We start from the raw sequence: 141,029 nt of genomic DNA on the forward strand, positions 1-141,029 counted from the left end.
AGCTGCACTCTTTCTCCTAGGGCCTTAGTTACTCCGGGGCCACGTCCCATTCTGCAGGATGGGGGCCTGGTCATTGCAACCTCGGCACCGGGGAGACTCAGAGGGGTTGGGGTCCCCCCGGGATCCCTGGGGTGATGGGCGGGGATGGCAGCTCCCCCCCTTTGCACAAAGCCCCCAGTGCCTCCCGGGTAACGTTTCAGGGTTGATTTTGCCCCTTTCCACACCCACGTCCACCGTTCTCGAACAAACACCCCGATGCCCGGACTTCCGAGAGGGCCCTCTTACAGTCGTCACGTTTCCTCTGAACTCTTCCACTTTCCTACCCGACACCCTCCAGCTCATAAGCATCCGTATCTCCTAGAATTCAGACTTCGGGAAAGTCTGTGTGCTTTTCAAAGGACACTGACGCTGCTTCATTCACGCAGGCAATGCTGCAGAAAAAGACAGAGATTCTCCCTGAAGCCACGGTGCACGCCCAGGGGTCGGTCCGCCTGTTAGCTTCCCCTGCAAAGAGAACCAGCCAGCAGAGGCGGGCGGGCGCCTGACCCCTCCGGCCCGGTGCCCACTTCTCGGGCAAAGTGACTCACAACTGTGTGTCCTAAAAGCGGCATAGACCTCGCCAGCCAGGGCCCTGCCCATGTTTCTGAAAACGGAGATCAGACCAGGAAACGTTTGGCCCTCACACGCTGGGGTCTGCGCGGCGTCACAAAGCCCCGGCGTAGTGTGAAGGCGCCGTCTCCCCCGTAACCCACAGCGTCGAGAGGCCAGGCCCGGGCTGCCACTGCTTACAGCGGCCCAGGCCTGGCTCCGACCCTGGCTGACCCTCCTATTTATAACCCCGCATCTCCCAGCAACCACACAAACACAGCTCGCGTGACAGCTGAGGGGCAAAGGCGCAGCCCGGAGGTCTTAGAGGCACAGATCCTGTTTCTTTACACGGGCCCAAAAAAGCCCTGAGCCCCAAGGCATCCGGGGTCCCCACTCCTGAGCCCATCCCCCAGCTCGGGGGCGGCTGGATTCTCTGCGCGAGCCCAGCCGCCAGCCAGGACCCGGAGGGTGAGAGGCTGTGACGTCTCCCCCGTATGCGGGTTCAGGTCTTCTCTCACTCAGAGGGGGGGTGCCACGGTCCCCGAGGCTGAGGGCAATGCTGGCCGGGCTCGGGCCAGAGGGTGTGGCATGGATGGGGCCACAGCCGGGGAAGGCATTTCATGGAGATTTGCGAGCCCAGGTGCCTCTAGGTCTGAGCCGCTCTGGGTGCCGTTTAAAAGGAGAGTGACCACATAGATGGACCTAGAGGGCATAACGCCACGTGAAAGGAGTCAGAGAAAGACAAATACTGTATGATATCACTTCCACGCGGAACAGAAAAGGCAACCGCACAAATACAACAAAACAGAGGCGGACTCACAGATTCGGAGGACAAACTCTCGTGGTGACCAGTGGGAAGAGGGAAGGGGGAGGGGGAAGATGGGGGAGGGGATTAACAGATACAAACTACTAGGCATAAACTAAATAAGCTACTAAATTCCCTGTGTACAGCACAGGGAATACAGCGAAAATTTTATAATCTCTGTAAATGGAGTACAGTCTTTTAAAATGGTAAAGACTTTTCATGTTTTTAAAGACTATTTATCTATGTTGTACACCTGAAACTAATATGATATTGTAAATCAACTATACTTTAATTAAAAAAGAAGAATCAAAGTGAATAAACTGTAAATTAAGTAATGAATTTTTTTAAAAAGGCACGTGCCCCGCCGTGCACATTGCCATCTAAACCGAAGACCCACACTCCTGCTGGCTTTCCTGACCCAGCCGACCCCTCCCTGCGGGCTACTGTCTTGGCTCTTGGGAACGTGTGAGCAGGGTGCTTTCACCAGGTGGGCATCTCAGCTCACTGGTCAGCCCCCATTAATAGCCACCAGCTTTCAGCACGTGCCCCAGCGGCAGCCTCGTGAAAGCAAGTGCTGTGGAACTTCAAGCGGGGCTGCGGCGCTGGCCTCAGATGGAAGCGGGACGCCACAGCTGTCCCTGGCCACTGCGTTTTCCATTTTTATTTCAATCCCACTGGCCAGACTCCTGGAGACCCCGAACCCATGGGGTCCCTTATAACCCTCCTACACTTCCTTCCACGGAAGCTAAGCTAGTTCCCGTCTCAGGAGAATGGCTCCACACGAATGATGAGCTCCTGGCTCCCTCTCAGATGGTAAAAGGCAACCCCCTGTGCCGTGTCGGCCCTGGGCCCCTCCTCCTCCTCACCCAGCAGGCAGCCAGCAAGTTCCCGGGGCTCCGTCTCCAAAACACACTCAAGTCCAGCTGGGTCTTGCTTCCTCTGCCATCACCCGGGGTGTGAACTGGACTTAGGTCTAGGCCCTGGCCCTGGGTTCTCTGGTCCCACACTCTCCCCGATGGTCAGTTCTCACCTGGAGCCAGAGGCAGATCCAGACAAGCCAGCCTCAAAATTCTCCTTGTGGATAAGAGCCAAACGGTGGAAGCCACCCAAGTGTGCATGGATGGATGGAGGGAGGGATGCATGGATACACAGAACGGGGTCCATCCACACAGCGGAATATGACTCAGCCACGAAAAGGAGTGAAGCTCTGACCCAGGCTACAGCGTGGATGGACCTTGAACCCACGATGCTCAGTGAGAGAAGCAGGCACAGGAGGACACCCAGTGTGTGATTCCATTGATAGGAAACGTCCGGAACAGGCCAATCCACAGACAGAAAGGGGGTTCGTGGTGCCAGGGGCTGGGGAGGGGCTGGGGAGTGACTGCTCACGGGGTCGGGGTCTCCTTTAGGGGACAAGCATGTTCTGGCGCCAGACAGAGGTGGTGGTTACACAAGACTGTGAACGTGCTAAATGTCCCTGAGTCGTTCACTTTAAGAGGATTAACTTTATGTTACTGATTTCACCTCAATAAAAATAAATACATTTAAAATACCAAAAAAGTCCCCCATGGTCCCCCACGTCACGCAGGGAGAAAGCCTAGGACCGCAGTAGCCTCGCAAGGCCGGCACCATCTGCCCCCCAAGCCCCCAGATCTGTCCGCCTCGGCTGCGTCACCGCACAGACCCTGGGTGTGTGTGTTCATGCTGGTCCCTCTGCCTGCAATGCTTTCCCCTGGTGGCCCACACGGCGCCCGCCCTCATGTCCTTCGGAGCTCTGCTCAAATACCCGATCGTGTGCCCGACACACACTCACAAGCGCACACACACACACACACGCACACGTCCACACTGCCATCCTGATGTGCCCCTGTCTGCTTTCCTTTTCTTCACAGCATGAATCTCCAATGGATGGACGGAGGGTTGATAGATACAAAGATTAGATAGATAGAGATAGATAGATAGATACATATAAATAGATAGATAGATATAGATAGATAGATGGATGAATGGATGGATGGATAGATAGATAAAGGAGATATAGGCAGATTATTGATAGATGGGTAGATAAATGGGTGGATAGATGACAGATAACAGATAAATCGACAATGGATGGATGGATAGATAAAAGATAGAGCTATTGAGAGATTATTGACAGATGGGTAGGTGTCTGGACCCGACAGCCCACAGCCTGGGAGAATGAGCTCGGTATCTCCGTACCACAGCCCCCGGCTTCCAAACCTTTCACCCCCTAGCTCCCTGACTAAGCCCCTCAACCTCCCTCCCATCCCCTGGAATCCCTTTCCTCCAGCAGGTCCAGAGTGGGGAGGTCTCCTGGGAGAGGGAGGGCGTCCGGTCATCCCTGCAGGATAGAAAGCCCACTCCCCTGGGGGACAAGGCAGGAAATCACACTGGGTGGCCATAGCGACGCACACGGAGACGGGTAAACAGACCCGCCAGCCCTGCCAACCGGAAGGAGGCCACCTCGCCAGCCAGGAGGTCATGCCCAGCTGTCCCCCTCCCCCCGCGGCAGCTGCTCAGCCCCGCCCCCGAGGCCACGACCGGGCGAAGGATGGCCGTGTGACGTGCAACAGACACACCTGAGAGGGGGCCACGGCCCAGCTTACGGTCCCGGATAAACTGACGTGCGGGGCAGGGTTTGCAGAGACCAGCATTTCCGTGCTGTCAGGCAAGGTTTGGGCTCCTGTGTGCGGCGAGGCTTCCGTGCTCAAGCCGAGAACCCTTGAAGACCTTGTTGCGAGAAGAGGTTGGAAGGGCTCCGCCGCGATGGTCATTTCCCTCTGGCCCACCAGGTGGCGCGAATCGCCACCAGCGGCCGCTTTAGAACGCATTGATTCGCAGCACAGGTATAGGTTGGGGCCCTATTTTCACCCCTAGCAGATCCCACGTCCCCAGAGCTGCCAGGAAATCAAGTGAGATAATGTATAAGTCACACACCGCATGAAATACCCACAAACACACTTGACACAAAAAAAGAAGTCTGCAGGCCCGCAATTGTTAACAGAACTTTTCACAGGGAAGGTTTATCCGTGTTGGTGGGAATGTAAATTGGTGCAGCTGCTGCGGAAAAAATTAACATAGATCTACCATGTGACCCAGCAATCCCACTTCTGGGGGTTTGCCCCAAAGAATTGAAAGCAGGGTCTCAAAGACATATTTGCACAGCCATGCTCACAGAGGCATTGGGTGTAAACCCAAGTGTCCACGGATGGATGGATGGATAAGCCAATTTTAGTTCATCCACACAGTAGAATATTACTCAGCCTTAAAAAGGAAAGGAATTCTGACACATGGTACAACCTAGACAGACCTTGAGGACATGATGCTGAGTGAAAAAAGCCAGACACAAAAGGACAAATAGTGCGTGATTCCCCTCATGTGAGGTCCCTGGAGGAGTCCGATTCCTAGAGACAGAAGGTAGGAGGGTGGTTTCCAGGGGCTGGGGAGGGGGAGGGGGAGTGAGTGTGTAACCGCAGCAGAGTGTCAGTGTGGGAAGGTGAAGTGGTTCTGGGGCTGATGCTGCAGACGCTTGCATGGCCCTGTGAATGTGCTTCATGCCCCTAAAGCGTGTACTTAAAAATGGTTAAGATGGTCGTTTTTACGTGATGTGTATTTTACCACAATTTTTAAAAGTCTTACTACATGTTTCCTTTCTACAATAAAGTTCATCGACTATACGAAACTGTAAAGACTTCAGAAACCATAACAAAAGCAAAGTCGAGCGCCGGTCTCTACCCAGGAGCCCTGCATTAGCTCCACCGGGCACATGCTTCCCGGAGAGGCGGGAGTTGGTTGCCAGATGGCCCCTTCTCCTGACCTTCGGCAGAAGCTGAGCTTCAGGGCCCAAATCCCAAAGACAACCCCATCTCCCTCTGCAGAATGCCCCAGTGTCACCCACCCAACCCACAAACCGGCGGGTGTGTGAGGGAGGGTCTCAAAGATGGTCTGCCCTGCAATTTCCCACCCTCTCTGTAAGCCTCCCCGAAGTGAGCCTTTGGAAAAGATTCTCTAAAATCCAAAAGGCGATTCACCTCCGAGGGTCATCTCTGTAGGACATTTACACTCAATAGAGCCGCACAACTGCCCACCGGTGTGAGGCGGGTCCAGGACAGTCTTAGGAGGAATGGCCACGGACCACGGTTTGGGTATCTTTGTCTTTTTGGCCGCACCGCGAGGCATGCGGGATCTTAGCTCCCCAACCAGGGATGGGACCCATGCTCGCTGCAGTGGAAGTCTTAAGCACTGGACCAGCAGGGAGTTCCCTGGGGTAGCTTTTAAGAATCCCAAGAGGTACATCTGAGTTCCATGGTTTTGCCAAGTAGGTGGACCCCAGCAGCGGCTCTGATCCCATTTATTCAGGGATTTACTAACCAGCACACGGTCCCCTGGTTACGCAGATGGCAGCTATGCCAACCTCAGCCCCAGATTCCAACTCAGGGCCGGTTCTGGCCTGAACAAGTACAGGACAAGCATCGGTTAATAAGGTGGGACCAGGAAATACAGGACAGGGGAAGAGGGACACCTCCGTCCTGGCCGGGGTGGCTCACGTATGCCTAGGATGAGGGGTCTGCTGTCTGCGAGAGGGAGCTTTCCAGGCAGATACTCCTCCAGCCGTGCAGCCCGCGGGCTGGACTAAGAACCACCGCCCACCCAGACCCGACAGTCGTGGCCTGTCTGAGGGGTGCCTCATTCGTTAGAATCCAAACGAGACGAGACGGCTTTTTCTGAAGACGCCCTTTTCCATAATTTTCACAAGCATTTGGTACCAAGGCAGTGTCCCCCCAAAGGACTAAATCACAGCACCGCCATTTCCTTTATCTCCTTTCTGTTTCATTTCTGCCCGCCCTCGCTGAGAAAAGGTCCTTCTGGAATCTTCTGGAATCAGCGGGAAGACAGCTGTGTGTTCTTCAGCCAGCTCACCGGTGGCCTCTTTGTTCCGTGTGGAGCTTTCCTCTTCCTCGGCATGTCGTGATCATTTCTACGAGCTGCTCCCGGGACTCGGCCACACCAGGACCCTCATCAGCTGGAGGTGGAGCTGACGGAGTCCTTGCGTTTGTGTTGAGAAGACGGTGGTGCTGGTACGGGGACCCCAGAGGAGCAAAGAGGTGGGTTTGCTGTATCCAAGGGTCATAATTACACTCTTCACACCAAGACTGCCTACTTTTCACACCTCGCCAAACGCAGCTCCATGACAAGCCTTAGTACAACTGCCTTACGTGTCCTTACGTTACATTTATGCGTCTGGATGGAAGGCACCTTGGCCGACTGAGTCAGCAGATTTCCAGATATAAAATTCGGGCCTGGGGCTCTTTTCCAGAGATCAACATGGAGCCAGTCCTGATGCCTGCAACCCTCCGCCTGCCAGATACTCACACCCACAACCAAGATGGCGCCCTGGGTCCGAGGGCTGTGGATTCTCCAGGTGTGCCAATCTTGTCTGCCCCATGGTGGTTCTTCCCAGCAAACCCTCGGGGACCCTCGCCCATCAGTCCAGCTGCCGTGGTGCAGAGGGCAGGATGTGTCCCTGAGGCCACTGCAGCGACAGCAAAGCCAACTCTTGGATAAAGGACACCTAGGTGCCTTGTCCTCAACAGTCTGGAGACCCCTACTCAGAGCCCTGCATACAAGTTAGCTGGTACCCAAAAGAATCGAAACCAGGTTTACAAAAATTTGTACGCGCATGTACATAGCAGCACAAGCCACAATCAGCAAAAGGTGGAAACAACCCAAGTGTCCACAGATGGATGGGTGGATGGATGGATGGATGGAAGGATGGATGGATAAACAGCATGGGGTCCAGCCACACAGTGGAATATCACACAGCCATGAAAAGGAGTGAAGCTGTGACACAGGCAACAACGTGGATGGACCTGGAACACACGATGCTCAGTGAGGGAAGCCTGACACAGAAGGACACACAGTGTGTGATTCTATCGATAGGAAACGTCCAGAACGTGCAAATCCACAGACACAGGAAGTGGGTTCGTGGCGCTGTTACGGAGTCCAGGCTCACTCTGCCCGCCGCACGAGAGGCCGATAGATCAGAGACGAGGTGTGGAGGCAGGGATACGTCTTTATTTGGAAAGCCCGCAGACCGAGAAGATGGCAGACTAATGCCTCAAAATAACCATCTTATCGGGGTTTGGATGCCAGTTTCTTTTATAGCACAGAGAGGGGCAGGAGATGAGAAAGTAAAGTAAAAAGGCCATAAGTTTTGCAAATATTCCCTGGAATGGCCAGCCTCGGGGAGGGGATGTGTTAATTTCTTCTTTCTTGCAGCCCTCCGCAGGTGGGCGGGGTCCGGATGCTTTCCTGAACAAAGACACTTTGGTTTAACCTTCAGGCAGAGGGGCAGGGTCCCCGGAGGCAGGCCATTGTGTATAGACAGTATCTTTTTCGTGAACAAAAGCAGCAGGAAGCAAAGGTTAAAGTGAAAGAAACAGATCCAACGTGGAGTCAGGATTGGCTCTTCCCTCTTACAGTGCCAGGGGCTGGGGTGTTGGGGGAGGGTTAGGAGTTCATGGCAAAGGGATGTGGAGTTTCTTTCTAAGGTGATGAAAATGGTCTAAAATTGACTGGGGTGATGACTGTCCGCTCTGAACACATTAAAACAGCCCTGAATAGAACAGTTTAAATGGGTCAATTGTGTTATGTGAACTATATCTCAATAAAGCCCCTTTTTTACAAAATCAATCCATGTCATCCACTCTAAGAATAAGATAAAGGACAAAAAAAAAACACAGGATCATCGCAATGGATGCAGAAAAAGCATTTGAAAAAAAAAAATCCAACACCTTTCATGATAAAAACTCAATACAGGAGGAACAGAAAGATCTCCCTTAACCTGATTAAGGGCGGAAAACCCACAGTTAATGTCATAATGAACGTTTCTGTGAATTTTACCTCAATTTGAAAACAAAAGCTTGATTAGGAAAAAAAAACTCTCAAGGCCAAAGGAAGCACAGACATTCAATGTCTGAGTTTACCAAACACCAGGGAAAGAGCAGGGAGGGGATGGGAGGGGTCGCAGTGGACCCCCAATCTGGCACTCTACCCAGCCTGGTGTGGCCCAGAAAGACAAGGAGACTTTGGGGTCCCTGGGGGTCCCCAGGGTCCCCAGCCTCAGGAGCATCCTTCACTCCCCCGCCCAGGAAGAGCGGAGACAGCCCACAAAGGAGGTGGCACAGGCAGTGACACAAAACTACGACTTATTTAAAATAGGAAACAAAGCAAATGTTCCAACAGACTATTTACAACCAATCAGTCTTTTGTTCCTTTGAAAAAAGAGATTACACAGCGGAATCGTTTGAGATCAAAGGTGCACATACATGAATAAATGTCGGTGAACGGTTTGGGGTTTTCTTCTTATTTTTTGGTAGAACTTTTTTGCATTAAAACGGTGACGTTTTGTCCAGAATTATTACCTGCTTGAACAAAAAGCCCATTTTTTTTGTCTTGGGAAGAAAAAACAATTATGCTATCCAATTTGTGGCTCCAACAATGTACTGTCATATGAAGTAATAAAAGAAAAAAAATACAAAGTAAGAGTTTAGATTAAATTACCCACAGAAACCTGAGGGAAGGAAGGAAGTCTAATCCTACGAGCATGTAATCAATAATGGAGTTTATACATCCCGTCTTATGACTTGATTAAAAAATTCTTCCATTTATAAAATAAGTCCACATCCTTTTGAGAAGTCATGAAACAGCTGCCGCGGATCTAGGGCCGTTTTTCTTCAGAGAACGGTCAGCGTTGTGCACGACCCTCCTGCTTTTCTCTTTAAACTCTGATGACTCAGGTTTGTCTCAGAGATGACTTAAGTCCGTCAGCATTTACTGCGTATGAAGGATGGGGGTCATGGAGGAGGGGTTTCTGACACGGGCAAGTGTAGGTGCCAGAAGTCGGAATCCTGCGTCCTCCAAAACGTGTGGTTTCTGGAATGAAATCGCGTGGCTATGATTCAGGGCAGTTTCTGCTTCCAACCTGGAGGAAAATAACAAAGAGCTTTAATAACAGGGGTTCGATACCCGAGCTGGGAGCCTCTGGGACAGGAGGTCCGGACTGAGCCCTGATCCCCCAACTGGAATATAAGCTCATCTTGCTTTTTTTTTGAAGTGGCCAAAGGCCCGTTCGTGTGACAGTATCAGGATGCCCTCAGGTGCTCCTCTCCCTCCACCAGCTGGCTCCTGCCCTGCCGTGCACACGGGGCTTTCGGAGTGCGCGGCGGGCGCAAGTTGGGAGATACAAGAGTGGGGCTGTCCATCTGCCCTCGAGTCGTCTCAGCTCCGCTGCGCGTACCCCAACTCCGCGGTGCCCCAGGTCCCTCTGCTTTAAACGGAGAAGGATGACACCCCCCCCCCCAAAGAAGTGCATCATCCATTCAAGTGTCAGGTGTCCACCAGGTGGAGAAAACCCTGCTGCCACCTTCTGCCTGACCCCCTCGCGTCCTGCCCTTCACGCCCCCTCCTAAGCATAGAGGGAGAGAAGAAGGGGCAGGAAAGACGGTCACTCCCCCCCACCCCCATGTCATGACCCATTCCTGCCAGCCTCAGCAACCCACACACACACACTCACACACTCGCACACACACCCATCTCTCCACAGATATTTTATTCCTAAATCGCGGTTGCAGACAAGCCGCAGTGCTGAGCAATGAGATTCTGGGGTGATGTTTCCCCAACGAGGAAAATACTGACCCCCAGGACATCAGGCCCACAACTCACCCGCCCTCCCTTTCCTGCCCAAGGGGGCAGGGCTCTGTTCTGGCAGCTTCACCTAGCATCGGAATGTTCCAGAATGCTCAGAACTACGTCCTGTAATAGAAGCCTTCCTTAATATCCACGGGCGAGGACATGGCGAAAAAAAATACTGCGTTAACTTATGAACAAACCTCCCTTTTCTTCCAACTCACCTCTACTCCAAACTGATGTAGCGTAAAGGAAGAATAAGGGGTGGGATCGACAGTGTTGGTTTTCACACTGAAAAGCACGCCTATTCCCTGCGCAAACAGCTTCGATGGGGCCTGGTGTCCGTGCTCTTCTGAGACAGGGAGGGCGTCTGCTAGAGAAACCCCATCTAAGCTCATCTTTTCTCATTCTCAACACAACATGCTGTCTCACCACCTCATCCACTCGTGCACTGATCTCACAAACCTTATGTAGACACTGACCCAGTGCCAGGGAAGATCTAGGAGCTAGGGGGTCCCAGCAGTGGGTGAAACAGACTTGTTCCCTGTCCTCAGGGGTATATATTCTAACGGGGGCTGGGGGCTGCTCCAATGGGGACATGACATCCAGACAGTCCAAAAACACCTTATTTTATGTCACAGCATCAACATCCTTCCCTATAAAATCTTCCCCCAGGACTTGTAACATGAAAGCAAAAACCAAAGATGTTTCAGGGACAGGACCACTGAAAGAATTTATCTCTAGCTCATCCACATTCCAGAAACATTAAAGGACTTCCTTCAGGCAGAAGGAAAACGGCATCAGGGGGAAGTAAGGTTCTAGTTGAAGGAATTCAGAGTTTCAGAACTGTCAGTGATGTGGGTGATTACATATCCTACTTTCTTATTATTTAAATCTCTTTAAAATTTTCACCAGCATAGCTGTAATGGACTGAGTGTGTCTCCCCAAAATTCATATGTCAAAGCCTCGACCCCCAATGGGATGGTGTTAGGAAGCAGGGCCTTTGGGGGGTGATTAGGGTTAGATGAGGTCATGGAGGGTGGGACCCCCAAGATGGGATTAGTGTCCTTTTAAGAAGAGGAAGAGACCACAGCTCCGTCTCTATCATGTGAGGACACAGCAAGAAGGTGGTTGTCTGCAAACCAGGAAGAGAGCCTCACCGGGAACTAAATCTGCCCACACCGTGATCTCGGACTCGCAGCCTCCAGCACTGCACGAAATAAATGTCTGGCCCCCAGCCTGGGGTATTTTGTTACAGCAGTCCCAGCAGACTAAGACAATGGCTTTAAAACAAATCTCGGAAAAAATAAATGATCAAAAGAAGAACTTTTCTCAGCATCTCTCTTTCCTCTGAAGTTGTTAGGGAGCAGTAAGACGGCCCCAAAATCTGTCCGAGACATGAGAATCAAATGTCAGTTGTAAATAAAAGAGCCAGGGCCGACTCATTCCTGGTCACCAGGATGACATACGCGGTGGATTTGCCAGGAGCGGGACGAGTTCCCTGGAGCGCTCCCAGCAAGGGGCTGTCACTGGCCATTTCTGGGTTTGCCTGGTCCTTTCATGGTGTCCCCACAGACGCTTTGTCCAGCGTCCCTGCCCCGTGCGGCTCTGTATGAGTGTCCTGGGGCTGGTCTAACAAAGGGCTGCCAGCTGCGGGGCTTAAAGAACAGGAGTCTCCCCTCTCTCGGTTCTGGAGACAGAAGTCTGAGGTCAGGGCTGGTCCCTCTAGGGGCTCTGCGTGAGAAGCTGCTCAGCCCCCAGGGTCTTTTTATACAGGCCCCAGGCATAGCGGATCCAGCCCCGCCTGACCAACTTCATCTTAACTTGACTATCTCTATAAAGACCCCCGTCTCCAAACACAGTCAGACTTTGAGGTCCTGGGGGTCACGGATGGGTCTGGGGGACACAATTCAGCCCATCACAGGTGCCAACTACACCGGTCTTCCGCTTCCTGCTTGCTTCCCTTTGCATGGCCGTCTCTTCTGTCTGGGAGGCCCTCATCCTTCTCCCCACTCCCCCAGCCTCCCCGCCCACCTTCTCCAGCCTCCCACCTTGAAGGCACATCTCACCAGCTTCCGCAACCTCAGGAATCAGCACATAGCACCCCAGCCACGGGAGTGTCCAAATGCCTTGAGACCGCGGCCAGCTACGGGGTCACCTTATTCCTTTATGACAAGGAAGAAGGTTCACGCACGCTTCCCTTAAACAAGCCAGCCTCTGAGAACCCAGGAGGCTAGCTCCTAGGGGTGTCGGGGGGATTGATTCAATACACAAGGAAGAAGGGTAGGGAGGAGTGGGATCCTTGAGGTTTCATATTTAAAAATCATACACTTGGGACTTCCCTGGCGGTCCAGTGGTTAAGACTCCGCGCTTCCAGTGCAGGGGGCGCATGCTCGATCCCCGGTCGGAGAACTAAGATTCCGCATGCCGCGTGGCACGGCCAAAAAAAATAATACAAGAAAATTTTTTTAATTAAAAAAATAAAAATCATACACTGCCGCAGGAAAAGAAAAATATGTACAACAATCCCTCCACTGCCCTGCTTGTCTTGGGGAAGCTGTTAGCTGCTCTTGCTTGAATTTGCTTTCCTGGGGGTTCAGCCAGAATGTAAGTGCATCTCTGAAATCCCGTTGGGGCCACCACAGAGCTGCAGGGAGACCAGGATGAGAATCTAGACCCAAAGAGGGAAGCTCGTGTGGGGAACTGTTGGCCATCAGAAGCAGCAGCTCTGTGCTATCAACCTGGAGAGAACCTGGACCAGGAGTTCCTGCAGAGCCAAAGGCTTGCAGACGGGAGCAGGGGAATTAACTATGAACACAGGGTCGGGCTCCACGAGATGCACTGAATGACAAAAAGGGTCCCCCCCAAAAGCGAGCTGGCATGGCAGGAAAAGTGTGAGAACCCGCCGCCGCAAGGCACAGCCTTTGCAACCAAGAGAGAAAACCTCTAACCTCTGCCACGAGAAAGAGCATCCCATCGCAGACACCCTGTTGAGGCTGTCATTCCCTCCTGGCACCCAAGCCCTTCATTCGGACGTTTCAACCCCTCTTTCATCAGCTGAGTGGAGGAAGCCTGAAGAATAAAAATGTTAGCCAGGCTAGGAATCCCTCGGTCGTCCCCCACTCAACACAGCAAAACCACACGGTTTCATCCTTCCTGCAGCTGCCCTCCAAAAATAGAGCTGCCCAGGACGCCCGGTATCAGGTGTCGGGTGCAGAGGAATGCGGACAGATGGCCCCTGCACGCTCGCGGGGATGTTTTTCGAGGGTCGGAATGTATCCACTTGTGCTGTGGCCAGAAATAAACTCTCCCGCTCCGGCGGCCCAGGCGTCCGGGAGACGCGGGCCTGGCGACATCTGGTCTACCTCCCTGCTCTGCAGAGATGGCCCAGGCGGAGCCCAGAGAGGCCACCCTGGTCCCGCGGGCTCCCGCCCACGCCTTGACGTTCGCTGGCTCACCCCGAGGATTCACGCTGGCGCTGTCCTTTCTTAGAATACACAGTGTTCCCTCTCCGGGTCCTCACTCTGCTTGTGTACCTGTGTCTCCACCACACTCTTATTCACAAGCTAAAGAACCAGCCCAGGCACCCTCCTGGCTCTTGGCGTCTGTCTGGGGGTCCCTCCTCCGAGCTGTAACAACACAGTCAGCTTGGATCGCGCCCTCAATGGCGCCATAACCGTGCATTATTGACCTACAGCCCCTGCCAGGCGAGCAGCTCTGAGCTGCAGGGGGCATTTGGTTGACACCTCCATCGGGGCGTTTATCACATCCAAGGGGACACGGCTATGCCCCCCCAGGGGATGGGTGGGTGGGACACACAGTTTTCCCTGTGCATGCAGACCCTACAGGTCGGGGTCCATCAAGGGCTTGTGGGTGCAGCCTTCTAAAAGCGTGAGCCGATGATGGCCCCTGCCTACGAGGGATGGATTCCAGCTTTTAATGAGAAAACCTAACTGCTAATAAAAGAGGTGGACACACAAACCTATTAACAGAGGAGCCTGGCTCCCAGCCTTGCACAGCCCCCGGGTGTGGGGTGGAAGATCCCAGGCACCCTCCCCAGGCACATAGGGTGAGAGGTCGTGGGGACCTTCCCCAGGTGCATGGGGTGGCAGTTCCCAGAGACCCTCCCTGAGGTCATGGGGTGACAGGTCGTGGGGACCCTCCCTGGGCACATGGGGTGACAGGTCGTGGCCTGAGCCCGTGGCCTCTGCTGTGAGTACGCCCCCCCCAGCTGAGGCCTGTGGCCCCTCCCATCAGCTGCTGTAAGGTCAGGTCCCCTCTCTCACACCTAGAGATGGGGCACAGCCAGCACGTTAAGTCTACAGGCTCAAGGGGGAAAGAGAAAGACGGGAAACCTGTCCACAGGTGAGTTCTGTGGACCTCAGGGCTCATGGCACACCAGTGTGGATAAGTTGCTCTGGCATCCAGGCAGGGGGACCTGGGCCGCGCCTGACAGCAGGTGAGAAGCACAGCTGGGGGCCCGCAGCCTCTGGGGCCCAGGCCACCCAGGCAGGGGCTGCCCTGAATCCCTGTCTGGCCAGACACAGATCTGACCCCAGTGGGAGGGCAGCACCTGTCCACAGACCCCACCGCACGGCCGCCCTGGGGAGGTTCCAGGCAGGAAGACTCCAGAGAATTCACTCTGTGGGGTGGGCACAAGGTCGGAATCCATGTGTAAAACTTCAAAGCCATCTTAATAATTTGTTGGATTGTAAAAATGATGCAAAAAAAGAAGTCAAATTATATATAATATAGCATACTACCATATTGTATAATAATATATGCATGTGCCACGTGCATATGAAACTTATAGTGTATAGTATTATTATATTGTACTATGTTAATTATATAACATATATACTATGTAATAATATAGTATCATAATATAAAGCATCTAATATTATATTGTTATATGGTATGTACACATATATTAAAGTTATGTTACATAAGATGTATACATATGTATTATATGTATGTAATATATAACTATGTATTGTACAATTTTATATGATATACATTGTATGCATATTACAGAATACTATAGACTATAATATATAATTATATAATTTTAATACACATTATATATATATTCACGTATCTCATAAACTCTTTGCTTATTTCCAAGTGGCATATGTGTATGTATCTTGAAGGAAATACATATCACCTATCTATCATCTATATATCATCACCTATCCATCACCTATCTATCTATCTATCTGGCCTCTATCTATCAATCTAACCTAATCTAATCTAACTATCATTTATCTACTTACCTATTTATCATCTGTCTGTCTATCTAATCTATATATCCATCTAATTTAATCTAATCTATCTTTCTATCCTGTCTATTTCCCTTTCATCCCATGTCTGGAAGGAAACTCAAGCTCAATACATGAGTTACTTTTCACAGCGTCAAGTGTCCACCCTCTCAGTGCATTTGCACAGAAAGAATTTAATTGGTTTGGGCAACACGGTGAGGTTTGGTTTAAAGTGGGTCAGAAACAAATCCCCAGTGAATAACCCACTTCCTCCCTGAAACCCAGCTCTGACTCTGCCACGCTCCCTGTGGCCAGAACACGGCAATTCAGCAGAGAAGTTCAGACACCGCAGAAGCAAGAGCTCTCTGACCCTTTGCATTCCTGACGACGGTGGGGGACTCTCTTCAGCTCCCACTGACGGCGTCTGCTCTGTTTGAACATCAGAACTGCCACCAGCCTGGGACTTCCCTGGTGGTCCAGTGGTAAAGACTCCGCCTTCCAATGCAGGGGACGTGGGTTCGATCCCTGGTTGGGGACCTAAAATCCCACATGCCGCGGGGCAACTAAGCCCGCGCGCCACAACTACTGAGCTCGCGTGCCTCAACTAGAGAGCCCGCGTGCCGCAAACTACAGAGCGCCCTGGAGCCCGCAGGCCACAACTAGAGAAGAGAAAACCCACACGCCACAACTAGAGCAAAGCCCGCGTGCCGCAACAAAGGATCCCACGTGCCGCAACTAACACCCGACACAGCCGAAAAAAATAAGGAAAATAAATAAAGTAAATAAATATTTTTTAAAAATTTAAAAAAAGCAAAGAACTGCCACCAGCCCTGTGAGAGTGCGCCTTCCACGTCACCAGAAAAGCCCATCGGAAGGTGGAGGAAGGCGCTTCTCGCTGCTACGGAACAATCCTGTCCCGTCCCTGTGCCCAGCCCCGTGCACGCAGCACCAGCTACCACGCCCGCCGAAGCCGCACGGGTTCTGCATCCCCTCCACCCAGCGAAAGCCCACCGCTCAGTGCCTCTCTGTCCTTGAAGAGCCCGATCGAGGTCAACGCTGAGGATTAGGAGCTAATGACATTCTTCAGATTCCGGAGCCGAACAGTAATGCAGCTTTAATGCCATGCGTGGCTGTGATTTCCTGAAATTTGCTGGTGCGTAACCCCTGGGGCATGAACGAGAGCCCTTAAAATAACCCGAGTTATGTGCTGCCAACACAAGCCTGTGCTCAGCTGTCCCCACGAGGAAATGCCTTTCCCGAGGCTCCTGGGGGGACACGGCTCACGGCCAGAGCAGCTGAGCCTGTGGCCTCTTCAACCTTGGGGGCAGCGGCCAGAGACAAGGCACGGTGTCGGGGCGGCCTCGTTTGAACAGTTTGTCACGAGACGCCATCCTGTGCTGTTTAAGACGGTCATCGGGACTTCTGCCCACACCCAGGCACCAGGCTGACAGGCTGTGTTCAGTTTCCGATGTCTCCCACTCTGTGGGTTCCTCGAGGTGGCAGATGACTGCAAAGTGGGGGGTTTAAAAGCACAGACATTTATCCTCCCCCAGTCCTGGAGACCAGACGTCTGAGGTCAATGTGTCCCAGGGCCACGCTCCCTCCAGAGGCTCCAGGGGAGGGTCCTTCCCGCCTCTTCCAGCTTCTGGGGGCTCCAGGTGTCCCTGGGCTTGTGGCCGCATCCCTCTCGTCTCTGCCTTCATCTTCACAGGGCTTCTCCTCTGTGTCTGTGTCTCTCCTCTTCTGTCTCTTAGAAGGACCCTGTCATTGGATGTAGGGCCACCCTCCTCCAGGAGGACCTCATCTCAGACCCTTCACTGCATCACATCTGCAGAGATCCCATTTCCAAATAAGGTCCCGTTCACAAGTCCCAGGGGTTAGCATGCGGATGCATCTTCTAGAAATGCAATTCAGCCCACTATACCCACTTGGCCTTCAGTAACATTCATTAATTATGTCTTGACCAGGTGAAGATGCATAGAGATACACATACACATACACACACACACACACACATACACACACACACACAGAGCTAAGTGACCCCCACCGGGGACTCAAGCACTGACCTCACATCAGTCGTTCCGTCTGTCCACGACCTTGAGTAACTCATACACACTCATTCGTGCTGTATTCATGGAACCCTACACCCTGGCTCAAATCACAAGTTTGGGGTGATCCAAGATCCCTTTGTTCCTCTTTCAGTGACCCTGCAACCTCTCCCCCTGAGCCCAGCATGCACTGTCCCCTGGTCCCCTCCCCGTGCCAACTCCGTGTCCCAGGCCACCGTCCCCTTCCCAGGACCCCTACAGCCGCCTCCTTGCCCCCTACCCATCCCCATTTCTCCGCCCAGCAGCTCTTGTCCCCTCGTTTTCTGGGGTCTTTCTTTAGTGGCTTTACTGAGATGTAATTCACATCCTATGCAATTTATCTATTTAAAGTGTATAATTAGGTGGCTTTTAGTGTTTTCACAGAGTTGTGCAATCACCGCAGAGTCTGTTTTAGAGCATTTCATCCCCCAAAAAGAAACCCCACACCCGTCAGCTATCATGTCCGCGTAACCCCCTGAGAAATCACGAACCCACTTTCTGTCTGTGGATTTGCCTGTTCTGGACGTTTCCTGTCAATGGAATCACACACTGTGTGTCCTCCTGTGTCTGGCTTCTCTCACTGAGCATCGTGTGTTCAAGGTCCATCCACATCGTAGCCTCTGTCAGAGCTTCACTCCTTTTCATGGCTGAGTCATATTTTACTGTATGGATGGACCCCATGCTGTTTATCCAACATCCACCCACCCATCCGAACATCCATCCATCCACCCATCCATCCATCCATCCATCCATCCATCCATCCACCCACCCACCCATCCACCCACCCACCCATCCACCCATCTCACCCATCCATCCATCCATCCATCCACCCATCCATCCATCCATCCATCCATCCACCCACCCATCCATCCACCCATCTCACCCATCCATCCATCCATCCATCCACCCACCCACCACCCATGCATCCATCCATGGACACTTGGGTTGTTTCCACCTTTTGTCTGTTGTGAATCCCGCTGCTGTGAACACTGTGTGTGAGGTTTTCTGTGGACGGCTGTTTTCTTCTCTCTTGGGTACACGCCCAGGAGTGGACTCGCAGGGTCACATGATCACCTCGTGTTTAACCCTTGGAGGAACGGCTGGACCGTTTCTCGCCCCCTCTGTACACAGCAGACAGTGGCCCCTCGTGTAAGACCTCCCTCCCGGTGGCTGGCTGTGACTCCAGGACCTGCTGGCTGGCCCTGGTCACCCGCTGACATCAGCTCAGCTCAGCACCCATGGCCCATGGGCTCCAGCTGGGCTTTGGTCCCCCTGGACACACACAGCGCCTTCCTGCCCTGGGACCCTCACCCTGGCTGTTTTCTCTGCCCGGGACCCTTCCCCACATTTGCAGGGCTGACTCCAGTGCCTGTGTCTCCCGACCATGAAGCTGAGAGGGGACACCAGAACCCTCTCAAACACACAACACAGATCCCTGTTCTCTGTGGAACCCTTCTGACCACCCACGTGGGCATCGGCCTTCTCCCCGAGAGAGGGGAGCCCCAGTACCACCTTCACGAGGGCACAGTTACCTGTCCTCCTGAGCACGGCCATCCACACCTGGACCCAGAGGCACGTGCACTCACTGGGTCCTCTCTGGGTGGGATGATGGCCCTCAAGTTCTGTGTTCTTTATGTTTTCCGTAGATTTCCCCATGTTCTCCCATCGCTACCTATCACTTTTACAGTCGTAAGTATAATCAGACGTCTGGAATATGGTGGTCTAAATCACTAACCTTGGCCCTCAGAAATACAGCCCCATATCATTTAGAAAAGTGTGCGTTCTACACTCCGAGTCAAATGTACATCTTGAACAGGAAAAAACTAGTTTCTATCACCAGCATCCTTAAAATTGCACTCACTGAAAGAAAAGAGTATCACATCTGAGCTCCTAAGAGTTTCCACCTGCTTTAAGTTCAGGGGAAAGCGTATGTCATAGCAAAAGAGCTAGAGCTAAGGCTTTCGTTAACCAAAGAAGCATCCAGAAAACATCCTTTTTCTTTCCTTAAAGAAGAATTTGTGAGTGATTTTCTAGAGCCACACATTCCTGGGAACGGTACAATTGTACTCTCTTCTTTTATCACCTAAGCTTTTTTATAGCTTAGCGCTTCCCAGAAATAATTTCAACACACATGTAATTTTAACGCATGTGGGTCTCACTCTTTGAAATTTGGAAGATAGAGAAAATAGTTTTAGGTCACTTATTATCCATATCTGTTTAACAAAAATGAGTTTCCTTTTGTATATTCCTTCCCAGTCCTCTTCAAGGGCTCCTTTTATAGAGAATGCATCCTGTTTCACTATGTAGCTCTTTCTGCCGATGTGACAGGCGCACTTACTGTGGTCCTCATTCGTCACGGCCTTCTGTCTGACCATGCGCAGTGCTGCCCAGCATCTTGAGGAAATGCGCCGTGACTTACGGGTCCCTCCTGCTGTTCTTGGTCATGGAGACAGCTTTCGTTTTTCCGTTTTTTGTGGGTCTTGCAGGGATGAAGATCTGTGCTTGCTTTGGGAGACTGTTTTCTGTTTCTTTTTTTGATTGAGGTATAGCTCATTTACCATATTATATTAGTTTAAGGTGTACAACATAGTGCTTCAAAAATTTTACAGATGATACTCCACTGTAGGTTATTACAAGACAATGGCTATATTCCCTGCGTTGTACAACATATCCTTGTAGATTACTTATTTTATACATAGTAACTTGTACCTCTTACTCCCTTCCCCCTATCTTGCCCCTCTCCCCACTGGTAACCACTAGTTTGTTCTCTTTATCTGTGAGTCTACTTCTTTTTTGTTATATTCACCAGCTTGTTGCATTTTTTAGATTCCACAGATAAGTGATAAAATACTGTATTTGTCTTTCTCTGTCTGACTTATTTCACTTAGCATAATGCCCTCCAAGTTCATCCATGTTGCTGCAAATGGCATTATTTCATTCTTTTTTATGGCTGAGTAGTATTCCATTGTACGTATGTACCACATCTTAATCCATTCATTTGTTGATGGACATTTATGTTGCTCGCGTGTCTTCGGTATTGTAAATAGTGCTGCTGTGAACATTGGGGACTATATACCTTTCAAATTAGTGTTTTTATTTTCTTTGACTTAAGGGATCTATCAAATGAGCCCTAGGGGTCACAGAGAAGTGTCTCTTGTCTTCTAAGGGGGATGAAGTGCCGCGGGTGATGGTCAGTGAGGGCTTGTGGATCTGCAGGCCCCGTGGCCCCAGCGGAGGTGGTGTTGTGTCAGTGTCCTGGGGCGGCCACACAGATGACCACCAACCAGGGGCTTCAAACATCTCAAACCCATCCTCTCCCAGTCCTGGAGACCAGACGTCTGAAGTCAACATGTCCCAGGGCCGAGGTCCCTCCAGAGGCTCCAGGGGAGGGTCCTTCCTGCCTCTTCCAGCTTCTGGGGGCTCCAGGCGTCCCTGGGCTTCTGGTCGCATCCCTCCCATTTCTGCCTCTGTCTTCACAGGGCTTCTCCTCTGTGTCTGTGTCTCTCCTCTTCTGTCTCTTAGGAGGACCCTGTCATTAGATGTAGGGCCACCCTCCTCCAGGAGGACCTCATCTCAGACCCTTCACTTCATCACAACTGCAGAGACCCTGTTTCCAAATAAGGTCTCATTCCCATATTTTGGGGGTCAGGGCATGCACATATCCTTTTGGGGCCACCATTCAGCCCATAACCATGGTCTGTGCCCGGTGGGGGCAGGGCAGGGTCTGTGTGGGTGTTTGAAAGTGAGCAGGGCTCACATGACCCCAGCGAGGGGCCCACACTGCGTCCCCAGCCCTCGTTGTGAAGTTTCAGAATGGTTCTGAGTGCCTTTCCCGTGTCAGCTCATCTAATGTGTGTCAGAATCTGCCAGGTGAGGGCTGTGATGAAGGCAACATTGCCAAGGAGGCAACTGAGGGTCAGAGTGGTTGAGTCAAAGCTCTGGTCCCCGAGTAAACCTCAGTGACACAGCGAATGATAAGCATTTTCCCTTAAAACATGAAGGCTTTCATAGCATTACGATTGATAGCAGGCACGAAGCAGAAACCACCCAAGTGTCCATGGATGGATGGATGGATAGATAGATGGGTGGATGGATTGATGGCTGGATGGATGGACAGATGGACACACTGAATGGGGTCCATCCACACAGTGGAATATGACTCAGCCATGAAAAGGAGTGAAGCTCTGACCCAGGCTATAACGTGGATGGACCTTGAACACACGATGCTCAGTGAGAGAAGCTGACGCAGAAGGACACACAGTGTGATTCCATTGATAGGAAACGTCCAGAACAGGCAAATCCACAGACAGAAAGTGGGTTCATGGTTACCAGGGGCTGGGGGAAGGGCATGGGCAGTGACAGCTGATGGGGACGGGGACTCCTTGGGGGGATGAGGAGTAGACAGAGGTGGTTGTACAACACTGTGAATGTGCTAAATGCCACCGACTTGCCCACTTTCAAATGGTTAATTTTATGTTATTTCACCTGAATAAATTAAAAACTAAATTTTATAAAATGGAACAGTTGTGTGCAGGCATGTGACATTCTGGATCATAGACAAAAGGAAGGGGTTTTGGTAGCTCTGGGAACCACCAGAGCGACAGAGCGGTTCTGCCAGGTGACCATCCGGAGACCACCTGGTTCCCCCAGCAGCGGGGCTGGGGGGGCGGCCAGGGGCTGGACAGACCCTCCTACAGCAGGGCCCTCTGCACAGCCCCACTCCCTGCTCTACTGCCCATGAGTCAAGCCCAGGAGATCAGTGTGATGGGCGGGGCGGGGCCACCTGGATTCCCACCTGTGCCCAGGTGAGGAGGGGCTGGCACAGCGGTGACCTGAGAGAAAAAAAGTGGGTGTAGCTCGGGTCACGGGGGTCATCCAAGGACAGGGCCCACATCCAGGTCATGTCTGAGAGCAGACCAGGGGATGGCTCAGTCACAGAGATCACCTGGGGGATGGCGACGTCGAGGTCACCCAGAGGATGGCGAGGTCACAGAGGTCTCAGAGGTCACCTGGGTGATGGTGAGGTCACAGAGGTCACCTAGGATGACATCTATGTCCAGGGCACTATGAGGTCATGTCTGTGACAGATCAGGGATGGTGGGGTCTCAGAGGTCACCCAGGGGATGGTTTTGGGGTCATGGAGGTCACTCTGACATCTCCGTCCCCTGTGCCCTGCTGGTCCAGCCCCGGGTCCGGGCATCTAATGATCGGCGTCACCGTCCGGTCCACACAAGAACGGTGCTGAGCCGCTCTTGTATCTGGGACCCTGTGGAGATCGCACATGTCTCAAGGGGGCTTTGACGGGAAGGCAGAGTCTTCCCCCCTGAATACTTTCCAGAAAGACAAGTCCCCGCCCTAAGGCCCCTACACGAGTTTCCCTCTACAACGTCCCTGCCTTGGTGACCAAGGAAGAAACAAACTAAACACCCAGCGTTCGGAGCATAAATAGAAGACGGGAAACGCATTCCCCATGCGCTCCTTGTGGGCACGTTTCATTGGACCATGGTGACTATCATCACTCCCCACCAAAGCAGTCTGAGTGACAGGGCACCTGAGACAGCAAGGAACATTCCCGTGTGTGCTTTTCCAGAACAGTTAAAGCGCAGGGCCCAGCGGCCTAGGACCTGGGCTGCTCCTTCCAGGCTCCAAATCTCTTCATTTTTAGCCTGATTTCTCCACCCCAACGCACCTCTATGCCCGAGAACCCCAGTCCTGACTCTGGTGTTGGGATGGGCCAGGGCTCGACCTTCCAGGCTGTCCATCCTGTGAATTCCCATGCTCGTCTCTAACGAGGTGTTTCCCATTCTCTGCAGCCCCCGCAGATTCATCTTCTCCTTTGAATCCTTCAGAAACGCGTCAAGGTCCGGCGAGACCCACAGCTTCTGTTCATTTCCCGCGAGGACATCTGTCCTTCTCCACGAACGCGGTGGCAGGCGGCTGCCGCCTTGCCCAGCCCAGCGGGTGCATTTCCATGTGCTCTCGTACATTAAGTCCTAATTTGTGACCTACCATTTTTTCCCCTGCGACAGAGCTGTTATTGGTACAGTAATAGGAGGACGCGGGGTCTCGCGGTGTAATGTGCATTTTTGCACTTTGCGGGGATATTCAATCGACTTCATTATTTCCAGCACTCCCGCCGTGCATTCTCCCATTTGATTACCTGCCCCAGAAGCATTTCCATATGCCATCCATCACCCTGACCCGTGCAGAGTGCTGCATATTCAGATTAAATTGGAGTTTTTCCCCATGAATAAGGAATCTGATTCCATTCTATCACACACATCGTCTCCAGGGACGGGAAATTGAGTTGAAGGTGGCGGAAGGCAAGTCAGAAAATTTTATTATCCAAATACGAGATTCTTTTCCTTATCATCAAAACCTTGAAATGGCGCCGTGGGGAACTGGGGGGTCAGGGAGAGAATTCAATTAGACGTGAAAGTGGAAAAGGAGCATTTTTCAACGGACCTTTTATGTTGCCAAACAAGTGGCAGTGAGAGGGCCCAGGACCAAGAGGTGTTTGTCAGGGTCTCCTTCCGCTGGATCAGGATGCAGGCCTGAGAAGTTATAGGGGAGGGAGGAGCAACCCCTGTGCTCTCTTGTGAGACGGGGTGCCAGCCATTCTTGGCTTCTTCTGCTTCTTCTTTTTCTTCTCCTCCGACTTGAGACCCGCAAAATTGACACAATGTACTTATTAGAGTTTCACAGAGCATCTCGGACAACGGGGCTGGATTAAAGCTCAGATTTCTGGACTTTCCCCCCAGGACCACCCCATTTTCACAAGGACCCAGAGTGTGAATGTCCCGGGGCTGCCGTAACACATCACCCAAAAATGGGGGCCTTAAAATCCCGGGCATCCATCCTCCCCCATCCTGGAGACCAGCCGTCTGAGGTCAAGGTGTCCCAGGGCCACACTCCCTCCAGAGGCTCCAGGGGAGGGTCCTTCCCGCCTTTTCCAGCTTCTGGGGGCTCCAGGCGTCCCTGGGCTTGTGGCCGCCTCCCTCCCTTCCCTGCCTCCGTCTTCACGTGGCTTCTCCTCTGTGTCTGTGTCTCTCCTCTTCTGTGTCTTAGAAGGACCCTGTCATTGGATGTAGGGCCACCCTCATCCAGGCGGACCTCATCTCAGACTCTTCACTTCATCACACCTGCAAAGATCCTGTTTCCTAATGAGGTCCCATTCACAGGTTCTGAGGTCAAGATGAGGGCATAACTTTTGGGGTCCCCCGTTGAATCCCTTACACCGGGGTGACGAGGGAATAGTCATCTCTGTCAGAACAGTGCTTCCCTTTTCAGAGGCCACACGAAGCTTGGGATGACTTTGCCGGGGTTTCGTTCTCCAAACTTCTCCGGCCACTTGTCAACTTGCTTCAAATGCCTCCGTCAGTCACACACGGCTGGCTAATCAGACCTACGTCACCAGGCGGTTTTAAGGCAAAACGAGAAGCAGCGCTCGCCTTGGTGCTGAGTCGGCTCGGAAGCCTCAGGTATTCAGGGGCGGCCGAGGAGACATGCCACCACGTCCAGTCTTCCGGCTCCTGGCCTGAGGTCCCTCTCTTGGCTGTTTCCCATTTTTTTCTCTACCTGCGTGCTTTCTTTTCTTTTTTTTTTTAAATTAAGGTGAAATTCACATGATATAAAAATAAGCATTTAAATTGGACAACTCAGTGACATTAAGCCCATTCACAATATTGTGCAACCACCACTTCTGTCTGGTTCCAGAACATTCTATCACGCCGAAAGGAGACCCCATCCCCATGAGCTGTCACTCTCCATCCCCCTCCACCAGCCCCTGTCAACCACTGATCTGCCTTCTGTCTCCATGGATTTGCCCGTTCTGGACATTTCACATAAAAGGAATCACACAGTATGTGCCCAGACATTGCACTCACTCAACAGACTTTATTTTGTTGTTGTTTTGTTTGTTTGCTTGCTGTTGGCTATGGCACATGGCTTGCTGGATCTTAGTTCCCCAACCAGGGATCGAACCCAAACCCCCTGCAGTGGAAGCACAGAGTCCTAACCACTGGACCGCCAGGGAAGTCCCCAACAGACTTTAAATGGATGCTTAAAATAAGCTCAAAGAGCTAAAGGAGACCAGGAGAATTTTAATAAAGAGACAGAAATTATAAAGAGGAAGCAAGAAGAAGCAGTCTTTTCTCTGCTTCTGAGTTCTTTGCTGCTTTTTTGACAGGTGAGGTTTCCAGGCAATAGTCATGGCTACCGTTCACGATGTCTCATGTTCCCAAGACCCCTCCCCAGCCCACCCTTTCACCTGTTACGGGCTGAACCATGTCCTTGAAATTCCTATGTTGAAGTCCTGACCCCCAGGGCCTCAGAATGGGGCTGTATTTGGAGATGGGGTCTTCAAAGACGTGATTAAGGTAAAATGAAGTCTCTAGGGTGGGTCCTGATCCCATAGGACTTCTGTTCTTATAAGAAGAGGAGATCAGGACACAGACACACACAGAGGGACGACCACGTGAGGACACAGGGAGGAGACGGCCATCTACACGCCCAGGAGAGAGGCCTCAGGAGGAACCAGCCCTGCCCACACCTGGATCTCAGATTCCAGCCTCCAGGACTTGGAGAAATACATGTCTGTTGTTTAAGCCCCAGCTGTGCTACTTCCTTATGGCAGCCCCAGGAAACTAATACCAGTGGTAAAAGGGACTTCGCAGATGTCATGAAATCAACGGTGTTGAGATGGGAGGTGATCCTGGATTATCTGGGTGGTCCCAATGTCACCGCAAGGGTCCTTTTTGGAGGAGGCAGCGGGAAATTTGAAGGCAGAAGAGGTGAAGGCTGTGCGACTACAGAAACAGAGATTGGAGTGATGAGCTTTGAGGATGGAGCAAGGGGCCATGGGCCCAGGAAGGCAGCTGTCTCCAGAAGCTGGAAAAGACACGGCACAGATTCTCCCCTGGAGACCCCAGAAGGAACCAGCCCTTGACTGCAGCCCAGTGAGACTGATTTTGGACTTCTGACCTCCACAACCGTGAGAGAGGACATTTGGGTTCTTTTTAACCACTGAGTTTGTGGCTTTTTGTTATAGCCGACCTAGGCAACTAATGCACCCGCTAAAATCCCTTACAGCCTTGGAATCGTTGTCTAGATTCCCATGCCTGTAACTCATCTTCCTCCTCACTGTCAGAGTTAAAGGCCTCAGACATACTGGATCATTTCAATCCCTGCCTTTTGCGTTTCAATGGTCTGCCTTTTGTGTATCAGGCAGTTAGTGGTGTGTAATGACCATCCCCAAACTCTGTGGTTACAATAACAATCATTTCTTCTCCATTGTGCATCTGTATCCATGGCTGGGAGTTGGCTGACGTGGGCTGGCCCTTCTCTCTAAACTCAGTGACAGGGATTCTGGGCTCTTTCTCAGAGTCCCCCACCCACAATTTGCCCACTCTAGTTCTTTCAGAGGTCTTCACAAAGGGAATCAAACCTGCATTAGGTCTTTTCTCCAAGGTTGTGTTATAGTGGACACACTTCTGATTGGATGAAAGAAAATGGATTCAATTTCTAACCCTGCAATTTGGGGGCTTGCCCTTATTCTCTGTAAAATTCTGGTGGCAAACTGGCCCATTCTTTTCTTTTCTTTCATGTAGAAACTGATGGAATGCAGTTGGTCACAACCAGCCTGCAGTCTTGTTTTCAGATGGTTTCCCAGAGCTGCTGGTGTACAAGGCACATGTTTTGCCTCCCAGGTTAATGCAAGTCATGGTTTTACCAACTATCCCACCATAACTTAACATGATCACTATGTTTCCTCATGGTTCTACCAGCTATCCCACCATAACTTAACATGACCACTATGTTTCCTCATGGTTTTACCAACTACCCCACCATAACTTAACATGATCACTATTTTTCCAGCCTCCTAATTTAAGGTATTTGTGCATGAAAACGTCCAAAGTCTCTGCCTGGCACAGAAGCCCTTCACGACAGACCCTCAAACAATGGTTCTAGCTTCAATTCTTGTGTGTTCTTTCCATGCAGCCTGCTTTCCACTATTAATCATCCTTAACAACTCTGCTTAAATAGCGCTCTCCCCGACCCCCCGCAAGCCTGTCCTGTCTCCCCACGTTCACTTTTCTATCATCCTTCTGCATCATACTGTATAATTGAACGTTGAATTATCTAATTAAATAATTCCCCTCTCCCACTCCATTCCGCTACTGGATCTCCGAGATCACGAGTTGTTTTATTTATCTGTGTCCTCAGGCGTGTCGCGCACACTCAGACGACCCAATACTAACCCGTTTAATTATGCTGCGTCCCAGCATAACAAATAAATTGTTAGTAAATTAAAAGACAAGGGACTGATAGAGGCAGGCGAGCTGATGTCGTGAAGTTACAGCCGGATCACAACCATTACAGCTGACAGCTGGACAAATACAACAAAAAACGGGGCAGGGTCAAAGGTCATTTAGAGGATGGGGTCCTGAGCCACCATTTAGAACTGGGATGTTGAATCAAGACCACCAGTGGATGTCTGGAAAGTTTCGTTATAAATAGTACAAAACCATGCACATACTCAACTTCTGTAAAACTCTTTCTTGTGGATAAAAGGGCAGATTATATGCACACTCCCCAATTTTTTTTTTTTTTTTTAGTTTTCATTGGAGTACAGTTGATTTACAATGTTGTGTTAGTTTCAGGTATACAGCCAAGTGAATCAGTTATATATATACACTCTTTTTTTTCATATTCTTTTCCCATATAGGCCATGACAGAGTACTGAGTTCCCTGTGCTACACAGTAGGTTCTTATTAGTTATCTATTTTATGTATAGTAGTGTGTGTATGTCAATCCCAATCTCCCAATTTATCCCTCCCCCCTCCAATCTTTAAAAAAAATTTTTTTTTAAATTTTTAGCATTTGAGATTTTTCAGTTCTCTTTAGTTTGGTTAGAACTGCTATGAATTTGTTTCATTTTTCCTCTTTTGTTCAACATTCTTATTCTTTGAAAGCTTATCAAAATGGATGCTAACAAAAAATTTTTTTTTTTAATTATCAGGTCCATATCGCATTTTACCTAAAATGCTACTACTTATATAGGAAACATTCAATGGATTTCCCCCTCCTTTTTGTCCTGGCTGCAGAAAAACCTTACACATAAGGAATGCTGAAAAAATGTTCAAAGGCCATTTGATCCCTGGTTCTGTGTCTGGAAACCTTTCCCTGAAACCACCTTGCTTTCAATGGAGGGAAACTCGGGGGCACTGCGTCCGGGGTTTGCCTGAGTCCCACAAGTTAGAGGGTGCAGGGGTGAGCGAGGTTCACAGGAAGGAAATGGTTCCTCGACGATCAGGGAATGTGCAGTATTCCCGTAACGGCATGTGTCTGCCGGGGCTGCCCCACAGTGATGGGATGCACCAGCCACTTCCTCCACTTTCACATTGTCTGAAAGGAAGTCTTATCCAGCAAGAAACCAAGGCTGAAAAGGAAATCAGTCGGGAATAAAGCAAAGCAAATAAAGACAAGGAAGGGAAAAGACAGAGATGGAAAAGACACGCCAATCAGAAAAGAGCCTCCACACTGTACTTGATGGAACTCCCCATTAAGTACTTTGAGAGGAAGTCACTTGAAATCAAACACATGCACCCTCGTGGCTGTTCAGGAGTCCGTTTTCACGAGAAAGACAAAGACCAAAAAAAAAAAAAAAAAGAAGAAAGAAAGAGAGGGAGGGAGGGAGCGAGGGAGGAAGGAAGAGAGGGAGATGGAAGGAGAGAAAGAACGGAAGAAAGGAAGGAGGGAAGAAAGAAGAAACTCAGGTGGAACAGCTGTGGCAGCTGTCCTAGCTGCACAGGACACGTATATTTGGAGCTCAGGGTCAGCCCAGGACCAGTGAGACTGACCACATAGGACACTCTGTCCAGGGCGTCTTCACGCCTCACGCCTGAGTGTGCAATCAACCACCCGACCTGGGCTCTGGTGACAGGCAGGTGTGACTCAGAGCCACAGGATGTTCTGAGCGCCTGCCTTTCCGAGCAGCTCCACCTGGGGCTTTGAGTTGATGACCACAGAGGGACCTGAGCTCCCGTGGACGAACGAAGGACTGCCCTCCCTCCCACTCCCCTGGATAAGCTCCGCCTTCCTACATGGGGAGCATGCGCAGTGCATGCCCTCCCCACAGGGGAGCCTCTGGAACCTTCCTCTCCACGTGCACGCTCTTCACCCCCACCCCCACCCCCCCCCACCCCACCCACCGCCCTGAGACCTCCGCCACCCCTGGCAGGCGGTTGCAGCCAGCAGCGCTTCCATTCCTGCCATCAGCAGAGTCCTGCCTCTGTTCAGGGGTGGGCGGTGCAGGCCCCTCCGGCCTCTGCCCCACCGGCCTCGGGCCACACAGCACCTCTCTGTCCCCTGCGGCAGGATCCACCGCACAGACTGAAGGAGGTTCTGTTTCCTTCACGGAGTTTGTTGCTGTCCCGTTGGCAGACGCACAGGCCTTTCCTTAGGCCCCGCCGAGCCCCGGGGTATAAAGCCGTCTTGTGCAGGGACTCAAAAAGACCATTTCCCCCCCAAAACCACATGGATGAATGGCAGCTCGTTTACAGACCCCGAGTGAAAAGCACATTTGTTCTTGGACAAGATGTCTGTATGTGATAAACTCAGAGACATGTATTAATATTTACTTCTCTCCAGAAGTGACAGCCTGCGCACACAAGCATTAGCTTCCCAATGAATAGAAATAACCGCACAGAATTCCTGCGTTATGGCCCTGTCCTGACCCAGGATACTCGGATTTTTATCTTCAAGCCATATCAGTAAACAAAGGATATTGCATCCATCAAGCCCTCAGCCACTGCAGGCACCCTGGACTGTGCACCCTGGGGGGACTCAGGATGGAGAAAAGCAGGATCCTGGTCCCAGATAGCATATCAAAGGAGTGATTTCCTATCTTTAGCATCTTCCCATCCATAGAAAAGTGCTAAATTCATTAACTTGAGATGCCTGTTTTTCTTTCATTAACAGTAACCTTCCAACTATCTTATTTTTTGTTGCAAAAAAGGCCTCTGTACCCTGGCTCCTCCCTGACCTCTTGGAAGAAGTCCCTCAGAGCCATCTGAGAGGCTACCTCCCTGGCTTAAGTCCTCAGCAAGTCCACGGAATAAAACATAATTCTCAACTCTTAGGCTGTGCATTTTTCTTCAGTCAACAAACACAAATGAAGTTTGAAATCATTGTAGGCACAAAATAAACCCATAGTTTAAGAGTTATTTAGTGAGTCTAGCTATATTTTTACTCCTGAGAAATAGGAGAGCCCGGCTCATAAGACCTCGAAATTACCTCCTAAAAGAGAGCAAACCCAAGTGAAAACTCATAATGTTAAGAGAAAAAAAAAACTTAGAAAAAAGATCAAGGCATTAAAAAAAAAGAGGTGCATGTGTGCTGTGTGGATGATTTATCGACACTATTAAAAGGATAAACTGAAATAAGCTAGTCATGGGGCCAAAGTCATTTAAGTAATTACTTCCACTTCCATCAAAATAGATTTATTATTTTTGCAATTACAAAAGCAGTTCATTCTCAGACTGAAAGGCCAGCTTTAAAGCAGTTGCACGCCTCCAACCCGTCACTATCATCATTTAACAAATTTAACGTAACCGCAACCATTGCGGCATGAAGGGGGCTGTTTTATCTAAAAACCGCATTTCCCGGCAACCGCCGCCACGCCCGCCCCCCCGCTCGCTCCCGCAGCGCGCGTGCTCGCTCCCGCGGTCGGCGGGCACGCCCTGCGCATGCTCCTCCCCTGTACCACGCCCTCTCCGCGCACAATGCCCGGCCTCCGACTAGCTCCCGGCGGGCACGCACTGCTCATGCTCGACCGACAGGCCTCCCGAGCGCCGCCACTACAGGCATGCACTGCGCATGCCCAACAGACCAGCCGACTACCCCCCGCCCATCCCGGCGAGATCGCACCGCGCGTGCTTGCACTTCCGCGGACATAAGGGCACGTCGCTGGTGCGGGCCGCACGCCAGGAAAGCCTAAAAGCCGAAAGACGGGGTGGGGTGCCCGCCATCCCCCGCCCCCGTCCGCACTCCAGCTCCTGAGCGCCCTCCAGCCCACCGAAGCGCCCCGGCACAGCCGCGGCTGGAGTCGTGGGCGCCGACGGGCGGCGCCGTGATGACGCCACGCGTCACGGTGACGCACGACATAGGCGACCTTCTTTGAGAGCGCAGCCGGCGCGCCCGTTTTGAAGCTGCCCTGAGCTGGGCGGGCCCCGCCGCGGTCCAGCCTTCCGCCTCCGCCGGGCCCCCGAGTCCGCGGAGCCCCTGGGCGCGGCGCCGCCGTACCCCTACCCATGACCCCGGGCCCGCGACGCCCGCCGGGCCGTTGACTCCACACCAGACCCCGGGCCCGCCACGCCCGCCGGGCCGCTGCCTCCTCACCGGGCCCCGGACCCGCGACGCCCGCCGGGCCGGCCGCCTTCACCCGGGACCACGAGTCCGGGACCCCCGTGGGGCTCGTCCCCTTTGGCGGCCGTTGCCTACTACGCGGAGGTCCATTCAGGCCGGACTTCGGTCCCGGCTCCAGGCACCTGTGCAGGAGGAAGGGGTCCCCCTGGAAGGAGGATCCGAGCCCCGGAGATGCCGCCCGGCAAAGTCCTGCAGCCCGTCCTGAAGATGAAGGTGGACGAGCTCTTCCTGTGCTGGCTCAGCGAGTCCAGCACGCAGGCGATGCTCCAAGACTGCTTGCAGAGGATCAAGATGCCTGGGGGGCCCGAGGGGGTCGCGGGAGACGCAGGGCAGCCCGGGCCCCCGTTCGCAGCCCCGGCCCTCGCCTGCAGGCCGCGCGGGTTGGATAGCCCGGGGGCGCCCAGCCCGTCCCCCGCGTCCACCGCTCTCCCCCTGGGAGCCGCCTCTAGTGCCCGGAGTGGACCACCTGTTCGAGGGCCTCGTCGATCCGCAGGGACGAGAGTAGTAAGTTACTCTTCCTTCTCCTAACGCCTGCGGAGGTAACTCGGGTCGCCTACCGACGTGTAGCTGAGGGTGGTCGAAGATGCTGGAGGAATGTCAGGCGTGAAAGCGCTTGCACGTCTAGTCTCTTCCCCCTGCCAAGAAAGTCTCGCACACAGAAAAATGTTGTCTTTGACAGATTCCCAAGTTGGTCGTCATTCTGGAGTTTGTTTCCGGTTGGTTTTAGTTATCCATGTCTCAGCTTCTTCTATTCTGCCTAGCTTCTGAACCTAGAGGTTTTATGCCTCATTTATCTACAATAAGGACAGCTGGACAGCAGTATATTTAATTTAAAAAAAAAAAGGGTGCTTTTTGATATTTAATACTGTGTCGGTTTAAAGTAATAAAGCGCCTCCAGGTGCTATGGGAAGACGTATGGTTGGTGCATATCGTACCCCTAGCGTACGCCTAAGCCTGAAGGAGTGTGCCTGTTCCATTGGGACTTGCTGGTAACATTTAAGTTTTTTCGGTTGAGCCCGCATCCATCCCATCAACAGCACTGAGCGTATCAGGAGGAGGGACTTCCCCCATCACTTAGTGTGCTGGTTTCCCAGCCACGAAGGGGAGAGTGAGAGGTGGATGTCAGTCCAGAAGGAACTCGCCTGGTTCCAGGTGATTGGAGGGTGTCTGACATGTTCTCACGGATCAAGGATATTTTCCAGAAAGTGAGCCTCCAAGGAGGATGGGAGGTAGACCCAGAGGCAGCTTGGGAGACCCTGTAGAAACGCCCCGAAGGAGGCTTATCTGGATCTGCAGGAACGTGTGTCCTGGGACCCATCCCTGAGTCTGACCGTCTGCAGTGCCCCCACTGACCTGCAGAACCACAGTGCTCCAGAAGGCCTGCCTGAGCCCCCATTGAACTGAGGAGGTGGGTACGTGAGGGGGGCCAGGGCTCAGTAAGCCCCCTCTAGCAGTGACAGCCCCCCGCCCGTCCCCCCCCAAGGCGCTCTTCCTCCCTGGGATCCCTCAGGTCTTCTGTGGGGAGCTCCCCACTTTGTCACTAAGTGTGCTCTGGTGACACCGCTGGAAGATGAATTCTTGCGTTTCGTGACCCCATGACCTGGTGTGAGTCCCCTTAGGTCTGGAAATGTCTACAAAAGGTCAGCTCGTGCAAGGAGGGTGACCTGGATGCATGTGAAGAGAATGTGTTTCTGCGCAGCAGGTAGGAAGTCACAGACCAGTGGAAGTTAAGTTCCGTAGGTGTTCACAGCGGGGAGAGGCCATTCCTCTCCGTCTGGAGGGATGGGGCGTGGAGGAAGTGAGCTATGGGACTAGGGGGTGCCCTGAATTAGGGGAGGGCGCCTGCGGGGCGGAGGGGACGTGGGGGGGGCCTATGTTCCAAGTGTGAGGACCAGATGTTTATGCTCAGAGACCAGAGCCGTCGCACGGCGGGCTGCTGCGTCTGGGCCGCACCAGCCGGATTCGGATTGAGCCAGAAGCAGAGCTCAGGGCTGGGTAATCTCTCTGCCTCTGTGGCCGGCTGCTGGGCTTCCCGAGGGCAGCGACACGGCGGGAGTGGTGTTTCCCCAAGACCACGTTATTGCATTGCTCTGCACTGCATGGGGCCGCAGAGAGATGCGCTTCTGCCTGGAGGGGTGGGGCGTGGCCTGGGGGGCGTGGCCAGGATGGAAAGGGGGTGAATGAAAGGAAGTGCTGACGGAGGTGGGGTGAGACTGAAGACCCCTCCTCTGGTCTGTGGTTTCCATGACCAGATAAAGCAAGTCAGCATGAGAAACCGGTTTTGAGGGAAAACAGAATGACTTTCTCTTAGTCGTCCCAAGAGTTTTCAAAAAGTGATGACGGACCTTGTCTGGTACTTGAAGGTGACTTTAAACACGTCTCAATGTATTTGGAATTTATGGCGTGCTTCACTTGGATTTCGAGAAGCGAGTAACCCAAAAGGATGTTTGTCATTCGGACAAAATGATAAGAGCTCTTTTGCCTCAAGAAATGGATAATTAATTTCAGAAAAACGTTCATACATAAAGTGCTGTGAGAAAAGTTCTGAACCTTTTTTTCTTTAAGAACTAATAGGAAGCGAGTCAGACTCACGTGAGGCCCTCACCCATGGGAGCGGTGGGGAGGAGGCTGGGTCCTGACCCTCCACGCAGAGCCCAGGACACCTCAGAGTCCTGGGAGTAACAGGCAACAATCCACCCTCCCCCATCCTGGAGACCAGATGTCTGAGGTCAAGGTGTCCCAGGGCTGCGCTCCCTCCAGAGGCTCCGGGGAGGGTCCTTCCTGCCTCTTCCAGCTTCTAGGGGCTCCAGGCGTCCCTGGACTTGTGGTCGCCTCCCTCCCGTCTCTGCCTCTTGTCTTCATGGGGCTTCTCCTCTGTGTCTGGGTCTCTCGCCTTCTGTGTCTTAGAAGGACCCTGTCATTGGATGTAGGGCCACCCTCCTCCAGGAGGACCTCATCTCAGACCCTTCACTGCATCACATCTGCAGAGACCCTGTTTCCAAATAAGGTCCTGTTCTGAGGTTCCAGTGAACATGAATGTTTGGGGCACGGTTCTGCCCCTCCACTGGGCACTGGTCCCTCCCCCTTTGCTGCTGTGCCTCCTCTCCCATTGCCATCGGAAGCGGAGGGCTCAGTTTTATCTCTCTGCCGCCTGCTGCGTCCCGGGTGCCTGGACACACTCAGACCTCCACGGCGGGTTTGCTGAGGGGTGCGCGTGCCGGCTGACCCCGCAGCCCGGCAACAGCCGAGCCCCTCCCCGAGTGTGGAAGCAGAGGTGTCAGGGAAAGGGGGGCGGGCTTGTTCTTAACCCTTGATTTTTGAAAAGCCCAGTTTGTGGGGGGTTAGTTTACATACAGCGAATGGTGCCTATAGGTGTGCGGGACGGTCGTCACACTCGCGTGTGAACACGCCAAGGAGCAGAGCGCTTCCCGCCCCCAGGGCCCCGTGCCCCTCGCCCGTGCCCCAGGCAGCCACTCCCGCTCCCAGGATCTGTCTGAGGTGCTGCGGGCCCTGCTTCCCTCTCCCTGCCGAGTAGGATCCCGGTGCGTGGATGGAGCACAGCCTGATTGTCACTTCAGCACTGGGGGCCACTCGAGCTGTTTCTGCGTGTGCTTCTCATGAATGAAGCTGCTGAGAACCTCGTGTGGACAGCTGTTTGCATCTCTCTTGGATGAATGACCTCGGAGTGGAGTTGCTGGGCTGTGCGCTGTGTGTGTGTTTAACTTAAAAAGCAAACTGAAAAGCCTCCAAAGCCCCTACACTGTTCTGAGGCAGGTGTCATGTTCCATTTCCCCAGCCATGCGTGTGGGTCCTCGTTCACGCCTCCCCGGCACTGGCTGTCCTTAGACTTGTACTTCAACCGTCCCGGCGGGCGTGTTGTGTGTCATGGTTTTATCTGCATTTCCCTGTTTTCTGGTGACGGCGAGCCTCTTTTCATGACTTATCAGCCGTTGTGCACCGTCTGTCCAAATCTTCTGCCCATTTTGAAAACTGGGTATTTCTCTGTCATTGAGTTGTAAGGGCTCTTTATGTAGAATCTGGATGCAGCTCCTTTATGAGACACATGTTTTCACATATTTCTCTTCAGTCTGTGGCCTGTTTTGTCATTTGTTTAACATGTGATTTGAAAGCAAAAGCTGTTTGTTTTTTGATTCTTTCAATTTTATTCTTTTATGGTTCTTATTTTTTACATCCGATCTACGAAATATGTGCCTATCCCAAGCTCTCAGGGTTATCTGCTCTTTTCCTTCTAAAAGCTTCCTGGATTTCGCTTTTGCATTTAAACTTCTGATCCATTTCATGTAAGTTTCTGCATGTGGTGTAAGATATCCAGGTACACAGCAGTTTTGAAATCTCTCCTTTTCCCATTGAGTTGCACTGTCTGAAATCAATTGGCCGTATGCGTCTGGGTCTATTTTCTCATCCCTAACCCACTGATCTGTGTTTGTGTTCTCACTCTGGGGCGCTTGTAGACTAACGTGTGGAAAGTGGGTGGTGTACGGCCAACTCTGTTCTTTTAAAACAGCTCTGGCTATGCTGACATTCGCATTTCCACCTAACATTAAGAATCAGCTTATGAACTTGTACAAAAAAGTCTATTGGAATTGTGATTGGGATTGCACTGAATCTGTAGATCAATTGGGTGTAACTGATACCCAAAAACAGTTGAGTTTTCCAGCCCATGAGCTCTAGATGTTTTTCCATTTACTTACACGTCCCATAATTTCTCTCAGCAATGTTGTGTGCGTACAGGTGTCACGCCTCCTTGGTTAAATTTATTATCCATCTATGTAGATCTTGCTCTGCAGCCGTTTTGTAGTTTTGGGGGTATCCAGTTAACCGTTGATTCCCTCAGGACATGCGACCATGTTCTAGGTTAGAAGTGCGTTCCTTGGAGACACACTCGTGTGTACGTGCAGATGCGTGTACACACAGCAGGCACGTGTGTTTACTTTGATGCGTCCTTAGATTTTCCTGCAGATGTGTTGGAGACAGAAAGGACCTGGAAGTCCTCGGAGCAGAAGGGTCAGGATCCTGAGAGCGTTTCTGACGGGAGCCTTGAGTTTGCCCGGTGACCGTGACTTCACAGAGGGGCTGAGCTTGGCCACGTTCCATTCTGTGGATCTCTTAGTGAAGAACGATTTCCAGTTTTCGTAGTTGGCATCAACGAGAATCTCTGTGCAGGAAGGAGGGGAAATACTGAGAACTTTTTATCGCTGGTCAAGAGTTTGCCACATTGAAGTGGCACGAACCTAGACGCTCTCCATTCTCTTCCTGACGAGTGGAACCAGGAGGTTTCTCGGGATCACGTGGTGGGGGGTGTGTGAGTGCTCTTTTCCTGTCCTCCCGGGCCTCCCACACAGGGCCCTGCACCTGCAGCCTGCATGTGCCCGCCAAGGGCACCTCACTCTGGTACCCAGCGTCCACCTGGGTGCTGCCTGGGCCGCCACTCCTGTTCCCGACTGGCCACAGAGCGGGCTGCGTGAGGAGCCTGAGGGGCCTGAGATGCAGATTGGCCACAGCCCACTCCCCAGCGATGGTGGGTATCGCCTCGCCCCCAAGTCCTCAGCTCCCCCAAAGCTGCCTGTGGGCGGGCCCCCTGTGGACCAGCTTCCCCCGGCCTTGTCCAGGCTGCTGGGCCGAAAGGGGCCGACTTGAGGCTCGGCCACTGGATGGCCACTGAGGCCCGGGGGGGGGGACACTACATGGCAGAACCCAGTCCAGGGGAGCCCTGGATCAGAGGTGTGCTTCTGGAGCCCTGGTTCAGTCCTGGCAATTCCGTCCTGGTTCAGGGCCCTGGTTCAGTCCTGGCAATTCAGTCCTGGTTCAGGGCCCTGTTCAGTCCTGGCTTAGTCCTGGTTCAGGGCCCTGGTTCAGTCCTGGTTCAGTCCTGGTTCAGGGCCCTGGTTCAGTACTATTCAAGTCCTGGTTGCAGGGCCTTAGTTCAGTCCTGGTTCAATCCTGTTTCAGTCCTGGTTCAGAGGCTCTGGTTTAGTTCTGGTTCAGGAGCCCTGGTTCGGTCCTGGTTCAGGGCCCTGATCCAGTCCTGGTTCAGACCTGGTTCAGGAGTCCTGGATCAGTCTTGTTTTAGGAGCCCTGGTTCAAGTCCTGGTTCAGGAGACCTGGTTCAGTCCTGGTTCAGAGGCTCTGGTTTAGTTCTGGTTCAGGGACCCTGGTTCAGTCATGGTTCAGGAGTCCTGGTTCAGACCTGGTTCAGTCCTGGTTCAGGGCCCTGGTTCAGTCCTGGTTCAGTCCTGGTTCAGAGGCTCTGGTTTAGTTCTGGTTCAGGAGCCCTGGTTCAGTCATAGTTGAGGAGTCCTGGTTCAGGGCTCTGGTTCAGTCCTGGTTCAGGGCCCTGCTTCAGTGGTCCTGGCTCAGTCCTGGTTCAGTCCTGGTTCAGGGCTCTGGTTCAGTCCTGGTTCAGGGCCCTGCTTCAGTGGTCCTGGCTCAGTCCTGGTTCAGTCCTGGTTCAGGGCTCTGGTTCAGTCCTGGTTCAGGGCCCTGCTTCAGTGGTCCTGGCTCAGTCCTGGTTCAGTCCTGGTTCAGGGCTCTGGTTGAGTCCTGGTTCAGGCCCTGCTTCAGTGGTCCTGGCTCAGTCCTGGTTCAGTCCTGGTTCAGGGCTCTGGTTCAGTCCTGGTTCAGGGCCCTGCTTCAGTGGTCCTGGTTCAGTCCTGGTTCAGGGCCCTGGTTCAGTCCTGGTTCAGGGCCCTGGTTCAGTCCTGGTTCAGGGCTCTGGTTCAGTCCTGGTTCAGGGCCCTGCTTCAGTGGTCCTGGTGGCTCAGTCCTGGTTCAGTCCTGGTTCAGGAGGGTGCTAGAGCTAAAGCCGGGGAGCGTCTCCATGCGTTCCCCATAGAGCAGGTACCTTCAACCTGGGTCTTTATCCCCAGGGCCCCACAAAGGCAGAACACGGCCATCACGTTGCCCCGTGTTGGATGGGACCTTTGAATGGGGCTTGTAGGGGGGCAGGATCAGGGCCCTCCCCACCCCAGAGGACTCACCTGCGGAGTCGCCGGTGGTGTGTGCCTGCAGGGGGGCCCTCGTGGCGGCGCCTCGGAGCCCAGGGCCTCAGGAGCTGGGTTGGTGACTGTCTAGAGCAGGGCTGTGCACCACCCCTCACCCCTGTTGGTGACGGAATTGCCTAGGATTTACGCTTGTTTCTTTGGAGCATTCATTTTCTCAGCACTAGGCAGTACTGTGCGGGCCGCATCAGGTCAGCGCCAGACTCGGGGGGTCTTTCAGAGCCTTGAAGGGCAGTGTGGGAGCAGGTCCACAGCAGAGAGCGCTGTAGGAGCCTCTGTGAGTGTTGTGACCTGGTGACCTGCTTGGCGGAGCTGATGACATCCTTCAGGAGGGCCCTGGGGACGGATGGATGAAGGGACAGATGAGACGGTCTTCGGGGCAGGTGGGCCGTGGATGGGAGGGTCCTGAGGCTGGATGGACGTGTGGGTGTCCTGGGGACAGGCGGACAGGTGGAAGGGAGGCCCGTGAAAACAGTTGCTGACCCCTTTCCAGAATTCCAGTTTCGGGGGCTGCGGTGGTGGTGGAATTTGCGTGTCTACCCCGTTCCAGGGTCTGCTGCTGGGAACCCCTGGGAGGACCCGTGCTCGGAGCAGTGGAGACAGTCAGTCAGTGCAGGGGACGGGGGGGCTCTGAGGAGGCACTTCGGACCCCGCAGCAGGACCGGGGCCCTGCTGTCTACACAGTCTTCACCTTGGCCCGGAAGCGGCGTCGCCGTGGGAAGCGCGGCTGGAGGGGCCGGCGTGCGTGACTGCGGCGGGAGCTGGGCCCACGTGCGCCCGCGTGCGCCGCCTCCGGTCCGCGCGGTTAGGACGGGATCGGGGGTGCCAGACCGCGTCGCGTCGGCTCCCTGCGGGGAAGCTGCGGAGCAGGGGCTCTGGGGGCTCGGAGCCGCTGTGCTCACACCACGGGCGGGCCTGCTGGGGGGCCACGGCGGAGGCGTCCGTGCTTTCGGAAGTAGGTCCGTGGTGTTCCCATGGGTCGTGGTTGTCCGAGCGACCCGGTGCCGTTTCTGGAGTCTGTGCTTTTCAGGATCAGGTGGAAGTTGAGCTGCCGGTGCCCCGAGACCAGCTCCCAGCACAGAGCCCGGGGGCCAGTGAGTGTGTCGGTCTGGGGCCACAGCACCGCTGCTCACCCGGCGGCCGCGTGCGCCGCGTTTCTGGTTGTTGCAGCTGGGGGAGGGGCCCCGGCCTCTGGGGTGGAGACCAGGGCTGCCCTCCCACCCACCACCCCCCCCACCCACCACCCCCCCCCACCCACCACCCCCCCCACCCACCACCCCCCCCCACCACCCCCCCCCCACCCACCCCGCAGAAGGTCGTCCAGCCCCCACCCCCCCGCCGTGCGCACAGCGCCGAGGCCGAGGTCTGCTCGGGAGGCCCGCTGGCCGGTCCCTTCACGATGTCCCCTCCTTGCCCCGGGCTGCAGTGTCCTGACGAGCACAGAGCCAGCGGACCCTGTGGTGGGTCAGAGGTCAGACCCCGCTGTCCCGGTTCCCTGTTCGCCTGCTCTAAACAGCGTGGTTAGGCTTGGGTGTCCAGGAGGGCGCGGTCCCACAGGAAGCCTGTCCACGCAGACGTGTTCCAAGGGTCCGTTTGTGTGCTGAAGAGCACTTCGTATCCCCACGCGGGCTGTTGGCACGAACGCGTGTGTAATTAGACCGGGATGAAAGGAGGAGATTTCGGGAGCGCCGTGGATCAGAGTCTTCTGGGCAGAGTTTGCGTGTCAGGGGCCGGGTGCGACTGTTCCGGGTCCCCCCAGGGGAAGGCGGCAGGGTCCCCGTGGATGCTCCCCCTGCACCTGCCGGGGCCAGAGTGCTGGTTGTCTCGCATGTGGGGGGTCGGGGGCAGCATTTGGGCCTGGGCTCCCGGGCTGTGCTGCGTGTCCTGCCAGCTTGACCACCCACCGTGCACCTCTTCATCCCCTGGAGCCGCCTGCTTCTCATCTGTCTGCGCTGCAGCCTCGGGGAGGTGAGGCGGGGCCTTCCCTGCGCCTTGCCTCTTGCAGGTGCCCCATCAGTGGTCCTGGAAGAAGGAAGCACCTTTGCAAGGCTGTGCTGGAAGGGAGAGTGAGGACGCGTGGTGCACGGGTCCCTGAGGATCCCCAGGGCCCCAGGAGAAGGGACGCAGGGGCACCCTGGAGGACGCTTGCTGGGGAGGATGGCGGAGCTCTGGGGGTGGCACCAGCACCCAGCTGGGCACCCGGGCAGGGGTCAGAGGCAACGGAACGGGGCTCCTCAGGATACAGAGGACAGGGGCTGAGGGGAGGGTCGGGGGGCTGCACGAGGAGGTGGATGCAGGGTCTTCAGGAGGACGTGGGTGCGGGTGGTCTCCATGAGGAGGTGGGGGGCAGCTGCTGGTCCTTGGACTTGCGGGGCTGCCTGTGGCTGACAGGGGTCCTCTCAGGCCTGCAGCTGCAGGGCTCTGTTGCCGCCCTGGGTGGAGGTCCTGGCTGACTGTGACCCGGGCTTCTCCAACTGCTGTGGAGTGGCTGGGAAGTGCCGTTCCCCGTGTGTCAGCCGCGTCTCCGCTTTGAAGTGGGGTGGCCTGGTGTTGGTAGCGTCGTGTGCTGGAGGGTGCTGCAGGTCACCGGGCTGTGCAGAGGTGCGGCAGACCGTCCAGGGCGGTGCTGTAGTGTCCCTCTGGCTGGCCGAGAGTGGATGGCTTAGTTTTGGAGATGCGGTGCCTTCCCATTTAGGGTTCCAAGGATGTGAAAAGTTGTGCACAAACCCTCTCCCGCCTTAGCCACCCCCTGAGGCAGCCAGGGCTCTCAGCAACGTCCATAGCAGTCCGAGGTCTCCTCTGCAACTGCAGGCGGACTTTTACCAGCTGCGTTCACGTGTCCTTCTTCCCATAAAGGTCACCGAGTTCAAGTGCGTGCTTCTTCGCCTCGTCTCCTTGCTGAGCACTGCTCCCTGAGCGGGGGTGCCTCGTGTGGTGCCTGCTGGACCTTGGGCCTGTCCCGGGCTTTGAGCTCACGGGTACTCGTGTGAGCACATTCGCGTGTGAGTCCTCGTGAGGACCGTGTCTTCACTCACCTTAGGGACGGGCCTAAGGAGGAATCGCTGGGTTTTATGGCACATGTGCCTTTTGCTGTCTAAGAGACTGTCAAATTGCCTTACAAGGGGGCCGCGCGGGGGGTGTTCCTGCCCCATCCTGACCAGCCCTGGGTATCGCCAGGCCTCTGACCTGCCCCGTTCTGGAATGTGGGCCTCTGGGGGCACCTCTGCGGCTTTATCTGCCTTTCCCTGGTGACGGTGATGTTGGGCTTTTTTGCTGAAGTGTCCGTTCAGATCCTCTACCATTTCCCCCACTGGGTCTTTGGTTTTCTCATTCAGTCGGTAAGTCCTGTGTGTTTGCTGGATACAACTCCTTTATCACGTACAGGATTTGCAAATTGGCTTCCTAGTGAATGACTTCTCTTATGTTCCATTTCTTCCACCTCTTTTATGAAGATATAATTGACACTCAGCACTTCATAAGTTTAAGGTGTACAGCATAATGATTAGACTCACGTAATCGTGAAATGCTGATCAGGATAAGTATAGTTCATTATCTCATATAGATACAACATTAAAGATATATAAAAAAAGATACTTTTTCTTTTGTTGTGATGAGAACTCTTAGGATTTACTCTTAACAACGTCCATATGTAGTAGTGTTAATTATCTTTACCATGTTGTACATTACATCCCTAGTACACATGTATCCCTTAACTGGAAGTTTGTATCTTTTGACCTCCTTCATCCAATTCCCTCCTCACACCCGCACTTCCTCTAGTAAGGAATCTGATCTCTTTTTCTATGAGTGTTTGTTTTGAAGTATAATTGACCTATAAAACTATGTTCTTGTTATACAAGATAGTGATTTGGTATTTCTATGTATTTCAATGAATCTAGTAATGATATGTCACCATACAAAGATGTTACATAATTACTGTTTCCCACACTGTACATTTATACCCTTCACTCATTTATTTTGCAACTGGAAGTCTGTATCTGAGTCTCCTTCACCTTCTCTTATATTCTTATTAGTGTTTTCTGAAGCAGAAAAGTTTTTAATTTTGATGAGGTCCAATTTATTACTTATTTGATGTTCCCAAAAGTATAATCCATAATCTAAACAATCTTTGTCAAACCCTAGGGCAGACAGGTTTTTTCCTGTGTCTCCTCTAGAACTTTTCCAAATTTCGCTTTTATGCTTAGACTTATGGTCTCTTTCAAGTTAATTTCTATTTGTGGTCTGAGGTAAGTTTCAAAGTGTGCTGTTTTGTACGTGATTACTCAATTGCTGCAGCGTTGCTTTCTGAAATGATTTCCCATTGAATGGTGCCGGCACCTTTGCCGGAAGTCCCGTGTCCGCAGGTGTCTGGGTTGGTTCCCGGACCCTCTGTCCCGCGCCTGTGGGCACCTGTGTGCGCACTGCAGGTCTCTGTGCAGGTCACCCCGCGTTCTGGTGACCTGAAACCAGCACCCCGCCCCGGTGCACGACTGTTGGGATGGCTTTTCTGGGTGCTTTTTGCTTCCGTGGACTTTTAGAGTCATGGTGCCAAGTTCTACACAAAAGGGCGGCTGAGGTTTGGCTCAAGGCCGCGTGGTCTGCAGACCCTGTGGGGCAGTGGCCGCCCGGCAGTGCGGGTCCCCCGTCATGGAGGCGCCCGTCCTTGTCCGCGGGGTTTCTGGCTGGGTGGGCAGGTCTTACGGTTCCTCCCCTAGACGAGTTCCTGGGGCGTTTGTTCCCTGTGGTGCTACTGTGAGTGGAACTGTCTTCCCGTCACCTCTGCGTGCTCACTCCCGACAGCCGTGCACTTGAGTCCCCACCCTGTGAAGTCGCTGACCCGCTGATGAGTTCTGCGGTCAGTAGATGCTCGAGGACCCTGCACCAGGATCGTGCTGGCGTGAGGGACAGCTGTCCCGCGTCACCCCTTCCGGCCGGCGTGCCTGGGACTTTCCTTCCTGCCCGACACTTCAGCTGGGGTCTCGGGGCCTGGTCAGGGGTCAGCGCTGAGAGCGGAGGTGCTCGATTTGTCCCGGCTCAGCCAGAAAGCATCCCATCTTCCTCAGGATGACATAGATACAGGTGTTTATATAACGCCCTTCGCAGGTTGAGGAAGCTACCCTGTATATTTAGTTGGTTGGGAACTGTTAACATGAATGGGTGTTGAATCTTGTCCAGTTCTTTATGATCACGTGATGTTTTCTCACTTGATCTGTGGGTGTTAACCAACCTTGCTTCCTTGGGTGAATCCACTGATCCCAGCTGATGATCTCACACGTTGCTGGGCTCTGAGGGCTCCCATGTTGTGAGATCAGTGTGTCTGTGGTCGGGGGACACCCGTTTCCTGTCTTCTGTGTGATGTCCTTGGCGGTGGTGTCAGGGCGATGCTGGCCTCCCAAGAGGAGCTAGGAATGGTTACTCCTTGCTCTGTTTTCTGTAAGAGTGTTCAATATCGGTATCATTTCTTCCTTAAAATGCTCTATGGAATCTAGGCAGGGGGTGAATCTGGTCTCCATTCCTCTTTTGTCTGGAAGCAGAAGTTTCACCGTCCCTGTTGAAAGATACCTCTCTGGGTGTTGAGTCCCAGACCACAGAGCCCGTGTGAACAAACGTCACATCCTTCCCGTCCTACAGACCACACGCTGTTGTCACAGAGCAGCGTAGAGATCAGCGTTGTCAGATAAGTCCAGAAACTTAAGAACAGACTTCCAGAAAACTCCTTTGCCAGAGGGGAAGTGCCGTGAGCTTTCTGAGATCGCTCAGACCACACAAGGAGGCTGGCACTTCTTCGTCTCTAGCCGCTTCCATCTGGGGGCCTCGTGCGCACGTGGCCTGGCCGCCTCTGGGCCTTTTAGGAGCCGGGGCAGGAGATGGGCCAGGGCCGAGTTGACTCTGTAGCCGGGTTGCAGAGCTGATCGTCGGGAATCGTTATTTTATCTGAATCGACGCTAAATTGTGGACAGGACATCACGTCTTAGTTTTTCTGGCCAGCATTTGGCTCCGAGCTCAGAGAATCATGGGATGAGCAACGTGGGGAGGGGGTGCTGGTGGCAGGGATCGGCTGTTCTCTGCCGTGCCGGGGACTTTGGGCCTCCACGGAGACCCGGGGCCTCAGGGGTGCCCGTGGCCTGCTGCCAGCCCCAGGGTCTGCACCGCCGGAGTTGGGCGCCGTCCATACCGGGCGTGGCTAAGAGGAGTTTTCACGGGTGTTTTCCCAGTGAGGGGCCGCCCCCTGGCCCCCGTGGCTCTTTCTGTTCCTCGTGACAGTGTCTCCAGCCTGGCTGGGGGCTCAGGTTCCGGAGCACCAGGGCCTGGGCTGAAGGAGGGGAAAGAGAGCCGGTGATGCTGTGTCTGCACGTGCTGAGTGCCCGCGTGGTTCTGGACGCTGCCTCGGTGGGTGTGCTGCTCTCAGAGCAGTGGCCGCGGGGGGCAGATGTCCCCCGCCTGTGGAGCGCCCCGAGCCGTCAGTCCTGCGCAGCGTCAGCTGCCTTCCTGAGCCAGGCCCACTCCACCCCGTGGCCTGCGGCCTGTTTCCTCACCTGCTCCCTCCGTCCGGGGCTGTCCTGCGGGTGAGCCCTTGCTCGGGGGCAGAAACGTTACTGAAGGTTGCTGGGGGCCTCAGTCTCCCTCTCTCCTGAGCTACCTTTGAGCGTTGGAGGAGCCATGGATTTTTCCCCAGTTTACCTAGAAGTGGAGAAATGAGTAAAAGATTCCTTTTTTCTACTTGGATTAAATTTCTGGTTTGTAGCCAAATTGTAACCTACAAGTGAGGGATCTTGGGGACTCTCTCGGTGTCCGTTTCATGCACCCTCAGCACTGCAGTTGACGCACGCATACCAGCATTGCTACAGAAACTTAAACAGAAAAGTCGAGAGCTGACTCGGAAAGGCAGAGTCTGTATGGCTGGGAGGCCCTGCGGGCAGGTGTGTAGTTCCTGTGCGGCCCCCACCTGCCCCTGTGCTCAGCTCTCACGCTCACTGCAGCAGCGCCGGGCTTTGCTGTGAAAACTCAGCCCTGGGCTTAGCAGCCCCTGTGTTCTCGGCAGGACCTTCCCCAGTCTGTGCCGGCACGGGACCGGCGGCCACCCCGTGGGCTGGTTGGCCAGGGCCAGGCACAGGGACAAGCCCAGGTCTGGGGCAGCGCACGTGCTCTGCCTTCCCCTGGAGGAGCTGCATGGCAGGGGCCAGCAGTGGAGGGCCTGGACAGTTCTTCAAGCTGCAGGAGGAGCTCCTCTTCCCTGGGGTTTGCAGGGGGAGGGGGAACGAGAGGGAACCTGCAGGTGTGGCCGTTCGTGGCAGAGGCGTAGCGCAGAGTGACAGGGCTGCGCCTGGGTCCGGAGGTCTCCCTGAGCCACTGATGACCCGCTGCTGACACCCTGAAGTCAGAAGTTCATCCTGAACCTGGTCCCTGCCTGGGGCGTGGTATTGGGGGCCTTCCTGCATGCTGTGTCCGGGTCTGGACAGGGCAGGACTTAGGCCCTGTAGCCTCACACCGCCCGGGGCGGGTCTGTGGCCACGTTGGGGTGCCTACACTGCCCCTGTCTGTGTGTCTGGAGAACCAGAGGGGTCGCCAGCCAACCTCTGAATCTTTGAGGGTGTTCCAGGAATGGGGAGAAGGACGGGACAGGGTAAAGAGATGGGAAAGAGGCAGAGGAGAAGGACAGGAGAGAGGGCACTCCCCCGAAACAGGAGTTTGAAGAGGAATTTGGGGCGGGGTGATGGTGCAGATGAAAGAGGAAGCGGGTCTGAGAGGCTGCAGCCCTGTGATCCCAGCTAGGGGACACGCCGGGAAGGGCAGACCCCTGCGGTCCCGGCTAGGGGACACGCCGGGAAGGGCAGACCCCTGCGGTCCCGGCTAGGGGACACGCCGGGAAGGGCAGACCCCTGCGGTCCCGGCTAGGGGACAGGCCGGGAAGGGCAGACCCCTGTGATCCCAGCTAGGCTTAGGACAGAATACGGACACAGTAAGAGGTCAGTGTTGGGGAGCGACATGAACATGCCCGGGCCCAGGGGACTCCAGGGCAGCGACCCTGCGCTGTGTGATGCAGTAATGGTGGACACACGTCACTGTGCGTTTGTCCAGACCCACAGAATGTGCACCACCGCGATGCGCCCTAGGGGGAACCGTGGACTATCTGTTCATAGCAGCGTATCAGTATGGGCTCATCCTGGGTGCTCATTGCTGTAACAGATGCAGCACCCAGTGCGGGGTGTTTGTGACGGGGAACCTGGTTTCCTTCCGCAGGGGCAGCACACGGGAGCTCTGTACTTTCTGCCCAGCGTCTCTGTAAAACAAAAACTACCCTCCCCCCCAAAAAAAGTCCATTAGAGAGACAAGGAGGAGGGTGGATGGGTGAAGTGCCTTTCGACCCCTGAGGTCATTTCCCCAACGTCTTTGTCTGGGGGCAGAGGGAAGGGGGCAGGGAAGGTCAGCTTTGGCCGGAGCAGGCGTTCCTGGGATCCTAGGATTTCAGAGGTGGGACATGCAGGCCCGATCTAGACGGTATGTGGGGGGAAAGCCCCGCCCAGAAGGGGGGCCTGGCTCTGCTCCTGGTTCCTCCTCGTGTCCGGGGCTCAGTCGCGTGCTCTCATCGCTCACGTGACACGACAGTATGCGTCATCTGTGTCGTATTCCACACCATGCACACCATCTGTGTCATCTGCGTTCCACTACACTCTACACAGCCGTGTACGACAGGGCGAAAGCTGTAAGACCCCGAATTCCACCCCCACCCCGAGTTTTAAACAAAGGCCGTCAGAGCGTCCTCTGCCGTTTAAGTGTATGTTCTCAACTCCTGGAGGGCTGGAGGGTGCCCCCTTCGTTTGGGGCCGTTTCCCCGACGTACCAGCTCTTGGGCTGCACGTGGGCTGTCGGGCGGGCGCGGCCGGGGCGCCAGCCGCGGGCTCTGTAACAGGTTCCGCTTAGTCCTGGATGGGCTGCCCTTGTCCGGAGAGAAGGCCCACCCTCCCGGGAGCCGGCAGGCGGCGTTTCCAGGTCCGCTGCTCTGGCCGGCCTGCCTACAGGCTGAGCCGAGGGAGGCTCTCGGCGGGAGAGCCGCCTCCGCGCGCAACAGGCCAGCTCGGGGCGGGCGTCCGGCGCTCCGTCCTGCACCGCGGAGCACAGCCCGGGCCGCGGGAGGGGCTGCGCGTCCGCCACGCCTCCCCTGCCCCGCCGCCGCGTGCGCCCGCCCGGCCCTGCCTGAGGAATGCGCGCGCCCGAGGCCCGGCCCCCAGAGCGCCGGCCGGCGACGCATGGAGCGCGCTGAGCCCGGCCGCCCGGACCGCCCCGACCCCGCCGGCCCCGGCCAGCCGCAGATCCAGCCCCGCGAGCGCGCCCGGCCCGGGCCCCGGCGGCCCATGCGAGCCGACATGCGGCTCCGGGACCTGTCCCTGCGCCAGGACCCCGACCTGCGGCAGGAGCTGGCCTCGCTGGCCCGCGGCTGCGACTTCGTGCTGCCCTCCCGCTTCAAGAAGAGGCTCAAGGCCTTCCAGCAGGTGCGGCGGGCTGGCGGGCGGGCGGGTCCGCTGCGTCCGCGGGCCCCTCGCCGCTCTGGCGAGGTCGGGGTGGGGGGCTGCCTGGGCTCGGGGGACTCCACCTGCGCCCGTGCGCGGCTCCCCTGGAACAGCGCCCGTGCGCGCAGAGAGCAGGTGTGCCCGTGCAGTTTGTCAGGGAAAGCGCTGTGAAGGGAAGCGCGGGCATCTCCTTTCCTGGAGTCCTAGCAGCGGATACCCCGGGCGCTGGGCAACGTCGTGGTGTGTCTTGCGCGAGGCGGGGAGGTGTCGACCTCGGGCAGTAGGAGCTTTCGGAACTTGACCCTCCGCAGGTGCGCAGCGAGCCTCCCCGTGTCGTTGGAGCGTGTGGCGCCCTGGGTCATAACAGCGCAGCGCTGCTGGAAAAGGAGAGCGTGGTTTGCCGCCAGCGCCTGTGTTGCTTTAAGGGCTTTATCGCAGGCACGTACCAGCCGGAGCGCCTTTCTCCGCGGCTTCAGTGACGACTGGGCTTGTAAACATCACGGCGCTTCACAGAAGCAAACCCCGTGTCTGTGCCTCGTGTGTGCTTTGTAAATTCGTGTAAGGGGACCATGGAATTTAAAAGTCATGGCCACCTGGGATCTTTTGGCAACTGGAGGTTCTGCTGCCTTACGGGTATTTGGCACGTTAATCACTTGTATTTTCGCCCGTTAAAGGTCATCTCGTGGCCTAAAAAAAGTCACATCGAATCAAACCAGGCTGTTTGGGGTGGGAAAAAAGACCTGCTTTCTGCTGGTAGTGTAATTGGATTTTTTTCCTGGGATCATGTCTCAACTTTTACAGGGCTTCTGGTACTTTTCTGTCTGATCTCTGTCCTTCAACTTGTGAAATTCTGTCTGCAAGTGGCTGATGCTTGTATGTTTGTTGCTTGTGGAGAAGGAAAGTCTATTTAGAATCTGAACGTGGAGACCTTAAAGTGGAATCAGCTAAGGGTGATCTACAGAGAGGAGGTCTGATGTTTGCTGGTTATTGTTTGTGTGCGTGGCGCACACATGGTGCACACAGGCTGCGCCGGGGTGTTCCCTGGATTGGGGAGCCCTCCCCCCTCCCCCCACGGCGGCTGTGACTTGATCTTGGTGGTGGGGGGGGGGGGTCCTGGCTCCACGCAGAACTGTTCATGGAAGCCTGGTTGTTCCAGGACGGCTGTTCGTCTTACAGAATCACTTTTTGGGATACGCGATTCGCGGTTGCCTTTAAGAGGAGGAAGTTTCACGTTACGGCAGATACGTTCCAGTGACGTCTCCCACGAACGTGGGCACGTGCTGCGTGGAGTGAGCGCTTCTCAGGGGCGGGCATCGGGGGAGTGTCGGGGAGGAGAGTGTTCCTGGCTTCCTTCGCCCCTTGGTGTTTGAGTGTGTACTCGGCGCAGAGCTGTGGGTGGTCGGCAGACCTCAGGGCGTGGGGAGGTGGGGGGAGCGTGGGAGGAGATGCTGGGGGGCGTGGGGAGGTGGGGGGAGCGTGGGAGGAGATGCTGGGGGGCGTGGGGAGATGATGGGGGCGCGGAGGGCAGCGGGGGAAGGTGTGGGGAGGAGGGCATGTGGGGATGGGGGCGTGGCCGGAGAGGATGGCCTGAGGGAGGTGGGGTTGGCCTTGTGGGCAGACAGGGACTGTGGAGGGATTGGGGGGGTTCTTCGTACGTGCCGGCCCTGCTGCCAGCTTGGGGCGTCCGCGCTGGACTCGGGGCCAACGGAAGGTGTTGGCCTCCCACAGCGAGGCTGTGTCGTGCGTGGGAGGCCGTCCTGCTCCTGCGGCCCGTGTCCGCCCGCCTGCCCTGCCTGTGGCGCCCGCGCCTTTCGCGCTCGGAGCAGCCCTGAGGCCCCCAGGTCGTCCCCCCGACGTTCCTCAGACCTTGTCCCAAGCGCACGAGGGCCCGCTATGGCCGTGCTGCCCGCCCTGTCCTAGCCGGGTCCCAACCCTCCGTCCCCCGGGGATTGACTCTCGGGCTCTGCACACGCTCTCCTCCGCCGTCACCGTGCCCTGGTCCCGCTCACGCCCGTCCAGCTTCCCCGTGGGGTCCTTCAGGTGGATGCACGGGCCCCACGGGGCACCGAGAGCCCAGCGCAGCCGCCCCCCGGGGGACAGTGCTGGGTGTTGACCCGACCTCTCCTCCACACGGTAACAGCCTGGCCTGGAGACTCTGGCCGTCTCGGACACCGCGTGGGGTCACGGCGCTGCGCAGCGTGGGCCCTGAGTATCCTCTTGATCCGTGCTCCCAGGACCCAGGGGTCGGACGTGGTCCTCCGGGTCCCTGAGCCCACGGATGTGACCCCTCACGCCACCCCCCATCCCGTCCACGCCCCCAGCCCTGCCTTCCGGCCCCGTGGGGCCCCAGCGTCCTCTGGCCAGGGGTGCAGACCCAGCCGACGTATCAGGCCCCTGCCTCGTGGACGTGGATCCCGGCCTGTCCCCTCACGGCAGCCGCCCTGCTCGGCCCAGCTCGGCCCAGCTCCTCGCGGCTCTGAGAGTTTGCTCTCCAGCCACCTTTTCTCCCCTGGAAAGCTCCGTGGCTCATGTGGCCCCTCGAGGCCAGTTCCTCTCCTGTGGTGGCTAGAGGACTTTTGAACAAACCCACGCGCAGGGCCAGCCGTTCTCATCTTTGTTTTGGCGCCTCTGCTTTAAACTTTCACAGTTGGACTCTTGCTGTCCGTCCAGCGGGCCGTTGGCAGGTCTAGCTGGGGAGCCTGCCGCCAGCCGGTGGGGAGGGGCCCTGGGGTCGCAGCAGAAGCAGCTCCGGCCTGCAGGGCCTCTCAGTCCGGCGGTGGCCTCTGGTGGGCGCCGTGCCCGCCCGTGTCCCCGCGCCGCACGCCAGGCTCGGCCGCTGCCCCTGGGTCTCGGCTCGGATGGGGCCGGCCCGCTGGCTGCTGCCCCCGGGCTGTGCCGCGCTTGCCCTGCGTCCTGCCCTGGCCGAGTCGGAGCCACGGTCGTTTCCGCCGCCCCAGCTAGTGCGTCTGCCCGAGGGGGCGCTGCGTGCGAGGCTGCGTTTAGAGAAGGCTGGCCTGGGCGCTTGCTTGTGCGGGCCCACCTCCCGGGGCCCCTGCCGCTGCGCGGGGACGGCCGTGCTTCCCATGAGGCCGAGCCTTCAGCCCGCCTGTGTTCTGGGGGCCCCGGGCGTCTCCGTGATGTCTGGAATCGTGATGAGTCAGGCAGCGCTGGTGTCCGTGCCGGCGACAGAAATAGCTCTTTGCAAGCAGGTGTCATCTTGACCGGTGCCCGGGTGACAGCCGGGAGGCGGGCGTCAGGCGTGTCGCTGGGAGGGAAGCTGCCCTGCTGGGAGCCGAGTGCCCCACCTGCTGTGTTGGCTTCTGAGAGGCTTCAGCCCTGCTTGAGAATCCTCCCTGTCTGTCTGTCTGTCTGTCTCACACACACACACAAACACACACGTGTTTGTGCCACGTCTGCTTTCATTGTGGACGTCCAGCCTGGTCGCAGGTAGCTCAGGAAACAGCCCCCGTGGTCACCTCAGGCTCTGCTGAGGCCTGTTTGGGGCCGGGAGGTGGCCGGCTCCCAGCAGCGCCCCGTGTGCTGGAAAAGAACGCGTGTCCTGCAGCTGTGCCGGCCGCGCTCTATTTATAGCCCAGAGATTACACTGTAAATCTCCCGTGTCCATGCCCAGCTGTTTGTTTTTCCGTCATCCGGTGGTCCGTCAGGGGTGGCGGGGGAGCGGGCCTGGCCTGCCTCTGTGCCGCGTCCCCGCATTTCCCCAGCACCTTGGCTTGGTCGGCGCCGAGGCTGTGCTGGGGCACCGGTCAGCTCCGGGTCGGCAGAGCTTCCCGTGATGGGCGCCCAGTGTGGTGTCCTGACCATCTCTCTCTGTCACATCCAGATCTTCAGCCCTATCTGAGCGTGAATACGGCAATGCCAGCCTTCTTTTCGTCACTGTTGGCTGCTGTATCTTTTTCCACTTGTTAAAAGTTTTCAACCTCTGTGTCCTTTTATCTTACACGTGTTTCCTGTAAGTCTGTCTTACTTTCTTTTTTCCGCCTGATCTTTGTTTTTTAGCTGGAACATTTAGTCCATTTACATTTATAAGGATTATTAATCCATTCTGTTTTATTTTCACGATCTTATTTATGTTTCTTTTTATGCTCTCCTTTCCCTCTTTTTTATATTTTCCTCGTTGGAGTACTTAATACTAGCTTACTGCTCATCTTACAATGTCAGTGCCTTCGTTCTTCTAGGTACAGAGTCAGTATCTTTACCCTCCAACTCAAAACTCTCAAAGCCTTCACTGCCGGCACCCTCTCGTTTCATGATGTTGTCTTGAGAGAGTCTTTAAAGAGAGGTAAAACAACATGCTTGTTACCGATGTGCGTGGCGGGCGTGTGCGTGGATTTACCCACGTAGGCACCACGTTCCTTGCCCTTCGTTCCATCCTGCAATTCAGACCTTCCGTTTGGGAGCACGTTGCTTCCTGCCCGAGCCCAGTTCTCCCGGGAGGGGCCTACGAGCTGACCGTGGGGCAGGCGCCATGGAGCTGGTGACGTGGGGAGAGCTCACCGCGCTGAGGAGGTGAGGCTCCACTCCGCCGTGTCCCTGGCGGGTCCATTTCCCTTGGCTTCCCGGTGGCTGGTGAGGGCGGCGTCCCCGTCCTGACAGCGGAGAAAATAGCGCATGCTGTTGAGCGACACCTTGTCTCTGTGTGTCTGCGGCCGTGGCTGGGCAGGTGGGGACACCTGCCCTGGGACCAGCCGGCCCAGCTGCTTCGGGGACGGGCGATGGTGGCACCCGGCGCTGAGTGCCGCCGTGCCGGGGAGGATGCCAGAGGTGTTGGGGCAAACCGGCAGCCCTTTCTGCAGACGTGAGCCATGAGCTGCTACAGGTGACAGCCCAGGACACGGGGCCTGCGCTCCATCCTGCCCTCCAAACAGAGGCGAGGAAAACTGGGGAAAACTGAACCCGCCCAGAGGAGTGAGACTGGGGGAAACATTCCCCAGGTGAACCCTGGGCGTCCCCAGGTGAACCCTGGGCGTCCCCAGGCGACGCGTGAACCCTCGAATCTCTCCGTCCTCAGGGTCGGCGCTGGGTCTTGCTTCCCCTGCGGCTGTTCTTTGCCGCCGTAGGTGGGCATCACAGCCCAGCAGCTCTGCCCCGAGACCAAATCCCAGAGACAGGATGTCCTTGGGCTGGGAGGAGGGGGTCAGCCTCTGTCCCTGGGCGCCGACAGGGCCAAGTCCGAATGAAACGTGGGCCGAGGCGTCCCGCAGCCCCTCCTGGGTCAGGGGCTCCTCCAGGGCCTGTCCTCCCGCTTCCTGCCGTCCCCCCGCCCCATCCCCGTGCTGTCCCTGCCCCAGCCCGTGGCTGTGCCGGCGCTCAGGGCCGCCTGCCGCCCCTCTCCTTCCCCTCCGTGCACCTCCCCAGCTCTCCTCTCGCCTCTCAGGACTGAGCCAGATCTGCACGCAGCCCCTCAGGATGGTGTTGGCCCCGTGGTGATCACAGAGCTCGTTGCCCATTGTCCCCAGGCTGCCACACAGACCTGGTACAGCTGACTCATGACGGCCGCACCTCCTCTTGATGCGGTCACCGCGCCATGCAAGGTCACCGAGCACTGAACAGCTGCCTCAGCTGGGACCTCAGGAAACACAGGAGACGTGGGGCATCCCCGATGTGACAGAAGGGACGCGGGACATCTCCTATGTGGCTGACGGGACATGGGCCGTCCTGAGATGTGACCGAGGGGACGTGGGATGTCCCTGATGTGACCGAGGGGTCGCGGGACGTCCCTGATGTGACCGAGGGGTCGCGGGAGGTCCTGAGGTGTGACCGAGGGGGATGCCTGCCGTCTGCTGCTGTGTTACGGGTGGAGAAGCGGTCCGGGTTGCAGGCTGTAGGAGTGACGTCCACTCACAACGTTAGAATCAGTGCACAGCGTGACTCCTGAGGGCCGTGTGCTGTGTCTCGGCTGCGGGTTGGTGGTGGGGCCTCTGGCGCTTGTGGGCGTGGAGCTGTGCTGTGTGCACCTGGTCGGGGCAGCTGGGACGGAGGCACCCCGCCGTGAGCAGACCGCCACCCCGCCCCGCCCTTGGCTGTGCGGGCCTGGCTGCCCGCCCCCCTCCTGATGTAACCACTCTTGGCGGGGGCCTGCCCGTGAGCCCTCTCTCCTGCGTTCGCCTTCCGTCTGCTCTTCCGCGTGTGCCTCTGGACGCCCAGGGGCCGTGGGCTCCGTGTGTCCGTAGTGCCCTGTGTGCGCTGAGTTCCCCAGGCCTCGTTGGCGGGCGTACCCCTCGCCGTCCCCTCTCCGGAACACCTGGTCACTCCCCGTCCCCCGCCGGTCCCGTGGCCTGAGGCCTGTGTGCGCCTCCCTCGCTCCAGCGCTTCCCACCCGGACCCTGGGCTCTTCCTGCTGCGTCACGGTGTGTCCGCGTGTCCCCAACCACAGGGAACCTGGGGTGTGTCTAGGAGGTGGGCCGTGGGCTGGACCTTGCTTGCCTGTCCCTGCCCATCAGGGATGCCCGGATGCATGAGTCTCCACGGGCATTACGGGCCGTGACTCGGGGCAGCTGTTTCTGGCACCCAGGAGGCCTTCCCGGGTCAGTGCAGAGGGACACTGCGCGTCCTGCAGGGGGACGGTGCCCCGCAGTCCAGGGAGAGAGCGTCGCCGAGTGCGGCCGCCCTCCCGGCCCCCCAGACCTGCCCCGTCCCAGCGCGTCCACTCCCGCAGGTGCTTCCTGAGTGGTTCCGCTGGCTGCTCCCGGCTGCTCGGGGCGTCGCGAACGCAGCCCTTCTCTGCACACGTGGTGCACGCTTCTGACCCGTGACTGCACCCAGCTAGCTCACAGGTCACCCCGCCGGCCACCGGGCAGACGTCCTGACACTGCCATTTGGAAGGCGCGGTGTGGGCTCCAGGATGGCTTCCTGCCTCTCCCTGTGCCAGGATGCCAAGCCCTCGGGGCTGTGGTGCTTTCCGAGGGCCGCGCCCGGCTACAGCGCTGGCCTCGCCTCCTGTCCACAGGGAGGGACGGTGTGGGGACAGGCGATTTCAGGCGCGAGATGCAAACGAGGGGACAGCCCGCCTGTGCCGACCTTGACCTCCCGGGAGGGCAGGAGGGCAGGTTCTCTCAGCAGCCGTCCTCGTCCTGAGGGGTCACACCCGAGGCAGGATCGGGGGAAGCAGGGCCACGTGTGGCGCTCCGCCACGGGCCGCGTCACCTCCCGAGTCTGCAGTCAGCCCGGCGATGGTCTGGGTTCTGTCCACAGTCGGGTTCGCTGGGCTCGGGGCAGCCGCTCTGGTCCAGTCCGCGCTGGCGGGAAGCAGGTGCCCGCCGTGCTGGGTCCTCACTGCTCTCTCTCTCAGGTTCAGAAGAGGAAGGAGGAGCCCCTGCCGCCCGCTGCCAGCCTGAGCATTCCCACGTTCTACTTCCCCCGAGGCCGCCCGCAGGACGCGGTGAATGTAGACGCCATCATCGCCAAGATCGAGAGGACCTTCGCCCAGTTCCCGCACGAGAGGGCCACCATGGGGGACATGGGCAGAGTGGCCAAGGTGGGTGTCTGCGCGCGGGGACGCGGCCCGCGGTCCCTCTGCGGTCGTGGCCATGCGTGAGCTCACCGCACCTGCGTCCCACTTACTTCGGTCCTTAGTGATCTGAGGCACAGAGGGATCCGTGTTAGGCTTTGTCCTCGGGCGTGTCTGCCGTCCTCCCAGGCGTGGGCGGCTTGGAGGGACCCTGCGCAGGGGCTCTGTGTCTCTGCTGTGCAGGGTGGTGGTGTTCTGGGCGCGCGCGTGTGGACCCACGGTCCGCGTGGACCAGCACCGTGTGTGGGGTTTTCAGCTGAACCCAGGTGTTCCCACGCCGTGCGCACCCGAGCGGTTCGGTGTCTTCTCCTAGCGCGCGCGTCGGGGTCCCGCGTGCGGGCGCCCCGGCGGCTCGGCGTCTTCCCCCGGCCCGCGCGTCGGGGTCCCGCGTGCGGGCGCCCCGGCGGCTCGGCGTCTTCCCCCGGCGCGCGCGTCGGGGTCCCGCGTGCGGGCGCCCCGGCGGCTCGGCGTCTTCCCCCGGCGCGCGCGTCGGGGTCCCGCGTGCGGGCGCCCCGGCGGCTTGGCGTCTTCCCCCGGCGCGCGCGTCGGGGTCCCGCGTGCGGGCGCCCCGGCGGCTTGGCGTCTGCCCCCGGCGCGCGCGTCGGGGTCCCGCGTGCGGGCGCCCCGTCGGTTCGCTTGCTGCACCTTCTGTTGCGGGAACACGCCACGGTGTACTCGTCCCTCCCCGGTGGCTGGCTGGCTGCCCGTGGCGAGGGACCCGGGTTCTGCGCGGTCCCTCTGGTGTCTCACCCTGGGGGCGGGCTTGCTGGACAGAGGACAGTCCTCACCCTCACCTCCATGAGATGCCCCAGGTTGCCCAGAGGTGTTGTGCCCCCGTGGCAGGTTCCCGCGCACCCAGCCCCCCAGCTCTCTGTGTCGTTGGCAGCTGCGTGCGGGCACTTCCTGGCGTTGGAGTTTGTACGTCCCGGTCCCCCGTGGGTCAGGCTGCTTTGCAAAGTGCTTCTGAATTCAGCATTGGGGTTTTTAGTGGGTTGCTTGTGCCTCTCCTTTGCCCCTGGTGCTGCTGGGGTGAGTTCTCTTTTTTCATTCTCCCTCCCCGCCTGTAAAATTTCTCTTTGCGTCCTGGCGGCTGATCCTCTGTCCGTTATGTGCATTCTGAAAAGTTCTCCTGTTCTGTGTGCTGAATAACTTCATGTGCTCCCTTTTGCTTTCAGTTTTCAGCGGTTGCCTTCTTTTCTTTTTCTAACAGCTTTCTTGAGATGTAATTCACATGCCACACAATTCACCCATTTAAACTGTACAGTAAACTCAGTAGTTTTTAGTGTATTCACAGAGTTGTGCAACCATCACTACAGTTAATTCTTATCACCGCAGAAAGAAACCTTATATCCTTTGGCTGTCATCCCCTAATCCCCTTCTCCCCCATCCCTAGGAAACCACTAATCTGCTTTCTGTCTCTCTGGATTTGCCTGTTCTGGACGTTTCCTATAAGTGGAATCACACACTGTGTGTCCTTCTGTCTGGCTTCTCTCACTGAGCAAGCATCATGTTTTCAAGGTTCGTCCACGTTGTAGCCCATGCTTCACTCCTTTTTGATAAATTTATTTGTTTATTTTTGGCTGTGTTAGGTATTCGTTGCTGCACGTGGGCTTTCTCTAGTTGTGGCGAGCGGGGGCTGCTCTTCATTGCGGCTTCTCTTGTTGCGGAGCACGGGCTCTAGGCGCGCAGGCTCAGTAGTTGTAGCTCGCGGGCTCTAGGAGCGCGGGCTCAGTAGTTGTGGTGCATGGGCCTCGTTGCTCCACGGCATGTGGAATCTTCCCAGACCAGGGCTCGAACACGTGTCCCCTGCATTGGCAGGCAGATTCTCAACCACTGCGCCACCAGGGAAGTCCCTTCACTCCTTTTAATATTCCTTTACATATTTATCCATTCATCCTTTCGTGGACACTTGGGTTGTTCCACCTTTTGGCTCTTGTGAGTGGTGCTGCTGTGAACATCCATGTGCTACAAGTTTTTGTGTAGACGGACATGTTTGCATTTCTCTTAGGTAGATACTTAGGAGTGGAATTGCTGGGTTAGACGGTAACACTATTTAACTTTCTGAGGAACTAGGAGACTGTTTTCCAAAGCAGCTGCCCCGCTTTATATTCCCACCAGCACTGTGTGAGGGTTCCCGTTTATTCACATCCTCGCCAACGCTTGTTACCTGTCTTTTTGATTATAGACCATCCTATCTCAGTGTGTGTGAAATGGTACCTCCTTGTGGTTTGGATTTGCATTTCCTTCATGGTTAATGTTGAGCCTCTGTTCATGTGCTTATTGGCCATTTCTATGTCTTCTTTGGAAAAACGTCTCTTCAGATCCTTTGACTATTTTTTCAGTTGGGGTATTTGTCATTTTATTGTTGAATTGTAAGAGTTCTTTATACAGTCTAGATAGAATCCCTTATCGGATATATATAGCGTGCAAGTATTTTCTCCCATTCTCTGGGTGAGTTTTTTCACTTTTTAAATATTAAAGTTGTTTTACATTGTTGTGTTAATTTCTGCTGTACAGCAAAGTGATTCAGTTATACAGGTATACCCATTCTTTTGTATATTCTTTTTCATTATGCTTTATTGCAGGATATTGAATATAGTTCTCTGTGCTATACAGTAAGACCTTGTTGTTTATCCATTCTATATATATTGGGTTGGCCAAAAAGTGCCTTCGGTTTTGGTTTTTGTACTTATTTATTTATTTATTTCTAGCTTTATTGAGATTATTGACATACAACATTGTCTAAGCTTTATTGAGATTATTGACGTACAGCATTGTGTAAGTTTAAGGTGTACAGCATAGCGATTCAATAGATGTATTTATTGCAAAATGATTACCACAGTAATGTTAGTTAGCACATCCATAACCTCACATACTTACAACTTATTTTTTTTTTAATTGGGGTATAGTTGTTTTACAATGTTCTGTTAGTGTCTAGCGTACAGTGAAATGGAGTTCCTTGTGCCATACAGCAGGTTATTAGTCATCTGTCTTATACAGATTAGTGTATATATGTTAATCCCAATCTCCCAGTTCATCCCACGCCCGCTTCCCCACCGTGGTGTCCATATGTTTCTTCTCTGCATCTGTGTCTCTTAATTCTGCCTTACAAACTGGTTTATCTGTACCATTTTTCTAGATTCCACAAATATGCCTTAATATACGATATTTGTTTTTCTCTTTCTGACTTACTTCACTCTGTATGACAGTCTCTAGATCCATCCACGTCTCAACAAATGACTCAATTTCGTTCGTTTTTATGGCTGAGTAATATTCCATTGTATATATGTACCACAACTTCTTTATCCATTCGTCTGTTGATGGGCATTTAGGTTGCTTCCATGGCCTGACTATTGTAAATAGTGCTGCAATGAACATTCGGGTGCATGTGTCTTTTTGAATTACGGTTTTCTCTGGGTATATGCCCAGTAGTGGGATTGCTGGGTCATATGGTAATTCTATTTTTAGTTTTTTAAGGAACCTCCATATTGTTCTCCATAGTGGCTGTATCAATTTACATTCCCACCAACAGTGCAAAAGGGTTCCCTTTTCTCCACACCCTCTCCAGCATTTGTTGTTTGTAGATTTTCTGATGATGCCCATTCTAACTGGTGTGAGGTGATACCTCATTGTAGTTTTGATTTGCATTTCTCTAATAATTAGTGATGTTGAGCAGCTTTTCATGTGCTTTGTGGCCATCTGTATGTCTTCTTTGGAGAAATGTCATTTAGGTCTTCTGCCCATTTTTGGATTGGGGTGTTTGTTTCTTTAATATTGAGCTGAATGAGCTGTTTATATATTTTGGAGATTAATCCTTTGTCCGTTGATTCGTTTGCAAATATTTTCTCCCATTCTGAGGGTTGTCTTTTCGTCTTGTTTATGGTTTCCTTTGCTGTGCAAAAGCTTTGAAGTTTCATTAGGTCCCATTTGTTTATTTTTGTTTTTATTTCCATTACTCTAGAAGGTGGAATTGTAGTTTTGTCCAGATATATGCCCAGGACTGGGATTGCTGGAACATACGGTAACTCTATTTTTAGTTTTCTGAGGAACCTCCATACTGTTTTCCATAGTGGCTGCACCAGCTTACGTTCCCACCAACAGTGTAGGAGGTTTCCCTTTTCTCCACACGTTCTCCAGCATTTGTTATTTGTAGGCTTTTTAATGATGGCTCTTCTGACCAGTGTGAGGTGGTATCTCATTGTAGTTTTGATTTGCACTTCTCTGATAATTAGCGATGTTCAGCATCTTTTCATGTGCCTTTTGGCCATCTGTCTTCTTTGGAGAAATGTCTATTTACGTTCTCTACCCATTTTTTGATTGGGTTGTTTTTTTGTTGTTGAGTTGCGTGAGCTAACTGTATATTTCAGAAATCAATCCCCTGTCGGTTGCATCCTCTGCAAACATTTTCTCCCCTTCCGTAGGTTGTCTTCGTTTTGTTCATGGTTTCCTTTGCTGTGCAAGAAAAAGCTTGTAAGTTTGTTTAGGTCCCATTTGTTTATTTTTGTTTTTATTTCTGTTGCCTCGGGAGACTGACCTAAGAAAACATTGGTACAATTTGTGTCAGAGAATGTTTTGCCTATGTCTCTTCTGGGAGTTTTATGGCGTCATGTCTTGTATTTAAGTCTTTAAGACATTTTGAGTTTATTTTTGTGTATGGTGTAAGGATGTGTTCTAACTTCGTTGATTTACATGCATCTGTCCAACTTTCCCACCACTACTTGCTGAAGAAAGTGTTTTATTTCCATTGTATATTCTTGCCTCCTTTGTCAAAGATTAATTGACCGCAGGTGTGTGGGTTTATTTCTGGGCTCTCTGTTCTGTTCCATTGATCTATGTGTCTGTTTTTGTGCCAGTACTACAGTATCTTGATTACTGTAGCTTTACAGTATTTTGTCAAGTGTGGGAGGGTTATGACTCCTGCTTTGTTTTTTTCCCTCAGGATTGCTTTGGCAATTCTGGGTCTTTTATGGTTCCATATCAACTTTAGGATTATTTGTTCTAGTGCTGTGAAAAATGTCATGGGTGATTTGATAGGAACTGCATGAAATCTGTAGATTGCTTTGGGCACTATGGCCATTTTAACAATATTCATTTTTCCAGTCCAGGAGCATGGGATATCTTTCCATTTCTTTGAATCATCTTTAACTTCCTCTGTTAATGTTTTATAGTTCTCAGCATGTAAGTCTTTCACCTCCTTGGTCAGGTTTATTCCTTAGTTTTTTGGGGTTTTTTTTGTTTTTTGTTTTTTTGGTGTGATTTTAAAAGGTTTTTTTGTTTGTTTGTTTGTTTTTTACATTCACTTTCTGCTCTTTCATTTTTAGTGTAAAGAAATGCATCTGATTTCTGTATGTTAAAGTGTAAAGAAATGCAAGTGATTTCTGTATGTTAATCTTGTATCCTGGTACCTTGCTGAATTCGTTTATCAGTTCTAGTAGTTTTTGTGTGGAGTCTTTAGGGTTTTCTATATATAGTATCCTGTCATCTGCACGTAGTGACAAGTTTACCTCTTCCCTTCCAATTTGGATACCTGTTTCTCTTTCTTGTCTGATTGCTGTGGCTAAGACTTCCAATACTATGTTGAATAGAAGTGGTGAGAGGGGGCATCCTTGTTCCAGATTTTAGCAGGAAGGCTTTTAACTTTTCCCCGTTCAGTGTATATCGGCTGTGGGTTTGTCATAAATAATTTTTATTATGTTTAGATATGTTCCCTCTATACCCATTCTGGTAGGAGTTTTTATCATGAATGGATGTTGAATTTTCTCAAGTGCTTTTTCTGAATCTATTGAGATGATCATGTGGTTTTTGTCTTTTCTTTTGTTGATGTGGTGTTTCACATTGATTTGTATATGTTGAACCATCTTTGTGAACTAGGGATGAATTCCGCTGGGTCATGGTGTATGATCTTTTTTATGTGTTGTTGGATTCGGTTTGCTAGTATTTTGTTGAGAATTTTTGCATCTATGTTCATCAAAGGTATTAGCCTGTAATTTTCTTTTTTGGTAGTGTCTGGTTTTGGTATTGGGTTGATGGTGGCTTCATAGAATGTCTTTGGGGGTGTTCCCTCCTCTTCAGTCTTTTGAAAGAGTTTGAGAAGGATTGGTAAAAGTTCTTCTTTGTATGTTTGATAGAATTTGCCTGTGAAGCCATCTGGTCCTGGACTTTTGTTTGTATGGAGTTTTTTTTTATTACAGATTCTATTTCACTTCCAGTTTTCAGGCTTTCAAATTATCTTATTTCTTGTTGATTCAATTTTGGTGGGTTTTATGTTTCTAGAAAGTTGTCCATCTCTTCTAAGTTGTCGAATTTGTTGGCATATAGTTCATAGTATTCTCTTATGGTTTTTTGTATTTCTGTGGTATTGGTTGATATTTCTCCTTTTTCATTTCTTATTTTGTTTATTCGAGTCTTCTCTCTTTTTTTGGTGAGCCTGGCCATAGGTTTGACAATTTTTGTTGGGTTTGTTACCCTTTCAAAGAACAAGCTTTTGGTCTTACTGATTTTTTCCTAGTTTTTAATCTTTATTTTATTTATTTCCTCTTTATTATCTCCTTCCTCTTGCTGACTTTAGGTTTTGTTTGTTCTTCTTTTTTCTAAGTCTTTTATGTGGTAGGTTAGGTTGTTTATTTGAGATTTTTCTTGTTTCTTGAGGAAGACCTGTTATCTCTATGAACTTCCCTCTAAGAACTGCTTTTGCTGCATCCATCCCATAGATTTTGTATGGTTGTGTTTTCATTTTCATTTGTCTCAAGGTAGTTTTTAATTTCCTTTTTGATTTCCTTACTGACCCATTGGTTTTTTAGTAGCATATTGTTTAGTCTCCATGTAATCTTTTTTTCTCATTTCTTTTCCTGTGGTTGATTTCCTGTTTCATGCTGTTGTGGTCAGAGAAGATGCTTGAAATAATTTCTATACTCTTAAATTTGTTGAGGTTTGTTTTGTGGCCTAGTACATGGTCCATCCTAGAGAATGTTCCATGTGTGCTTGAAAAGAATGTGTATTCTGGTTTTCTTGGATGTAATGTCCTGAAAATATCAATTAAGTGTAACTGTTCTGTTGTATCATTTAGGAGCTCTATTGTCTTACTGATTTTCTGTCTGGAGATCTGTCCATTGATGTGAGTGGGGTGTTAAAGTCTCCTACAATTATTGTATTCCTATCGATTTCTCCCTTTTATGTCCGCTAGTATTTGTTTTATGTATTTGGGTGCATATATGTTGATGAGTGTAATATCCTCTTTTTGTGGTGATCCTTTTGTCATTATATGGTGTCCTTCTTTATCTTTCTTGATGGCCTTTGTTTTAAAGTCTATTTTGTCTGATATGAGTGTTGTGACCCCTGCTTTCTTGTCATTTCTGTTTACGTGAAATACCTTTTCCCCTCCCTTTACTTTCAATCTGTGCGTGTCCTTTGCCCTAAGGTAGGTCTCTTGTGGGCAGCATATTGTAAACTCTTGTTCTTTAATCCAGTCTGCCATTCTGTCTTTTTTTTTTCTGTCTGCGCCGAACGGCTTATGGGATCTTAGTTTCCCGAGCAAGGTTTGAATCTGGGCCATGGAAGTGAAAGTGCTGAGTCCTAACCACTGGACTGCCGGGGAACTCCTCTGTGTCTTTTGATTGGAGCATTTAGTCTGTTGACATTTAAGGTAATTATTGGTAAGTAATGTATTCATTGCCATTTTAAACCTTGCTTTCCAGTTGATTATATGTTTCTTTTTTGTTTTTCTTTTTGTGGCTTGATCATTTCCTTTTATTTTATGCTTGTGTTCTCTTCTCTTTGGTTTTTGTGAATCTACTGTATGTTTTTGATTTGTGGTTATCCTGTTTTTTCAAGTGTGTTAAACCCCTTCCTGTATCTGCTTACGTTAGACTGATAGTCATATAGGCTCAGACACGTTCTAAAAAAGAGAATCTACGTTTTCTTACTCTCCTCCTCCACATTTTATGATTTTGATGTTCTCTTTTACATCTTCATGTTTATCCTTTTGCTGTTCCTTGTGTTTATCATTGCTTTCACAAATAGGTTTTTTTTCTTTTTGATTTGTATACTGGCTTATTTAAGTGATTTATTGCCCAATTGTGATTTCCTCTTTCCTATATCTTCTTGCTTCTTTTCTAGTTAGAGAAGACCTTTCAATATTTCTTTCTTTTTATTTTTAATTTCTTTATACTGGAGTACAGCTGATGAACAGTGTTGTGATAGTTTCAGGTGCACAGCAAAGTGACTCAGCCATACTCGATATTTTTTTTAGGATAGGTTTAGAATTGCTGTATCCTTTTAGTTTTTGCTTGTCAGAGAAATTCTTTGTCTCTGCTTCTATTCTAAATGATAATCTTGCAGGGTAGAGTATTCTGGGTTGCAGATTTTTCCCTTTCAAGACTTTGAATATGTTTTGCTACTCCCTTCTGGCCTGCAGCATTTCTGTAGTAGAGAAATCAGCTGATAGCCTTATAGGGGTTCCCTTGTAGTTAACTCTTTGTTTTCCTCTTGCTGCCTTTAGAATCCTCTCTTTAACTTTTGTGATTTTTGTTATAGCGTGTCCTGGTGTAGGTCTATTTGGGTTCTTCTTATGTGCGACCCTCTGTGCTTCCTGTATCTGGATATCTGCTTCCTTCTTTAGGTTTGGGAAGTTTTCAGCCATAACTCTTCAAATAGGTTTTCAATCTCCTTTTCTCTTTCTTCTCCTTCTGGAATCCCTATTATGCGTAGATTGTCACACTTTATATTATCCCGTAGGTCTCTTATATTGATTTCATTTTTTTTCATTTGGTTTTCTGTCTGCTGTTCTGATTGGGTGATTTCCATTATTCTGTTGTCCGGATCACTTATTCATTCTTCTGCACTATTCTCTGCTGTTCATTGCCTTTAGCTCACCTTTGGTCTCAGGTAATGAATTTTCTAATTTTTCTTGGTTCCTTCTTATAGTTTCTAGTTCCTTTTTTTTACAGTAATCTGCATTTCTGTCGATAGCCTTTCTTACCTCATTATTGACCGGGGGCTTTTTGCAGAAACTAATGCCCGTGGTGGCAGTTTTTATTTTGGCTGGCCCAAAAGTAATTCTGTTATTTCACTAACACTTTGTAGGTTATTACATTCAGTAGTTGCACCTGACACACCTGTTAAATCTTCTAATTTTCGTGAAATGTTGTCTTCAGTCCACTCTTCTGCAGAAGCAAAGGAGCATTCTCCTGCACCGTGAGTTTTGTTTTCACTTTCCGTATCAGAATCAATCACTAAGGTGTTTTGTCTTTTTGTTGGTCTAATGTTCACATTGTCTGAATCAGAACTATATTCTGAAGCACTGTCATCTTCTGAGACACTAGTATATCTGTCGCTCAGACAGTCAGAGAAAGTACCTGCATTAAATTCACCGAAAAATTCTTCTCCACTCAAAAGTTTGCAGTGCGTCATTTTTGAAAACTTTACATTTATAATATACACAAGGTTGGAACAGAAACCTAATGGAGCAAAATGTAAATGATAACGACAGTCATAAGTTGTATAATGAACCCTTGATCAGTTTTAAGCTCTAGCAACTTGTCACTGTGATGTTAATTGTATCACTCTCTACAAACGTATTGATAGGCCTCCAGTCAATAATGTTCGGGTAACAAAAGATGTATTAATGTGTCTGGTCAATAATGTGTTAATTCCTTCAGTATTTTCTTTATTTTTTTTTTTTATTGGCATATAGTTGCCTTACCATGTGTGTTAGTTTCTGCTGTACAATGAAGTGAATCAGCTCTATGTATACATATATCCCCTCCCTCTTGGACCTCCGTCTCACTCCCCCCCCGAATCCCACCCATCTGGTTCATCACAGAGCACCGACCTGAGCTCCGTGTGCTATACAGCAGGTGGCCATCTGTATGTCTTCTTTGGAGAAATGTCTGTTTAGGTCTTCCACCCGTTATTTGATTGGGTGGTTTGTTTTTTTGATATTGAGCTGCATGAGCTCTTTGTATATTTTGGAGGTTAATCCTTTGTCAGTTGCTTCGTTTGCAAATATTTTCTCCCATTCTGAGGGTTGTTTTTTCGTCTTGTTTATGGTGTCCTTTGCTGTGCAAAAGCTTTTAAGTTTAATTAGGTCCCATTTGTTTATTTTTGTTTTTATTTCCATTTTTCTAGGAGGGGGGTCAAAAAAGAGCTTGCTTCAACTTACGTCAAAGAGTGTTCTTCCTATTTTTTCCTGTAAGAGTTTTATAGTATCTGGTCTTATTTTGAGTTTATTTTTGCGTATGGTGTTAGGTATGTTCTAATTTCATTCTTTTACATGTAATTGTCCAGTTTTCCCAGCATCACTCATTGAAGAGACTGTCTTTTTTTCCAGTGTATATTCTTGCCTCTGTCATAGATAAGGTGATCATAGGTATGTGGGTTTATCTCTGGGCATTCTGTCTGTACCATTGCTCTCTATTTCTGTTTTTGTGCTGGTACCGTACTGTCTTGATTACTGTAGCTTTGTAGTATAGTCTGAAGCTGGGGAGCCTGATTCCTCCAGCTCCATTTTTCTTTCTCAAGATTGCTTTGGCTATTTGGGGTCTTTTGTGTTTCCATGCAAATTAAAAAATTTTTTGTTCTAGTTCTGTGAAAAATGGCATTGGTAATTTGATAGAGATTGCTTTGGATCTGTAGATTGCTTTGGGTAGTATAGTCATTTTCACAATATTGATTCTTCCAATCCAAGAATATGGAATATCTCTCCGTCTGTTTGTATCATCTTTGATTTCTTTCATCAGTGTTTTATAGTTTTCTGAGTACAGGTCTTTTGCCTCCTTAGGCGGGTTTATTACTAGGTATTTTATTCTTTTTGTTGCAATGGTAAATGGGATCGGCTCCTTAATTTCTCTTTCTGATCTTTCATTGTGAGTGTATATGAATGCAAGCAATTTCTGTGCTTTAATTTTGTATCCTGCAACTTTACCGAATTCATTGATTAGCTCTAGTAGTTTTCTGGTGGCATCTTTAGGATTTTCTGTGTATAGTATCATGTCATCTGCAAACAGTGATAGTTTTACTTCCTCTTTTCCAGTTTGGATTCCTTTTATTTCTGTTTCTTCTCTGATTGCCGTGGCTAAGACTTCCAAAACTATGTTGAATGATAGTTGCGAGAGTGGACATTCTTGTCTTCCTGATCTTAGAGGAAATACTTTCAGTTTTTCACCATTGAGAATGATGTTTGCTGTGGGTTTGTCATTATATGGCCTTTATTATGTTGAGGTAGGTTCCCTCTATGCCCACTTGTTGGAGAGTTTTTATCATAAATGGGTGTTGAGTTTTGTCAAAAGCTTTTTCTGCATTTATTGAGATGATCATATGGTTTTTATTCTTTAATTTGGTAATATGTTGTATCAGATTGATTGATTGATTTGTGTATATTGAAGAATCCTTTCATCCCTGGGATAATTCCCACTTGATCATGATGTATGATCCTTTTAATGTTTTGTTGGATTTTGTTTGCTAGAATTCTGTTGAGGATTTTTGCATCTGTGTTCGTCAGTGACATTGGTCTGTAATTTTCTTTTTTCTTTTTAAATTAATCAATTTGTTTTTGTTTTTGGCTGTGTTGGGTCTTCGTTGCTGCACGTGGGCTTTCTCTAGTTGCGGTGAGCAGGCTTCTCATTGTCGTGGCTTCTCTTGTTGTGGAGCATGGGCTCTAGGCATGCAGGCTTCAGTAGTTGTGGCACGTGGGCTCAGCAGTTGTGGCTTGCGGGCTTTTGAGCGCGGGCTCAGTAGTTGCGGCGCACGGGCTTAGTTGCTCCGTGGCATGTGGGATCTTCCCGGGTCAGGGCTCGAACCCGTGTCCCTTGCATTGGCAGGCAGATTCTTAACCACTGTGCCACCAGGGAAGCCCTGTAATTTTGTTTTTTTGTGATATCCTCATCTGGTTTTGGCCTTGTAGAACGAGTTTGGGAGTGTTCCTCCCTCTGCAGTTTTTTGGAAGTTTGAGAAGGATGGGTGTTAGATCTTCTCTAAATGTTTGATAGAATTTGCCTGTTAAGCTTTCTGGTCCTGGACTTTGATTTGCTGGAAGATTTTTAATTATAGTTTCAATGTCGTTACTTGTGATTCGTCTGTTTATATTTTCTAATTCTTCCTGGTTCAGTCGTGGAAAGTTGTACCTTTCCAAGAATTTGTTCATTTCTTCCAGGTTGTGCATTTTATTGGCACAGAGTTGCTTGTAGTAGTCTTTTATGATCCTTTGTATTTCTGTGGTGTCAGCTGTAGTTTCTCCTTTTGTATTTCTAATTTTATTGATTTGAATTCTCGCCCTTTTTTTCTTGATGAGTCTGGCTAAAGGTTTGTCAATTTTGTTTATCTTCTCAAAGTACCAACTTTTAGTTTTATTGATCTTTGCCACTGTTTTCTTCTTTTTTGTTTTCTTCATTTCTGCTCTGATCTTTATGATTTCTTTCCTTCTACTAACTATAGTTTTCTTTTGTTCTTGTTTCTCTAGTTGCTAGGTGTAAGGTTAGATTGTTTATGTGAGATTTTTCTTGTTTCGTGAGATGTGATTGAATTGCTGTAAACTTCCCTCTTTGAACTGGTTTTGCTGCATCCCATAGGTTTTGGGTTTCTGTGTTTTCATTGTCATTTGTTTCTATGTATTTTTTTAATTTCCTCAGTGATCTCTTGGTTATTTAGTAGCTTCTTGTTTAGCCTCCATGTGTTTGTATTTTTTTACAGTGTTCTTCCTGTAATTGATTTCTAATCTCACAGCGTTGTGGTCGGAAAAGATGCTTGCCACGATTTTCAATTTTCTTAAATTTTCCAATGCTTCATTTGTGACCCAAGATGTGATCAATCCTGGAGAATGTTCCGTGTGCACTTGAGAAGAACGTGTGTTCTGCTGCTTTCGGGTGGAATGTCCTATAAATATCAATTAAATCTGTCTGGTCTGTTGTGTCATTTAAAGCTTGTGTTTTCCTATATATTTTCTGTCTGGATGATCTGTCCATTGGTATAAGTGGGGTGTTAAAGTCCCCCACTATTATTGTGTTACTGTCAATTTCCGCTTTCATGCCTCTTAGCAATTTGCCTTATGTACTGAGGTGCTCCTATGTTGGGTGCATAAATATTTATAATTGTTATATCTTCTTCTTGGATTGATCCCTTGATCATTATGTAGTATCCTTCCTTACCTCTTATAATAGTCTTTATTTTAAAGTCTATTTTACCTGATATGAGAATTGCTACTCCAGCTTTCTTTTGATTTCCATTTGCATGGGATATCTTTTTCCATCCACCCCCACCCTCTGCCACTTGCAGTCTGTATGTATCCCTAGGTCTGAAGTGAGTCTCCTGTAGACAGCGTATATACAGGTGTTGTTTTTGTCTCCGTTCAGCCAGTCTGTGTCTTTTGGTTGGAGCATTTAATCCATTTGCATTCAAGGTAATTATTGATGTGTATGTTCCTATTACCATTTTTCAATTGTTTTGGGTTTGTTTTTGTGGGTCTTTTTCTTCTCTTGTGTTTCCCTGCTAGAGAATTTCCTTTAACATTTGCTGTAAAACTGGTTTGGTGGTGCTGAATTCTCTTCGCTTTTGCTTGTTTGTAAAACTTTTGATTTCTCTGTCGAATCTGATGAGATCCTTGCTGGGTAATCTTAGTTGTAGCTTTTTCCCTTTCATCGTTTTAAATATATCCTGCCACTCCTTTCTGACCTGCAGAGTTTGCTGAAAAATCAGCTGATAACTTCATGGGGATTCCCTTGTATGTTATCTGTTGCTTTTCCGTTGTTGCTTTTAATATTTTTTGTTTGAATTTAATTTTTGTTAGTTTGATTAATAAGGGTCTTGGTGTGTTTCTTGTTGGGTTTACCTTGTATGGGACTCTGTGCACTTCCTGGGCTTGGGTGGCTATTTCCTTTCTCAAGTGAGGGAAGTTTTAAATTGTAATCTCTTCACATATTTTCTCAGATCCTTCCTCTTCCTCTTTTTCTTCTGGGACCCCTGTAATTTGTACATTGGTGTGTTTAATGTTGTCCCAGAGGTCTCTGAGACTGTCCTCATTTCTTTTCATTTTTTTCCCTTTATGCTGTTCCTCGGCAGTCGTTTCCACCATTTTATCCTCCAGCTCACTTATTCGTTCTTCTGCTTCAGTTATTCTGCTGTTGATTCCTTCTGATGTATCTTTCATTTCAGTTATTGTGGTGTTCATCTCTGTTTGTTCTTTAGTTCTTCTAGGTCCTTGTTAAACACTTCTTGTATTTTCTCGATCTGTGCCTCCATTCTGTTTCGGAGATTTTGGATCGTCATTACTGTCATTTCTCTAGATTCTTTTTCAGCTAAGTTGTCTATTTCCTCTCCATTTATGTGGTCTTGTAGGTTCTTACCTTGCTCTCTCATCTGTAATGTATTGTTTTGATGGGTGGGGCTGTGCTCTCTCATCTGTAACGTATTGTTTTGATGGGTGGGGCTGTGTTCCTTGCTCTCTCATCTGTAACATCTCATTCTTTTGATGGGCGGGGCTGTGTTCCTGTTTCTTGCTGGTGGTTTGGCCTCCGGCGTCCAGTACGGCAGTTTCCAGGCAGTTGTGTAGAGCCGGGTCTTGGTGCCGAGATGAGGACCTCCGGGAGACCTCACACTGCCTAGTGTTCCCTGGGGCCTGAGGTTCTCTGTTACTCCAGCGGTTTGGACTTGGTGCTCCTGCCACAGGAGCTGAGGCCCGACCCCCGGCCTCGGAATCGAGATCCCACAAGCCACGCGGCACAGCAAAAAAAAAAAAAAAAAAAAAAGCAAAGCAGGGCAATAACAAAGAATAAAAACTAAAATAAAATTAGAAAAATAAAAATATTATAAAATTAAAAATGAAACAACAACAACAAGGCAAAACAGAACCACAACAGCAAAAAAAAGAAAAAAGGGGGCTGGAAGAGGCCTGAGGGGTGGGGCTTAGGTGGGGTGCGGCTTAGGCCTAGCGCAGCAGGAGGGGCCCTGGAGGGCTGAGGGTTAGGCCCAGGACCCCAGCAGGCTCGCCGGGGCTCGAGTGGTCGGGGGAGACGCTGGCCACGTTCCCCTCTGATCCCCTGATCGCCTCTCCCCGTCCCCGCTGACCCTCCTCCGCTGTGGGAACCCCTCCGCTCACCGCCCCGAGGGTGCCGGTCCCACCCCACCTCCACGTTTCCTCCCCTCCTCCTTCCCCTCCACGTCCCGCCCGGTCGCTTGGGGACCCCTTCCTTCCCTGTAGATGTCTGAGGCCCCCACTGCACCTGGCCGGCACCCCGCTTGTGAGGAGACGCGAACTCCGCCTCTTCCTGTGTGCCATCTTGACTCCGCCTCCTCCTTCAGGGTGTTTATTGCCCCCTTTTTAACTCGTGTCTGTTAGAATGACGCGGTCTGTTTCATTGTTTGTCCCTTCAGGGGAATTCTCTCGGTCTGTTAACTGCAAGTGGTTTCTTTGCTTCTTGTACTTACTTACGTTTCTCTTACTCTGTGAGTTTAGGAGAAACAAGTATGTATTGTAGTCTTGGGAGGCTGTTTTATGTGGGACTGTCCCTGTGTAGCTTGTATGGGCTTAATGTGTTTGGCACAAGGGCAGCTTTTAGTTTGGATGCTTGCCACCTATTTCCTCAGCGTGTGCGTGCTGTTACCCCCTTAATAGGGGTGTGCAGGGGCGGAGCCCGTGCGCACTCCCGGGGCCCCTACCAGCAGGGGCAGTGATTGGCGCCTGTGCCCAGGTCTCTCAGCAGGGGCACCGGTGGCCCGCACACCCTCCTGGGACCCCGTGCTGGCGGGGGCAGTGATTGGCACCTACTCGCGGGTCTCTTAGGTACAGTGGCAGCCGGCCTGCTCCCGGGATGGCGGGGGCAGTGATTGTTGCCTGCTCCCTCGTCTCTCGCAGCAGCGGTGGCTCACGCCCACCCCGGGGCTCGTGTAGGCGGTGTGCTGTTGCCTGAGAGCGTGCGCGCTTGGGGAAAGAAGCTTCTTTGGTGGTCCTGCCGTTCCCCTTGCACCTCCCTCAACAATCGTGCCTTGCCTCTCTGGGGGGGCCCAGGCTTCTTCCACGTTCATCCTCCGTTGCCACACTCCAGCCCCTTCCAGATGTCTCCGCGCAGCCAACCCCCGTCCTCTCCCCGAGTCTGACCTCTGAAACCCAAGCTTCAGCACCCAGCCCCCGCCCGCCCCAGTGGACGGGTGTCTCAGTCTGGGGCGCACAGGGCAGCAGTGACCACCGTCTGTGCAGGTCACTGTCTACGTCGCCTTTTGCAGACCTGTTGTTGTGCTCTCTCTGAGGCCCTGAAGCTCCCCCTTCGTCCAGGCTGATCTCCCTGCCAGCGAGGGCACTCTCCAGGGTGCAGGAACCTTTCCTCTTCCACAGCTCCCTCCCTGGGGCCCAGGTCCAGTCCCCATTCCTTTCTCTCTCTCTCTTTTTCTCTTCTTCTTTGTTTTGCCCTGCCTGGTTCCATGGAGATTTTCTTGCCCTTTCTGAAGTCTGAGGCCTTCTGCCAGCGTTCAGTAGGTGTTCGGTGAGAGCTGTTCCACACGCAGGTGGATTTTTCATTATTTGTGGGAGGACGTGAGTTCCACGTCCTTCTCCTCCTCCACCGTGATCGCTTTCCTCCACATTTTCCTCTTTGAGTTTTAATTTCCTTTAATGTTACTGCTTTATTTACGGGTTTTAATTTCTGGGGTCAATTTTGGTCATTTATGTTTTTTTCTAAAACAATCGTTGTCATGATTATAAATGTATTACTCTAAAGCTTTTCCTTATCTTCCCATATGATTCTTTGAAAATTTTTGTTTTCTTTTGGAGTATAGTTGATATACAATGTTGTGCTAGTTTCAGGTGTACAGCAAAGTGATTCAGTTATACATAATCTATTTCTTTTTCAGAATTTTTTTTTCCCACTTAGGTTATTACACGACATTGAGTAGAGTTCCCTGTGCTATACAGTATGTCCTTGTTGATTATCTGTCTTATATGTAGTAGGGTGTATATGTTAACTCCAAACGCCTAATTTATCCCTCCCCATTGCCTTTCCCCTTTGGTAGCCATAAGTTTGTTTTCTGAGTTTGTGAGTCTGTTTCTGTTTTGTTAATAAGTTCATTTGTATCATTTTTTTAGATTTCACGTATAAGGGATGTCATATGGTTTTGTTTTTCTCTGTTTCACTTACTTCACTTAGTATGATAATTTCTAGGTCCATCCATGTTGCCGCAAATGGCATTATTTCATTCTCTTTGATGGCTGAGTCATATTCCATTGTACGTATGTACCACATCTTTATCCGTTCACCTGTTGATGGACATTTAGGTTGCTTCCATGTCTTGGCTATTGTGAATAGTGCTGTAATGAACATTGGGGTGCATTTATCTTTTCAAATTATGGTTTTCTTTGGATATATGCCCTGGAGTGGGTTAGCTGGATCACATGGCAACTCTGTTTTTAGGTTTCTGAGGAACCTCCACACTGTTCTTCACAGTGGCTGCACCAACTTACATTCCCACTGGCAGTGTAGGAGAGTTCTGTTTTCTCCACACCCTCCCCAGCATTTATTGTTTGTACATTTTTTAACAATTGCCATTCTGACCAGTGTGAGGTGATACCTCATTGTAGTTTTGATTTACATTTCTCTGATAGTTAGCAGTGTTGAGCATCTTTTCATGTGCTTTTTGGTCATTTGTATGTCTTCTATGGAGAAATGTCTATTTAGATCTTCTGCCCATTTTTCAATTGGGTTGTTTTCTTTCATACTGAGCTGCATGAGCTGTTTGTATATTTTGGAGATAAATCCTTTGTCAGTTGCTTCGTTTGCAAATGTTTTCTCCCACTCTGTGTGTTGTCTTTTCTATTTGTTTTGATGGTTTCCTTTGCTATGCAAAAGCTTGTAAGTTTAATTAGGTCCCATTTGTTTATTTTTGTTTTTATTTTCATTACTCTGGGAGCTAGGTCCAAAAAGATACTGCTGTGATTCATGTCAGAGTGTCTGTCTTTGTTTTCCTCTAAGAGTTTTATAATATCCAGTCTTACATTTAGGTCTTTAATCCATTTTGAGTTTTTTTTTGTGTAGGGTATTACACAGTGTTCTAATTTCTTTCTTTTACATGTAGCTGTCCAACTTTCCCAGCACCACTTATTGAAGAGACTGTCTTTTCGCCATTGTATATTCTTGCCTCCTTTGCCATAGATTAATTGACCGTAGGTGCATGGGTTTAGCTCTGGGCTTTCTATCCTGTTCCATTGAATCGTGTGTCTGTTTTTATGCCAGGACCATACTGTTTTGATTACTGTAGCTTTGTAGTGTAGTCCAAAGCCAGGGAGCCTGATTCCTCCAGTTCTGTTTTTCTTTCTCAAGATTGCTTTGGTTATTTGGGGGTCTCTGTGTTTCCATATAAATTAAAAATTTTTTTCTTCTAGTTCTATGAAAAATGCCATTGGTAAATTGATAGGGTTTGCATTGAATCTGTAGATTGCCTTGGGTAGTATATTCATTTTGGCAGTATCGATTCTTTCAATCCAAGAACATCAAATCTGCACATTTGACCCTTTGTCTTCGTAGGGTTATTTATCTCTCCATTTGACTAGTCATGCTAGAGGTTAACTTATATTTTTTCAGATAAGAATCTGTCAGCTTCATTGAGTACTTTAATTTTTTGTTCATCTCCTTCATGAACCTCTGCTTTCATTTTTGTTACTTTCTTACATTTTTTCTATTGTCACTTTTTTCCAGCTTCTTGAATTGAACAATTAATTTATTTTTCAGTCAGCTTTACTGAGATATAATTGACACAGAGTAAGACTCCCCAGTTCTAAGTATACAGTTTGACAGAATTTGATAAATGTTCACCCCTGTGGATCCACATCACCGGCAAGGTAGGGAACACTAATAACCCAGGGACGTCCCTTGGACTCCTTGATCAGTGGGTTGGGCCAGAGGGAGTGGCTTGGGCATCTGCCTACCCCCTTGGTGGTGCCATGTACAGGGATCATGGGTGCAGGACCCTGCTTTTGCTCCTGGCACTGCAGAAGTGACAGTTAGGTTCTGACTTTTTTGTGTCTTGTTCATAATTTGCCCCAGCTGCACGTGTGTGCAGTTATTTTTAGTCCCTTATAGTTTCTTTGTATCTGTTGCTGGAGGAGACGTTTGTCCATGTGCAAGCCCTGCAGCAAAGGGTCCCAGGTCCCGGCCTACCTCACCATCGCTCCCTGGCCCTATGGTGCTATTGTTTTGCCTTTTCTAGATCATGTGGTGGGTTGTCTTGGGTTTTTCTGGCCTCTTTCACTCAGCCTAATTGTCAATGTTCGTCCTTAGCATTTACTGCTAAGTAGCATTCTGTGCACGCACGTCCCTTGGTGTATCTGTTTACTGGTGGATGAAAGGTTGTTCCCAGTTTTGTCTCATGAATAAAGCTGTTGTGTACGTCTGTACACAGGATTTGTGCAACACCTTTGCAAGTTCTCTGAGGTGAGAAATGCTGCAGAGTTGAATTGCTTGGTCATCTGGTGACTCTATGTTTAATTTTATAAGAAACTGTAAAACCATCTTCCAGTGTGACTGTCCGTTATGTGTGTCCAGCCAGCAGTGTGTGAGACGCCAGTTGCTCTGTAAGCCGTCAGCACTTGGTGTTGATATTTTTTAACTTTAGCCGAGCTGGTGCCCGTGCAGAGGTCACTTACTGTGGCTTCGTGTCTCATTTCCCTAACGATTATGTTCAGTCCCTGGTTATGTGTTTGTTTCTCATCAGCAGCTTTTTCTTTTTTTGGCAGCTCTCTTGAGGTATAACTGATGTGAGGTAAACAGTAGATGTTTGCGGTGTACCATTTGGTGAGCTTTGATGTGTGTGAATCCCCGTGAGACTATGCAGACAGTCGAGATGAGAAGCATTTCCAGCCTCCCCCCAACTTGGCTCCTTTACAGTCCATCCTGGCCCAGCCCCAGGCCCCCACTGGTCTACTTTCTGTCGCTGTGGATCAGTTAGAGTTTCCTAGAACTTCATGTAAATAGAATCACACAGTAGGTACTTATTTTTTTTAATTGTGGTAAAATTCACATAAAAATCTATCAGCACGTTAGCCATTCTAAAATCTAAAATTTAGAGGCCTTACTACACACACAGTGTTGCACGACCCTTACCACTGCCTAGTTCCGGAACATTCTCCTAACCCCAAAAGAAGCTCTGGGCCCCTTGGCAGTCGCTGTATTCCCCCTCCCCCAGCCCCTGACACCGCTCATCTGCTTCTTGTCTCTGTGGATTTGCCTGCTCTAAGTATTTCATGTTAATGGAACCATACACTAATTGTCCTGTGTCTGCCTTCTTTCCTTTACTTGGCATCACGTCCTCAAGGTCCATGCACGTGGTAGCCTGTGTCAGAGCTTCGCTCCTTTCCATGGCTGGGTCATATTCCATTAGGTGCTTGGACCCCATGCTGCTTATTCAGTCATCCATAGATGGGCGTTTGGGTGGTTTCCACCTTTTGGCTGTCGTGAGCAGTGCTCCTGTGAACATTTGAGTACGAGTGTTTGTGTGAGGCCCCGTTTTCAGTTCTTTCGGCTGGGGGGGCGGTGGGCGGTGGTGTGTGTGTGTGTACACATACCTAGGAGTGGAATTGCTGGGTCATATGGTGGTTCTGTGTTTGACTTACTGAGGGACCACCCAACTGATTTCCACGGCAGCTGCGCCATCTTGCATCCCCACCAGCATGCGTGGGTTTCCGTCGCTCCGCATCCTCAGCACGCTTGCTTTTCTCTCTCTTTAATTGTAGCCATTTGTCTTGGTTCAGGCTGATGTACCAAATCCTGCAGACTGGGTGGCTTATAAAGAACAGAAGTTTACTTCTCATAGTTCTGGAGGCTGGACGTCCGAGATCAGGGTGTCAGCAGGGCTGGTTCTGCTGAGGGCTGTCCTCTGGGGTACAGAAGTTTCTTGCTGTGCCCTCACACGGAAGAAGGGGTGAGGGAGCTCTCTGGAGTCCCTTTTATAAGGATACTAATCCCCTTCATAGGGCACCACCTTCATGACCTCATCACCTCCCAAAGGCTCCACCTCCTAATACCATCACCTCAGGGATTAAGTTTCAACATAAGAACTTTGCGGGGTGGGGTGGGGACACAAACATTCAGACCATAGCTCTATCCTATTGGGTATATGGAGATAGTTTGTTTTAACTTGCACATTTCTAATGACTAACAGTACTGAGTGAGCATCTTTTAAATGTGCCCATTTATCATTGTATGTCTTCTTTGATGACATGCTTGTTCAGATAGATCATTTGCCCATTTAAAAATCTGGTGTTTTCTTACTATTGAGTTATATGTGCTTTGCATACATTCTAGATACAAGTCCTTTGTCAGAGGTACTGTGTAGCAGATGTTTTCTCCCAATGTTCGCTTGTCTTTCTGCTCTCGTAACAGTCTTGGGAATTGCAAACGTTTTTCATTTTGATTGTGTCCAGTTTTCAAATTTTTTCCCTACTTGGTTTATGCATTTGTATCCTTGATGGGAAGTGTTGGCAAATCCAAGGCCAGTAGGATTTTTCTCTTGTGTTTTCTTCTAAAGGCCGATTCCGGTAACTCTTCCCTTCAGGTCTGTGCTCCACTCTGAGTTGGGTATTGGCACATGTGGGGTAGGAGGGAAGGTGCATCTCTGCACACGGTGTCCAGTGGCCCCAGACCCGCTCGTTGGGCACCTCGTCCTCCCGCTGACTTGCCTTGGCACCTTCTTCCGACGGGAATTGCCGTACGTGAGTCTGTCCCTGGACGCTCTTGGGTGTCGGTGATGGGCCGTCTGTCACAGCAGGACAGCACTGGCCCCGCTGCTGTAGCTTCACTGCTGTGTTCATGTCTGGCAGTGCTGATTTTCCTGCTTCTCCCTGATTCTCAAGTGCTGCGACTGCTCTGGTGTCTCTGCATTCCCACGTGAACTGCAGAATCACCGTCCCCACGCCTGCGAAAGGAGCCTGCTGGGATTCGGGTTGTGATCGTTTGAGTGTGTAGGTGGATTTGGGGACAGTCCACGCCTTTCCAACATCGAGTCTGCCGGGTTATGACCCCGGCATTTCTCAGACTCTAAGTCATCATTAATTTCTCTCAGTACCGTTTTGTCATGTTCATCTTTCCTCAAACGTATGAATACGTGGGCATAACCCAGTGTTTCATGTCTTTGATGATACTGTCAGTAGCGTTATTTTGCTTCAGTTCATGGTTGTCCCTTGAAGTGTACAGAACTGCTGTTGATTTTTGTGTGTTGACTTTGGATGACACATACTCATGAGATCACTTTTTCAGGTTCCTTAGGAGTTTCCAGTAGACGATCACATCCTCTGCAGATAAAGAGAGTGTCCCCGTTTCCTCTGTAATCTGCGTGTCTTGTATCCTCTTTCCTGCCCTGTTCCCTGTGCTGGCTGGGCCTCCGTGAGGACGTTGACGCGGGGTGTGGGAGCAGCATGGCCCTCGCCCCCCCAGCCTTGGGGCGCGTCATTCCGCGCAGACGCAGCGTGGGAGCTGCAGCTGCTCCTGTGTCCTTTACCAGGTTGAGGAACCTAGTTTGCCGAGAGCCCTTTCACTGGGTAAGATCCTGAACGCGTGTTGAAATTTGCCCAGCGCTTTTCTGCATGTATTGAGTGCTCCTGTGGCTTTTCTTCTTCCCTCAAGCCGTCTTCCGTCTTCGGATGAATCCCATTTCATCATAAATCCTGTCTCTTCCTCCTTACGTGCTTTTGGATTCTGATTGCTTGTGTCTTGTTAGGGTTTAAATCCAGGCTCCGGAAAGACGCCCATCTGGAGATGCCTTGTCTAGTGAGTTCTCTGGTGCGGTAGCAGGGTGGCCTGGCCTCACAGAATTGGTTGGGTTATTGCCCTCTTTTCCGGAGCCGCGTGTTTAGAACTGGGATGGTGTTTTACGTTAAACGTTTGGCAGAATTCACAGTGAAGCGTTTGGGATTGGACATTCTCTCCCTGGGAAGGTTGTGGACATTGAGTTTGATGGGGTAGTTCCCGTCTTTCAAGTGTGTGCCCAGCTCCCATGGCTTGGTGCATTTATTGACACACGTTGTTTATAAGATTCCACACGTTTAGGGTCTGTACTGACTGACGTCCCTCTGCCACTTCTGATGTTGGCATTTGTGTCTTTTGTCCTTATCCTCAGTCAGTTTGGCCGGAAGTTTTTTATTTTGCTGATCTTTTCTGAGAACTAGCTTTTAGTTTTGCTAACTTTTTTGTAATGATTTCCTATCGCATTGATTTCCCGTCTTTATCATTTCCTCTCTTCTGCTCACATTAGGGCTAACTGTTCTCCTTGCAGTTTCTCAACGAGGCAGCTCTGTCCACTCAGCCTTTCTGCTTTGCTCGCGGAAGCACTTAATGCTCTGAACTTCCTTCCGAGCGCTGCTTGACCGGCATCCCAAACGTTGTTGATGTGTTGGTTTTTGGTTTTTTGTGTGTTTTTTTTTTCCCTTCTCATTCAGTGCAAACTACATTTGTGTTTGTCTTGTAACTTCTCCTTTGGCTGATGCGTTATTTAGAATTTCGTTGTTTTGATTTTCAGCTCCTGCAGCTTGTTTAGACATGTTTTGGTTACTCATTTCCAGTTTAGTTCTGTCGTGGGCAGGGGTGCTCTGTCTGGTCTCAGTGCTTCCAGATGTACTGAGACTTGTTTTCTGGGCTGAGGGTGGTCGTCTTGGTAAATGCGCACGTGAAGGTCGTCCAGCCCTTGAGTGTCGGTTTGCTCCCTGGGTTCCGAGCGTGTCCAGGTCCCGGCGTTTCGGCAGGTTCTGCCTGTTCCGTCAGTTACGGGAGAGGGTGCGGCTCCCGATGGTGAGTGAGTGCGGGGTTTCCTTGGGGAGCTGTGGGCTGGGGGTCGTGGCCTTTGTGCCTCTGTGGGCTGCTGTGTCGTGTGAGGCCCTCCTGTCCCCAGATCAGCTCCGTCCTCACACCCCTTCTTCTCTCTCGTCATCGCGACACGGCCCTTGTTCTTGCCGGAGACGTGCTTCTCAGGAGCCTGCGTGCCCGAGATGGGTGGACCCGCTCCTGTGAACACAGAAAGGGGCAAACGGCTGATCCGTGAAAAGGGCAGTCTCTGCTTCCCTTCCCTGCTCACGGGGGCCCCTGTCGGCACACGTGTGGGCTTTGATCTGGGCGTCCTGCAGTTCGTCCCGTTCTGAGCCCTGCTGCCTGGAGTTAGCACGGGGGGTGCTGAGCCCACGGGGCTGCCCCCATTTCACACGCCAGGCCCGAGTCCCAGGCTGTCACCTGTGTGTCCGTCTGGCTCTGGATTCCGGGGCTTCCCACGACCCCCCTCATGACCCCCCTGCTGTTGGTTTTTGTGTGTTGGCTTTGGACGACACACACCCATCAGATCACTTTTTCAGGTTCCTTAGGAGATTCTAATAGACGATCACGTCTATTCCGCAGTTCCGCGGTTTGCTCAGCAGCCCACAGGACTCAGGGAAACACCAGTTCGTCATAAAGGGTTCCTTGTAAAGGGTGTGCTGAGGGGTACCGGTGAGCAGCCTGGAGAAGAGGCGTCAGGGTGAGGCGTCGGGGGCTCCCCAGCGCAGCAGTCTGTCCCCGTGGAGTTGGGGTGCGTCTCTGTCCTGGTGCGGCGGATTTGTTCCCTAGCTTGGAAGGCCCCTGAACCCGCTCCTTCAGGGGATGTTTCAGAGGCTTCATCCCGTGGGCATGATCGAGGTTTCTCTCCACCTCTGCCCTCGCCCTCTGCAGAGAATGCCGGGGCGCTGAAAGTTCCAGCTCGGTACCCATGGCGTGGGCTCTTTAAGGACAGCCCCATCCACGACGAAACAGGCTCCCGTCCCCCCAGGAGATTTCAAGGGACTTCGGGGCTCCGTGTCCGGAGCCAGGGGCAGAGGCCAAATATCAGCGCAGAAGCCGCTCCTGGCACCAGGTGTTCGTGGTGGGAGCGCAGATGCTCTGGGAATCCCTCCCTTAGGGGACCCCATGTGGTCAGGAGCCCCGTGGGGGGAGCCGGGCAAAGGCCAGCGTGCACCTGCTGGTGGTCCACACGCAGAGTCCTGCACGGGTGGATGTCAGATGCCCTGTGCCACGGGAGCCGAGCCAGACCCCAGGCCCCAGCCAGATGCTGCTGTGTTCAGGACAGGCTGTGTGGACGGACGGGGAGCTCCGTGTGTGCGCGGGGTCGGGGGGTGCCGTAAGGGGCGTGAGGGAGGGGATCGGGGTCACCACGGGGCTGCTCCTGACGGTGACGCTGGCCTCGGCGTGTGCCCGGGTCTCCCGTCACGTACACTAGATGGAAGTTATAGACCTGTAAAACCTTACCATGTCGTGTGTTTTTCCCTTCAGGGTGGCGTTTTACCATATTTTTAAACACGTTTCTTCGTACCTCTGGATTTCAGAGTTGGTGTTTACCGTTCCCTTAGAATGTTTGCAGACGGTCCTGAGAGGTAGCGGACGGAGGTCACGGTGAAAGTGTTAGGATGGACTCTCCAGCTGCCTGTGGGGTGGGTGGGCTTGGAAGTGCAGGCACCGCTCGTTCGGGGACGTGAATGCAGGTTTCACCCCACGGGCAAGGGCACAGCTCCTGCCTTGCGGTGGACGGACGCACGGCCCTGGGACGGGACGGTGCCATCGCCCGAGTCCGTCCAGCGAGTTCTCACGTGCCCGCGCGAGCGCTCCAGGCGGGATGACCGAGGTCCCTGGCTCCCCGGTCCCTGCCGCCTGCGCCCTCCCGCACCAGGGAGTGGCCAGTGCCCCCCGCGCCCCGGCTCACACAGCCCCCTCGGGGCCCTGGCGCCAGCATCCCTGGCAGGAGGCCTCCGCTGCCCGTCGCCCCAGGACGTGCGCCCACCTGCGCGGAGCAGAGGCTTTTCAGCCCGCACTGTGCCCGAGCCTCGCCCCGTGGTCCCCGCCCCAGCGTGTGCGCGAAGCCACAGAGCGTCCAGACGCACGGCTCCCGCGCAGCTGGGCTGCTCCCTCCCGGGGCGCCGAGGATAAGGCGCCGGCGCGTTCTGGGCCTGGCGTGGTGGGCAGGAGCGGACTCCGGCGGTCTCCCCCAGGGCGGCCCCTGGCCACGGGCGTGCGTGGCCGGTGCTCGGGTCCTGCCAGACCATCTGCTGGCAGCTCTGCCGCCACCTCCCCGATCCACGGGAGATGCCCGTGACCTGGGTCCTGTGAGCGCCGTTGCCCGTGTGGGCTTCTGTGGGGACCCGGTTTGCGCCTTTCCTCTGCCTCTCCCTCCGGAGTCCCGGCCGTGTTCACACCCTTCTCCCTGCAGGGCCGGGCAGGGCCTGTCGCTCTCTTGGGCCCTTGGCCTTTTTTTCTGTACCTTCGCCTTAGTTTGAAGTCTGTGTGTGACCCCGTTGTCAGGATAATGCCCTGCAAACGTTTTCCTGGTCTGCGGCTTGTTTTTATGCCCTCGGCGACGTCTGCCCCGGAGTTCTGGTGGGGAAGCGGTTCAGTCCACCCACCTTCTCTTTCAGAGTTTTGGTGTTTGAGTCACGTTTAGGGAACCTTTGCTTCTCCAGCATCGGGACGATCTCCTACATTTCCTTCTGGAAAGTTTGGAGTTTCACCGTCCACGCTTGGGGCTGGGATCCCTCCCTCATGGTTTTGTAGAGTTGCCCCGCCGACCAGCTGGGCTGTCACTAGAGACGATCGTTCCCTCTGAGCTGCCGCCAACTTTGTGTGCTGAGTTGGTGGGTGGCACGTGGGGGGTCTGTCCCTAAACTGGTCCCTTCCTCTTTGCCCTGATGCACAGCCTCACTGCTGTGACTGCACGGAAGGCTTGACAGTCATGTGCGTTTGCGTGTGGGCTTTGGATGAGCTGGTTGATTTCTGCAAAACACACCTTGCTGGGTGTGCATTGCCTTTGCGTTGAATCTGTGGGTCGTCTGGGGAACAGTTGACATTTTAACACATTATTGACTGGGAGATTTTTGCAGAAACTAACGCCTGTGGCTGTAATAATGTTTCCGGTCAAAAATGTGTCAACAGCATTAAATGTCCAGTCCAGGAATCTATATGGTCTGTCCCTCCATTTGGGGGGGGTCTTTGATTTCTCCCAGCCACGCTTTCTCGTTCCCTTTGTAGAGGTCTCGCACTTTCAGTTACGTTTACCTGTAGGTTGATGTCTTTTATGCTTTTCGTAGACGGCACTGTTACATTTTTTATTTTCTAATTGCTTGTCGCCAGTGTGTGGAAATATAATTGATTTTTGTACATTGTCCTGGGATCCCGCAGCTTTGCTGGTTTTCTGTTACAAGTAAGTCTCCTACGTACACACCTTCAAGTTGCGAACTTTTAGAGATGCGAACGTGCTTACGGTCAGCGTCAGGCACGAGTGACGTTGCAGCTCGCCCTCCGTCTCCTATTGCTGACGATCCTTCAGTTCTACCATCTCCCACCTCCTCTCCCTCCTCCAGGCAGTAACTCTTCTTGCCTGTTCACTCGATGCCAGCCCCTGTGTGCCAGCTGTTGTACTGGACTACTGTACTTTTCAAGGTACTGTAAAAATGTAAAAATGTTTCTTCATCTTTTGTGTTTGTTTTTTATGTATCATTTGCATGGAAAGTATTGGAAACCTGTTAGAGTACAGTACTATGCAGCCGACTGTGTTAGTTGGGTACCTAGGCTGACTTTGTTGGACTTACGGACAAACTGGACTTCGGAACGTGCTCTCGGAATGGAACTCGTTCGTGTGTAGGGGGACTTAGTGTAATTCTGGTATTTCGTAAACCTTTCGGAACTCTCCCTACCATCGCGTATTTGTGAATTACCAGAGTTTCCTCTTTGTCTCTGCCCCGAGCGTCCCCTCCTCCATCTCTGCTGCTGGAGCCTGTCCCGTTCCAGCTCAGGGCAGAGCCGGCCAGCGCGTGTCCCCACGTGCAGATGTGAGCCGTGGGCTCCTGTGAACGCCCCTGATTACAGTGCTGTGTTCCTTTCTGTTCGTAAGTTTCCTGGCCTGTTGTTTGTTACTGTGACTTTTTTTTTTACTGCTGGATTCGATTTGCTGGCCTGGATTTGTGTGGGATGTTGGCGTCTCTGTTCCTGGGAGCTGAGGGCGCCTGATCTCCCCTCACAGGTGTCAGGGTCCAGGACGTGCAGCCTCGTAACAGGAGTTCGGAGATGTCCCTTGTTTCCATTCTCTGGAAGAGTGTGGGTGCCATCCACGTGATTTCTTCCCTAAAGCTGGGCCTGGGATTTTCTTAGTGGGAAGGCTTTAAGCCACGGGTTGGGTCTCTTGAAATGTAGAACCGTCTGGATGTCCGTTGTCAGTTCTGGTTCAACACGTCCGTTAGTCAAGGGGTCCGCCCGTTTGCCTGCAGTTGTCGCGTTTCCTGGCCTCCAGTTGTTGGGAGTGTCCATTGCCTGTCTGTCCAGCGCTGGCGGGCTCTGCAGTGACCGCTGACGTGGGGAGTGCGCGTTTCCCTTTTCTGCTTCTCCAGGAGTGTTGCTGAGGGGTAATTGCTTGCGTAAAAGCTTTCCGAAGAGCTGACTCGGCCTTGTTGACTCCTCTGTTGCGTATCTGCTCTTTTTTTCTCTTCTCTCAGCTTTTGTCGTTTCCGCCCTGCTGCTGCTGCGTTTTCGGGAGGGAAGCTCAGAGCGTGGGCCTGTGTCCCGGTCAGCACCTGCGTTGACAGCTGTGGCCGCCAGCCCTGCGGTCGCCTCGGCCCCTGAGATGTGCCCGGGTCACAGCCTCACACTCTGAACTGAAGGAGTATCTGTCGCTTACGCCGCCCCGACGCGTCATCGGAGGTGCTGCACGTCCAGGGCTGGGCACGTGGTCGTCGCCTCCCTACAGCTGCCGACGTGCCGCCTCCAGTTGCGGCAGGCGGTCTGTGCCGCGTGCTCGGGAGCGCCGTTGCCGTCGGCGTCTCCGGAGTGACGGCTGGGAGAGGCTGCCCCTCCGCCTAGAGGCCCGTGGGGCTGGCGCAGGCGCAGGCGCTGGGCTGCGCGGTCGGGCTGTCTGCGCGCGGTGCGCTCCTGGCCGCTGCGGGGGCTCGGGCAGCGCTAACCCTGTGTCCCCTCCCCCTCCGCCCGCAGGCCTGCGGCTGCCCGCTCTACTGGAAGGGGCCGCTCTTCTGCGGCGCCGGCGGGGAGCGTACGGGCTCCGTCTCCGTGCACAAGTTCGTCGCCATGTGGAGGAAGTGAGTCCCGGGGCGGGAGTGGTGGCCCGGCCGTGCCTCTGCCTCCACTGGCCGGTGCTCCTGCGGCCGGGACAGTAAGGGACGGAGACGGATGTCCGGGGGTGCCCGGCACGCACCATGTCCCTTGCGGGGCCCCGTCCATCTGTGCCCGTCCTCACGGAGCACCCGACCCCGGAGTCTGGGGAGGGGCCTGTGGACGCGCGCGGGGTGTAGCTGGGGTGCCCTCTGTCGCCCAGGATGCTCCAGAGCTGTCACGATGACGCGGCCAAGTTCGTCCACTTGCTCATGAGCCCCGGCGGCAACTCCCTGGCGCAGGAGGACTTCATCCCTTTCTTGCAGGTGCGTCCCCGCCTCCCCGCCGCACACGCCTCCCATCCCCACCTCCCCTCCGCACACGCCCTTGCCCCCTCCTCGCAGGCGCGCCCCGGTGTCTACACCCCGGGGGCTGGCGGGCTCCTCCGAAGCTGGCTCCGTGCAGCCCCTCCAGACCTGCGTGAGAGGCAGGACGGTGTGGACAGCTGCACACCTGAGCCTGCGGAGCGTGGAGTCGCACCTTCGGGTGCCGGGCCGCCCACGAGAGGCCGCTCGCGGTTTGCAGAATGCTCATTTCCAGATGCCGTTCTGGTTCCTGTAAACACGATTTTGTTTAGCGCTGTCTGTTACATCCTGTAGAGGGGAATCGAAGGCGGTCTCCGGTTACCCGCGTGTTCCACGTGAACACGGAGTAACCGACGTTGCCAAACCATTTGAATGGAAGCGACTTAAAGGGCTCCTGGGACTGCAGTGCTTTGTTAAGTGAGGATATCGCCAATTTTCTTTCTCAGAACCTGGGGTGGAGTTCCACGGTGGTCTTTTATACATTTACACGTGTCAGATTGTTACCTTCGGCCGCGACAGGTGGCGTGCTTCCTTAGCTCGTGGCCCAGATGATTCCGTGTGATCCTTGAATTTGATGTGATTTCACGTAACCGTGTGTCTGGGGTGACGCTGCGTGAGCGGCTCTGTGGCTGGATGTGTGAACCTGGGTGTCGGTAGTGGACACGTGCACGCTTAATCCTGGGCCTGGCGGCACATCCCAGGGCCGTGTCCTGTCCCCCGTGTGCAGGACGTGGTGAACACCCACCCAGGCTTGGCATTCCTGAAGGAAGCGTCGGAGTTCCACTCCCGCTACATCACCACGGTGAGTACGAGCGCGTCCGCTGCCCCTGTGGCTTCCGTGGGCACCTGAGGCCCGGGCTCCAGGCCCGCCGTGAGGGAACGGACACCCAGCCCCCGCACCCATGGCCCTTCACAGCCCGCTTTCTCACCAGGAAGCAGAGCTAAGCCCCGTGGCCAAGGTGGGCCTCACCGTGCAGGGGGCAGGGGTCACTGTCTGGCCTTAAGTTAACGTTTTTCATTCTGTGGTCAGTTGAGCGTCCGTGGAAGCATTGGGAGCAGTGTCTCAAACCACCCGCAGTGTAAGAAGGACTCCCAGCCACGCAGGAACTGCGTGCCCATGCCGTCCCAGCTCAGGTGTGGCCATCTCACCCGGACATCCCCCCGCATGTGGCAGCGGGTCCGCTTCTCCTGCCACCTGTGTCCTCCCTGCAGCTGGAGGCAGGACTGCTTCCCCCCCACCGTCTTTTGACGTGAGGTGCGGTCGCCCTCTGCTGGTGACACGGGGCCCTGCGGCCCCGGGTGCGGAGCTCCTGGTGAGGCCAGGCAGGAGCTCGTAGGCGAGGTCCCAGGCGGGGTACCTGCAGGACCACACATGGGGTTGCTGCACAGTCACGTGCGGGGCCCCCAGCCCCCTGCGTCCCGGTGCTCAGCCGACGGGCCTCCTCCTACAGGTCATACAGAGGATCTTCTACACGGTCAACAGGTCCTGGTCCGGGAGGATCACGTGCGCAGAGCTCCGGAGGAGCACGTTCCTGCAGGTGGGTGGCGGCTGGCCGAGGGGACACGGGGCCTCCTGCATGCCCCCGCCCACTCATCCAGCCTCCCGGCATCCACCGCGACCCATCCACCCATCCCTCCACCCGCCCCCCATCGATCTCCCATCCCTCCACCAACCTGTCAGCCCTCACCCCACCCGTCTGCCCACCCGTCGTCATTACCCCATCCAGCCTCCCTCCCTCCCTTCCCTAGCGTCATCCATTTCTCCGCCCACACGCCAACAGTCCATTCTTTATCCATATACACGTCGTCCGTCGGTCTACCCACCTCTCCACCCACCCGTCGTCTCTCCCTGCACCCACCAGCCTGTCACCCGTCCCTCCATCGGCTGACGCATCACCTGTTTCCCCCACCCGGTCCACCCCCCCGTCGTCCATCTCCTTGTCCATCCACCCAGCCGTTATCCATTCCTCCACCACCCTATCATCTGGTTCTGCATCCATCCCCCACCCACCATCCCCTTCTTCATCTACCCACGCACTCGTCGTTCATTCCTCCATCCCCTCACCAATAGCCCGTCGCTACACCAACCCCTAGATCATCCCTTTGTCCACTCTCCCATCCTCCATCCCCCTCCCTCCACCCACCCACTCTCCATCCCTCCACCCAGCACCTAGCTTATCCGCGGTCACCCCATTCATCTGCCCATCTGTCATCATTACCCCACCCACCTTCCGTCCCTCCACCGTCATCCATTCCTCATCCCCCGACTCGTCCATCATCCATTCATTTTCCTTCCTTTCCTTTATGCATCCGCCCACCCTTTTTCTTCTTCCGTTCATCGTGTACCCTTCCTTTCCCCTCGTCCATCCCGGAGGCACGGCCCTGCCCTCTGGGGAGCGGGTGCACCCGGGTTCTGTGGACCTGTGCGTGTCAACAAGGGTGGGGCTGACCCGCTCGCGTCAGGAGCCCCCAGCCACGAGAGCGTACGTGCTTGGGCTGCTCCGTGCTGCAGTCTCGGGGCCCTGACCGGTGCTCCCCGACCTGCGTGCTGGGCTCCCAGCCCTCAAGCAGGTCTCCACCAGCGCTGACCCTCCACCCTCACGACGTGAGACTCCTGGGGGCGGGGGGCGGAGGGGCGGGGGGGTTCCCACCCGCGGGAGGCCTGTCTCCACGCTGCAGCCGGAGGTGCCTGGCAGCGGTCTTCTGGGTCTGTCCTGGTAGAATGTGGCGCTTCTGGAAGACGAGGCGGACATCAATCAGCTGACCGAGTTCTTCTCTTACGAGCACTTCTACGTCATCTACTGCAAGTTCTGGGAGCTGGACACGGACCACGACCTGCTCATTGACGCGCAGGACCTGGCCCGGCACAGCGACCACGGTGAGGGCGCGGCCGGCGGGCGGCGGGGACGCGGCATGGGACGCACGGGGACCGGGGCGGACGCGGGACACGGCACGGGACGCACGGGGACCGGGGCGGACACGGGACACGGCACGGGACGCATGGGGACCGGGGCGGACACGGGACACGGCACAGGACCTTGGGGACCGGGGCAGACACGGGACATGGCACAGGACACACGGGGACCGGGACAGACACGGGACACGGCACAGGACACACGGGGACCGGGGCGGACACGGCACAGGACGCACGGGGACCGGGGCGGACACGGGGAACGGGGTGGACACAGGATACACGGGGACAGGGGCGGACACGGGACACGGCACAGGACGCATGGGGACCGGGGCGGACATGGGACACAGCACAGGATGCACGGGGACCGGGGCGGACATGGGACACAGCACAGGACGCACGGGGACCGGGGCAGACACGGGACATGGCACAGGACACACAGGGACCGGGGCGGACACGGGACACGGCACAGGACGCACGGGGACCAGGGCGGACACGGGACACGGCACAGGACACACGGGGAACGGGGTGGATACAGGATACACGGGGACAGGGGCGGACACGGGACACGGCACAGGACGCATGGGGACTGGGGCGGACATGGGACACGGCACAGGATGCACGGGGACCGGGGCAGACACGGGACATGGCACAGGACACACGGGGACCGGGGCAGACACGGGACACGGCACAGGACCCTGGGGACCGGGGCAGACACGGGACACGGCACAGGACCCTGGGGACCGGGGCAGACACGGGACACGGCACAGGACACATGGGGACCGGGGCAGACACGGGACACGGCACAGGACACATGGGGACCGGGGCAGACACGGGACACGGCACAGGACACGTGGGGACCGGGGCAGACATGGGACACGGCACAGGACACATGGGGACCAGGGCGGACACAGGACACGTGGGAATGGAGCAGACACGGGACACAGCACAGGGCACATGGGGGTCGGGGCAGACATGGGACACAGCACGGGACCCGCGGGGACCGGGACGCACAGGTCCTGCCGTTGGTGGAGGCGCTCTCTGGGGGGCGTGGAGCCCCCGTCCTGAGCAGAGGTAGCGGCTGCCCCACACAGGCTGCGTCCGTCCGTCCCCCCGCTCTCCCCACCCCACCTCTCCTCCATTTGTCCTCAAGTATTTGGGGGCCACCCCACCCGTCATTTCACGCCAGGTCTCATGATGAGCCCCGGCGTGGGCCAGTCTGGGTGCCGCCCTGAGCCCCCAGCACCTGTTCCCATAGATGAGCAAACTGTTCCCATATGCTGTATCTCTCGGCAGCGTTCCCCTCGCTCCCTCCCTCCTCCCGCGGCTTCCTGCTCTGTGTCGGGGCCTCGAGCGGCCCGTCTGCGGAGTGGACGGTGCCCTGTCTGCGTGGGCGGCTCTGGGCACCGTCCTGAGGCCAAATTCCAGCTCGGGGCCACTGGGGCCGGGGCGGGTGGGACGGCGGCGGCGGGCCCCCGGGAGTCGTCCTGAGGGGAGGGAACGGCGGAGCGGAGACGCGGTTCTCTGAGAGGTTTCACTTCTGGCTTCTGGGTTAGACTGTGAGCTTCCGTGCCTTCTCACCACAGAAAGTCCTGACAGGTTGCACTCCGGCCTCTCACAGTTGGGGAGCAGCAGGGGGGAATCCAGTGTCAATGCTTCTTTGATGAGAGAAAACTATCACCTCCCATCTCCCGTGACAAGAAGTCACATTTTCAGGGTACACAGAGTGGGCCGGAATTTAAGTGCGCCGTGGGTTCTTAGTTTTAGAAACAATTTTCTTAAGACTGCACGTTTTCACGTAACGGATTGTTCACGTACCCACACGCACAACCGAATTTCTGAATCCTCAGGGTGTGGGTTTTGTCTGTGGTCGACGGGGCCCGGACGTGAGCTCCCTGGGGCACTGTCTGCTTGCTATATCTCTCGGACTGGCCTTGTGAACGCTGGCGTGTGGAGAGAGACGTGGGTCTCTCTCAACTCCGTCCCTAAATTTGACGCCTGGTCTCAACTCCAACTCCTTCTGTGATCTCGGGAATAGCTCCAGGCGCAGACCCGTGGTGGCCGGCACGTGGTTCCCCAGATCAGGGGTCACCTGTCCCCGCCCGTCCCCACGACCCTCTCCTGGTGCCCACATCCCTGTGTCCCTGTGTCCACCCCGTCGAGGTCTCACGTCAGGGCGTCTCGTGGGGCCGGTGTTGGGGCTTTGTCACCAGGCAGGGCTGGTGGCGTTGTGGCCTCGTCTGTCCTGGAGACACGACTGACTGTGGGGACCGTGGTCTTGCGGCCAGCACAGGACACTGGGTGGCTTCGGGCAGTCCCCCAGCTGTGGACGTGAGTGCCGTGATGCGTCCCTCCCCTTCCATCTGCCGCTTCCTAACCTACCAGGTCCTGCACGAGAGGTGGCAGGGCTCCTCCTTACGTCGTGGAAAGGAACGGGCAGAGGGGCAGAGCTGACCTGTCCCATGTCCCACGGACGAGTGGGTTCTGGTCTCGGATTGCCGGTCGTGGCAGTGAGTCTGAGTCAGCTGTCCAGTTCCCTGGGGCTGTCGTCATGGCGGGGTGGGGGGGGACCCTCAAAGAACAGGAAATGATCCTCCCAGTTCTGAGGCCAGAGGTCCAAAATCAACGCATTTATGAAGGACTGTCATCCAGGAGGGGCTTCCTGAGGCAGCTGTATCGGATGACCGCAAATCGGGGGCTTAAAATCCATCCTCCCCTAGCCCTGGGGACCAGACATCTGAGGTCAAGGTGTCCCAGGGCCGCGCTCCCTCCAGAGGCTCCAGGGGAGGGTCCTTCCTGCCTCTTCCAGCTCCGGGGGGCTCCAGGCGTCCCTGGGCTTGTGGCCGCATCCCTCCCGTCTCCGCCTCTGTTTTCACGTGGCTTCTCCTCTGTGTCTGGGTCTCTCCTCTTCTGTCTCTTAGAAGGACCCTGTCATTGGATGTAGGGCCACTCTCATCCAGGAGGCCACCTCATCTCAGACCCTTTCACTGCATCACTTCTGCAGAGACCCTGTTTCCATATAAGGTCCCGTTCACAGACCAGGAGTCAGGACGTGGACATGTCTTTCTGAGAAACACTGTTCAGCCTCTGACACCATCCGGTCATTTCCCATTAGAGGTGACTTTCATTGAGGCAGGATGATTTGGGGGAAAAGACACTTTGTCTTTATTTCCCCATTTTTGTGGTTATAGATCTTGGGTATGGGCTGAAAAGTGTCCCCAAAATTTACACGATGAAGCCCTGACCCCCGGGACCTCAGGATGTGACTCTATTTGGAGATGGGGTCTTTAAAGAGGAGATGAAGGTAAAATGAGGTCACTAGGGTGGGTCCTGATCCCATAGGACTGGTGTCCTTATAAGAAGAGGAGATCAGGACCCAGACACACACAGAGGGACAGCCCTGTGAGGACACAGGGAGGAGAGGGCCGTCTACACGCCCAGGAGAGAGGCCTCGGGAGGGACCAGTCCTGCTGACCCTTGGATCTCAGACTCCAGCCTCCGGGACCGGGGGAGAAATAACGTGTGCCGTTTAAGCTGCCCCGTCTGCGGTGTTTCATTATGGAACCCCAGCCGACTGATTTGGTGTCTTTCACTCTTCCATCCTCTTAGTTGCCGGCGGGTTGGATGCATTTGTGTGCTGATCACAACAACTGAGTGTTTGGAGGCAGAGCCTCCGAGAGGGTGGACGTGTGCGTCCTGCCCTTCACCGCCCGCTCTCTCTTGGGGCTCCTGGGCCAGCTCTTCACTCTGCTTTGCCCTGGGCTCAGGTTCTGCACTGGAACGTGCCGGGCAGCGCTGAGGGAGGCCGGGAGCAGGAGGTTCGGTCCCGAGGGTTCCGCCTGACTGGGCTCGGGTCTCGGCCTTCAGACCTGAGCCCGCCCGGCCACCTGCACGGCTGCGGCGCTGGGCCAGGAGCAGCGTGCGGGGCTCACGGCCGGCTTCCTCTTTTGCAGCCATATCCACCAAGATGATCGAGAGGATCTTCTCCGGAGCCGTGACGCGGTGCGTCCCAGCCGCCCAGCCGGTCTTGTCAGGGTTTGGGCTGACGTTCCGCACGCGCATCCGGGTCTGACTCATTTGCTCCTGATGTGAGGTGGCCATGCTCTGGGAGTGCGTGCCATCGTCACATGAGGTCGTGAGTTAGGGACACGCGTACACACCTTTGTTACACGAGGTCGCGAGTCGGGGACACATGCCACTCACATGAGGTCACATGTAAGGGACACGCCATTGTCACATGAGGTCGTGAGTTAGGGACACGTGTACACACCTTTGCCACGAGGTCGTGAGTCGGGCGACACAGGCCCCTGCCCCTGAGGCTGTGAGGCGGCTGTGACCACGGCGGCTGCTCCTGCCCCAGCTGGGCCCCAGGGACCCTCCTCCGGGTCACGTGGTCTCTCTCAGGCCTTGTCCCGAGTAGGAAGCAAGGGTGCAGGACTGGGCCGGGTGCAGGGTTCCCCACGCCCCGGGGGAGGTGGGCTGGGACCCCGCCTCAGGCCGCTGCTGCCTGACGCAGTCTTTGTCTCTCGGTTCCGGCCCTGAATCCAGAGGGAAAAAAGTGCAGAAAGAAGGAAAAATAAGCTACGCTGACTTTGTCTGGTTCTTGATCTCCGAGGAAGACAAGAAAACCCCGACCAGGTGAGTATCTGGCAGCTGCTCTTTGCTCCACTTGCTAGAACACTTAGAAGCAGGGGCTGGTGGTCACCCCCGAGCGAGGGCGCCCCCCCCCCCGCCGTGATCCACCTGGGCAAGGTCAGACACAGGCAGGGCTCGCACTGGGGGAGGGGTCCCCGGGTGGTGGCGTCTGTCCCAGGCGGGGCTCGCACTGGGGGAGGGGTCCCCCGGTGGTGGCGTCTGTCCCAGGCGGGGCTCGCACTGGGGGAGGGGTCCCCCGGTGGTGGCGTCTGTCCCAGGCGGGGCTCGCACTGGGGGAGGCGTCCCCGGGTGGTGGCGTCTGTCCCAGGCGGGGCTCGCACTGGGGGAGGCGTCCCCGGGTGCTGGGGTCCGTGCTGGGCGGCCATGCTGACCGTGGCCCGGTGTCACAGCATTGAGTACTGGTTCCGCTGCATGGACCTGGATGGGGACGGGGTGCTGTCCATGTACGAGCTGGAGTACTTCTATGAGGAGCAGTGCCAGCGGCTGGACAGCATGGCCATCGAGGCCCTGCCCTTTGAGGACTGCCTGTGCCAGATGCTGGACCTGGTGAAGCCTCAGAGCGAAGGTGATGCCGGGGGGCGGGATCCCCCAGTGAGACAGGGACACCCCCGGGGGAGGGGGTCCCGCGACCCCATGGCCCTGTGCCTGTGCTCCTTCACGGCCCACGTGGGGAGCCCAAGCCCGGGACGCCCGGTGTGGGCACTTCAGAGGGCCCCCCGCCCTCGGCTCCCCCTCGTCCGGCCCTGTGCTGGGGCCTCCGGGCTGTGTTTGGTGGGTGTGGGAGCCGGGAGCCCACCAGGTGCGTCCATCCAGGGGCGCCCAGGACACCTTCCAGGGTCAGAGGCTGGCTCTGCCCGGACCCACCCGTCTCAGTCGGTGTCGTGCGTCCGTGTCCTGGGCCCTGGTCTCAGGTGTCGTCACTGGGGGCCACGGTGTCCTGGGCCTTCCTGCCCTGGCTGGGGGCTCCTGCCCCGTGTCCGCGGGTCCAGGGCAGCTCGGGTCCCGCCCTCAGGTGACTCGCGCGCGGCCCTCACTGCGTCGGGCCCTGTCTCCCGACCGCCCCCTCCCTCGGGCTTCTGCCCACACCCGTGGCCTGGTTCGCGGCAGGGGGCGCCGGGTCCTGAGGCGCGTCGTTACGCACGCATGGAGGGGACGCGGCTCCTGGGCGCACGTGGGAGCTGCGTGAGCTCACGTGCCGCCCCTGCCCGCAGGGAGGATCACGCTTCACGACCTGAAGAGGTGCAAGCTGGCCAGCGTCTTCTTCGACACCTTCTTCAACATCGAGAAGTACCTGGACCACGAGCAGAGAGAGCAGGTCTCCCTGTTCAGGGTGAGCGGGGGGTGGGGGGGCGCCTGGGGGGGCGCGGGGGGCGGGGCGCGTGGGCACCTCCGGGTCCCCTCCCCCTCCCCTCCCCCCCCGGGTGACACGACGCGCGTGTTTCCCGCAGGACAGCGAGAGCGAGGGCCCCGAGATGTCCGACTGGGAGAGGTACGCCGCCGAGGAGTACGACATCCTGGTGGCTGAGGAGGCCGTGGGGGAGCCCTGGGAGGACGAGTAAGGGCGCGGCGGGGACACGGGGGCCCGGGACGCGGGGACGGCCAGCTGGGGGGGACGGGGACCCGGGATGCGGGGACGGCCAGCTGGGGGGAACGGGGGCCCGGGATGCGGGGACGCAGGTGTGGAGACGGGGGCCCGGGACGTGGGGACGGACAGCTGGGGGGGACGGGGGCCCGGGACACGGGGTGGGGGGACGGGGGCCCGGGACGCGGGGACGGCCAGCTCGGGGGACGGGGACACTCCCCCCGTGTCACAGCCCGAGGAGCCTGGAGGCAAGAGACGCCTGCTCTGCTTCACGTGCCGCCGCCCCACCCCGGGGACAGGGACCCATGGAGGCCGGGCCCGCAGCCCCCCGCCCTGTCCCCGGGCGCTCACCCTGCTCCCGACCACCCGGCCTCACGCCGCCCCGGCCCCTGGAGGGCTTCCTGCTGAATCAGGCCCTGCCCCGGCTCCACACAGGGTTCTCCGGGGTCCCGTGTGCCATCTCCCGAGCTCCCTCGCCCTCGGGGGTGGGACCGGCAGGCGGCTTGAGGGGCGCAGAGCCCAGCCCTGCGGAAGGGTGGCCGGGGGAGCCGGCAGGGCAGCCCCGTCGGGGAGCGTGGTTGTAGCTCAGTGGGCGCGCCTGCCGACGACGCCCCTCCTGCCCCGTGGCTGGCGGGTGTGGACAGGTGAGGGGGGCCGGGGCCGGGGACTGCGCGTCTCCCCCAGGGCCTTGGTCCTCAGGCTTGAAAGCAGCCTTGCGGTAGAGGAGAGTTGGGGTCCAGCGTTCATGCCTGGGTCCCTGACGGACTCGGACCCCCACCCGGTCCCGCCCAGAGCCTCCCCACCTGCCTCTTCCCCTGACGTGGCTGCTCGGCACCAGGGCCGGGGCTGGCACGGCTCCTCGTGTGTGTGGTGCACGGGTGGCAGTGGAGCCCGGGGCCTGAGGGTCACCCTCCGCCTCTGAGGAGGGGGCTTCAGCTTGCCGACAGCGGCGCTGCCTGCCCAGGGGTCCTCAGACTCCCACCCCGAGGGGGTTCAGAGTGGGCGGGAGTGTGAGCACGCCTGTCACCCCAGACCCCGCCCACCCTCAGGGCCTGTCTTTGGTCCAGGTGTTTGGCCTTTTCCAGAAGGTCACAGAGGTGGAATCCCCCAGCCCCTTCACGCCCGCCTTTGCTCTCAGCACGCGGCCTCTCAGAGCCCCGCGCGTCCCTGGGCGCGTCAGGAGGTTGGGCCCCTTCACACCTGGCTGCGTCCTCACCGGCAATGGATGTTTACTCGCTGGTGTCCGTTGCTTCGGGCCTGGGCACGCGTGGACGGCTGCGCTGTTGAGACGTGCGAGCTGGTTTCGTAGGGCTGTAAGCGCTCGTCTCCTGGCTCAGAACCTGGGTGGGAGGTTCTGGGTCACCTCCACGAGCCACCCACCCATCTTCTCACGTGGCTGCGCCACTTTGTGTCCCCGCCGGTGTCGGGCGTGAGTTCCCGCCGCTCCACATCCTCACCGGCTCTGCCATGGTTACGGTTGGTTTGTTTTTTAAATTGTAGCCACTCGGACGTGTGCAGCAGGATTGCATCCCAGCTTTAGCTGTCCTTGTTGTCCTTTTCTGGTGAAGGGCCGTGTCTTCTGTCTGTTCCCCATCGTGGGTTATTTGTTTCTTTCTGATCGAGTCTCAGGGGTTCTTTACGTCTTCTGGATACAAGCCCTTCAGGAGAGAGAGGACTTGTATTTCCTCGCAGTTTGTGGTGTATCTTTTCCTTCTCCTAACCTTGTGTATCACGGAGGAGACGCTCTGAACTTTGATGAACTGCCATTTGTCATTTTGTCTTTATGGGCTGGGCTTTGGTGTCACGTGTAAGAAATGATTGCCTAATCCAAAGCCACAGAGACTCTTCTGGAAGTTGCAGCGTTTTCCACTTTATGCTGGGTCTGTGATCTGCTCTGAGTGACCTCCCCTGCGGGGCATGGGGTCTGGTCCCGGTTACTTTTTTATGCACGTGGATGTCCAGTTGAACGGAAGGCCACCAGGTCGGCATCTCTGTTGAGAATCAGTTGACCGTGTCTGTGGGTCTGTGAGCTGCTTCGGTTCTGTTGACGCTCGTCTCTGTCTGGCCCCCAGTGCAATGCCGTCTCGCCTGCTGTGGCCTCGGGGTGCGGCAGTGACTCACGTAGCGAGGCCTCCGACTCTGGTCTTGCTTAGAATCGTCTGGGTCACTCCGGTAGAACCGTAGAGTCGGCCTGACTGTCCAGGAAGCGCCTGGGGGACGTTTACTGGGCTGAGCCGGGTCTCTACATGGTGAGACTTGGCACCGTGACCGGGTGACCACCTGTGAGTTGGTCTCGGGACCGTCTGTCCCGTGAGCGGTGAGGCTGGCCTCTGGCTGTCCACCCGGCTGTGCTTCCTGCAGCTGCGAGGTAACCCGGCCTCTGCGTGGTGAGACCCCGCATGCTTCAGCGTGGTGTCGGCTCTTCTGGTTCCTTTGTTTTGACGTGGACGTTTACGAACAAGCTTGTCTCTACACAATATTAAGCTGAGACTCTGAGGAAGGAACGAGCGCTCTGGGGACAGTGACACCTTAGTGACATCGAGCTTCCTGACCCGCAAAGCACTCTTTATAGACGCCTCTGACTTCTCCTGCCAGTGTTGTGTAGTTTTCAGTGTATGGACCTTACACGTATTTTGTGAGGTTTGTACTTGAGTATTGAAGAGGTCCTGCTGAAGTCTCCATCCCAGCAGTTCACTGGTGATGTAGAGAAACATGGTTTATTCATCTTGTGGTTCCTCTACCACCCAGCTCGATGCTGAATGAAAGTGGTGACGGGAGACGGCCTGGCCTTGATCCCACGTCAGGTGTGGAGTCCCCCGCTGCCCGGGAAGCATGACGCTGCTGTGGGATGCTTCCGCCCACGTGCTTCCCCAGCCTGCGGACACTCCGCTTCACTGCCGTTCGCGGAGACACTGAATCCTGCACTTTGTCAGCTGCCTTGGCCAGGTGGCTCCTCGCCTGTCGTCTGCCGATACAGATACGGCGTGGTTCTCGTGGTTGAACCGGCCTTGCCTTCCCGTGACAAACCGGGTCACGGTATGTGGGCCTTCTCGTTTGTTCTTGGATTCTGCTGTGGCGATTACTTGCAGTTTCTTGTGACACTGTGCCCTGCTTTGGCACCGGGGTCACGTGGGCCTCCTGGCAACCATCCTGGAATCGGGGTCACGGCCTCCTGCAACAGTGAGGGTGCCTCCTCCCACCCTCCGGAGGAGTTTGGGTGGGGGACGTGCCTGTTTTCCCCGCAGGCAGGACTCAGCAAGGAGACCGTCGGCGTGGCGGTCCTGCGCTCACGCGTCGCGGGGCTGCCAGCAGCGCCTCCGGCCGTGGGGGAGCACAGATGGGGGGTGCGCCCGCCCGCGTCCTCATCAAGCCCCTCCCTGCAGGTACGAGGCGGAGCTCAGCCCCGTGGACCAGAAGCTGGGCGCGCTGCGGTCTCCGCTGGCCCAGAGGCCCTTCTTCGAGGTGCCAACCGGCCTGGGCGCCGTCGAGCTGTATGAGTACGAGTGCGGGGATGACGACCTGCCGCCCTCATGACCTGTGGCCTCCGTGGGGCGTGAACGCGGCCTCTGCCTCGGGAACAGAACGGTGTGCTTGTGGAGCTCTTTTACAGAAAGTGAAGTGCGTTTGTATGGAGAGACGTTCTTATTTATTCAGCACAGAAGCTGGCCAGAGACGGTCACTGAGGGGGGCCCCACCCGCCCCAGAGGAGCTGCCGCATGCGCGAGAGCCCCAGCCCGGCCTGGCGGCGAGGACACATGTGCCCCAGTGTCCCCGGCAGTCAGGGCGACCTCGGCCCCGCTGTCCAGCTTCCAAGTGTAGGTGTTTCCAGACTCGCGTCGTCTGGCCGACGGTTCACCTCGTCTGGCTGAGCGGCTCCCAGGTGCCACCCCAGGAGATCTGCCTGCGGTCGTGGAGGTGCGCTGACTTCGGGGCGGGGTGTGGTCGTCAGGAACATTCCAGGAGCCCCGGCGCCTCCGTCCCGCGGGCGCCCCCGCAGGGGCCACTGTCCTGGCCACAGCTTCTCCCAGAGGGAGCGCCCACGTCAGCAAATCATCTTTTTTTTCCTGTTTCTGTGTAAATGTACAGAATATGTAAAGTTGAGCTTTATTTGCTGTGCAGAGCAGTTTAAAAACGTTTTATGAGATCACGTTTGTATTTTCAAATAAAGAATTTAAGGATTTTCAGCCCCAGGCTCACCTTGGGACAAAAACGGACACAGCGGCCGGGGATTCCGAACGCAGGTCACAGAGGGACGTGGGGACAGACGGTGGTGTCACTGCGGGGAGACCGCAGGGTGTGGAGGCCCTCAGGGCAAGGAGCCGGGGGCGCAGGTCCCAGGCCCTGGGCCCCGGGGCTCTCGCAGCCTGACCCTCCAGCCACGGTGGGCCCGGGTGGCCGCTCTCGCCCGCGGTCACTTCTGATCTGTGCGTGACGGGGCGCGAGCCTTCCCTGCAGGCACCACAGGGAGGCCCCGACGCCCACCCTCCACACCGCTCGGGCCACCCCCGGGTCCGGCACAGCTGAGTCGGCACCAACCTGAGACTTGAGGGGAGGGCGCGGCCCCGCGTGTCCAGGGGGAGGTGGCCGACGAGCGTCCCCCTGCCCAGGCCAGGGACAGACAGGTCGTCTAAGGTCTGGGCACTGAGCAGACCTCAGGGAATGAGTCCGTCCACCCTGCAGCTGGGCCCGCGGCGCTGGACAGAAGACACGCCCACGGCAGGGCTGGCAGCGAGAGGAGGAGCCGGCCCCCGCAGAGCCACACCACGTGGGACCACACAGGGCCGAGCCCCACGGACGGGAGCAGGGCCGGCTCTGGCACCTGCCTTCCCAGCCGGGCACGGCGACTGGCCATTGAGGAGGCTGTGGGCAGGCGGCTCCCCAGTTGATGGTCACACAGCCCCGTCACCCGCCCCGCAGCCTGGGGGCCCCGAGGCCTGGGTCATCGGCACACGCTGGCCCCTGGGCACCTGGCGATGGAGGAGGAACTGCCAACGTGAGCTCCAGCGGGTGTGGCTCGCCTTCAGTCAGACCCGCCCTGCGGACAGACAGACAGGACAGGTGCTCAGGACACGTGGACGGATGCACAAACGTTAGGGCCCGGGACCGACAAACACGGGGCCAGAGGTCAGCCCGGCCGCCCACAGGGTGGTTCCCACTCAGTTAGGGACAGTTTGGCAAGTGCCCAGAAGGCAGATGGGGAACCCTCACCTGCCACAGCTGTTGGGGCTGTGAAGACAGCCGGGGGCAAGGCCAGCCGCACTCCCGCCCAGAGCCCCCCCCGGGCTGGTGCACTGACCACGCGGGGTCTGCACAAGGTGCCTCGGAGGGGGGCACCTCTGCTCCTAAAGGGCCGTCCCAGGCCCACACTCACCGGGGCTCCGGCAGCACTGCCCCAGCCCAGAGTCAGGAGGGACGCCAGGACCCCAGGGCGCCCCCGACCCAGTGGCCTGAGCCACGCGGGCCTGGGCGCACGTCTGAGGCTCCCGAGCGAGCCCCAGTCTACACCTGGGGTATCAGAGCACCTGGGGTGGCTCAGCGGGGCCTGGGCCACCGGACAACCGGCCAGCCGCAGGTGATGGTGCACACGGTGGCCCTGGGTCACTGGGACCAGGGCCTGGATCCCCGGTGCTGACTGCACAGGGGCCCCTCCCATCCCCAAGCTGGGCTCAGGTCTCACCTGGGAGACACCAGCGGCTGCAGAGTCCCACCTGCTCCCTCGCTGCCCCCCAGTACCCACAACACAGGGGACGCCTCACCTGCTGGACTGGGGACCCTGCAGACGGTTCTGGGTTCCGTGCCGGCCAGGGGGTCCAGGTGGAGCTCGTCCCCACGGGCAGCTCTGCAGTGGCAAGAGTCGTCAGCCGCGGTGGCACAGCAGGGCTGCTGCTTCCCCAGCCGAGGCCGCTCCCTGTTCTGAGGACGCCCGCCTCTCACCCCCCGCCCCCCCACCTCCCCACAGACCCCTTGGGGGCGGCAACGGGTTGTCGACAGGCTCCGCGTCCCCCTCCCCCAAGGCCTGCACGCCCTCGGGGATGAAGTCCCACAAGTGGGCGAGCCTGCAGCAACAGGGTACCTGGATGGGGTCGGGGACGGGGGAGGGGACCCCCCAGGAGCCCACCTGTGCCCCCTCCCCACGCTCACAGCGGCGAGGACGCCGTGCGGGGACACGGAGGCTCGGGGGCGGGGGAGCGCCCTGCCCCGCGGGAATCCCCCCGGCCCTCCTCACCACAGCGCGGGCCGGGCACTCACGCTCTGCCAGGATCCTGCGGAACTGGGCGAGCAGGAGCAGGACGCCGAGGTTGGGGACGCGCTGGCCTCTGTCTTTCCGTCCTTCGCCTGGGGCTCCGGGGCCTCGGGCCTCCGGGAAGGCGAAGGCCTGCCCATCCCTGGGGGCGGGGCTCAGGGAGAGGGCGGGGCTTATACAGGCATGGGCCCGAGGGCGGGGCCAGTGTGGGTGGGGCCAGGTGTGGGCGGGGCTCAGGACAGAGCTGAGAGAAGTGGGCGTGGCTCAGGTGGAGGGGTGAGGCTTAGAGACGGGGTGGGTCCAGAGGAGGGGCGGGACTGCTGGGGCGGGGCCAGAGGTGGGCGGGGCTCAGGACTTGGCAGAGCTCTGATGGGGGGAACCGGAGCTCAGAGAAGTGGGCGGGGCTCAGGCAGAGGGGCGGGACCTAAGCGTACCTGTGCACCCGGTGGGTGGCGTGAGCACCAGGCTGTGAGCCAGCAGCCCGTGGAGTAGCAGGGGACGCAAATGCACTCAGTGGCGTCGCTGCCCAGGCCGTATGTGTCCAAGGACGCGCGGGGGTGTCAGGGGGCACCTCCCATGTGCAGGGGTCTGAGAGACCTTCCCAGTGCAGGGTCAGGGGGCCCTCCCATGTGCAGGGGTGGGCGGTCTGGGGGCACCCAATATGCCAGGGTCCGGGTGAACCTGCAGGGGTGGGAGGAGGCGGTGTCCCAGCTCTGGGGATCCGTATCTGCATGTTTTACCAAGAGAAGCCATCGTGGCCTTGACACCCCCTTTCCTTCCAGGGGAAGGGTGTGGGGCTCCTCATCCCCAACAGAGGCTGGAAAACCTCTGTGCACCGTGGCCACACCCACAGGCTTGTGACCCAGGTCTGAGCTGAGCTGCAGGGGTTTGGACCCCAGACCTGCCTGGGGCCTCCCCCGGCCCCCATACTTCAGGGGAGTGGGCCGGTGTCTGGATCAGGTTGTCAACCAAGACAGCAGGGCAGAGCCCCCTCCCCAGGTGACCCAGGTTCAAGACAATCCAGAGAAGAATCCGGAAGAGCCTCCCCACCTTCGCCTCCCCCAGAGGCAAAATAATGACAGGGTCCCGGGAAACAGGCGTGTGGTCGAGGGAAGCATGACCCACAGGCTGATGCTGTGCAGGTGAACGGGGACCCTTGAGGCTGGAGACACTCAAGGGGCCGGGGAGGGGGGCACAGAACCACAGCAACACACACACACGGAGGCCACTGATCCACGGCCGAGATGCTGGGGGCAGGGTCTGCCTACATCCAGCTACACCCGCACCAGCCATGTCACCTCCGGTCCACGGACGCCGTCACAGCCTTTCAACACGACGACCGGACGGAAACCCGCTGACCGGGGAGACGCTCACGATTCATTACCAAGAGAGAAGGGCACGTGTGGAGTCCGACGTGGCCGCCAACGTTGGACGCTCGGTTCCTGGAATTTGGGGATCGTCTGGACGTCTCGGGCTGCTCCACAACGAGGAAGAAACGAGGCTGTTCCCGCCCAGGAGCAAACTGCAGGAAACCTAACGTGAAACCTGAGTGTGAGGATCTCAGAAACTGCAGAAATGGGGAGGCTGGTCGCCACGTCCCTGCAGGACGGGGAGGGTAAAGGGCGTCCGACGGCTGTCCAGGGGAAGCTGGGCACCTGGCCCGTGCGCAGCCCTGGATCTTGAAGGACCCGTGCCGGCCGGGAACGCCCGCCCAGCGCTCACGCTCCGAGAGGGGCTCCGTCCCGGCCCTTCCTGAGAAACCGCCGCAGCGCGCGAGGGGCAGGGGGTCAACCCCCAAGGGGGGAGAATCCGCGGCAGCAGCAGCAAGCCTGAGGCCCGGGGGCTGCAGGCCGTCCCTACCAGGGCTCAGACACGGCGCCGAGCCCAGACGAGTGGACGAGGCGAGAAGAACAGCACCGCCTCCCCCGACACGCTTTCGGGACCGAGACCAGGTTGGCCCCGATTCAAGGCGGGCTCATCAGAGAATCTGCCGACACTTGTGAGTAACCCCCGATGTGAAGGCAGGGGTGTTGGCGAGGGAAACAGATGAGGAAACACAACCCAGCCTGAGACAGCCACTCGCCACACTCCGGACGCCACGATTCTGGGGTCAACTCTTCCACGAAGACGAAGAATCAGAAAACGAACCTCGCTCCCACGCCGTCATGACAACGTGACAGCTCAGATGAGACAGAGGATAGATAGATGCCCACCCCGAGGGACAGGGAGACCCCTCCCCGCGTCACCGTCGGCAGCACAAGTCCCCAAACTCAACACGAAGCTCACGCACGGGGCCCTCCCTCGTACCCTGTGTAAGGATGGGCCAAGGTCGGGTGTGCGGGGATGCCCAAGTGGGCGGGTCTACGGAGGGGACAGTCTGCAGCCTGACCACAGAGCAGGCGGCTGCAGGAACTGCCCAGACGCCCCGGGATGAGGGACACCTGTCCCCGGCAGACGCAGAAGCACCTGTAGGTAAGTGCTGCCCTCACCCGGCCCCTGAGATGCCCTGGGGTTCCTGCAGACGGCAGGAAGGTCCCGGGCTCAGCTGGGAAAGCCGCCCCCCACCCCGGGGACAGTCCAGCCCAACACAGAGCCACAGGTTACTCCCCAGCCTGGGCAACAGGGCGAGACCCCCCCTCCATGTGCCATCCCCGACCTGTCACATATCCCAATGACACACCAGGGCCGTTTCCTCCCATCCCCTCCTCCTGTCCTCAGGGACAGGACACAAAGGCCAACGTCCCTAAGGTGGGGCTGACTTCATGAGCCACACGGGATGGACTCAGTGTGCATGTCCCCCCAAATCCACATGTGGAGGCCCTAACCCCCCAGTGGGACAGGATTAGGAGGTGAGGCCTTGGGAGGTGATCGGGGTTAATGACGTCACACACGTGCGGCCCCATGATGGGGTCAGAGTCCTTGTAAGACTCAGGACAGAGCTTCCCCTCCGCCCTGTGCCCTGTGAGGACACAGAAGGGGCCGCCTATGACCCGGCCCAGAAGAGGCCTCTCCAGAACCTGACCCGCTGGCACCCTGGTCTCAGAGTCCAGCCTCCAGGACAAGAGACAAATGTCTGATGTTACAGCTGCCCCGTCTGCTGTAACCACTGCCCAACAGGACAGGACACCAGGATTCCCCGTGCCCATGCGCAGCCGAGGACACACTGCAGACCAGGGCGGGTGATTTCTAAGGAGGCAGCAGGTGACGCCGGTGTGTCCCCGCCGTCCTCAGGCCCCGGCGACTCACCGTGACTTCACGCCCCGGCTGGGTGGCCGCGGGGCACCGTCAGACCTTCCAGGCTTCCTGCTGCGGCAGAAGAGCAGGGATGGGGCGTTTCAGAGCCTGCGGTTATGTTCGTCCTGGTCACCGTCTCCTCGAAGGTGTCACCAAAGTGGTGGCAATGCTGGGAGTTGCAGGAAGGGACGGTTACCACGGCAACACTTTAAGCACACACTGGTGGCCACTGTGTTCCAAAACTGAAAGTCACAGAGCGGGGACAGCCACCTGTGGCCCAGCCGCACTTCCTGGACCCCGGACTAACTGTGCCTGCGGTGCCCTCAGCATCCCCCGCCCCTCGGGTCCGGCCTTGGCCCAGCGCGGAGGCGCGTCCAACACCCACCGGGGAGGCTGGACCCTGAGCCTCGTCCTCGGGGCGAGATGCACCCTCAGCAGAGGGTCCAAGCTACGGCCGCCGTGCCGGGCCCTCAACCGGGGACGCTCCTTCCGTGGGGAGGGTGGGGCCCCCGGGCAGCGAGGGGGCCACGGTGAGGCTACACGGCCACGCTGACCAGAGCTGAACTGAGCCACGTGCAGACGCGGCCCCCGGGGGGCACGGAAAACCCAGCAAAGGAAGGTGGAGAAAAAACCGGTGAGACTGTGTCCTCACCCCTTGTAGAAAAGCCCCGGGGGGTCAGAGGTTGAAAACAGAGAAGAACCCGTCCCGAAAGTAAAACTCAAAATAAAAGGCAATCCAGGAGATTGGTTCAAGGTGGCAGAGTAGAAGGACGTGCTCTCACTCCCTCTTTCGAGAACACCAGAATCACAACTGGCTGCTGGACAATCATCGACAGGAAGACACTGGAACTCACCAGAAAAGACACCCCACATCCAAAGACAAAGGAGAAGCCGCAGTGAGATGGTAGGAGGGGCGCAATCACAATCAAATCAAATCAAATCCCATACCTGCTGGGTGGGTGACTCACAGACCGGAGAACACTTATACCACAGAAGTCCACCCCCTGGAGTGAAGGTTCTGAGCCCCACGTCAGGCTTCCCAACCTGGGGGTCCGGCAACGGGAGGAGGAATTCCTAGAGAATCAGACTTTGAAGTCTACTGGGACTAGATTGCAGGACTTTGACAGAACTAGGGGAAACAGAGACTCCACTCTTGGAGGGCACACACAAAATAGTGTGTGCATCGGGACCCAGGGGAAGGAGCAGTGACCCCATAGGAGACTGAACCAGACCTACCTGCTAGTGTTGGAGGGTCTCCTGCAGAGGCGGGGGGTGGCTGTGGCTCACCGTGGGGACAAGGACACTGGCAGCAGAAGTTCTGGGAAGTACTCCTTGGCTTGAGCCCTCCCAGAGTCTGCCATTAGCCCCACCAAAGACCCAGGTAGGCTCCAGTGCTGGGTCACCTCAGGCCAAACAACCAACAGGGAGGGAACCTAGCCCCACCCATCAGCAGAAAAGTGGATTAAAGTTTTACTGAGCACTGCCCACCAGAGCAACACCCAGCTCTACCCACCACCAGTCCCTCCCATCAGGAAACTTGCACAAGCCTCTTAGATAGCCTCATCCACCAGAGGGCAGACAGCAGAAGCAAGAAGAACTACAATCCTGCAGCCTGTGGAACGAAAACCACATTCACAGAAAGACAGACAAGATGAAAAGGCAGAGGGCTATGTACAAGATGAAAAGGCAGAGGGCTATGTACCAGATGAAGGAACAAGATAAAACCCCAGAAAAACAACTAAATGAAGTGGAGATAGGCAACCTTCCAGAGAAAGATTTCAGAATAATGATAGTGAAGATGATCCAGGACCTCGGAAAAAGAATGGAGGCAAAGATCGAGAAGATGCAAGAAATGTTTAACAAAGACCCAGAAGAATTAAAGAACAAACAAACAGAGATGAACAATACAATAACTGAAGCGAAAACTACACTAGAAGGAATCAATAGCAGAATAACTGAGGCAGAAGAATGGATAAGTGACCTGGAAAACAGAATGGTGGAATTCACTGCTGCAGAATAGAATAGAGAAAAAAGAATGAAAAGAAATGAAGACAGCCTAAGAGACCTCTGGGACAACATTAAACACAACAACATTCGCATTAAAGGGGTCCCAGAAGGAGAAGAGAGAGAGAAAGGACCCGAGAAAATATTTGAAGAGATTATAGTTGAAAACTTCCCTAACATGGGAAAGGAAATAGCCACCCAAGTCCAGGAAGCGCAGTGAGTCCCATACAGGATAAACCCAAGGAGAAACATGCCGAGACACACAGTAATCAATTTGGCAAAAATTAAAGACAAAGAAAAATTATTGAAAGCAGCAAGGGAAAAACGACAAATAACATACAAGGGAACTCCCATAAGGTTAACAGCTGATTTCTCAGCAGAAACTCTGCAAGCCAGAAGGGAGTGGCATGACACATTTAAAGTGATGAAAGAGAAAAATCTACAACCAAGATTACTCTACCCGGCAAGGATCTCATTCAGATTCGATGGAAAAATCAAAAGCTTTACAGACAAGCAGAAGCTAAGAGAATTCAGCACCACCAAACCAGCTCTACAACAAATGCGAAAGGAACTTCTCTAAGTGGGAAACACAAGAGAAGAAAAGGACCTACAAAAACAAACCCAAAACAATTAAGAAAATGGTAATAGGAACATACATATCGATAATTACCTTAAACATGAACGGATTAAATGCTCCAACCAAAAGACACAGGCTCGCTGAATGGATACAAAAACAAGACCCATATATATGCTGTCTACAAGAGATTCACTTCAGACCTAGGGACACATACAGACTGAAAGTGAGGGGATGGAAAAAGATATTCCATGCAAATTGAAATCAAAAGAAAGCTGGAGTAGCTTCATATCAGATAATATAGGCTTTAAAATAAAGCATGTTACAAGAGACAAGGAAGGACACTACATAATGATCAAGGGATCAACCCAAGAAGAAGGTATAACAATTATAAATATATACGCACCCAACATGGGAGCACCTCAATACATAAGGCAACTGCTAACAGCTATAAAAGAGGAAACCGACAGTAACACAATAACAGTGGGGACTTTAACACCTCACTTACACCAATGGACAGATCATCCGAACAGAAAATTAATAAGGAAACACAAGCTTTAAATGACACAATGGACCAAATAGATTTAATTGATATTTATAGGACATTCCATCCAAAAACAGCAGATTACACTTTCTTCTCAAGTGTGCACGGAACATTCTCCAGGATACATCACATCTTGGGTCACAAATCAAGCCTCACTAAATTTAAGAAAATTGAAATCATATCACGCATCTTTTCCGACCACAACGCTATGAGATTAGAAATCAATTACAAGGAAAAAAACGTAAAAAACACAAACACATGGAGGCTAAACAATACATTACTAAATAACCAAGAGATCCCTGAAGAAATCAAAGAGGAAATCAAAAAATACCTAGAGACAAATGACAATGAAAACACGACGATCCAAAACCTATGGGATGCAGCAAAAGCAGTTCTAAGAGGGAAGTTTATAGCTATACGATCCTACCTCAAGAAACAAGAAAAATCTCAAATAAAAAATCTAACCTTACACCTAAAGGAACTAGAGAAAGAAGAACAAACAAAACCCAAAGTTAGCAGAAGGAAAGACATCATAAAGATCAGAGCAGAAATAAATGAAATAGTAACAAAGAAAACAGTAGCAAAGATCAATAAAACTAAAAGCTGGTTCTTTGAGAAGATAAACAAAATTGATAAACCGTTAGCCAGACTCATCAAGAAAAAGAAGGAGAGGACTCAAATCAATAAAATTGGAAATGAAAAAGGAGAAGTTACAACAGACACGGCAGAAATACAAAGCATCCTAAGACACTACTACAAGCAACTCTATGCCAATAAAATGGACAACCTGGAAGAAATGGACAAATTCTTAGAAAGGTATAACATTCTGAGAATGAACCAGGAATAGAAAATATGAACAGACCAATCATAAGTAATGAAATTGAAACTGTGATTAAAAATCTTCCAACAAACAAAAGCCCAGGACCAGATGGCTTCACAGGCGAATTCTATCAAACATTTAGAGATGAGCTAACACCCATCCTTCTCAAACTCTTCCAAAAAATTGCAGAGGAAGGAACACTCCCAAACTCATTCTATGAGGCCACCATCACCCTGATACCAAAACCAGACAAAGATGCTACAAAAAAAGAAAATTACAGACCAATATCACTGATGAATATAGATGCAAAAATCCTCAACAAAATACTAGCAAACAGAATCCAACAACACATTAATAGGATCATACACTATGATCAAGTGGGATTCATCCCAGGGATGCGAGGATTCTTCAATATATGCAAATCAGGGCTTCCCCGGTGGCGCAGTGGTTGAGAATCCGCCTGCCAATGCAGGGAACACAGGTTCGACCCCTGGTCCGGGAAGATCCCACATGCCGCAGAGCAACTAAGCTCGTGTGCCACAACTACTGAGCCTGTGCTCTAGAGCCCATGAGCCACAACTACTGAGCCCGCATGCCGCAACTACGGAAGCCCACGTGCCTAGAGCCTGTGCTCCACAATGAGAGAAGCCACTGCAATGAGAAGCCTGCGTACTGCAACGAAGAATAGCCCCCGCTCGCTGCAACTAGAGAAAGCCCGCGTGCAGCAACGAAGACCCAACACAGCCAAAAATAAATAAATAAATAAAATAAATTAAAAAAATATATACGCAAATCAATCAATGTGATACACCATATTAACTGAAGAATAAAAACCATATGATCATCTCAACAGATGCAGAAAAAGCTTTTGACAAAATTCAACACCCATTTATGATAAAACTCTCCAGAATGCGGGCAGAGAGGAAACTACCTCAACATAATAAAGGCCATATATGACAAACCCACAGCAAACATCATTCTCAATGGTGAAAAACTGACAGCATTTCCTCTAAGATCAGGAACAAGACAAGGATGTCCACTCTCACCACTATTATTCAACATAGTTTTGGAAGTCCTAGCCACGGCAGTCAAAGAAGAAAAAGAAATAAAAGGAATACAAATTGGAAAAAAAGAAGTAAAACTGTCACTGTTTGCAGATGACATGATAGTACACACAGAGAATCCTAAAGATGCCACTAGAAAACTACTAGAGCTAATCAATGAATTTGGTAAAGTTGCAGGATACAAAATTAATGCACAGAAATCTCTTGCATTCCTATACACTAATGATGAAAAATCTGAAAGAGAAATTAAGGAAACACTCCCATTTACCCCTGCAACAAAAAGAATAAAATACCTAGGAATAAACCTACCTAGGGAGACAAAAGACCTGTATGCAGAAAGCTAAAAGACACTGATGAAAGAAATTAAAGATGTTACCAACAGATGGAGAGATATACCATGTCCTTGGATTGGAAGAATCAATATTGTGAAAATGACTATACTACCCAAAGCAATCTACAGATTCAATGCAATCCCTATCAAATTATCAATGGCATTTTTTACAGAACTGGAACAAAAAATCTTAAAATTTGTATGGAGACACAAGACACCCTGAACAGCCAAAGCTGAGTCTTGAGGGAAAAAAACGGAGCTGGAGGAATCAGACTCCCTGACTTCAGACTATACTACAAAGCTACAGTAATCAAGACAATATGGTACTGGCACAAAACCAGAAATATAGATCAATGGAACAGATAGAAAGCCCAGAGATAAACCCACGCACCTATGGTCAACTAATCTATGAAAAAGGAGGCAAGGATATACAATGGAGAAAAGACAGTCTCTTCAATAAGTGGTGCTGGGAAAACTGGACAGCTACATGTAAAAGAATGAAATTAGAACACTCATACACAAAAATAAACTCAAAATGGATTGGAGAAGTAAATGTAAGACCGGACAGTATAACACTCCTGGAGGAAAACATGGGAAGAACACTCTTTGACATAAATCACAGCAAGATCTTTTTTGGTCCACCTCCTAGAGTAATGGAAATAAAAACAAACAAATGGGACCTAATGAAACTTAAAAGTGCAAAGCAAAGGAAACTACAAACAAGACGAAAAGACAACCCTCAGAATGGGAGAAAATATTTGCAAACGAATCAATGGACAAAGGATTAATCTCCAAAATATATCAACAGCTCATGCAGCTCAATATTAAAAAAACAAACAACCCCATCCAAAAATGGGTAGAAGATCTAAATAGACATTTGTCCAAAGAAGACATACAGATGGGCAAGAAGCACATGAAAAGCTGCTCAGCATCACTAATTATTAGAGAAATGCAAATCAAAACTACAATGAGGTATCACCTCACACCAGTTAGAAAGGGCATCATCAGAATATCTACAAACAACAAATGCTGGAGAGGGTGTGGAGAAAAGGGAACCCTCTTGCACTGTTGGTGGGAATGTAAATTGATACAGCCACTATGGAGAACAGGATGGAGGTTCCTTAAAAAACTAAAAATAGAACTACCATACGACCCAGCCATCCCACTCCTGGGTGTATACCCAGAGAAAACCATAATTCCAAAAGAGTCATGTACCATTGCAGTGTCCATTGCAGCTCTATTTACAGTAGCCAGGACATGGAAGCAACTTAAGTGTCCATCAACAGATGAATGGATAAAGAAGATGTGGCACAGATACACAATGGAATATTACTCAGCCATAAAAAGGAACGAAATTGAGTTATTTGTAGTGAGCTGGATGGACCTAGAGTCTGTCACACAGAATGAAGTCAGAAAGAGAAAAACAAACACCATATGCTAACACATACATATGGAATCTGAAAAAAAGAAAATGGTTCTGAAGAACCTAAGGGCAGGACAGGAATAAAGACGCAGACATAGAAAATGGACTTGAGGACACGGGGAGGGGGAAGGGTAAGCTGGGACGAAGTGAGAGAGTGGCATGGACATATATACTCTACCAAATGTAAAACAGATAGCTAGTGGGAAGCAGCCACATAGCACAGGGAGATCAGCTCGGTGCTCTGTGACCACCTAGAGGGGTGGGATAGGGAGGGTGGGAGGGAGATTCAAGAGGCAGGAGATACGGGGATATATGTATGTGTATAGCTGATTCACTTTGTTGTACAGCAGAAGCTAACACACCATTGTAAAGCAATTATACACCAATAAAGATGTTAAAAAAAAAAAAAAGCACAGGGTCTCACAGGAAGGAGACCCAATGCGGGGTGTCAAAACCCCCTCCTGATGCCGAGTCTGGCTAGAATGAACCCACTTGACCGGGCGTCGGGACCCCGTGAGGAAAAAGGAGGTGGCCCATCTGAGTTGGGGCTGCACTGAGCGAGTTAGTCCCTGAATATTATGAGACATGAGGAATTAATGTACATACTACCTGTGTCCATTGATGGGTGAACAGAAAACCAAAACATGGTCCATCCACACAAAGGAATGTTATTCAGCCTAAAAAGGAAAGGAATTCTCACACAGGCTACAGTGTGGATGACCCTGAGGGCATTATGCTCAGTGACATAAGCCAGACACAAAAGGACAAATCCTGTGTGATTCCCCTCACACGAGGCCCCTGGAGCAGTCAGATCCACAGAGACAGGTGAGAATTTCACCTTCCGTCATTCTTGGGGTGTAACCTGCACTTTTAAGCAACACCCAGGGGTCCTGTGCAGAGGCTGAAAGCCCAGCCCCACACGGTGTCCAGTCCCCCGTGAGACCAGAGCCCAGGAGGAAGGGTGAGACGGGCCTGTTTACAGGACCAGCATCCTACGGTCTCATGTGAAGCCAACGTCCTGTGACATTGTGAAGCAACGTCCAGGACGTCTCCGCGTCCTGTGAGAGCAGCTCCCCAGGGCGCCACGCGGGCAAGACAGACTGGTCAGGGCCACGGTGCTGCCTTCAGTTCAGGCCCACTCATGGTAGCTGTCTCGCTGTAAAGTGCGGAGGCTCCAGGGGAGGGTCCCTCCTGACTCTTCAAGCTTCTGGGGTCTCTAGGCGTCCCTGGGCTCGTGGCCGCATCCCTCCCGTCTCTGCCTTCATCTTCACATGGCTTCCCCTCCGTGTCTGTGTCTCCGCTCATCTTATAAGGACGCAGTTACACAGGACTGGGGCCACCCTAAGGCCCCTGTCTCACCTACTTACACGACCAGGCCCTACTTCCAAATGAGGTCATGTCCTGAGGCCCTGGGGTCAGGACATGGACGTCTCTTTCCCTGGGTGGACACAGTCCCCCTTCCCTCTGAGATACCAGATAACGTTGCCCAGAAAACAAGCAAGCCCCTTACCTAAGCCAGCCCCTCAAAGAGGTCCGAGCCCGCCTGGTCTCTTGGAACCTGACTGGGCAGGAGAGTGCAACTCATGACCCGAGTGTGAAGGACATCAGGAAGCCCCCGTGCGAGGCTCCCCTTCGCAGTGGCAGCCCTGGACCAGCTGATGAGGTCCAGCAGGGCGACTCCGACCTCCTCATAGGACTCGACCCACGTGGCCTGGGGGCGACAGGCAGCGGTGAGCACACCTGTGAATGTGAACGATTAGGTACACATGACGAGACACTGGGTCTGAGGATAGGGGACCGAACACCCCACCTGGGGTCGGGGGAGGGGACACGGTCTGCAGGCGGGGCCTCAGCCAGGCTTTCTGATCCTCCCTGGGCCCTGAGGGGAGATCACAGCCTCCAGCCTCCATGGGGAGGCTTCCCCGCCCATGTCCCTGCCACAGCCTGACAGCCGGGGTCCTTGACCTGCCACCATGGCCATGAACCACCAGCGTCCAGGGAGGCCCGCATGCATGCCTGGAGGGGCGGAGACCTGTCCCCCAACCCTGTCTGCAGGGTTACAGGGCACCCATCACCCCACCCGTCAGGACCCAGGATGGAGACAGGGAACTCAGGCCAGCGACCAGGGACAGAAGTCCTGTGGGATGAGTGAGACCACAAAACATAGGCAGGGAACCGCTCTCCCTGCGCTTCCGGGGAGGGCACAGCCTATGGGGCTGGCAGGAGGGGTCGAGACCACCGCAGCCTCGCGGGGCCACAGAGTCTGGAATCATGGCAGAACCCGGGGTCATGGTGGAACCCAGGGGTCATGCCTGGAGATGGTGCAACCTGGGGGTACGGTTGCGACAGCAGAAACCAGGGGTCACATGTGGACGCAGTTGCCCGACAGGACTGTGGCCTTCCCCGCAGACTGTGGTCAATGTCCACGGGCTACAGCGCTGAGCCCAGGTGGCTCCCTGCCGCCAACAACTTCATTGCGACAGGCCCCTGATCTTGCCTGAAGGAAGCGCCGCTGACTCAAGTACACGGAAGGGACCTCACCTCAGCCGCATGCTCCCAAGTGTCTTCAGGAAAATAAAACGACAAGTGTACACACACACACACACACACACACAGGTTAAAATGATGCACGTGTGTATGATAACTAACGTGAGGAATCGGGGGGAAGGGTATACGCTCACTCTTTCTACTAATTTTGCAACTTTTCTGTGAGTCTGAAATGATTTCAAATAAAACATCTTGAAGTTCTTCAACACCTTGTCTGCTGCTACCTGGCTCCCCAGCCCTGGATGTAACGTAACTCAGTTAACCACCACTCCCCCTTGGGATATTTACTGCTGTTACACATAATACTGCAGAAAATGCCTTTTGTATCTCTCAGTTTTAACCCACTCCTGAGATGCTAACAGGACAAGTTGAGGCCAAAGGTAAACGTTGCTCCGTGTGGCTGGCAGGGCCGCCCTCGAGCACCAGCGAGCACTGCAGGCACCAGGCTCCTTCCTACCCAGGAGGGGATGTAGGTCCACACCGCACGTGCACTGGGCCAAGAACAGGGCAGGGATGTCTGCTCCTACTCCACTGTGTCCCAGAGTCCTAGTCAGTGCAAGGGAGAGAAGGAAATGAAAGGCCCAATAAGACTGGGAAAGAACAAACAAAGTCACCTCTATTTGCTGATGACATGATGGGCTACGCAGAACATCCCGAAGAATGTAACCAAAAAGTCTCCTCAAACTCAAAACTGAATTTAGCAAGGCCGCAGGATACAAGGTCGGTCAGTATAAAGAAATCAGGCATATGTCTATAAACAAGCAATGAAAAACTGGAAACTGAAACTTAAAAAACAGCGCCATTTAGAAGAGCACCCTAAAAAGTAAACTCTTAGGTATCATTCTAACAAAATAGGTATAGGATCTGTGCGCTGAAAACTACAAGACTTTGATGAAAAAATCAAGTAACATCTTAAGAAACAATGAGATATACCATGTTAATGGAATTGAAAGGGGAAACAGACAGTGCTCTACAGAAATAGTTCGTGGCTTCAATACCCTCTTCTCGGGAATGGGACGGCCAGACAGAATATAAGTGGTGAAAAGGGAAATGAACACAACAAACCAACTAGGTTAACAGGCAAATACTGAACTCACTACCCCAAAACAAAAGCACACACCTTCCACTTATGTGCACAAGGGACATATTCCAGGATATACCATATGTTAGGCCACAAATTAAGTCTCCACAGATTGAAAAAGATAGCTATCATACAAAGTTATCTTCTCTGACAACGAGGGATAAAGTGAGAAATCAGTAACAGAAGGAAAACCAGAAAATTCACAAAACTGTGGAAATTAAACAACACAAATTTAAATAATCAATGGATCAAAGAAGAAATCACAAGGGAAATAAGAAAATATTTAGAGATGAATTAAAATGAACACATAAGATACCGACACTTATGAGATGCAGGGAAAGTAGTGCTAAGGAGAAATTTATAGCTGTAAATGCTTTCACTAAAAAACAAGAAAGATCTCAAGTCAGCAACATAACTTTATAAGTTAAGGAATTACCAAGAAAAAATGAAATCCAGAGCTAGCAAAAAGAAGGAAATAATAAAGATTAGAGCAGAGATTAATAAAATAGACAAGAGAAAAACAATAGAAGAAGAATCAATGAAACTAAAAGTTGGTTCTTCAAATAGATCAACAGAGTTGACAAACCTAAAGCTAGGTGGACTAAGGAAAACAGCGTGAAGACTCAAATTACTAAAATCAGAATTATGAAAGTGGGAACATTACTACCAATTCTACAGAAAAAAAAAAAGGATTCTAAGACAGTACTAAGGATAATTGTACACCAACAAATGGAATGACTAGATGAAATGGAAAAATCCTAGAAACACAAAACCTACCAAGACTAAGTCACAAAGAAGTAGAAAATCTGAATAGCACTATAACTAATAGGAGATGCAATCAGTAATCAAAAATCTCCTCAAAGAAAAGCACTGGATCTGATGGCTTGACTGGTGAATTCTACCAAATACTTAAACAACTAATACCAATCCTTCTCAAACTTCTCCAAACGTATAAGAAGAAGCAACACTTCCTAACTCATTCTATGAAGCCAGTATTACCATGATTCCAAACTCAAAGACACTACAAGAAAAGGAAACTACAGATGAATATCTCTTATGAACACTGATGCAAAATACTAGTACATCAAATTCAGCAACATATTAAAAGAATTATACACCATGACCAAGTGAGATTTATTCCTGGATTACAAAGATGGTTCAACATGCAAAATCAAAATAAGATACCACAACAACAGAAGTAAGGGACAAAACCACATGATCATCTCAATCGATGCAGAAAAAGCACTCAACAAAATTCAACACCTTTTCATGATCAGAAAAAAAAAACTAGGAATAGAAGGAAACTACCTTAACACAATAAAAGCCAAATATGAAAAACCACAGTAGATTAAACTCAGCGGTGAAAGACTGAAAACTTCTCCTCTAAGATCAGGAATAAGACAAGGATGTCCACTTTTGCCACCTCTATTCAACAGAGTACTGGACTTCCCTGGTTGCGCAGCGGTTAAGAATTCCCCTGCCAATGCAGGGGACATGGGTTCGAGCCCTAGTCCGGGAAGATCCCACATGCCACAGAGCAACTATGCCCATGAGCCACAACTACTGAGCCTGCGCTGTAGAGACCGCGAGCCACAACTACTGAGCCCGTCTGCCACAACTACTGAAGCCCACGTGCCTAGAGCCTGTGCTCCGCAACAAGAGACGCCACCGCAATGAGACGCCCACACGCTGCCATGAAGAGTAGACCCCACTTGCCACAACTAGAGAAAAGTCCACGCACAGCAATGAAGACCCAACACAGCCAAAAATAAATAAATTAAAAAAAAAAAGGAAACCTAAACAGAGTACTGCAAGTCCTAGCCAGAGCAAGGAGGCAAGAAAAAGGCATCCAAATTGGAAAGAAAGAAGTAAAATTATCTGTTTGTAGATGATAGGATTTTACATGTAGAAAACCCTAAAGATTCCACAAAAAAACTGTTGGAACTAATAAATTCAGCAAAGTAGAAGGATACAAAGTCAATACAAAAATCAGTTGCATTTCTATACACAAACAATAGCAATCTGATAAGGAGATTACAAAAATAATTCTATTTACAATAACATGAAAAAAGAATAAAATCCTTAGAAATTAATCAAGGAGGAGAAAGACTTTTACAAAGAAAATGACAAAACATTGCTGAAAGAAATTAAAGAAGACAAATAAATGAAACACAATCTATGTTCATGGACTGAAAGAATTAATATCATTAAAATGTCAATATTGCCCAAAGTGACCTATAGATTCAATGAAATCCCTATCAAAATCCCAATGATGTTTTCTGCACAAATAAAAAAACTCATACTAAACTTCATATGGAATTTCAAGGGACCCCAAATAGCTAAAACTATCTTGAAAAAGTAAAACAAAGCTGAAGGACTCACACTTCCTGATTTTGAAACTTACCACAAAGCTACAGTAATCAAAACAGCGTGGCATTGGCATTAAGACAAACACATGATCCAGCAATTCTTCCTCTACGTATATACCCAGAAGAGTTGAAAGCAAGGTCTGGAAGGGATATTTGTACACCCATGTTCATCGCAACCTTATTCACAATAGCTAACTTGAAAGCAACACAGTGTCCATCGACAGATGAATGGATAAGCAAAATGTAGGATATTCATACCACGGAATATTATTCTGCCTTAAAAAGGAAGAAAATCCTGCAATATGCTATGACATGAGTGAACCTTGAGGACATTATACTAAGGGACATAAGCCAGTCACAAAAAGACAAATAATATATGATTCCAGGTCCTCAGAATAATCATAGAGATAGAAAGTAGAATGCTGGTTACCAGGGGCTGGGGGGGCAATGGTGAGTTATTATTTAATGGATGTGGAGTTTCAGTTTTACAAGATGAAAAGAGTTATGGAGATGGTTAATGATGATGGTTACACATTATAAATGTATTTATACCACTGAAGCGTACAGTTAAGGATAGTTATGACAGTAAATTTTATGTTATGTATATTATACCACGATTAAAAACACTGGGGAAAAAAGGAAACAGTGAGATACACCATGTTCATGGACTGGAAGAAAGAATATTGTTGAGATGTTCATTCTTCCCAAAGTGATCTGTAAGTTCCATGCAATCCCAATCAAAATCTCACCACAATTTTCTGTGTATATTAACAAACCAATTCTAAAATTTATATGGAAAGAGAAAGGAACCAGAACAGGCAAAACAATTTTGAAAAAAAAAAGACAAAGCTGGAGGACTCACTCATAAAGCGACAGTAACAAAGACAGCGTGGTGTTTGTGAAGGAGGGTCCCACGGATGGAAAAGAACGGAGTCCAGAAACTGATGCACAGAAACGCAGTCAACTGCTTCTCACAAAACTGCACGGGCAACTCAATGCAGAAAGAATAATCTGACCTACATCTTTCACCTTAGGCCAAAATTAACCCAAAATGGGTCATGGCCCCAATGCTGAGATGTAAAACCATAAAACTTCTGGAGGAAAGAATTTTGCGATCTAGATCCATCACCAAAAAACGTAATCCACAAAAGAAACAACTGATCACAATTCAAACCTCTGTTCTGTGGAGGACACTTGGGAGAGTGAACAGACAAGCCAGCGTCTGGCAAAAAATACCTGCAAAGCACATTCCTGGTAGAGGTCTTTATAAAGATGTCTCAAAACTCAACCAGAAGAAAACAAACAATTCAACAAAAAAAGGCCCAGAGATGATCTCAACAGATTCCTCTGCGAACACATACAGATGGGAAAATCAGCCATGGCAGGACGCTGCACATCAATAGACATGAGGGAACGGAGACTGAGGCCACAGGGAAATGCCGCTTCACAACCACCCCAAAGGCCCACAGCGGCTGGAGAGGACGCAGGGCCACCGGGACGCAGATGCGAGTGTGAAACAGGGACCAGCTGGGAAAACAGTTTGGTGGGTTTGTAAAGCGTCAGACGCGTACCTACCATATGCCTCAGCCACTCCACTCCCGGTATTTACCCAAGAGAAAGGCAGGCATATTTCCACACAAAGACATGTCTCCAAAGAACACACACAGACGGCCGACAGGCACATGAAACCATGCTCAACATCGCTAATTATCAGAGAAATGCAAATAAAAACCACAATGAGGTACCACCTCACACCGGTCAGAATGGGCATCATCAAAAAGTCTACAAATAACAAATGCTGGAGAGGGTGTGGACAAAAGGGAACCCTCCTACACTGTGGGTGGGAATGTAAATTGATGCAGCCACTATGGAGAACAGGATGGAGGTTCCTCAGAAAACTAAAAATAGAATTATTATATGACCCAGCAATCCCTCTCCTGGACATATATCTGGAAAATATAAAAAGTCTAATTTTAAAAGACACATGTGGAATATTTAATAATTAGTGGAATATTTTTTGCTACTACCTTCCATGATTCTTTCAGCCTATTTCCAAACCTCACCTATGAAGTACCTCCTTTTTGTCCTTCGACAGTACAAGAAGTAATACCAGGAACCAATCACACACTTGTTTTATGTTTGGCCCCATAGTCTACAGTACAGTTATATGTCCTTTATTAGAATTCTGTAGAATTATCCCCACATTAGTCTATTTGTTCAAGTTCTCTTTTGTGTACTTTTGAAACACTGTAAAGTTTTATTCATATCTGTACATATTTCACATTCCTTGTTAAGTTTTTTCTCTCAGAAACTTTACATATCTCTTGCATGGTAAATGAAGCTCTCTTATTAAATCCTATCTTCAAACACACAAACACACACACTTTTATAATATGCATATATAAAATTTCTCAACATTATATTGTTGTCTCCATGTGCCCTACTGAATTTTCCTAGAGGTTAAAGCAGTTTTTAGTTGATATTCTTGAATGTCTGCAGTACAACATATTCAAACAACAGTAATTTTAACCATTTGCTTTAAATATTTTTCTTTTGTAATTATTTTAGATAATATACTAAAAATAGTAATATGTGCTAGTCTACATTTTTATCTTGATTTTGGCTTTAATGAGGTGGCCCTAGTGTTTCCCCAGTCAACATGATAAAGACTTTTAGACTGAGACAGATGTTCTATCATGTTACAGAAAATGCAACTCTTCATATTTTATAAATGCTTAAGTCAATAATAATGCTGAGTTCTATTAAATGGCTTACCAACATTGTAAACATGAACAGCAATTAGTATGTGAATTTTCTCCTTAAATCCATTAATTTCAAAAATTGTCACATTATTTCAATACTAAAAAATCTGGACATTTTCAGAAATAAAAAAATTAAAAAATAAATAAAAAATGAAAGATACATGCACCCCAATGTTCATAGCAGCTCTATTTACAATAGCCAAGACGTGGAAACAACCTAAATATCCATTGACAGAGGAGTGGATAAAGAAGATGTGGTACATATATACAATGCAATAGTACTCAGCCATAAAAAAGAATGAAATCATGCCATTTGCAGCAACATGGGTGGACCTAAAAATTATCATACTAAGTAAAGACAGACAGACAGAAAAAGACAAATACCATATGATGTCACATACATATGGAATCTAAAAAAAAAAAATGATACAAATGAACTTATTTACAAAACAGAAGTAGACTCACAGACATAGAAAACAAACCTGTGGTTACCAAAGGGGAAAGGGGATGGGGGAGCGATAAATTAGGAGCTTGGGATTAACATATACACACTACTATATATAAAATAGACAACCAACAAGGACCTACTGTATAGCACAGGGAACTATATTCAATATCTTGTAATAACCTATAATGGAAAAGAATCTGAAAAAGAATATATATATATATATAAATGAATCACTTTGCTGTATATCTGAAACATTGTGAATCAACTATACTTCAATTAAAAAAAAAAGGTTCTCACTCACTCATGCTTAATGCCCAAATGAGAAACTCCTCTACATTTCAGTGATTTGCCCAGTACAACTATCCAAATTAGAGTCGGGCTGCCGCTTATTTTCATATGAAACGCATGAGGGGTGAATAGAGAACAGTAATCCCACTACACGGCAGGCACATCCCCAGGCATCCATGTAAGCCCAGCTAACATGAGGATTAAGTAAACGATGAAATGTCCACTGAATCACATTCTACGCAGTCAAGACACAGTGCTACTTTATGTACTGAAAGTATATGCAGGATACATTTTAAGTTAAAAATTTTATAAAACAATATATACTATATGAATCCACAAACCTGTGTGTATATGTACGTTAAAAAAACTGGAAGACTATATACCAAAATCTTAACAATAGTTATCTCTGTATGGTCATATTGTAGGTGATCTTTATTTCCTTCTGGGTTCTTTTCTGCACCTTCTAATTATCTACACAAATATGTCACTTTCTTTCCATGGAGGGAAAATGCATTTTCAAGCCCAAGTAACGAACGTATATAAATTGAGCAGATCGTTATCCTGACAAAATCCCTAATAAGGAGCGTTTACACACATTCTCAGGGCCACCGCCTTTTGAGACGGACTCTGATTTCATCACAATTTGGCCAGACCTTCATCTAAGGTACAAGAAAAGTCAAGTTGCTAAATGCAGCCCTTGAAGCTGTAAGCCATGTAATGACACTGCCACCCCGACTCACTCACAACATCTCTCCCAAAGGTGCGGACACCCCCAAACCCTGGGGATGTTAAGTGCACAGCCCACCATTAGCCTTCTTAACACCTCTTGTCAGTAGAAGGAAGCAAGTTACAAAAAGGGAGCCACTGAAAAGAAACTGGCAACAACCATGGGGACAGAGGCACCACATCAAAGTCATCGTTTCCCACTGCTGCGAAGGGGGAGAGGTGACCCACCAGCTCTCCTGATTCTAAGTGCACGATCGTCCATGAATCAGAGACTTCTCACCCCCCAAGCAAATCTGTAATGGCTGGGGCTTGTCTGTTTTTTTTGGGGGGGGGCGGAAGGGTGGTAAAAAGTTATTAAATCAACGATGCATCTCAAAATCACTGGTAGGAGAGAATCAAAGAAATGGAATACGTTCCACGCCAAGCTGCAGTCTACACTGCGTCTCCAGCCCTCTGGCTCTCGGTGCACCTTTGGGAACCCGCCATCACACGACGACACCAGGCAATGGTCACTTCTTTCCACCTGGTTTCCCAGCTCCTCCCACAGCCTCATCATCATCATCACACCAACATCTATGCCGTTTACCATGAACGGTAGATGTTCTACGACTGTCTGCTGAGTCGTCTCCGCAGAGGCCTGGATTTTCATCTCGGTAAGGTTTTAGGGTTCCCAGCGTACTCAGGGGGAAACCATCTACCCTCTGTCAGCAGCCATATGACATGCGATCAATAGTAAAGCAGTAAACAACTGCGTTACCTCATGATCGAGTGTGTTAACTCTCCCCCCACACACCCCTGGAAACCCCGGAGAAGGCAGGCTCTGGGGGACAGCCTGGTGACGACGCCAGGGCAGCACAGAGACAAGTCACAAAGCAGAGAAGAGCCGGAGAGGTCTGTGTGCAGGAGGGGACCAGCGCTTCCCTCCGACCGAGTGCTCAGCAAACAGGAGCTCCGGGCCTTCCACCCCCCAGGTAAGGCCGTGCAGGAGGGCTTGGAACGAGGTGACCTCTCCGCATCTCCCGCCAGGCAGCGTGGCAGGACCGGAGCAGCCAGCCACCCTCCCCATGCAGCCCTGAACCACCCCAGCACCAGAGCCGGCCCTCCGGACGGACGCACCCGTGCTGGGACAAAGGAGCTCGAGGTTTTAACAGGACCCGGTCTACGACATTCCTTGGGCCTCCTGGCTGTCTCCCGCCGTTGTGATGGAGGAGGGCAGGGAGACTAGCCACAAAAGGACCAGCCACCAGAACTTACACATTCGTGATTTCCATGTTGCGAGTTTTAATTCCGCCTCTCGTTCTATCCACAGGGAAATGGCCCCCAGGAATGACCACCTGTCCGGGGCTCCACTGGCAACCCTGGGTCGAGATTCTAAGACTTCACCCGTTTTCTTTAAGGCTGATAATCTCCATCTCAATTTAAACTTGTAATTCTGCACAGCCTGATCACACTTGCCAGGCTGTGTACATGACAGGTCCTGGCCTCAAAGGTCCCTTTTCACCCTCTACACCCATTCCTAAATGGAAATTGTGTCTGCAACCCCGTTTCAGGCCACACGTCTCCACGTTCCTCTGGGGTCTCCCTCCTTCTCTTTGTTACATGATGTGGCTGAACATCGTCTCCTGAAACATCAGACAGGCCATGGCTTTCTGCAGATACTTACGAAGGAACATTCCAATTGAAACCGTTCTGTAAAAACAAGAACCCCCTAGAGATGGCTGGGATTCCTTGTGACGCTCTCAACACCATGCCATTTTTAAGTTTTGCCAAGAGGATATGACTGATTACAGTCTGAATGGGAGGGGTGCTCCTTTGCAATCAGCCCGCCTCCCACTTTCTGTGATGCCGTGGACTCTGCTATCATGAACCAAGCTCCATCTGCCAGCCGGATTCGGACCCTCAGGGCAGGGCCTGAGATCCCTAGCATGACTCACACCCTCCACGCTGCACTCAGGCTACCATCGCAGACTTTGGAACACCACCTTGTCCTACTGGGAAGCCCCGACCAGCATTTGGGACCCATGAAGGAGGACAGCATTGGACACTCATGGCAAAGTCAGGGGCCCCTGGGGATGGGCTTGGACTCCCATGGCAGGGTCTGGGACCCAAAGCGCGGCACTCCAACCCCCCAAAGCAGAGCCCGGGAATGCACTGTCACAGACTTGGGCCTGCAAGGCAAGGCTGGGGACTCCCGGAGCTGCACTCAGATCCCGTAAGGCAGGGTCTGGGATCCCCAAGGATGGAGTGGAACCCCCAAGACAGGGTTCGAGACCTCCAGGGATAGGATGGGACCCCCAAAGCAGGGTTCATGACCCCTGGAGTCCCACTAGGACCCGCCCCCCCCTCCCCCGCAAGGCAGGGTCTTGGGCCCCAGGGCTGCATTCCCACACTCGAGCTACCAACGCTGACTTCATCCCCGCAGGGCCAGACAGGAGACTCCAAGGCCAAGTTTGTGACCTCTGGGCCAGACACACAGGCCCAAGGCAGAGTTTAGGATCCACTGCGACTCGCCTGGACCCCCAGGGCCACAGTCAAGCTACCACCATAGACTTCAGATCCCCGGACTGGATTTGAAACCCCCAAGCAGTGTTTGCAATACCCGCCCAGTCCAGACTCCAGACCCCAAGGTAAAGTCCGGGACCTCCAGGAATGGGACTGGATCCCCAAGGCAGGGTCTAGGACCCCCGGGGCCGCACTCGGACCCCTAAGGTAGGATCCGGGACCCCTCCCCAAGGCATGGTCTGAAACCAGGCTGCACCGGGACCCCTAAGGCAGAGTTCCGGGCCCTCAGGGCTGCACTCAGACTCCCCTTGAGGCAGGGTCTAGGACCCGGGTCCGCACTTGTACGCCTAGGGCAGGGTCTGGGACCCTCAGAAATGCACTTGAACCCCCAAGGCAGGATCTGGGACTCCTGTGACACACTCAGAGCCCTAAGGCAGGACCTGGGACCCCAGGGCTGCACTCGGACCATTAAGGCAGCGTTTGGGACTCTCGGGGCCACCCTCGGACCCCCACCAAGGCAGGGTCTGGGACCTCTGGAGCCACACTCGGATCCACCAAGGCAGAGTTCGGGGTTCCGGAGGACGGAAATGATCCCCAGGACCGGACCCCGAACCTGCGCGGAGGCCTGACCGGGGCGCGGCGAGGTGGCAAGCGTGGGGGAGCGCCCACCGGGTTGGGTGCCCGGCCTGGCCCTGCTCCGGCACCACCTGCCTTGGGAGGTCGCCTCGAGCATCCGCGGCGGAGAGAAGCGTGCCCCCAGGCTGCGGCGTCCCAGCCCTGCCTCCCGGCCCAGACCGCGCGCACCAATCTGGCGGCGGAGAGCACGTGACCCGGACGGCCAATGGGCAGCCTGCACGGGAGCATGCCTCCGAGGCCCCGCCCCGTTGCGTAGGAGCGCCTGCGGTATGTGGGCCCTGCGAGCCGCCGTCCGCTCGGGGCACTGGTTCTCTCGCGTGGTTCGCGGCTGCCGGGCTCCGAGGGCCTCGCCGCCGCTGCCGCCTTGCCCCGTGTGCGCGCTCGCCACCTTCCGCGGGGGCCTGGGGGGCCCGGAGGGGCGGGGCCCACGTGCAGATGGCCGGAGAAGTCGGACTGGTGGAAAGGAGGATGAGGAGGAACCAGAAGATGCGGAGGAGGAGGAAGAGGAGGAGGAGGAGCTGCTGAGGAGGGACCCTTTGCTGCCAGCGGGGACCCAGCGCGTGTGCTTGGTTCACCCTGACGTCAAGTGGGGACCCGGGAAGCCGCAGGGGACCCGAGGTGACCGGGACTGTGGCTGCCGACTCGGGGGGTGTTTGGGAGTCGTGAAGAGCGCCAAGGCCCGGAACTTAAAGGGCGGGGACGCTGGGGGCGGGGCTTCTGGGGGTGGGTTTCGAGGTCTGGCGCTCTGGGCAAAGACGCCGAAGGGCGGGGCTTCTGAATGGCCGGGCTGAAGGGGCGTGGTTTGGGGGCGTGACTCTGAGGGCTGAAGCCCGTAGGGGCTTCTGGGAGCGGGACTCCGAGAGCTGGAGCTCGTAGGGCGGGGACGTCGGGGGCGGGGCTCCTGAATGGCCGGGCTGAAGGGGCGGTGCTTATGGCGGCGTGACTCCGAGGGCTGGGACCCCTAGAGCCGGGCTTATGGGGGCGGGGACTCCGAGGCTGGACCGCCCCCACCCGACCCGCTCCCGGCAGCCGCACCCCAGCAGCGGGCCTGGAAATCCTAATTCTGGGCTGGGGCGCCTTCCCCCGTGCACATAGCGGGTCCGGGGCCCCTTCCCCTTTCGGCCGGGCCCCAGGTTGTCGCTCGGCCCTGCTGCCCCGCGCAGCCTCCCCATCTGTAAAGGAAGAGAATCCAACAACTAACGCCAGTTTGCACGGGGTGTGTCCCTCAGCTTTAAGCCTTTATTGACCCGCTTCCACTGTGTATCGCTGAGTACTACGCCCAAAGGTTGTGCACAAGCGTGTTCACACGCCCTTTGTAGCAGAAACCGTGAACCCGGCTGAGTCCCTGAGCCGCCTGGGACCTGCATCCATGGCCCTCGGCCATCAGCAGCCCCACTGTACCCGCCCCGGTCGGGCTGGGGGGACAGCAGACACGCCGGGCAGGAGCCCGCCGCCTGACCTGAGTGCTGTGTTAGAACCCAGCAGGAAGGCGGACGGACGGGGGCGGGGACGGGGCCGTCTCACCAGGGTGGTCCTGGATGGCCTGGGGAGACGGACCCCACAGATGAATAGGGACAGTGTCCAGGGTTAGGGCTCCTGAGGGAGCACGTCCTGGGCCCTCCTGGGACCGCTGCCCCTCGACTGTTTAGGGGCTATCAGAGCCAAGTCACTGCAGTGGTGCAGCCATGCAAGGACTCAGGTCATCACAGGTACTCTGGGTTTGAGCAGAGCAGTGACCCAATTGGGGGGGGGTGGCATTCTCCCTATTCCTTTCCTCCTCTTAGACCTTTATTGAGATACAGTTCGCAGAGCATAAGATTAACCACTTTGAAGGGTGCCGCTCAGAGGCGACTAGTACGTTCACAGTCTTGTGCAGCCACCACCTCTGTCTGGTTCCACAGCATTCTCGTCTCCCCGGAAGGAGACCCTGTACCCTCAGTAGTAGGCCTCCCCCTTGCTTCTCCCCCACCCAACCCCTGGCAACCAGGAATCGGCCTTCTGTCCCCGTGGATTTGCCTGTCCTGGACGTTTCACGTGAGTGATATGTGGTCTTTTGTGTCTGGCTTCTCTCACTGAGCGCCATGTTTCTGAGGCACGTATATGTTGTAGTCTGTGTCAGTGCTTCATTCCTTTTTTTTCTTAAAAACTTTTTTTAGACTGCTTTTAGTTTCACAGCAAAATTGAGAGGAACGTATAGATATTTTTCATATATACTCGCTGCCCTCACCAATGGATGGCCTCTGCCGTTTTCAGCATCCCCACCAGATGGTGAATTTGTTATAACTGACGAGCCTATGTTGACATAACATCGTCACCCCAAGTCCACGGTTTACGTTAATTAGGGTTCACTGCTGGTCTTGTACATTCTATGGGTTTGGGCAAATGTATGATGACATGTATCCAACATTATAGCATCACACAGAGTAGTTTCACCGCCCTAAAAATCCTCTGTGCCCCACCCATTCACCCCCCAACCCCAAACCCCTGACAACCACTGGGCCTTATACTGTCTCCATTGTTGGGCCTTTTCCAGAGTGTCATAGAGTTGGAATCACACAGTCTGTAGCCTTTTCTCACTGGCTTCTTTCACTCAGTCATATGCATTTAAGGTTCCTCCATGTCTTTTCATGGCCTGACAGCTCATTTCATTTTAGCGCTGAATAATATTCTATTGTCTGGATGGACCACAGTTTATTTATCTAGTCATATACTAAAGGACATCTTTGTTGCTTCCGTTTTGACAATTATGAATAAAGCTGCTATAAACATCCGTGTGCAGGTTTTTGTGTGGATGTAAGTTTTCAACTCCTTTGGGTAAATACCAAGGAGTATGATTGCCGGATTGTATGGTAAGAGTATGTTTAGCTTTATAAGAAACTGCCAAACCATCTTCCAAAGTGGCCGTACCGTTTTGCATCCCTCGCAGCAATGAGTGGGAGGGATGGTCCACATCCTTGCCAGCATTTCGTGTTGTCAGGATTGTGGATTTGGGCTATTCTAATAGGTGTGGAGTGGTGTCTCATTGCTGTTTTAGTTTGCATTTCCCTGATGACAGAGGATGGGGAGCATCTTGTCATATGTTTGTTTGCCATCTGTATATCTTTTTGGTGAGGTGTCTGTTAAGGTCTCTGGCCCATCTTTTAGTAAGTTGTTTTCTTATTGCTGAACTTCAAGAATTGGTTTTATGTTTTGGATACCAGTGCTTACGGATGTGTCTTTTGCACGTATTTTCTCCCAGGTCTGTGGCTTAACTTCTCAGTCCGCTGATGACATCTTTTGCAGAGCAGACGTTTTTAATTTTCTGTGTTGTCATGTGCTCAAACTCCGGGATCCTTTCTCTGCCAAGTCCAGTCTGCCAGCAGGCCCACGAGAGGCGCTCCTCATTTCTGCTAGAGCACTTGTGATCTCTAGCAGTTCTTTTTGGTTCTTTCTTGGGATTTCCATCTGTCTGCTTGCCTTGCCCGTCCGTTCTTGCATGCTGTCTACTAAATCCATTAGAGCCCTTGGCATATTAATCATAGTTGTTTTAAATTCCTGGTCCAGTAATTTCAACATCCCTGCCACGTCTGGTTCTGATGCTTGCTGTGTCTCTTCAGATTGCCTTTTGGTGCGCCTGGTAATTTTTTCTTGATAGCTGGACGTGATGCACAAGGTGAAAGGAACTGCTGTAAATAGACCTTAGTGGTGAGGGCTGACGTGTGGGGGAGGGGAAGCCTTCTGTGGTCCTGGGATCAGGGTTCGGTCTCTTATGGTGCCTGTGCCCCTGGGCTGTGACCTGCACAAGTGCTTCTCCGTTTCCATCCCCACCGAATCCTAACCCTGGCCTTCGGGGTGGGGTTGTGGGGTGCCAGACCCCCAGGCAGGCAGCTGTGGGAGTGGCCAGAGGAGCAGTGCAGCAGGAGGGAGGCCGTTGGCACCCGCGCAGGCACTCACCACGGAGCTGGGGACGTGGCCCCTGGGATCAGGAGAGACAGCACCTGCAGGGATTACTGCTGGGTCAGACTTGGGGTTGAAGGACGGAGGTCAGGCGTGACCAAGCACCTGACCTGAGCGACCAGCAGGTGGAGGAGGTGGGACAAGCTGGCGGGCCCATGGGGAGTCACACCCAAGAAGACTCTGCCTCCCCTTGGCCTAGAGAATGGGGGGACCCCGTCCCCCATGTCCCAGAGGATGGGGAGACCCCACCCCGCATGTCCCAGAAGATGGGGACCCCCGCACAGGCCAGAGGATGAGGACCACAGCCCAGAGAATGGGGGGACCCTGCTCTGTGGCCTCAGACCCAGCCTGGCTCCTACTCCCCAGCCTCTGGCCTGTGTCCTGGCTGTGCCCTGAGGAGGGTCAGGTGGCCCCAGAGACAGCAGCACCCAGGTGTCAGGGGAGTGGGGACAGCGAAGCAGGGGCGCCACAGAGGGGCCGCGGCTCTGAGATTCTGTGTAAGGGTGGCCTCCCAGGGGGCGGGGGCACGGGGACGGGATGGGGGGCCGGCCTCCCGTGGGGCTTGGGGCACGCGCTCCACACCTCACAGAGAACAAGCCCGGGGCCCCGCAAAGCTGTCCTCCAGGCCACCGCCCCTCCAGACCTGAGTCAGCCCCATCCACCCCGTCAGGGCCCAGCCCTGGGACACGTTGGCGTCACTGCCCACCTGCCTGCTGTCCCTCAGGGGAGAGTCTCGGCTGCCCTGTGCCCCCTTCCTGCTCGGGAAGGACCGTCAGGAGGAGAGCCTAGGGCGGGGCAGCTCCCGACAGCCCTGCATCCACGGCCTGTGCCCTCAGTGTCCTGGGCTCCTGCCCCGGGTGGGCCCTGCCTCTCCCACCACCCGCCCCCAGCGCGTGCACGCGCACACACACACGCACACACACGCACACACACATCCTGACCGTTCACGGCCAGGGGCCCCGGGTGGGCGCTGCCTTTCTTGGGCCAGGCCCGGCAAGGGCAGCCACTGGGGCCAAGCTAAGACCAGGCTGGGCTCACCCAGGACAGGGCACCCACGGGGACTCAGCCCACCCCGCAGGCAGGGCGGCAGGGTCTATGGGCCCTTGGGAGCCTCACAGGGGATGCTGTCCAGTGGGTCGCAAGGGACCATGAGCCCCCACGGGGCAGACATCCCAGATTCCAACACGGGGGGCGGCCATCCCCGCGTCCCTGCTCGGTTCAGGGCCCTCCTCCCCTCCCCGGTCCTGTGTCCACCCCTCCTGACCATCTGCCCAGAAGAACAGAGCTGCATTTCGAGCAAATGCTGATTGGGGCGCTTTCTCGGGACCTTTGTGTAGGCGGGAAGCAGGAAGCCGTCCCAGCCTGGGGCACGTGGCCCAGGGCCCTGGGCAGGGCTGGACAGGGCCTGGGGCTGACCCAGCCGGAAATGACCCTCACACTGGCCTGTCTCTCCCCAAAGCTGAGTGGCAGGTGGTGGAGGCACAGGCGCTGGTGCACACGCTGGATGGCTGGTCGGTGGTGGACACGATGGTGGTGCCCACCAAAACGCCAGACAGGAAGCTCATCTTCGGCAGAGGGACCTTGGAGCACCTGACAGGTGAGTCCAGCACACGTGTCCCCGTCACCCTCCCAGAAACAGAGCAAGCATGGCCATCCCTCTGTGCCTCACAGGAACTTGGATCAGACGGCAAAAGCCACCACGCCCGCGTCAGAATTCAAACGAGGCCCCAGGACACAGGCGGGACCTTTGAGAGTCGGGCGCACGCCAGCCCTGCGCCCCAGCCCTGCGCCCCAGCCCAGCCCACCCCCTCCCCAGTGCCCTGCGGAGGGGATCCTGCGTGTGACCCCTGCCCTGCATGGACCCCGTCGTCTCCACCCCAAACCCATGTCTAGCTCACAGCTCAGAGCAGGAGACACGCCAAGCGGGGAGCTCACCGCCCATCTGTGTCTAACAGGCACTCAGTCCCCACGGGGTTACGGGACCCCCATGTGTGTGAGATCTACTCCCCTGAAGATGGACCCAGTCCGGTCCTCCCCAACCCACGACCCACACTTGACAAATACTGTGCTCAGAGACTCAGGGTGTCCGGGGAACACGGCCAAAGTGCAGGATCCCCAGACAGACATGGGCGTGCAGACCTCTGAGAGGCCATCCTCTTTTCCTAGAGAAAATCAGAGGGTCCCCGGAAATCACCGCCGTCTTCCTGAATGTGGAGAGGATGGCTGCACCCACCAAGGTACCTCAGAAGCTCGCTGTTTCCCGCCCACGGCGGCTCAGGGAGTGGGTCAGTGTCCCCGTGAGGACACAGGTCTCGACGGGCCTGGGGTCACCACAGGACCCCTCCCTCGCGCTCCGTCTTCTAGAAAGAACTGGAAGCCGCCTGGGGTGTGCGGGTGTTTGACCGATTCACGGTGGTTCTTCATATTTTCCGCTGCAACGCCCGCACCAAGGAGGCCCGGCTGCAGGTGGCGCTGGCCGAGCTCCCCCGGCTCAGGTACCTGCAGAGCCCGGGCTCGGGGCAGACGGAACCCTCCTTGGACCCCCTCTTGCTTTCCCATATCTGGACTGTTGCCAGGGTGGTGAGGGTGGAATGTGGCCAGTGGGGACGTGTCCAAGCAGCACACCTACCAGGGCACGTGGCCCACGAGGAGCGCCACCCAGCAAGGGACCCTCCGTCCCCGCCCGTGAAGGCCCACGCAGCGGGGAGGCCCCCCGCGAGCCTCTTCTTTCTGTCCAGATGCCCACCCCCCACCCAAGGCTCTGTCCCAGCCCCCCACGGGCACGTGCTCCCGTCTCCTGAGCCGACCCGTTTCCACACCAGGTCCCACCTGAAAAATGACGTTGCCCACCTGGGCGGACGAGGAGGGGGCTCTCGCCACATCATGGGGTCAGGTACCGTGTCTGAGGTCTTGTCACCGGGCGCTCAGAAGGGGGGTGTCGTGGCCACCACCCCTACAAAGGGGACGACGTCCCTCAGAGGTCCTGATGGGGCCTCGTCTGTGGTCGCAGTCAAAGGAGGGTATCAAGATGTTTCCCTGGTGTGGCCGTAACGAAGGACCACGAACCGGTGCCTTAAAACCACAGACATTCATCCTCCCTGAATCCTGCAGACCAGATCAAGGAGTTATAAGAGCTGGTTCCTTCTGGAGGCTCCAGGGGAGGGTCCTTCCCGCCTCTTCCAGCTTCTGGGGGCTCCAGGCATCCCTGGGCTTGTGGCCGCATCCCTCCCGTCTCTGCCTCCGTCTTCACGGGGCTTCTCCTCTGTGTCTGGGTCTCTCCTCTTCTGTCTCTTATAAGGACCCTGTCATTGGATGTAGGGCCACCCTCATCCAGGAGGACCTCATCTCAGACCCTTCACTGCATCACATCTGCAGAGACCCTGTTTCTTAATAAGGCCCCATTTGTAGGTCCTGGGGGTCAGGGTGTGGACACATCTTTGGGGCACCACTCAGCCCACTGTGGGTATCATGGGGGGCACTTCTGAGGCTCTCCCCTTGGCCTCTTCCTCCTGGGTAAAGGGGAGCCCAGGTGACCTCAGGGGGCAGAAGTGCGAGGCCACCTCGCGCCGGGCAGAGCCGTCTCAGAACAGAAGGTGTTGGGGCCAAGTGCATAGGAGAGCAGGCTGGGGTGGGGGTCCCTGCAGCCCCAAGAGTGAGCCTGTCCACGTCCCCCACAGGCACCCCCATGGCTCTTGCCCCTTTTGTGTCTGCTCACTGACTCACCATCTTGGGTGTTCCTAGGAGAGTCTTTCCTGCAGGTGCAACAGCGTCTCCTGAAAGATAAGGAAGCGAAGATTCGGAAGGCCCTGGACAAACTCCGCCGGAAGAGGCTTCTCCTGGGGCAGCAGCGGAGGCGGCGGGAGTTCCCTGTGGTCTCCGTGGTCGGATACACGAACTGCGGTGAGGAGTGGGCCCTCCCCGGGGCTGGGCGGGTGTACGCTAGGAGAACCCACTTGCCCACCTGGCGAGATTGAGTATTCGCGGAGGGCTAGCCCAGAGTGAGAAGGACTGGACTTGGGCCCCATCCCTGGGCATCCCAGGGGCCACGGCGGCCCCCCGTGTGACTGCTGTGGGCTGGCATCCCTCTTAGTGGATGTCCTCCAAACTCTGAGAACGAGGAAGTAGTGACAGTTTTAAGTCCGTTGAGAGTGGACAGGATCTTCCAGGGATCAGAGTGGTTCAGATGTTACCGAGGAAAGCTTCACAGTCTGTTCTCAGCTTCGTCTGCACGAGCACATCAGGTGGCCTCCTCGTGGGGAACAGAGTGCAGGGCGTCCTTTAGGGTCACAGGTGCCCTGAGATAAGTGGAAAGCACCCGGTTCCCTCCACTGTGGAGATTCAGTCCACAGCACTTGCTGGGCTCCCCTGAGGCCCGGCCCCACCATGTGCTCGGGAAGCACCGCCTCACGGTCTGCGTCCAGAGGAGGGCGGGAATGTCCCACGAACGTGCACGGGAAGCCGTGGGGCGTCCAGGCTTGAAAAGTCATAAATGTCTACGGGTAAAATCGCCCGTGCCAGGAAATGCCAACTGCCCCTCCTGGCTGCATCCTCAGAGGGTGGCGTGTCCTCCTCTAACTGCCAGAGGATCCAGTGAGTGTCGGCTTGATCCCGACTCTCACCGACCGGGAGTTCGGGGTCCTGCACGGAGCAGGGGCGTCCAGGCTGAGCCCCGCCATCCAGTTACTCGACGGCAGGAACCGCCACCACCTCCTGGTGGACCATCGGCAGGACTTACAGGCGTAACCAGGGGGTATCCCTGGGCTGGACGGTTACTGCTGGCGCCCCTGAACCTGGGCTCACGTGACACTTTCCAAGTGTCAGGAAAGTCTGTGGCGGAGGGTGTCCTAGGCCACCTCAGGTACACACAGCACCGTCTACACCCTTACTACCTGTCTGCACACAGTGCACCCCCTACTCCACCATCCCCTCGTCTACACGGACACCACACCACAGCTCGGTTACGCCACTGTACCATCCCTCCGTCTGTGTGGACGCCTGCCCGCCTCACATGCACGTCACCACTGTCTGTGTCTACGCCGTCTCTCTCGTCTACACCAGCACTCTTGCCCTGGCCCTGGTCCATTTTACCCTGAAGCCTAGACCGTGGCAGCTGAGTCCTTGCACAGCCCGCGCAGCGTCCCACGGGTCCTGCGGAGAGTTCCGAGCGCATAGACCCTCCTGCCCCTGCCCACCCTCCAGCGGCCTGTGGTCAGTGTGGGGCAGCCCCGAGGTCCACAGTGGTCGGTGGGGGACCGGAGGGGTCTGAGACGCATGGTCCCCTTGTGCCCGACGTGCAGGAAAGACCACGTTGATCAAGGCCCTGACAGGGGATGCCGCCATCCAGCCCCGGGACCAGCTGTTTGCCACGCTGGACGTCACAGCCCACGCGGGGTGGCTGCCCTCCCGACTGACCGTCATCTACATGGACACCATTGGCTTCCTCTCCCAGCTGCCCCACAGCCTGGTCGAGTCCTTCTCGGCCACCCTGGAGGACGTCCGCCATTCGGTGAGTGTGGAGGGCCAGGTCGCCTCAAATACCACAAATGGGAGGCAGGTCCCCTCATCCCAACATCAGGGGCCTGGGTCCCCTCATCACAGCATCACGGGCCTGGGTCCCCTCATCACAGCATCATGGGCCTGGGTCCCCTCATCACAACATCAGGGGCCTGGGTCCCCTCATCACAGCATCACGGGGCAGGGTCCCCTCATCACTGCATCACGGGGCAGGGTCCCCTCATCACTGCATCACGGGGCAGGGTCCCCTCATCACTACATCACGGGGCAGGGTCCCCTCATCACTACATCACGAGGCAGGGTCCCCTCATCACACCATCACGGGCCTGGGTCCCCTCATCACACCATCACGGGCCTGGGTCCCCTCATCACAGCATCACGGGGCAGGGTCCCCTCATCACACCATCACGGGCCTGGGTCCCCTCATCACAGCATCACGGGGCAGGGTCCCATTACACAAAACCTCACAATGACTGGATCCCCCCATCCCTGCCCCTCAGTGAGCTGTGCTCTGACTGTACGATTGTAAGTGCTGTAAAGGCAATGCTAATGAAGAAGGGGTTCTCTGCACCTTTTGGCTGCACTGGGGCCCCGAGACAGTGAACCCTGACAGCCTGGCATTTACTCAGGGTACAGGGGCTGCGGGGCCCTATGTGTGACAGATGCCCCAGCACCTTCGAGGTCACAGCAGCTGAGCCTGAGGGCCACGTGCAGCTGCCAGCACCATCCTCAAAAGTTTCTGAAAATCTAGAACTTCTGAACTGAAACACTGATTAAAAGAAAATTTAAGTTCATCAAAAAAAGACAAGCCAGAAGCGAGCCCCCCAAACTGTAAAGGGCACATCCTTCCTGTGGCAGAATTACCCTCAGCTGCAATTTCTCCTTTTCTGTCTTTTCTGAATTTTGCACAAGGTACCTGCCTGTAAAACGTATGGAATAGGGGTGGAAGCCTTTTTAGAACGTGAGCTTGGTTTCACAGAAAAGTGGAGCGGCCCGGAGCCTCGAGCACAGCACCCGCCGGGTTGGGGGTTGGGGACGGGGGTCACTGGCCGCACGCAGGCGTAGGGCCAGCACCTGTCGGGCGGGGACACGAGGCGGCCCCTCAGTCTGGGTGCACCTGGAGCGGCAGCCTGGCCCGAATCGAGGGCACTGGGGGGGCTCCGTGCACAGCAGAGCGGCTCTGTGGTCTCGGGTCTCACCCTCCCCCTTGGGGCACAAGTCTCCGTGGGCAGCCGCACCCACCCCCCACAGAGAGCGGTGTGGAGCCCCCATCGTGGGCCTGGCGGCCCCTCCCGGGCGGGGCCGGACACCGCTGGCCCCGAGCTCTCCGAACGCCCGGCCCCTCTGGTCCTCAGGATCTGGTCGTCCACGTGCGAGACGTGAGCCACCCCGAGACAGAGCTGCAGAAGGCCAGCGTCCTGTCGGCCCTGCGGGCCCTGCAGCTGCCGCGCCCGCTGCTGGACCACATGGTGGAAGTGCTCAACAAGGTGGACCTGGTGCCCGGGTGAGCGCCTGCCGCCCCGCGGCCGCCGGACCCCTCGCGCTGGCGACCAGGGCGCGCGCGGGTCTCCCGCTCGAGCAGCGCTCCGCAGCGCGCGGGGTGGGCTGCGCGTTGGGACCCCTTCGCCCCGCGCGCCCGGACCGCACCCCAGCCCCACGCACGTCTCGCTCTTCCCACCCCCACCTCTCACCTTCCGGCGGGGCCGCGTCCTCGACCGGCACAATCCGAGCCCGTCACGGCTGGGCCTGCGGGCGGGGACCCCGCTCCGGTCCCCCTCGCTGAGCGGGCGGCCGCCCCTACAGGTACAGACCCGCTGAACCCAACGCGGTGGCCGTGTCTGCGCTCCTGGGGCTCGGGCTGGAGGAGCTGAAGGCCAGGCTGGAGGGAGCGGTTCTGAGAGCCACGGGCAGGCGGGTCCTCACGCTCCGAGTGGGGCTGGCGGGGCCGCAGCTGAGGTGCGTCGGGCCGGCCCGGCGGGGGGCGGGGGTGTCCTTGGCCTGGGCGGGGAAGGCGGCGCCAGGTGGGGCCAGGGTGCGACGCTGGGGCAGCCGGTCTGGCTCCTCAGGCATGGAGCAGGTGCCGGCCGCTTAGCCACACGCCGGGGCCGTGGGCGAGGCCGCCTACCAAGAAGCGGGACGCCCTGCTGGGGGCTTCGGGGCTCCGTCGGGGCCACCCGTTCCCACCAAACGCGTCTTCCTCCCAGCTGGCTGCATCAGGAGGCCACGGTGCAGGCGGTGGACGTGAGGCCTGAGGCCGGGGTGGCCGACGTCAAGGTCATCATAAGCGACTCGGCTTACGGCAGGTTCAGGAAGCTCTTTCCAGGGTGAAAGGATGCCCAAGGGTGGGGATGCTCCCCGAGGACTGAGGGGGTCTCCCCGGGGGCCGGGGGGCTGCAGCGTTCCCGCCTCAGAGAGGAGCGGGCGCCCCGCGTGGGCCCTACGCCCCCGTGAGCCTGGCGGGAGGGCCGCTGGGGCTGGGAGCTGGCGTCGATGGTGAGACTCTGAGCCGTTCCGGTTGACCGTCCGGGGCGTCTGGAGAGCTGACGTCCCGTCCAGGGTGCTTGAGCCGCGAGACAGTAAAAGCTTTGTGTGTGTTCGTGAACCAGCCTTTCCGGTTCTTCCGTGCCAGCCGCCCGGCCGAAGCCCTGTGAGCACTGGCCGTGAAGGGGGCAGGTCCGGCTCCCCGTCCCCTCTGTGTCCACGCGTTCACGGCTGCCACTCCTCGCCCTTCCCCACGGTAGCGTCAGGGACATAATTAAAATGTCTCCCGAGAGCCCAGCAAGCAGGAAGAATCTCCCCGTTTACAGGGCCAGGTGGCCGGGACCACCCATCACACACCCGTTAGTTGTCTTTACCCAAAAGAAAAAATACAACTTTGGGCATCTTGTCGACAAGCAGGGAATCACATCCTGGGGCCAAACTCCCCCACGGTGAGGCAGGACCCCCTTCCCGATGTTCACTTTGCAGAGAGGCTCCAGGGCCCCCAGGCAGACATTCCCGGAATGCAAACAGGCCAGGGGTCCTTCTGCTTAAAGAGATTCACACACATCTCAGGGAGACGGGACACTACGCTGCAGGTTTTCTAAAGGGAAAGCGAATGAGAAGGGCGTTCCCTTGCCCTTTTGGCACCAGGAAAGGATTTTTTTCCTTACCTCTGTATTCAGCATTATAGGGGCGTTTCCTGAGTTGTCCCAGGCTTTCAGCACAGCTGGAAGAAGTCTCTGCGCTTCTCCTAAGCGTGTGGATGCAGGGTGTGCGTGTGAGCTTTACCTGTTTTCTGAGGCTCGGCTGTGCACACGCGGCGCTGCAGGCCCCCCACTCAGTCCTTGGTGTGCCCAGGCCTTCCACGCCTGCTTCTGTAACTGCCATCCTGTGGAGTTTCCGCCTGGGACAGTGTGGCAGGCGGAATCGTGTCCCCTACAACGTCCACGTCCTAATCCCAGAGACACCCCCCTGCCCCCGAGGCACCCAGGTGAACCCACCAGCCCCCTCCCCGTGGGTCCCCGCGAACAGGAGGCAGAAGTGAGAGTCGGGGCAGGTGCGAGGACAGAACTGGAGTTTGGACTCAGAGGAAAGTGTGACTCTGCGGAGATGCTGCTGTGAGGTGCAGAGAGGGGTCCCGACCCCAGGAACCCGGTGGCTCCAGAGCTGGGAAAGGGATGAAACAGCCCTCCCTGGAGCCTCCAGAAGGATGAGCCCTGCCCGTCCTGGGCGTCTGCCTGGGGGGGACACGTGCGACTGCTGCCTGCGGGACGGGGACAATTAATCTGTGTGTTTGCAGCCGCCATCTGGGCGCCTGTGGCAGCGTGTACAGGACCCGCGTGATACCCCGGGGGGGGGGCACCCGCATGGAATCATGGGGCACGGGACAGTCAGGATGCGAGCCCCTGAGCCCGCATGCGCAGGACGGCCTTCCCGAGAGGAGCTGCCTCCAGGGACCCCACAGGCCGAGTGCGGAGCGGGACCACGCCCCACAGCCCCATCCGGTCCTCCTGCACGGGGTGGAGAAGGAGGGGCTGCAGGGTGGCACCCGGGCGCAGAGCCTCCTCTCCGAGGGAGGACCAGGCCAGGGGATCAGCCAACCAGGGCTTCACAGCAGGTGCTCCGCTGGCCTGTCCCCTTCCTGCCGCTCAGACCCTGGGGGTCTCATTCCTACAGGGTCCTTGAGGCAGGGGAGGCTTTGCATAGACCCTGCTGGGTGGGGAGCATCCCGGCTCCCGGAGTCCAGCCCCCCAGGCTCCCCGGGTCCAGCCCACTCGTTTGCCAGGCTGGGGGTGCCCACGTGGTCCCAGGGGCCCCGTCAGCCATCCTCCCTGCCGGGGACCCCTGGGCTTGGCTGCCCAGCTCCTCCCAGGTCCAGCCTCCCGGCTCGAGTCTGGTCCACCCCCAACTCTTCCCCGGCGGCAAGACACAAGCAAGGGCTGTAGGGGGTCGGTTCTGGCCTCTGGCTCCCTCTCCTGGTGCCCCTCAGCCGCTGCCCGGGGTCCCCCCCACCCCCAAAGCCCCCTCCCCAAGGACTCAGAGAGGAGGCGAGCTCAGCCCGCGGCTGGCCCCGGCGCGGGCGAGATGCTGCAGGGCCAGACACGCCCCCGCGGGAGCTGAGTGAGCGCGCCCCAGGCAGGAGGACGAGGCGGGGCCTCCCGGGGCCTGGGGGAGGGCAGGGGTCTCGGGGGGCCCGGAGGGAGGGAACAGGCTCGTGTAGGGTGGGAACAGGTATAAGACCACCCCTCCCCCAGTACCCAGACCCTCCTAAGACCCTTCTGCAGAGACGGTCTCCCCTCCCAACCGGGGTCCACTGTGCCTCGGGTTGCCTAGGGCTCTGAGAACAGGCCCGGGTGTGTGGCAGGCTGTCATCACAGGAAGCGGATGTACTCAGGGCCACGTGGCCACGCCGCCTCTGAAGACGTGACCCCGCCCGGCTGGCTTCACCTCCGTGGCCGGCAGCCCGAGCTCCCAGCCTCGACACTGCCCCACCAGCGACATCCTTCTGCCAGAACTCACCCCTCAAATGCGAAAGTCTCCAAAACTCATCTTGAAAACGAACACAGAAGCTTCACTTAATATCCCCATGGGGAACTACAGATATTCCCAAATGCACACCTTTGATCCAGTCCTTAAGTTTAGAAATCAAAATAAACAGGAGGAAGGAGGCATGGTTTGATTTCTGAAAAACTCACCACGACGTGAGAAAAGTGCTCCATCAACTTTGGATTTCTAAGGATCCTCCCCAAGCATTACCATGAAAGCCGCCAACAGCCTCTCGGTTGTTTGGTAACAAAAATCCACAAATGCAACTGACTTTAATGTCTTTTAATCATTCTGTAGAGTTAAATGATCCATGTCGAACCATTCCTGACCCAAATGCGAGGTAATCGCGGTTGGATCCAGCGGGAGACACTGATTATTGAGTCGTAATTACCGGTAACCACACGCCCTGATCTCCACCTGATCCCCCAAGCGTGAGTTCCACGGGGCCACCGAGCAAGTTCAAGGCCGAGGTAGCCCCTCAGATGACCCGTGAGTTTCTTCTTCTGGGTTTCAGGCACCTTTGTTCAGGGAGGGATCCTGGTACCAAAAACAAGCAGATTTTCTAGTGGAAAATGAGTACTTTGATCCCAAAGGGAACGCCTTCCAACGTGGATTAAATGGCCATTTTCCAGGCTATCCGGAGAACCTAGTCCCTGAAGTCCTTGCTTTACAGTAAGACTGTTCCAGAACACGAGACACAGACTCCCCGGGTACCCTCTCAAGAGGGATGTGACATTAAAAGTATGGTTGGGGTCCATCCTTTGGCTGAGATGTACAAAACGAGCTATTTCTGTGCTCTCTGAGTTTGTGAGACTCCTGGTCATCAGAAAGTGAGGCAGAGGCCTCGTGGGCGATGCCCATCCTCCCTCAGGACCAGGGGCAACACGGGGCCTCATTTCTACCTGTGGGGTTGGAGCTTACAGAGGCGCCTGAGCCAACACGGAGAGACGTGACCAGGATGTCCCAACGCCCAGGAGAAGGGACGCCCCGCACAGCCATGGGGGAAGCCGTTTGGGTCGGGAGGCAGAGCGCACAAGGCCACGGAGTGTCCATGGGAATGGCAGACCGGTCAGCATTGGCCTGTCTGATTGATTCCAGGGGCCCCGGGTTGCAGGGATGGCCTCTGCCCGCCTGGGCCAGGCCCCAGGTGTCGGGTGCGGGGAGGACTGTCCTGGCGTGTGAGCCTTGGACAGCAAGGTGGTCAGCTCACATATGGCCGGCACTCCTACGTAGGTTGTTTTATCCTTAGGGGTCAGCAAGCCCTCCCGGGGCAGCCTCCCCCGGGTCTGCAAGGCCCCCCCGGACGCCAGAGCGTCAAGAACACAGAAAATAAGAAAACACAGTTAATGTGACGAACAGATAGTCGAAGAGACCACAGAATGGGGCAAGTTGGGAAACTGATAAATACCCCCTGGGAGAACAAGAAGAGTTTCAGGCGTGGCAAAGATCCAGGCATGGCAAGGAGGCCAAGGGCAGAGGAGGACCAGTCGGCTTCAGTTCAGCACCTGAGGGAGGAGGACAGTCCCGCACCTGGGCTGGAGAGCTGGGTGGAGGAGAGGGGTGGGCAGTTGACAGAGCCAACGTGAGCGGACACAAAGGACAGTTCAGAGGAGGACGAGGGTGTGAGGGCGGCATCCCAGCACCGGCATGGACATTGTGCCATGTCACCTGGGTCCTCACACCTGCACCGTATCATTCACAGCTGTGTCCTTATACCTGTGTCCTACTGGCTACACCTGCATCATGTCACTCACACTTGTGTCCTTATACTTGCATCATTCTGCTTATACCTCTGTCCTCACACCTGCGTCCTTGCACCTGCCTCATGCTGTTTGCAGCTGTGACCTTAACACTGATGTCATACCCCTCACACCTGGGCCCCTAGACCCATGTCCTTACACCTGCGTGGGGAAAATGTCCCAGCAGGGCTCTGGGAATGGGAGGGGCCGTGTGCTCAGCACCACCCGTGTTCGTCTCGGTAACAAACCCCCAACCGGTCCCTCACGCTCACTCCTACGACAGTGGGGGAAACCGAAGGAAACCAGTGGCCCCTAGGAAGCCTGTTGGCCTGGGGCAAAGGGAACAGCTGTGATTTCCTTAGAATCAGACACAGGTTACTCCCGTCATCTGATAAAGGGGCTTTCTCGGTGGCATTCCAGTACGCTCAGTCCCCTCCCGCAGACACGATACTATAGCCCCTCGAGCTGGGGCTCATCGTTCACTGCTGGCAGCCCCCAGGGGAGGGGTCGCCCAGAGCCTCTCCCACCAGCCGGCACAGCGCAGCCGGGGCTGTACCCACACAGACGCCAGGATCCAGGTAAGCGTCCTTCGTGGATGGGATCGCACAGTCACCGTTAATCATCGCCTCGCACGCGGAATCCGCCCAGAGAGGCTCCGAGGAACGAGGGGCCGGGAGCGCTGAGGGCCGTCCGCGTCACGGG

At 54.1% G+C, this 141,029-nt stretch overlaps 2 protein-coding genes across 7 annotated transcripts; both read left to right on the forward strand.

Moving 5' to 3' along the window:
• Positions 1 to 31,546: 31,546 nt before the first annotated feature.
• Positions 31,547 to 98,693, forward strand: LOC133082910 (serine/threonine-protein phosphatase 2A regulatory subunit B'' subunit beta). Of its 5 annotated transcripts, XR_009699080.1 has the most exons (14): positions 31,547 to 32,378; positions 55,709 to 55,894; positions 84,883 to 84,986; positions 85,223 to 85,325; positions 86,092 to 86,166; positions 86,816 to 86,902; positions 88,086 to 88,242; positions 92,229 to 92,277; positions 92,824 to 92,913; positions 93,321 to 93,496; positions 94,143 to 94,261; positions 94,380 to 94,486; positions 97,262 to 97,549; positions 97,897 to 97,982. XR_009699080.1 is itself a non-coding variant. In XM_061179584.1 (13 exons), the coding sequence occupies exons 1-13, from the start codon at positions 32,046 to 32,048 to the stop codon at positions 98,045 to 98,047; spliced, it is 1,737 nt and encodes a 578-aa protein (XP_061035567.1). In that variant the 5' UTR covers positions 31,548 to 32,045; the 3' UTR covers positions 98,048 to 98,693. The 5 variants fall into 5 exon arrangements, 4 of the variants coding, with proteins under 4 accessions (XP_061035567.1, XP_061035569.1, XP_061035571.1 ...); XM_061179584.1 differs by lacking the exon at positions 97,262 to 97,549 and having other exon boundaries at positions 31,548 to 32,378; positions 97,897 to 98,693; XM_061179586.1 differs by lacking the exon at positions 97,262 to 97,549 and having other exon boundaries at positions 31,548 to 32,378; positions 94,143 to 94,246; positions 97,897 to 98,693.
• Positions 98,694 to 124,371: 25,678 nt separating this feature from the next.
• LOC133082923 (putative GTP-binding protein 6) lies at positions 124,372 to 136,162 on the forward strand. Of its 2 annotated transcripts, XM_061179611.1 has the most exons (10): positions 124,372 to 124,728; positions 129,506 to 129,643; positions 130,213 to 130,283; positions 130,411 to 130,541; positions 130,869 to 130,939; positions 131,788 to 131,946; positions 133,344 to 133,552; positions 134,916 to 135,064; positions 135,364 to 135,516; positions 135,765 to 136,162. In XM_061179611.1, the coding sequence occupies exons 1-10, from the start codon at positions 124,380 to 124,382 to the stop codon at positions 135,886 to 135,888; spliced, it is 1,554 nt and encodes a 517-aa protein (XP_061035594.1). In that variant the 5' UTR covers positions 124,372 to 124,379; the 3' UTR covers positions 135,889 to 136,162. The 2 variants fall into 2 exon arrangements, with proteins under 2 accessions (XP_061035594.1, XP_061035595.1); XM_061179612.1 differs by lacking the exons at positions 130,213 to 130,283; positions 130,411 to 130,541; positions 130,869 to 130,939.
• Positions 136,163 to 141,029: the final 4,867 nt, after the last annotated feature.

This window comes from Eubalaena glacialis, chromosome Y (assembly GCF_028564815.1).
Source record: "Eubalaena glacialis isolate mEubGla1 chromosome Y, mEubGla1.1.hap2.+ XY, whole genome shotgun sequence".
NCBI lineage: Eukaryota > Metazoa > Chordata > Mammalia > Artiodactyla > Balaenidae > Eubalaena > Eubalaena glacialis.

What these genes read in the sequence shown, in the direction of transcription:
- LOC133082910 (XM_061179584.1), top strand. Translation starts at nt 32,046, where the DNA reads ATGCCGCCCGGCAAAGTCCTGCAGCCCGTCCTGAAGATGAAGGTGGAC. An exon ending in TTCGTCGCCATGTGGAGGAA is followed by an intron (nt 84,987 to 85,222) that starts GTGAGTCCCGGG and finishes TCTGTCGCCCAG; the next exon opens with GATGCTCCAGAGCTGTCACG. An exon ending in GGGGAGCCCTGGGAGGACGA is followed by an intron (nt 94,487 to 97,896) that starts GTAAGGGCGCGG and finishes CCCTCCCTGCAG; the next exon opens with GTACGAGGCGGAGCTCAGCC.
- LOC133082923 (XM_061179611.1), top strand. Translation starts at nt 124,380, where the DNA reads ATGTGGGCCCTGCGAGCCGCCGTCCGCTCGGGGCACTGGTTCTCTCGC. An exon ending in GACCTTGGAGCACCTGACAG is followed by an intron (nt 129,644 to 130,212) that starts GTGAGTCCAGCA and finishes CTCTTTTCCTAG; the next exon opens with AGAAAATCAGAGGGTCCCCG. An exon ending in GCCGAGCTCCCCCGGCTCAG is followed by an intron (nt 130,542 to 130,868) that starts GTACCTGCAGAG and finishes TTTCCACACCAG; the next exon opens with GTCCCACCTGAAAAATGACG.